Source organism: Pagrus pagrus (genome assembly GCF_965226575.1).
Source record: "Pagrus pagrus genome assembly, chromosome: 5".
Classification (NCBI taxonomy): domain Eukaryota; kingdom Metazoa; phylum Chordata; class Actinopteri; order Spariformes; family Sparidae; genus Pagrus; species Pagrus pagrus.
The window spans coordinates 235983-380161 of NC_140189.1; the positions used below are offsets into that span (position 1 = coordinate 235983).

The following is a 144179-nucleotide window of genomic DNA, read 5'->3' on the forward strand; positions in this document are numbered from 1 at the left end:
TGCACTGCCTACAGTGTTCTAGTCCAATGATATTTTAGATATGATGTATTGCCAGGCTTCAAGAAATCTTCCCCAAGGCCTTTTTGCCAAAACATTGTTTAGACTTAAACAGCATTCTAAGGTTTCTGTGAAGAGTCTGCTGTGTCTGTCTGATAAACTAGAAATCTGTATCACCAAATAAACTAAACTAAACTAAACTAAACACAATCTTTTGTGGATAATTACAGCTTTTATGTGATGATGGATGCAAATGTTTAAAAGGACAAAACATACATTGGACTTTGTTATTTATTGTTTTATCTGCAGGAAATTACAATTCGTATCATATGGTGTGACAAACAAAATCATATGGCGTGACAGGCAGACATGTCACTCCATATGATGAAGTGTCACACCATATTATGTTTTCTGCACTTAGCACAACCTTGAGTCTTGTAGCTACACATTAACTTGCTGACAAGATGCTAGCTATAACAAAGCAACATAGATTTACATGTAATTATGACAAAAAAAAAAAAAATTCTTTTGCATTTCTATGAAAAATGTGTCACACCAAAAGACATCCAGAAATGGGACTTTTGTCAGAGTGCCAACAAAATCTGATTTATTGAAAACATAAAAATGATAACTCACCTCAGAAACCTGTCATGGTCTGGTATAAATAGTACTGAACAACCTTGCTGAAGAAGGACCTCTCATTCCCAAGGGTGTCAAAACAGTTGCCCGTTGAAATATCCCAAAATAGTGTCACACCATATGATTTTGATTTGTGGGACAAAATCTTTTTGATCAGAACTGACTCAAAACATTATGCTTGGACTTTGAAAAGAGTAGGCCCACAAATAGACATCTGTATTATTTTTCTGTATTGTTTTGAGAATTTTTGCATTTATTTTTCTTAGCTTTATTCAAGTTCTTACTTTGAGAAACAAGTGTCGGACAGTCACATCATATGAGTTTTGCTATGTTTGGTTGAAAATTCTGAAAAAATGAGCGATGAACTGGTTTAATGTTGAGTATGTTCACATAAAGCATAGTTTTCTACACAATATTGAGGAGGTTTTTGACAAATCTATTTTTTATTTATACATGTTTGACACTGAAGACAGCAAAACTGCCATGTCACGTCACACACCCATATATACATACATATGTATATATATATATATATATATATATATATATATATATATATATATATATATATATACACATATATATATATATATACACACGTATATATATACAGCTAGTTTGATGGCATTAACTTGGCCTCCAGCACCACCGTCAGGAATCTGGGAGTTATCTTTGATCAAGAAATGTCCTTCAACTCCCACATAAAACAAATTTCAAGGTCTGCATTTTTTCATCTACGTGACATTGCAAAAATCAGGCCCATCCTGTCCCAAAAAGACGCAGAAAAGCTAGTCCATGCATTTGTTACTTCCAGGCTGGACTATTGTAATTCTCTATTATCAGGCTGCCCTAACAAGTCTCTAAAGAGTCTCCAGCTGGTCCAGAATGCTGCAGCACGTGTACTGACAGGAACTAAGAAAAGAGATCATATTACTCCTGTATTGGCCTCTCTGCACTGGCTCCCTGTAAAATCAAGAATAGAGTTTAAAATCCTTCTCCTCACCTACAAAGCTGTTAATGGTCAGGCACCATCATATCTCCAGGAGCTCATACTACCCTATTACCCAACTAGAGCATTACGCTCCCAGAACGCAGGATTACTTGTAGTTCCTAAAGTCTCCAAAAGCAGAATAGGAGCCAGAGCCTTCAGTTATCAAGCTCCTCGTCTGTGGAACCATCTTCCTGTTTTGGTCCGGGAGGCGGACACCCTCTCTACCTTTAAGAGTAGACTTAAGACCTTCCTTTTTGATATAGCTTATAGTTAGGGCTGGCCCAGGCCTGTCTTGGACCAGCTCTTAATTATGCTGCTATAGGCCCAGTCCGGGGGACAAATGATACACTGAGCTTCTCTCTCCTCCTCTCCTCTCCATCTGTATACATTATGCCTGTATACATGCCCCATCTCTACATGTCACTGACTTCACTTCTTGTCCGGAGTCCTTGTGCTTTCTAGTCCTACAGGCTCTCATGGATCCTGGCCGTGCCCGGGTCGTGGATCGTGGATGCGCCTACTGCCATGGCCCTGCCTGACACCCACCACTACTGTTGCTAATATTAGTCATATCTCTGTTACATATGTTTCACTACTATTATTGTAATGCATTACTACATACTATCCTTACCGTTAACCACTACTACTGTTACTACTAGTAGTCACATTTCCATTGTGTGCATTTCATTATTATTGCTGTAATACCTCTTTATGTACTTTCTTTCCTGTCAACCATCTATTATAATTGTATACATTGTGATCTCGTTGATCTGCTCTGTACATGCGACATCTATTGCACGTCTGTCCGTCCTGGGAGAGGGATCCCTCCTCTGTGGCTCTTCCTAAGGTTTCTTCCGCATTTTTTTTCCCTGTTAAAAGGGCTTTTTTTTGGGGCAAGTTTTTCCTCACTCGAATCGAGGGTCGAAGGACAGAGGGTGTCGTCTCTGTACAGACTGTAAAGCCCTCTGAGGCAAACTGTGATTTGTGAATTTGGGCTATACAAATAAAATTTGATTTGATTTGACACGTATATATATACATGCATATATACATATATACAAATATACATACATATACACACACACGCATAGTAGGGCTGTCAGTAGATTCAAATATTTAATCGCAATTTATCGCATGATTGTCCATAGTTAACACGTGATTAGTCCCAAATTAATCGCACATTTTTATCTGGTCTAAATGTACCTTAAAGGACATTTTTTAAAGTTTTTAATAGTCTTATTATTAGTCCATGGGAGTGGACTAATATGCTTGCTTTATGCAAATGTATGTTTATTATTATTGCACCAATCCAAAACAATGACAAGTACTGTCCAGAATATTCTCCAGAACCTAACCTCAAAGGTACTGGATGCTCAAAAAAATATGCTGAAAGCATAACATGGCAAACTCAAGCCCAACAAGCAACAACAGGTGGGCATATCAACCTGAATGTAACATTCCTTAGTAATACTAACACAATGTAGTGTCCAACTTTACACTTGTAAAGGTTAACTAAACAATGTTAATAGGCCTACAAGCTGTAGCCACTCATTTAGCTATCGCTGTTGAAAGTTTGTCGCATGTAGAGTTGTCCAGGCGTCTCCGCTGCAAACTATCCAGCATGGTCTGCCTTTGGCGAGGGGTAGGAGGGCTAGAGGGCTTTCTGCATCAGCTGTGTGCTTGGCCAGCAAGTGGTATTTGAGACTTGACGTACTCCGGTGTTAACTCAGTTACCATCGTCAGAAAATGCAAAGAACTTTGTTCTTGTCGAGAGAACCATCTGGCAGGGCTTTAAAGTTGAACTTGCCATTCATAAGACCCTTTATACATTTCTGCTCAAGGAGGTTTGTTTCTGCTGAGGATCAAGGGTCATAATGTGCATGTGTTAATTGCGCATCAAAAAATGTATGGCATCAGGAGGAATTTGCGGTAACGCGATAACTTTGACAGACCCATTATACACTACTCACAAAAAGTTAGGGATATCTGGCTTTCGGGTGAAATTTATGGAAAATGTAAAAAGTTCACGCTACAGTGGTATTATATCATGAAAGTAGGGCATTTAAGTAGAAGCATACAATGGTGATTTCCTCATCTCAAACAATTTATTGAAACAAAAGCCAACAACAGTATTGGTTATGCCACAACAAAAAATGTCATTGTCTCAATAACTTGTCATGTGCCCTTGAGCATCAATTACAACGCTTGAGATGCTTGACAACGACATCTCATGCTGTCCACGAGTCGAGTTATTATCTGAGGAGGCATGGCATCCCACTCTGGGGTACAGAGTTACGAGCCTTAACACGGCGACTCAGCCGATCCCATAGGTTTTCTATGGGATTCAGGTCTGGAAAAAGTGCAGGCCACTCCATTTGAGGTACCCCAGTCTCCAGCAGCCGTTCCCTAATGATGCAACCTCAATGAGCGGGAGCTTTGTTGTCCATGAAGATGAAATTAGGCCTTTGTTGTTCATGCAGGGGCACAATGACTGGATTAATGATGTTATTCAGGTAGTATGGGCTTGTCACTGTACCATTCACAAAGTGTAGGGCAGTTCTGTATTGACTAGACACACCTGCCCACACTGTAACACCACCACCACCAAAGGCTCATCTGGTGACAACAGTGGCTGAAGCATAGCGATCTCCTTGACGTCTCCAACATCGTTGGCGGCCATCATTTCTGCTCAACGTGAATCGACTGTCATCAGAGAACAGCACTGAGGCCCACTGGTCCCTCCTCCAGCGTAAATGCTCCCTGGCCCATGCAAGACAATGACGCTGTGCCTGGTGGTGTGGTCAGGTACCTTTGCATGTCGTCTAGCACGCAGACCACGCTGATGTAAACGGTTTCGAATGGTCTGACGTGACACTTGGGTGCCTCTCGCCTCCCTTAAATGTGCCTGGAGTTGAGTGGCATTCATCATCCAGTTCCGCAGAGCAATGTTCACAATGAAGCGGTCATCAGTGTGGGATGTGGCCAATGGATGTCAACTTCTATGCCTTTCTGTGACTCTTCTAGTCTCTCTGTATCTCTGTTGCAACCTGCTGAAGACACTCTGTGACACTCTAAGCTCAGTGGCCACTTCCATCTGAGAACATCCTGTTTGATGCCTCGCAATGGTGAGGTACTGTTGATCAATTGTTAGGTGTCGTCTTGGTCTCATGATGTCAAAATGTGAACAGCATGATGAGGAGGACTGTTTAAATACCAATTCTAATTGAACCAGGAAATGTATTGGTCAATTCATGGATCAAACACCTGTTGTGAATTTTGCCATTAAGCTCCTTGTTAGAGAACAGCAAGTTTGCAGAAAGTACTGAAAACATTGAACTGTTGGACATGCACATTCAAAAGTTTAGAGGTCGCATTAAGTTCACCTGTAAAGGTTATAGTGGATTTTAGGTTCATCCTGAAATTTCACCCGAAAGCTGAATATCCCCGACTTTTTGTGAGTAGTGTATATACAATGAATATCAAAACTTTCACATACTTAAGTTTCAAGGGAATTAAAATTTCCTTAGGGTCTCTTGGATGTTAAATTTCAACCCAATCCAGTGAAAAATAAGTGACTGGTGAGGCTGAGAATACACAGAGAATCACAAAAATGCAGAAATTTAGTTCAGCGGGGCAAACTTAAAAATGTCATAACTTATAAAGTATTTGGAGTACAAATAGCAGAAAATCCATGACATGGACTGGGAGACCCCAGTTGAGTTGGCAAGGAATGACCCATTTACTTTTCACTGCATAACTCAAATGCTCAGACAAGCTTAATATTTTTGCTATGTATATAGTTAATGTGAAGATTTTGCCTTGTTTTCACCATTTTCTTTGGAAAAACGTTGATGCATCTTTAACCAGGCAGCACAGAGGATCTCTGCAATCCCCCCAGTTTCAAGGTGAGCCCCAAGGACTGATCTTACCAATTCAATATCTGACCAAATGTGAAATATATGTGAGGAGGCCCACCCAGTGGAGACCTGGCTGTGACGTCTGGGGTTGTCCTGTGATGTCTGGTGTTGGCAGCAGATTCTTTGAGGTGGGGCCTCCATGGTTTGGACTTGTTCTGGCAGGTCAGATGCTTGTTTACATTGGGATATTGGAAATGTGGAGGCCAGGTCGATGCCTTAAGCTCTGTCAGGTTCCTAAGGCCACTCCTGTGCAGTATTTGTAGTGTGGCAGAATGCACTGTCCCATTGGTGGAGGCCGCTGGATGTTCTTGATTTGCAACAGTGTTTGGCTGTGTGGTGTGTATCAAGTGGCAGTCTCACAAATGCCAGGACCCAAGATTTCCCAGCAGAATTGTAACGAGATGTCATTTCCTTCAGTTGTCAGTGTTTTTTCTGCTGTGGCTGATTGGTGTGGAGTGTACGCTTAAGATGATATTGTTACTTATAGAAGGCCCTTCATTTAGGTGGCTTAATGTGTTTTGCTTCTGCTTCAAGCCACAGTAGATTGATTGCTTAGCCTACTACACTGGTACTCCAGCCGCTTCTCCAACCTGGGGGCATGCTGACGATCTAGTACAAGACAACAGGTCTCTCTACTTATCCCTTTTTAAAAGCACACCATTTAACTTTTTTCCTCTCTGACTCATGAATGGCCAAGGCCATTGTCTCTTCTCTACCGTGTGTTAATCAAACTAACTTGCGTCGAGCCTGGAAGCCCCACTTCTGTACAAAGTGCTGGTCATTTGTTTATTCAAATTTTATTAACACTGAATGGGTCAAGTGTCCAAATTCAACACTGCACTTTCTTGGGCCAAGACCGCCAAGAGTGAAGTAGATTGAATGTAAGGTGTCCAAATATGTAAAGGACATACATAGATTAGCCCCTCTATAGCTGGATAACTGGCCCACTTTGGCTACAACACAGTTAATAAAAATATGTAAGTAATGTTGGGACAACAGGCATAAAACAAACATCAACAATGGAATAAGGAGAAGATAGCTGAAAAACTGAAATTTAAGTTTGCACTTCATAAAAATGATCATGGTGTGGAGAATGGGGGGCTTATATTGTTAAAAATTCCATGTGTATAACCTGAAAGATTGATCAGCTGGACATGTTCAGACATAGGTCTGTTTTAACCCAGCCATACACAATTAGTGCTTAACATTTTTCTTCTGAGAAAGTTTTCATTGTGCAAGTGGTTGATAATGACTTGTGCATTGAGGTTATGTCATGTTTTTATTGGTATTTTTGGAGAAGACCATAGGTTTTACAACAGATTTAATAATAATAATAATAATAATAATAATAATAATAATGATTCAGAGCTCTAAAGACAGAGGGAGAGAGCCAGAGTATCATTCTATCATTGACTGTTGCCATGAGCTGCTTATATTGTCAACAGGCAAACTCCTAATCACCATAGGAAAACAAAAAAACAATCCAACATTTTTGATTTTTTAGTAAATAACATCCAGGGTTGCATCATTCAATTATTTCAGAAACAAAAAAAAAGGAGAAAAGAGTTCAGGTTTATATGTTTTAACATTTGCGTGGTAAAAGGAGTGAGGGAGTGAAATAATGAAGGAGTGAAGACAGGAAGAGATGCTTTGAGATGTTTCCACTGCAAGAGAAAACAGGGGATCAGCTGACAATCTTCTTAACTTCAGTTTCCAAAGAAATCTTACAAAAAGTCAACATTGAAAGGTGGACAGAGACGGGGATGGATGAGGGGAGGGGTGTATGCGTGTTTGGGGTGGGGCAGGGGGCTAAAGCCTCCACATCCAAAAAACCTTCTTTTTCACTCTTCTTTTCTTTCGGAGTGCAGAGTTTTATTATATATACATTATGAATATATAGATAACACAGCACAGTGTGTAAATCTATACATTTCCATTACATAGATAGTTATTATGGAAGGAGAGACACAGACTTTCTGTTCGTCGTTTCTGTTGTCCAGGAAGAGAGACTTGTTGGTCCTGGTCACCAACGCTTCTGCAGCTCCGCTCTAGGCAGAGACCACTCAGAAACCTACAGACACACACAGAGAAATACAGGCAGCATAATTACCTCAGTGTTCAGAAACCCACAGACAGTGATAGCAGACACTAGCTGAAAAGCCACACCCCTAGCTTAGCGGATTTGAGCAGTTACAAACAGGAAACAACTGAAAGAGAAGAATGTACATTAGAGAAAACGAATGGTCTCCTTGGGTGCGGGAGAAAATCATGACAGGTCATACCCAAGAATTTTTTTTTAAGGCTGTTTAGTATCCCAGTTTAAAATCAATTTCTTCCACCAGCCAATATTCACTCTCCATAGCTACAACACTATCCAGTTGCATAAGGCACCTTCAAACATTTTCTTTAATTTCCTAAGATATCAAGACATCAAGATGAAAAAACTTCAAGCCAGACATATGAACGATTTACTGTTTTCCACATCACAATGTTGGCTGCAAAGACAATAACGAAGAACACTCAGCCAAGTTAAAATTCAACGTAAAATGACACTTTTTGGGATGCTGCCAACAAATAAAGTGATTAGCAATAATCAAGGTGGCTAATCTCAGTGTTAAAGTAAGCACAATGGACATAATCATGCTACTGAGAAAATCTTGGTTTGAGATAAAAGATTCTAGATAATTGTTAAGATGGCTTCTTGTCTGATGTATGTAGAGGTTAGTATGCACGAGGCACAGACTAACACTAGCTCCATTCACACTGCCCTTTCAGTGCGTGAATCATGCGCCAATTCTCTGCATCACCGTCTGTGTGAAAGTTACAGATGCGAGGGGGGACAGTTTCCCTGCGGCTCTCATTTGCCACGAATGTAGTATCAGAGCTGCAGCAGAGGTGAGCCAGCGTCTGTGTGAATGGAAAAGCTGGAGGCGTCGATCAGGGGTGTGTCGGTCTGATGGTGTTCAGTCTGACAGCTAAGCTGATCCTTCACTCATCAAATAAAAGAGAAATGCCCCACAAAGCAACGTTACAGGACCAAACAACAGTAATGTGGAACTGTTTTTGGCTACTTATGAGGAAAAAATACTGCGGTTGTACGTGGAAAAGCATCATCCCGTCTGTCCTACCAACTCTTCATCACAATTTTGCCCCAAAAACAGTGTCTCTCCCCGGCAGCAGAGCCAGGTGGCTCCTGCAGTTGAATGGCGGTGATTATGTGATGCGATTTAGAGCAAAAACTTTAACTCACCATATGTTTGTCACCTTCCACTATTGTGTTGTTGTAGTTACTGTCTCTGGAAAATTGTATTGAAAAAAATCACTGCGACAGTCAGCCCTCCTGACCGAGACTACAGTGAACTTTCCCCCCAGAAAACAGCATCCCTCCTCGCAAGTGAGAGAGTCAGACAGGGTCCTCTATTCACTGGTGGTGATTATGTAATTTAGAGCAATAAACGAAACTGCGTCCATATGATTACAAACAGTTGGCAGATACATGTTTAGATTAACAGGTGGAAACCGGAGGAAAGAATTGGGAAAAAACACACACAGATCTCAACGTCATGATGGGTACCGTCACACCTCTTTTGGTTCTGCAGCACACATGACACACTGGTGCGGCTTTACGCTGGCGCTGCTTGGTTCAGTGTGAACAAACAATCACTCTTAACTCTAGGGGTAGCAAAATCATTAAACATTGATTGAAAAGAGAATCATATACTCTCAACTCCCTGGAACCACATTCCATTCCATTTTTGTCATTTGTGTCTAACAGATAACGTTTCTCTGTGGCAACTGGTGGCACTGTACGTAATTAAGTTGAGCCACTGAAACCCTTCCGGGAACAACCCATTTCAAAACCCTGTTGTGTATTCTGTAAATAATAGTCACCTCCTCTGACATTTGTAATGTATCAAAATGCATTTTGTACAGTACCTTCGTTCTTGTACTTTTTTTTTCACTAGTTTGATATGTATATAATAGCCAGGTTTAACACTTAATTTTTTGTATCCATTACCTTATGGAAATGGAAATGTAGTATTTCCTAATTACAGTATGTATCTAGAATTATAGCTGCTCTGGCACATTATTTTCTGAAGTGCATTTGTATTTGATAATGTGAACCTTTGTTGTTTTTAACGTAATTTGTTAATATCGTAGTAGTAAAATAGTGTCATCCTAGTATCCTGGGGTGCCCTGGAATATTGATGTTTTGGTTTACTGTGATTTACCCTAAACAAGGTGGCACATCACTGATAAAGAATGGAACCTGCAATCTGTACTGTGATGAAAAGAGAAAAAGAGGGTCACTATGCCGAGGCATGTGCTGATAATTTTCTGGACATCATAAAAGAATGGAAAATCAAAGGAAAGGTAACCACACTGAGTACTGATGGTGCCTGTAACATGGTTGCAGCCTAGAGACTCCTCCTTCCTCATATATTGTACTTATTTTTGCTTCCTTTTTCCGTTGCACATGCGCCAGAAAATCTGAAAAGCATGACAAAACATTTGTGAGACCGCACCCTGTACTGCTCCCACATTCCTTGCATAATAATGATAGAAATCTCGACGTATGACAATCTCAAAGCACAGTTCTCTTAACTTTGAACAAGGCTTTTGAAAATAAATGTTGCAGTGCCTACTCAACCTGCCCCCAGGCTAGTAAGGCCTAGCCCAGACCTGACATCTTTGGCAGAGATAACCGTTCCACTTCTCCCTGGTCCTAGGATGTCTAATCTGTACCGTTTCCTCTGGTATCATTTGCCATGGCAGTCTGTGGCAGGAGTCGAAGACGGAGTGAGACGACACCTGGACAAGGCGGGATACCCAACCTATTACCAAGATTATCATAGTTTATAAAGGAGGAAGAAAGCTATATAATGCAGACCAGCCTGCATTGGACCCGTTCAGGTGAATCTGCTGCAACTGTTAATTAGTAGAGACCCTTGTCTGCAGTGTAGTTCTAAGGGCAATCCGTATCGTGTCCAAGCATGTTTGACCCCAAAGTCCATTTTTTTTTTATTAGTGTGAGAGCCCCGTACCTTGCCCAAGTGGTTTCTTGGCCCTGGGTTAGAAGAGGTGTGCTTCGGCACGGTACGGTTGCTCATGCACATGCACAAGCACACAACGGGACATGACGTATAATCGTATGTACAAGAGATTGCCGTGATCAGGCCCAGTTTGGGCCAGAGCAATGAGATTGCAGACCAGCGGGGGACAATCGTGCTTTGGCAAAGTACGAGTGGGCCATGTATGAGTGCACCCTAACACTTAACTGATAAACTAGATAATTGTAGAGTAACTGGGCTTTCCATAGTGATCCTGTCGAAGAGAGGGAGGGAGCGTACTATGTATGTGTGTGCATTTACATACAGTTGAGTCAGAAGGTCATTCCTTTCTTTCAAATGTAATTTCATAACACATGATTACATTAGCTTAACAATAAGAGCAAAAAGTTGAATCTAGAGCTGAAACGATTACAAAAAATGATCGGAGCAAATTCTCTGCCTCGAGGCTTCATTTAATTCCTATCACCCGCGTCATGTGGCCTGCTTAGCTCAGGAATAATTTTTCCCACATGGACTGTTATTGCGGACACACACCACTACGTTCAGAATTGAGTTGGCGCGATGGCGGAGAGGCAAGAAACCGTCCGTAACAGACAGAGAAGGTCCAAAGTTTGGGATCATTCACACTTAAAAAAAGAAGATAATAAAGTGCAATGTGTCTACTGCAATGCAGAACTGGCGTACCACAACAGCACGTCAACAATGATTCAACATCTGAACCGAAAGCATCCAGTTGTTAACACCAGCTCGCCAAGTGTCGCCGACACAAGCTAACGTAAACATTGATGTTAGCTAAGTCAACGTAGCCTACCATCGCTAGTTAGAGCGCATGGTATTTGTAGAGGCTGTAGCCTGATGTCGCAATGACTAGATATCATGTTAAGATGTGGAAACTAATTTGTGTTAAATTGCAAGAGAGTAATAGCCTACACCAAATAACTCCTTTTCACACACACACACGGCTCGTCTCTCTCACTCTCCCTCATGCACGCGTGCGTGCACACACAAGCAAACACACACCCTTACACCCCGTCCTGACATACAGCGACGTGACAGCGACGCGAGCGAGCGAGGAAAAGTGATTAGAATATGTACTTTTCAATCAGCCTGTCCTGACGTGCCGCGAGCGATATCGCTCCGTCCAGCGATGTCGCTCAACCCTGAAAAAAACAATCAAAAAAAACAATCGCTCACTCTGTCTCTATCTGGACGACATTATGCAGCGGTGTCCCGCCCCTAAACACTTCTTATTGGTTGAAAAGTACACGCTGCTTCCTGTTGACAAGCTAGTTAGCAGAGAGAGGAGAACAACCGACTGGCAAGCATGGACGAGGAGAAATTAATTTTAATAGTTCAGCAATATCCTATGATTTATGAACCCAGACACCCCCACCACAAGGATTTGAATCAGAAGGAGGCCGCACGGTCGGCAATTGCCCGAGAGCTGGGCGTTTCAAGTAAGTACTGTAAACTTTTATAAATCCATTTGCTATGCTAGCTATAATTTTCCCCATGGTTCCCTGTCCCATAATATAAAATATATATATATAATATTATAAAAATAACGCCAGAAGTTTGTTTACGTCGCTCGATAATTAGATTGGTTTGGATTCTGACCAATAGAATATACTCGCGACAAAATCCTCACGCTGCATATCAGGAGTTTTCGTCGCTGGTTCGCTCGCTCGCTGTATGTCAGGACGTGTTACTCCCGGTGTTAGGAATAGTTGGAATAAATACCTGTATGTTTTTTTTAGGAATAAAAGCCAATTGCTTGGTCTATTTAACAGGCCTGTCATTTTCGTTATGCATTATTTGGTATTGTTGTTTAATAATGCAAAATTATTTCTTATTAGATTACTCGATTAATCTATGGGATAATCAGTAGAATACTCGATTCTAAAAATATTCGATATATCTTATTCTATTCTATATCTTTGTATTTGGTACTTCCCCCCACTTTAATGACAGCATGCATTTAACCTCGCTTGGAGTAAAGTCAATGTCAGGTCTTTGATCTTTAAGTAGTTCTTGCAAAGCTTTAGTGTGTTTGGGCTCATTATCCTGCTGCTTAACAAAAGCAAATTCATCACAAATACAGAATTTGCTAAATAAAGAACGCAAAGCTCCAATCAGCAAAAGCACTGTCAAAAGAAGTCTGTCTTACAGTGGTCTCAAAAGGATGAGTAGCAGTTTCTAAACCACTTCTTAGGATCGAAACAAGGCGAACCTCTTGAGGTGGGCTACAAATACAAGAATTTCACAGTGGAAGACCGGAAAGTCCTATTTACTGATGAATCCAAGTTAGAGACTTATGGCGGTAATAAGAGGGTGTATGTTAGGGGACCAACAGGAGAGAGAATGATACTACAATGTTTCAAAGCCACAGCTAAACATCGTGGTAGGAATATTCAAGTCTGGGCGTGCCATTAGACCTTCTGGTTTGTATCTTTGCAGAGAAGGATTAAAACTGCAGCAGGATAACCTAGAGCTCCTTCAAATCTTACCCCAATGTCACACCGACACACAGTAGGGTCGGAGAGTCAGAGATCATTAGTGAATATGTTGGTATTTGGTGTATTTCCCCCATTGACTTTAATGATAGCATACACCTGACCTGTCATGGGGGAAAGTCTGACATTCATGAAGGCACTCTTGGCCCTCAAAATCTTCAAATCACACAGACAATGCATCTTTCTGTTCCACTGCTCTTCTTGCCTGCTCTCTAAGATAACATTTTAATGTTACTACAACTCTTACTGATACTGCTTACCGATCCGGTACCTTAACTGTACTCTTCTTGCGATTGTTGGTGTGCACTGCAGCTAATGCAAGCTGGATAAAATAATTTCTCCGATGTGGCACATGTGAGCAGTCCAGACTACAGTCAGGGCCCTGAGATTCCCTCTCCTCCCTCTACAAGACATGCCGTTTTATTTCCTCATTGATTTAGTCCGTATCTACGGAGCCCCGCTAGGGTCACATGGTAGGAAAAAAAGATGGATGTAGAAATGCATGCAAACAGATTTGTAAACCGTGCTCTCGGATTCACAATCCGTTTGCACGGATTTTGCCCTCTTTTAAAAATAATTAAATCAAATAATTCATATTTGATGAGGAACATATTAATAACATAGCCTGCAGCCATCCTCCACCATCAGGGCCCATCTTTTGCTGGCTGAGGTGGCGCACAGTGTGGTGCAAGTGTCGATGATAGTTTTACACCAGCGGTCTTAAAATTAGGTGAAATCAGGTGCTTTGCTGGCGCATCTCAGAGCAGCAGAAAGCGTTTGCAGTAATAAGATGGGCCCTTGATCTCAAGTCAATGTCGCAGTGGTTAACTGCTAGTAAGATGTGCCTTCATAGGCAGGTTCACAATTGTAGCAAACAAACAGGACAGTACAGAGTACAGATACTCGCCAGATGAAATAGCAGTGATGAAGCTCAGGAGTCGGGAGATTTCAGTAATCAGTGAAGTTAAACTTTTTCTCTTGCATAAACGCGTGCATCGTCTCTCTTAAGGGGAAGACACACTGCATGTTTCTGGTGCTCGAGTCCATTGCAGATTATGTTATTAATATGTTCCACCCACACCCCCATCCCCTATTAATCAGAATCCTAGTTCTTATGACTTGTCCTGTCCAATCAGAGGACTGAGATCCGTGCACTACATTACGCACCATAGCACTCCTCCTGCTCCAGTTAAATAGACCATTTCTTACAACAAAACGGTTTCAAGATTTTAATGTCCTTTATTGCTCAACAATATGTAAAAATAGAGTAAGAATCAAAGACATAGGACACAAGTAAGACTAAAACTAAGAATTGTGTGAGCTTGTGAAATGTAAGTAGGGGAGAGGGGTTAAATAAAATTAGAAGTTTTATTTCTTCACATTCTGTGTGTGTGTAGCAGACAGCAGCAGGAGGGCTGGTCAGGAGGGCTACTCTTGCCCTTTTCACACAAAGATGCATCATCTCCGCAGCGGAGGTTCGCCAATTCTCCGCCTTTGCTTGTTCACACAGAACCAAGCAGCTCCGGCATGAAGCCGCACCAGTGTGTCAATTCATATAGCACTCCGGCGCTGCAGATCCAAAAGAGGCGTGACGGTACACATCATGATGTTGACATCTGTTTTTTTCAACGTGTTTTTTACGTTTTTCGCTCTAAATTACATAATCACCATCAGTAAACAGGAAGCTGTCTGACTCTCTCACTCGTGGGGAGGGATGCCGTTTTCTAGGGGAAAGTGTCCGGCCAGGAGGGCTGACCATTGCAGTAATTTTTTGTCCAAGTTTTTGGCCGGGGACAGAAATGACTGTTTATAGTCATATGGATGCTGTTATAATGTGTTGTGATTGGGATCCTGACCCACCAAACATCCTGGAAAGTGACAAAGTTACGTTTTTCTCTAAATTACATAATCGCCATCAGTAAACTGGACGTTGTCTGACTCTTTCACTCGCGGGGAGGGAGGCTGTTTTCTGGGGGGGGGGAGTTCACTGAGTCTCGGTCGGGAGGACTGACCGTCGTGGTGACACTTGGTGAGTTAAAGTTTTTTGCCGGGGACAGATGCTGTTTTTCGGGCAGAAATGTGACGACGAGTCAGTAGGACCGACAGGCTGACAGACACTTCTCCACGTATAACTGCGATATCATTTTCCTCATATAAGTTGCCAAAGACACGACCAGTTACTACGTACTGTTGTTTGGTCCTGTAACGTTGCTTTGTGGGACATTTATCTATTTTCTGTTGAGTGATGGACCTGTTTAGTTATCAGACAGTAAAGACCATCAGACTGACACACCCTCCCTCCGCGCCGCCGGCTTATCCGTTCACACTGGTTTGGTTTGCCAATAATGCGCCTCTGATACTACCTCCGAAGGCGTATCATAGGTGGAGGGAAATTTCACCCCTCGCCGCATCTGAAACTTTCACACAGAGGCGGATGTGGAGAGTTGGCGCAGGATCCCCGCATGCAAACAGCAGTGTGAATGGGGTTACTGAGAGCAAGAGCCTTGCATACTGTGCTGAATACAAGGGAGCTTATCTGTATTTACAATGTAGCCTGAATCTGCATTCTACAGTATTCACAGTACGTGATGTTTACCGTTGCTATGGCAACAAGTGGCAACTGCCGTTAGCACATATAAGCTAGTTTAGCCCCATCGTCTGAAGAACAATAACCCATAAAATTACAATTCGCCGTATTTCAACTAAATCAACAACAGCTAACAACAGCAATAGTCCTCACAACCTTATCTAATGTGTTGTCACAGGTTAGATCGTCATAATCATAAAAATAACAGCTTAAATCCCTGAGGACCTACATTAGCATTAGTGACGGACGGTACCAAAGTATACAGTTACCTATAGTAATGGACTCGTTCCGTACACCTGCACCATTGGTTTAAGTTCTGCCACAGCTAATTAACATATATATTACAGATATGTAAGACTATGTTTCACTTACACAGGCATATGTAAGTACAGTACAGAACAGTAACTTAGCGTTACAGATCTTTAGTTCATTAAACTTAGTTCACAGAAAAGCTGTTAAAGTTAAGTATCAGCTGAAGCAGTAATATCAACATAGCATTACCCAACATACATCCGCTTCCTGTCAATCAGCCGAAAAACGGACAGCAACACTCTTCCATTGCTGAGCACATTGTGGTCAAACGGGTTATAAAGTAAAATCCTGTCATCAGGTAACCCACTGTAGTAACGCAGCAGCAAGCAAGTATAATTACAGATGTTTCTACTTATATATGACATGAGTGAGCGTATCTGAAGGACAGTTTGGATGATGCTTTCACCATGTCAGACATAGTTCATGGACTGCAAAGCTAAACATTCAGCTGACTAATGGTTATTAACGGCTATCAACCCATGTTTGTAAAATGTAATTAACTCATAACATACTTTAGGTAGATGGGGAAAGGGAGAGGAACTATGAGCTAGGCTGTTGAAAACCGCGCATTTCTCCGTCTGTATTGATGTACATTAGCTAGCTGTTTTGAAAGATAACTTGTGTTTCTGCCCTTGCATGCAAAAGACTTGTTGCTCTTGTGACAACAAGCATTGTCTGCATCGATTCTCGTGAAGTGTAACCCCACTTTTGAACGTTTGGCCCTCTCTGGCGTTGCCACTCGGAGCAGGGTTTCTGTCTGTGTCTCTAGCGCCATTCACACTGCCCTTTTCAAGGTGGGAATCACGCGCCGATACTCCGCCTCACCGTCTATGTGAAAATTACAGAGGCAGAGAGGGGGACAGATTTGTTCAGCCTCTAAAGGCAGTAATAGAGCCACAGCAGAGGCGAGACAGCATCTGTGTGAATGGAAAAGCTGGCAGCACGGGACAGGGGTGTGTCGGTCTGATGGTGATCACAGTCTGACAACTAAACAGATCCTTCTTCAATCAATTAAAAGAGAATTGTCCCACACTACACAGTAATGTGGTAGCAGGTCATGTCTTCAGCATCTTATATGAGGAAAAAACATACTGCATCCATACGTGGGAAAGTGGCTGTTGACTCTTCGTCACATTTCTGCCCAAAAAACAGCGCCCGTCCCCGGCAGGGAGGCCAGGCGGCTACCGCAACTTAAACTCACCATGTCTTTGTCGCCTTCCACTATATTGTTGTTGTAGTTACTGTCTCTGGCAACTTGTATTGAAAGAAATCAAATGGCTTCCGTCTGTGCCGGCACAATACCAATACCATTGGCAGAACCGATAACTTCAGAGCTTATTGAAGTTTTTCTAAACTTTGTCTTTCTAAATTTCGCCCCAAGGGCCGTTTAATACCAGGTTTCAGTACCAATCCCTGTTGCTCTCACATAAAAAAATAATGCTAGGTCTTATGGCATGTTTTTGTTAAAATATTGCTCATTTGATTCAGAGCATTCAGCATCACAATCTTCCATCACATAAATAGGAATTCAATCAAATTAAAACCCTGTGCATGTACAGTGCATTCTCCCATCACAGGTGCAGCCCACATTACTACCAACAATACTGCACCATCTTACTACTGCACCGTCTTGACGATATTCTCAGGTTTACATCAATTATACTGTAGCTGATGTTTTTAACATTATATGATAATGTGGTCAGTCAGATACTGTGAAAGGTGTATATATTATGTTACTGAAATAAGTAAAGAATTGTGTGGCAATTTTTCTCTACTGTAAGTCCATCTACAGTCCATGAACTGTAGATGAAAAACTGATTAATGGCTAGGGAGATTTCTTTTATTTTACCTTTTACCATTTTTGTGCAAGTGACGGTAAAGGGTCACCTGGTGATGGCTTGCTACACAGGACCATCTGGAAAGATGCTAGTAGAGATTGTTTGGAAAAGGGAAGACACATTTAAAAAAAAAAGTAGGCAGGTGATTGGATGAACTGTTTATCACGGTCTTAATTTATAGTTTACTTTAACCAGCCAGATAAGCAACTTAACAAGTAACGCATTAGTTAGTAACTCACTACTGTAATTATCAATTTTCCCAGTAACAAGTAGTGCAAGGGATACGATTTCCAAATTAGTTAATTACATCAGTTACTATATTACGTAATGTTGTTACTACATTGCTAGAGCACCAATAGTCGTTTTTATACTGGACAGCAACCCGCCAATTTGGCTGTCCTTTTTGCGGCTAGGTGCGCCAATTTAGACAGAGCGCGGCATATTGGGGGTCTGTTTTGGTCCGCCAATATGACACCTCGGAGGGTACACTTTTTGCAGCCTCCATTGCTATTTAAATCCAAGGCGTCGATGTGCCGGCAATTGCGTAACATGGGCGGAGGTGTCGATGTTGTGTGCACTGTTGTGCGACCCACAGCAGGGAGTTTTAAAAGCAGGAAACAGCTGATCACAGCTGTCAGTTAATCATTTCATCCGCGGACGTCAAGATGAGCAACTGGAAAGCCGCTGAGATCGGGGAGATGCTAACCATCACAGCCGAGACAATCATTAACAACCAGATCATGGGGACTGTGAAAGATGGTATTTTGTACGAAAAGGTCGCCGAGGAGCTTAGTCGACGTGGCTTTCGCCGGGAGAAAAAGCAGTTGTTTTACGTCACTGTTCACGCCAACTTCGTGCTTCACGTCACATGTTTACGCCTACCCCAGTGGCGGCTTTTTTGCAAAGGAGGAATATTACACCTCCGTTTCACATACTCAAGGCGGAAGATTGCAGCCTTTACCTGGCTGCAAATGTGGCGCATTTTCTATTTAATAGGGGCTATTGATTTTTTTGTCCTAGTTGGGCTGTCTTAAGATGACAGGTCACGTCGGAGAGATATACAGGGCTGATAGTGGAAAAAAATCCTAAGCCTGAACTTTTTCGGTGCCCCGGAGGTGGGGAGGGTGCTATGTATGCAGCACCATTTTAACACATAACATATATAACATTATTTGAAAATAACCCTTTTAACTATCTTGCCACTTATCTGCCATATTGTCACATTGCTTTAAGGATACTCTGACTATAGATTATACTAAAGCAATACAAAAAAAGGTCAGTAGGTGGCAATAGTAGGCAAGTAGAAAAAGATTTGATTAGTAGCCTAACCACTGACTTAAGGGCATGAACAAGGACACTTATTAACTTTTTTAAACATAAGTGCAAAATATGCACCATTTATTTTAAATACAGAAAACAGCCATTCAATTCCATTAATAATTAAAGCTGCAAGCAGCGATGAACGGGCCCTCGCAGTCCACGCGCGTCGGGCGTGCTGCTGTCGCTCCATGCTGCTGTCGGGGCATGCTGCTGTCGGGGCTTGCTCATGCAACAACTTCCGTTGAGGAATCAAAAGTGAAGGCAGTCAAGCTGTTATTTCATCATTTAGCAATAAAAGTGCCCCCTATTGGCCGCTTTGCACCAAATTTTTCACAAACCGTCATCGGGCCATGGAGCACAATAAAAAAAATTTAGTGTGAATGGGACTGTATTTCATCAAGATATGGAAGATTGTCTGTGTTAGCACAATGTGCAGGAAGTTGTTGTTTCATATTTTGGCCGTTATTTGGACTATCATAAATCTTTTAATAAGTTTTTGTCAGGAGGGTCCACAGATGCTGTGTGCAAAGTTTTGTGCAAATTGGAGAAATTGCCTGGGAGGAGTTGGAAAAAGTAGGTTTGTGACATTCCGGAATGTGCAAATGGAAAAGTACGTCGGAAGTGGGCGTGGCCTAATTCACACAATTCAGATGAATGCAGGGAACAGGTAGATATATGGTTTAACAATGTGGTCCATATTATGTGGGAGTTATTAGGCAAAAACGGCTTTGTGTTGAAAATAGCGCCACTTGTTGGTCATTTTTGGTGTGTGAGTTACAGGCACCAGTCTATACCACCCCTATGAATTTCATATCCATAAGTATTATGATGTGGGCACAGTGCCACAAAACAAAATGAAACTGCCGCCAGAGCGCCACCAAGTGTCGGATCGGTAAGACCTTCGTCAGCCATCCTCAGGAGGGCATTTGCAATAAGTGTACCAAGTTTCATATCAATCAGACAAACGGATGTGGAGATATAAATTACTTCAATTTAAAGAGCGCCACCTAGTGGTGGTCGGCCAAAATTTGGCACAGAGCCTTAGGGGCTCATGGGGAAGTATTATCCTGAATTTCATGTCATTCGGACACACCAATGTGGAGATATGCAACACTTCCTGTTTTGACCGAAATCTGCAGGAAATTGTTATTCAATAACTTGAGTATTCTTTGGAATATCAAAATTCTTTTAATAACTTTTTGTCAGGAGGGTCCACAGATGCTGTGTGCAAAGTTTCGTGCAAATCGGTCGAACTGCCTGGGAGGAGTTCGAAAAAGTAGGTTTGCGACATTTCGCGAGCTAGCGAAAAAAAACGGTAGGCGGATATGGGCGTGGCCTATATCAGCAGATTCAGCAAGGTTTTTGAATGTGCAACACAGTATCTGGGAGTTATTAGGCGAAATGCACTTTCCTTGATTATAGTGCCACCTAGTGGTGAAATTTCACAACGACAATAGATTATTAAATTTTTCGCCAGGTGTGACGTATATTCCAAGTTTGGTGAGTTTTGGGGTATGTTAAGGCAGTGAAAAATGCGATCATTTGGGCAGAAGAAAAATAACTAAAAATAAATAATAATAATAATCATTCGAAAAACAATAGGGTCCTTGCAGGTTCCCTGCTCGGGCCCTAATAACAATAAATAATCAGACCAGTATGTTCATAATCCTATCCATACTTTTGTCCGTGGCTTCATCGATGTCGAGTGAAAACATACCATTTTTTAGCTTCTCGGATAGAGTTTTTTTAAACTCTGACAAGATGCCATGTGTAATAAAATAGCTAGCATGCTGCCTCGAAAGGGACAGGTGTATGAGGGCGACTTTATCCTCCGCTAATTTCTTTGACAAACTGACGAGGGGTCGAGAGATGTTAAATGACAGGTCGTGCTCAGCAATGATGGAGCAGACGGAAATTTTTAAATCAGCCACACGATCAGTCTTTGAGGGCGGAATGTCGGCCGTGGCTGTTGCCCCCGGCAAATGTGAGGTGTGTTGAATGGCACGGACAGCTGATTTATGCCTTGGGTCTGACTCGTGCCGTGAGAGAACTTTTTTGCCGCTGGTTCCATAGATCAGCCGCCTTGCGCACAACGTGCAAAAACATGCCCCTGGTTCCCGGAGCTTTTGGCACCAGCTCCCAAAGGGCTTGCCATCACTACCCACCTCCTCTATCCACGCCCAGCGCCATTTATTATTATTAGGGCCCGAGCAGTGAACCTGCGAGGACCCTATTGTAATTGTAATGATTATTTTTTTGTTATTTGTTATTTTTCTTCTGCCAAAATGATCACATTTTTCACTGCCTGAACATACCCCAAAACTCACCAAACTTGGAATATAGATCAGACCTGGCGAAAAATTTTATAATCTGTTGTCGTTGTGAATTTTCACCACTAGGTGGCGCTATTATCAACGAAAGTGCGTTTTGCCTAATAACTCCCACATACTTTGTCGCACATTCAAAAACCTTATATCCACGCGTTCAGTGAATCCTCCTGGATCTCTGGGTATAGGCCACGCCCATATCCGCCTACCGTTTTTTTTCACTAGCTCGCAAAATGTCGCAAACCTACTTTTTCGAACTCCTCCCAGGCAATTTCACCAATTTGCACAAAACTTTGCACACAGCATCTGTGGACCCTCCTGACAAAAAGTTATTAAAAGAATTTTGATATACCAAAAAATACTCAAGTTATTAAATTACAAATTCCTGCAGATTTCGCTCAAAACAGGAAGTTTTGCATATCTCCACATTGGTGTGTCCGAATGACTTCAAACTCAGGATCCTACTTCCCTATGAGGCCCTAAGGCTCTCTTCAAAATTTGGGATGATGACCACCAGGTGGCGCTGTTTAAATTGAACTATTTTATATCTCAACATCGGTTGGTCAGATTATCACAAAACTTGGTACACTTATTCCCAATGCCCTCCTGAGGATAGCTGACAAATGTGTTCCAGATCCGACACTAGGTGGTGCTCTGGTGGCCATCTAATTTTATATTTGGCACTGTGCCCACACCATAACACTTATGGATATGAAATTGATAGGGGTGGTATAGACTGGCCCCTGTAACTCACACACCAAATTTGACCAGCAGGTGGCGCTATTATCAACATAAAAGCATTTTTGCCTAATAACTCCCACATAATATGGCGCACATTGTTAAACCTTATATCTACGTGTTCCCTGCATTCATCTGAATTGTGTGATGTAGGCCAACCCCACTTTTGCGACAGAATTCCATTTGCAGATTCCGGAATGTCTCAAACCTACTTTTTTGAACTCCTCCCACCCAATTTCTCCGATTTGCACCAAACTTTGCACACAGCATCTGTGGACCCTCCTGACAAAAAGTTATTAAAACATTTATGATAGTCCAAAGAACGGCCAAAATATGAAACAACAACTTCCTGCACATTGTGGTAACACAGACAATCTTCCATATCTTGATGAAATACACTCCCATTAACACTATAGTTTTTTTAATTGTGTTCCATGGCCCGATGACCGTTTGTGAAAAATTTGGTGCAAAGCGGCCAATAGGGGGCGCTTTTATTGCTAAATTACGAAACAACAGCTTGACTGCCTCCACTTTTGACTCCTCAACGGAAGTTGTTGCATGAGCAAGCCCCGACAGCAGCATGTAGCGACAGCAGCAGGCAGCGACAGCAGCACGCCCCGACGCGCGTGGACTGCAAGGGCCCGTTCACCGCTGCTTGCAGCTTTAATTCTTAATGTCTTTGTCCACTTCGTTGGTGTCTTCTCCTGTTTTCATTAACCTGCGGTCCATCCTGTGAGTTGTGGTGCGTCATTAGAATGGGGATCACTTTCGACAGAACGTGAAGCGCCCCAAGTCCCGCCCCCACCCTACTTCTGATTGGCTAGTAGGCCTCTTGTTAGTGTGGTTGAGAATGAAAGCTGCGCTTCTCTTGGATCCAGAGAAATGTGTGTTAGATCTAGGTGAACCCCAATTACATTTTTCCCGCAGTCACGCCGGTACGCCGGAGATCCGGCACAGCGCCGGACTACCATCAGCCATGGATATACTTTCAACTGCTGGAAGTACAGTCATTATTTTGAGTTTGTCTCAGTCAAAGATGGAAAGAATACTGTCAGGGTTTCCCCCGGTGTATTATAAGCCTGGCGGGCCGCCAGGTCTTACTTGCCCCCCCGCCAGGCTAAGCATCGTTTATTTTTATTTTTTTAAATCAGTTTTTACACTCCATCAACACGTGATCAGGTGTCTTTTTCATCACCTGACAATGTCACAACTTCGTCGCGCATAATGGGACATGTCACGGACATCATGCTCATCAGACCGCTGCTTCACCAGCTGACCGACCTCGTAGTCGTAAACGTGAGCCGAGCCACGGCTGTAGAGGCTCAGCCAGCTGCTGCAGCGGCTAGTAGCTGTTAGCACGTCGTCGTCCCCTGCAGCGTCAGAGCTCCAGACTTCAGTGATCCGAGGTGCTTTCACCAGATGTGAAAATGACCCAGCGTTTCATTTTTCAGCTCGTACGGTTCGCGTTTACACACGTTTGTTTTCTCTGGTCCAAACAGTAGATTACAGAGTATCTTTGGTAGATCCGTGATTGTCACGTTTCCATGACAACTGACGCGTGGTCATGTTTACGTGACTCCAGATTGTAAAAATCTCTGAGGAAAAAAACAAAAATCTCTGGAGACACCAGGCAGTTGTTTTTTAGTATTTAGTGCAGACAGTTGATATTATTTATGTAAATACAGGCATGCAAACAGGTCAGGGCTGAAAAAGGTGAGAAGGATATTTGGGGGGGGGTTCTTGCACAGTGTGCGGTCCACCTCCCTGTACTGGACATCCTCCCTTTTGAAGAACTCCACAGCTGTCTTCTCCCTGGACTGGAGGGTGTACTTGACCGTTTGAATGGCATTGAATGTTGAAATGTTCACGTTTCCACTTCTATGGTCAATGACCTCATTCATCAAGCTAGAAGAAGACTCGACTCTGTATCCAACGTCACCATTTTAGTCGACGAAAAGTCTTGGCATTTTAGTCTAGTTTTAGTCAAAGAAAATCCAAAGTATTTTAGTATAGTTTTAGTCAATAGTCTTTTTTTAGTCTTTGAAAGCAGATTGACAGTAATGTTAATCACAATTAATCTAGTCAAACCACTAGATTCATTTTAGTCTTTTTCTCACTCATCTCAGAGTGTTATGTCATTAATACCTGATGAAGTAGCTCCACTTGTTGAATGATTAGGAATGCTACGTTGCTGCTTTCTGTCGGCCCGTGCCACACCGATGTGAACCAAAAACACTGCTGACCTGATGTCTGAAGTAAGATAGGTAATAGGTTGCCAAAGATCCCACCAAATTTTATTTTTTTAAGCAGGTAAATCGACCCAGATGAAGCTACGACATCTCAGGAATAATACGTTTTATCAGGCAGGAATACATTTATTGAAACACGGGTTAACACGTGAAATTACTCTGTAGCACGTTTCACCAGAGAAGCTCTGTTTGTACTCGCCGCACTGGGCACAGAGCACCGGTGTTGTGTGCTCCTCACTCAGGCGCGCGCACACACACACACACCCCTGGCAGCAGCGCAGGAGGAGAAAAAAACTGATGCGCATCCAGTGAAGGCACTTTTTGGATTCTAATTTAAAAGTCTGTGACGAAAAAAGAGACGCATTGTATTAAGTTTTTATTTGATTAAGTAGATTTCGTCTCGTCTTTTTTCGTCAACATAAAATGCGTGTTAATTTCGTCACAGTCAGTGTTTAAGGGCATTGATTTCGTCTCGTCTTCGTCTCGTTTTCGTCATGAAATAAACCATCGTTGACGAATATTTTACGTCTCGTCAGGCACTCCTCCAGTCTTATCGATTCACCACGCGAAAAGATCCTTCTTGTTCTTCTTCTTCTTCGTGTTTAACGGCGGTTGTCGTCCAGCCAAAGATACTACTGATTACTACTATCCAGCCGTTTTGCCACACACACGCCTCTAGCGTTATGGCGGTGAATTGCAAGTCCTCTGCTCCACGCTCCCGTGTATAGAAATCCATATCCGCTCCCGATCACTTTTTAATTAAGTAATATGTAAACAGTAACTTATTATACTTCCTGAGTACCTTGCTCAACACTGGGGGTTCAACTGTTCAAGTACGTGATCCAGGAGCTTGGGACAGCTTGCCGACATGTCGCAGGATATCTAGCAGGCTAAATATCTGGGTGTGGTTTCAGATGGGTGGGGGAGCCAGGAACAAGGTAAAGGCAATGAGAGCAGACACTACTTTCTCCCCCTCTCCTCTGCTGTTAACAGCAGTAGTGCTCTGAACCCAGTCTCATTATGCATCTATGTGAATGGGGCGAGCATAATTATAGCCTATAGTTACTGTAAGAATACGTACACAAAAGCGTTTCAGTGTTTGTAACCATGTTCTCCTTGCTAAACCACCAAACGAGTCATTCCACATTTTCACTGCAAAAATAATCCTTGCTACCCTTGCATTGTAATCCATCCTCTCACTCATTATTTTCTCCCCTTTTTTATGCTTCAAATCAGCACAAACACAACTTGGACTGCTTGGGCCACATCGTTACTGTGTCACATCTCATGTGTGTTACCATGTAACGGCTTACCCCGTTGTGTACAATCATGTAGTCAGCAAACAAAATACCTGCAAGACTCCCAAGGTAGAAAGTTGTGAAGTATAAGGCAATTTTCATTGTTGGCCGATAGCTGATAATATAAATTTTCCATGAACAGACCTGATATATATTGTGCATCCCTAATAAAAAAGATACAACTGTGACATAAATTACACAAAGGTCTTAGCTAGCTAGCCAACATTAGTGACTCTTAGTCCAATGTTTTTTTGGAATCCACAAAATACCAAAATATTATTCAAATATTAAATCAAATATTTTGTGTCCAATTTAGATTCTTTACTTCGTTACTTGACCTGTTCGTATTTTGGTAAGGTTACAGTGTAAAATAGGTTGAAAATTTCTGAGTTGCAATGATTACAGTGAGTTCCTCTGATGGCTCCACTTTAATTGTGAGACTTTGGTAAACTGGGGTAGGGGTAGGGTAACAGAATGTAAGCCAACAGCTTGTTAAAGTTTGTATAGTATTTTCAAGTGCATCATTCATTTTTTCATTCAAATTTGTCTTCTGGATTTGTGTGATTTGCTGCAGGTCTCTTTTGGCACCATTTTCCCTCTACCAGTAATGTTAAAATTAACATCAACTGGCCAGTAAATTTAAAATTGACCGGTAACAGCCAACAGGCAAGCTAAGTTAACAAAAGCTTTACGCTGGCGCTGCTTGGTTCAGTGTGAACAAACAAATGGAGAGAAATGGCAAGCCTTCACTGCGGCAATAATGTGGAGTCTGTGTGAAAAGGGCTCCTGTCTCAGTTGGAACAGAAAACTGGTTCTCCGCTTTCAACCCATGCCTGAGGAGCAGTAATCAGCCAACAACAGTGCTAGGGTACCAACTCCAGATCTTAGTGTCCTTGACCAAGACACTGGCTGACAGGTGAATTTGAACATGAACCTAATGTACATGTTCTCATGATGGGGGAAACTAAAGAACCCAGAGGGAAGCACAGGGGGAACATGCCAACTCCACACAGAAATGGGTCTTATGTGAATAACTGTACGATGTTGACACTTGGTAATAAACTTAATCAGTTTCTGATTTTCATTTTGATAACCATTGTTGGTACGGGTTTCTGATCTTTTGCAAATCAGAAATTTTTCCATTTGTTTACAGATTTTTGTTGGGAATAAAGGAAGCACACAAGCTTAACAGTAGCAACAGCAATCTGACTGAATTTTCCAGTGAAATTGTGACTGCTGTCCAAGGCCCAACGAATTACACCCCCTTCCTCTTGTATTAAAGCAGAACTAGCTATTTCTTCTAGTGATGGAAAGAAAGAAAACATAATGAGAAAGACTTGGAGGAACAGCGTAACATCAACTTGATGTACTAGCTTGTAGTCAATCTCTCTCCGGCCTGTTTGTCTGTCTTGTTAACCTAGCAGGGCAGTACATAGCCTATAACTCTATTTTTTTTTTTTTTTTAACTAGCCGATTCCTGCGCTGTTCAGTGACTGTGTCTCAAAAACATGAGACTGAAATACAACTCATGTCATTTATTATGTTTGATAAAAGCCAACAGGCAGCAGTGTTTATGAGCTGCAGCTTGGAAAGATAACCACGTTGTGCATGCACACATGTGGGCCATTTTGAAACAAGACAATGATGATCTGGTCTCTTAAGGGTCAAATATACTACTCCTACTACGTAATACGACTCCGTAACCACGGAGACCCCTCGAGCCTTTGCAGTTCTGCGTCGTGGTGCTGGATACGCAATGCAATTTCCCTTCCGATACAAGCGTCCTTGTATGTCTTTAAGGAGGTTACATAAAGGTTCTCGTATTTTCTAATTTCTTCGGCTAGGCGTTCTTCGATCGGATTCATTCTTGTCTTGATTGCAAAACGGTCAAACTCTTTCGAAAGTAATTCCGGATATGATGTTTTTAGAGGACCAATCACAGCCCTTGCCGTCTCCGTTTCCCCTCAACGGAGTGACAGACATTTAAAAAATATTTCATGCGCCCGGAGAGTGTCTCCAACAGGCTCTCCGGCGACGGAGAGGGCTCTCCGTGTCCATGTACAGCACTTTCCGCAGTAGTATAAATTGGGCTTTAGTCAAGGTTTAGTTACAAGTCAGGACAAATAGGCTACAAGATTAAAAGAAATAGATTGATATGAACTACTGACTACAGCTTATAGTTGTGTTAACATTGTAAACCCAAAGCTGTGTAGTAAAATAAATTGTGAGGGCTGGGCTAATCACCTGGCAGCAGAGCCAAAACGTAGTGTTATATTTGATTATTTTCTACATTTGATAGTTTCCACAATTTCTCATTTATGGTCATATTATTATTAGATAGACCCTTTTTATTTTTCTCTCAAACTGCACCAGTTCACTGCATTTACTTCAATCACTTTAAAATGTGTATAACTTTCTTCTGGAGGAACATTGGCCCCGTACCCCCTATAGGGTCCTAGGTCCATCTACCATAGTCTCACAAAATCCTGTGAGAAACACTGGCATATAAATCTGGAAAATAAAATACTTTTTGAAGAAAACTGCTACATTTAGCTGTTCTAGTACAATCCACTGCTCAAAAAATCAGATCTTGATTAACAAATTATTCAAACTGAAAATCTTTACATAATTGCATAATTTGATGAAAATGACTGACAACGGTCATAGGAAACCAAAATCATCAACCCATTGAGGGCTTGATTCAAAATCACACCGAAAATCAATGTATGTCAGAGAAGCATGTTTATGCTACAACAGCAGATTGAGCTAATTATGTGAAGTCAGCAGCAATAATTTCATTTACAAAGCATATTAAATAATGTATATTGATGTAAATATGAGCACACATATTGTTTTGTTAAGTATGTGAATTGAAACGTATAGTTTGTAAATATACTTTTATCGTTGAGTTTTAGGGAGATGTCTTGTTACCTTAAAGATGCCAACTCAGGCACCACAACTTGGCAATGATTGATTTATTATGAAACGCTATTCCATAGTACTGATGTAATTTGGTCGGTACCCTTAAAAGTACAGAGTTCAGCACCCAACCCTACAGCTCGCAGAAAAGAAATCCCGCTGCCACCAATGTGACCAGACAGCTTGGGTTTGCAAAACTGGCCAGGTTAACAAGAATATAATAAATGGCCATGGAGATGTAATATTCAGTGCAATGGGCAGCAACAAACTGTTGCACGTCATAAACACCATCTCCTGAGTTTGTGGCAAATCTGAGGGATGACACAATTTCTTTGCACTTTCTGATGGGGAGCCTTTTAAATCATGATTTAACAGGGCTGAGAGGTCGAGTCCAGTACGTCGGTGTGCGGGCCCTGCATCGATATAAATGTACTATCAGTTGATAGTCTAATTTGTCAAGACTCCTGCTTTCCTTTCATGAAAGTTACATTAGCACACGGCCTCCTTTGCTATTGGATCCATGCTTGCGGGGTATAAACAGAAACAACTTGTCTGACAATGCTGACGCAGTTCTCAATGCACCATTAAGTCTGAAGTTTGGAAGACATCTGGATTTTTTTTTAAATGAAGGAAACCTCTACAAAAGACTGGTCACTTGTGAGGTCTGTAGAACAGCAATTACGGTCACTGGTAGCATGATGGTAACACTGACCTGGCGAGATGGTATGATGAAATGTATGCAAGCAACAAGGAGTAATTATGTGGCTGCTAGTCCGGCTAGGATATCATACAGTTTCTCCTGCTGCAACTCGGCTGGGTCTGAGGTAATCATAAGGTCATCATCCCTATCGTGCCGCCTTCATGGAATAACCTCCCAGCTGACATCAGACAATCAGGCTCAATTGACGCCTTTAAATCTAAACTCAAAACTTACTTCTTTGAGTTAACGTTTAATTAGTTGTTCACTTTGATTGCTAGCTTCTTCAGTGGGTCGGTCTCAGTCTCAATCAGTCTCTTACGTATAGTATTAGAATTCACATTGTCCTGCCGACGAGAAACAGAAATCTGTTTATTCTGATTAACATAACATTTCTCTAACTTTTGTTCTTTGTTTTCTGTTCCAACAAGCTATAAGCTGTGTCGCTCTCTCACAGTCCACTCTCTATAGTTTCCTCCTCCTCTCTTTTTATTCAGACTCCCTCCTGATGGACCACTGCCCCTGGGAACATCTCTCTCTCCTGGCCTCACATTGACAGATCTGGATAATTTCTATCCTCTGTTTTACCATCTCCTTATATCTGTACTTCTGTAAAATTTGATGCCTCTTCATCCTCTCTGTTTTACTGCTAATTATCTTGTATGGCCTTCCCTCTTCCAGGTCATCACGGTGGAGAGGAGGTTGTGTGGCTCGGGCACCACTTGGCTTGCTTCGGCCTGCTCAGTCATCCTTCTGGATCCACACGCTTTTCATATATTATATAAATTCTATTCTGGTAATACAAATTGTAAATTGTGATTTTGTTGTTCTGTTCTGTACATGCAACATCTACTGCATGTCTGTCCGCCTGGGAGAGGGATCCCTCCTCAATCATCAATACTACAGTCAAATAGTTAGAGGGAAAAACATGTTAAGTAAGGAGGGATAGATTAAGATATTTTCAACATTTTCCAGGTTGAAGAGGGAATGTTAAAACAGAGTGCAGAAGAATCATAGGTGTGTGATCAGAGCAAGTTGGTCAGCATTAATGCAATGTCACCATGGAGAGAGCCCGTTGTCCAGTCCCAACAAAGGAATAGAATAGCATGACAGCAAAGTTAGTAGTCAAATTCCCCAAGGACGTCTTTGCTTCTGCAAGACAGACCAATTGTGTCAAAGTATTCCATTTTGGATTTTCTGTTTTTTTAGGGTGCCTCCTCAAAATTAAAATGCTGTCTGACTTCATCATTCCAACAGGAATAATAAGCTGAATTTGCTTTAGATTTCCAATTTGGCATTTGTACTCTCTCTTAAAAAAGGGGCACTGGGGTGTGGGTTAGGGAATAAAACGATATCTAATAGACCTAAATACAAAACTGAATGAATATATGAGCAATTGGTGTCCATAAAAAACGTCGCTTGGCTGTTTGCTACTAACCTTTCATGTTAGGCTTGGGTTTGTCAGTTTGCTTGCCTGTGGGGGTTTGTGCCTGCTGGCCCTGGCCCCCGGAAGAGGCCCCCTGCTGGGCTGCTTTCTGTTTCAGCATGGTCCAGTCAAATGTGTAGTCGTACTGGTGGTTCAGAGTCCTAAAAAACACAGAAACACATTATCTACACAACATTCCCAAAAATGAGCTGACTGAAATGGTTTGTGGAAGGATGGGGGAGGGCAAAGAAAGAGGCAAGAGACAGAGGGCAAAGTTCGTGCAAATTGTAAGCAGTTTTCTAAGTTGATAATTGGCTGCCTTATCAACTGATTATTGGTTAATCATAAATGATATACGAATTATAGTGGACATTTTTCTGTTTGAACCACTGACATGGTCTATGTTTGATTCAAAATCAGAGAAGGCTACATCAGGAGTTTAAAAAACAGGTAAACAACAAGTTACTTGAATCATAAACTACACAAAACACAAAGACAACATAAAATAATGACTTCATTTACGTAAATTTAAATGTCATTTTGTTTTATTTTGATATATATGATGAGGAAGTATATTTGTAATTCGTGACATGATACTTTTTGATGTATTTGTGCCCATCACTGATTGTCGGTTAATATATTTATTTAAATCTGTTAAGTTCTGAAAGGCATTTAATTAAGGATGGAAAGAAGGCAGAAAGAATAGCAGGAAGAAATAATGTCTTCCTAAGTGTTTCCCACAGACTGAAAACATAACTGTGGCAGTGCTGGGGGTTGGAAGGGGGTGGAAGCTGTCTCTTGTAAATGTTTGAAATTATATTAGTAGGCCTAAATTAAATGGGAGAGGTAGCAGGACCATAGCTATTTTTTTGCTATTTTTTGTTCACCTGGTTGTTTTGTGTAATAATGCTTGCATAACATCAACACTGTAATACTGTATTTTTGTTTTCCAGGACAATCTGGGCTATCAGTATATGTACTTTATGTTGCAGTGATGTCCCATGAATGTGTAAATAGTCAAATGACCATTAAGACAAAAGAAAAAAAGGTCTTGGCAATCGGGGGAAAGAAAATGACAACGTTAATTATTTCACTCTTGCAAGTTCTGATACAACACCGTTGGCTTCACTGTTAAGGCCTTTTCACACTGCAGCATGGTAACTTGCCGCCTGCAGTCATTTCAATGAGGGATGAGCTAAGAGGGGAAGCTCCGCATAGTACTGATAGTACTAATAAGTGTTTGCTGCCTACGTGAACACTAGGGGTGTCACAATTTCGATTTTTTATCGAAATCAATCGAAATTACGTCATGGTCTCAAGCATCGAAGTCAAAGAGCCATGATGACAACTCGTCTGATGAAGACTGTACAGCTGCAGTAGCAACACTGGTAAAATAAAAATATACAAAGACATCCCGCAAAGAAAAGCCCAGAAATATTATTTTCAATTTTGATACCATCTTCAGCTGCATGTTTAATAGGGGTGTCCCGATCTGATATTGATATTGGATATCGGTCCGATATCAACCAAAAACGAGTATCGGATTATATCGGACTGCATCTAAAATCTCCGATATAAGGGCTCCGATACAAGCAGTCCGTTCCGCTCCAGCACTTCTATCCAGCAGCGCCTGTTGTGATCACGTGGGCTCTGCGTGTTGGATGCATGCAGAGCACACGTGAGCACAACAACAGCGTGTGTGCTACTGCTAATAAAGTAGCAAGGAGAAGTGATGTCGGCCGTGTGGCAGTATTTTTCCATAAAGTCGGAAAAAGACGTTGCAGCTGAGTGCAAAACGTGTCATGCACAAGTTTCCCGTGGTGGTACAGAGCCGGGGAAGTTTAATACGACCAACCTCATCGCGCATTTGAAGCAGCATCACAAAACACAGCATGAGGATTTTCGCAAGACCACCGAGGCGAAGAAACAACAAACCTCTGGCTCCCTCAAACAACCAACGCTGACCGAAACATTTGCAAAGCGTGACAAACTCCCACGGGACGGCAAAAAGGCATTGGCTATAACAGAAAAGATAGCCCAATTTATTGTGCTTGATGACCAGCCCCTGTTGGTGGTGAGTAATGTCGGGTTTAATATTTGTTTTCTGCTCTTGTTATTAGAGTGATATATTTATTATTTTTACACTATTTTTTTTAGTGAAGACTAAAAGCAATGACCACATTGTTTTGGGCACAGTCAGTGAAATTTGAGCTGTGGACTCTTAACTTTGAGCAGTTGGACAGTGGACAATATTGTGTTGTTGTTGTTTTTTTGTCCCCACCCTCAGTTGTTCCCACCATATACTGACAGTAAAAAATAACTGAAGTGAACTTGAATTGTTTGCACTTTAAAAGTATAATTAGTTTTTATTGGATTTATTGAGGTTATTTTTCAGGGTCTTCTAATTTATTTTTTATTTTATTCAATTGTAGAATATTCTTATATTGAAGGTTAAAATGTATGTAACCCATTGGTTAATAATAAATGGGTCAGTTTTCCTAACCCTGTTGCTGACTATTGTTCTCTCTTTGAGTAATATCACTTGATCAAGCCCTTTCTAACATTCCACACTACTAAATAAGTAATAAAAGTATGTATGATTCGTGCTGATATCGGATCGGATCGATATCGGTATCGGCCAATACTCAAGGCTGCAATATCGGTATCGTATCGGAAGTGAAAAAGTTGTATCGGGACATCCCTAATGTTTAACTCTGCAAACCTGAATAAAAATAATAAAAAACAAAAAGTATCCAATAAGATCCATGAAATGAACTGGGAGGCCTAGGTGAGCTGATATGGAGCAACCACACTACCAAGCAGCACAAAAGTTCTTGAATGGCGTATTTGAGTTAATTTGCTTTACTTGACATTGTAAACCCTGCCCCTAGTTTAAACTGATATTGGTATATTTCTATGTGAGGATTTTTAGGTGGGAAATATGAACATGCAAGAAGAGACCCGTACTCGCTGTCTACTTTCTCTTTGAAGATCATCAAATATTAGGTATTGCTACTCAGCCAATCAAATGTATACATTCCAAAGATTACAACACATGCAATTGGTCTGTGAGTTTCCATGGCTGTGCTAACTGTGCCATAAAGTCCAGAAAAGCTGCAGCAGTTCATACAGAAAATGTTGAATGCTTGAGAGACTACTGATAGAAACTCCCTCTATAACTAGAAGTAGTAAAGAAGATAGACCTGAATCAGCACTGGTAATTCTGTAAGACTAACCACTGCAAAAATTGCCTGCTATGCTTATGTTTGTGTATGTGTTTTTACCTGAAGAGGATGCGGAACAGTTGGCGCAGGTACATGTAGTCTGGAGCCTCTTCAAAACGCAAGCCACGGCAGTAGTTCAGATACATGGCAAACTCTGCTGGAAAACCCTGAAAACAAACCCATACAGTTGGGTTGTTTGTTTGGCTGTGAATAACTTTATAACTTTCACCACTATCAATGTTTAACAAGTTTGTACCTTGCAGAGGACCTCAACAGGTGTGGACATCTTCTTCTCTGAAATCTTCTCATACTTCTGCTTCTTTGTGGCAGCCTGACAATGATAATCATTGCATATTATGTGAACCACCAAGAACAGCATTTCCGCTGGTAACATTTGTGCCTCAGCAATTAAGAAAACATTCCACAATCAATCATTTGATCCATTTGCTGATTAAATGTGGTTATTGTTGCTGTGCAACAAGTTTGTTACTCTACTCAAGCACCTGATCTGCCCCTCTTCCAGAACTGTGCCTGGACGCGGGCAAAACATAAACAGATTATCATAGTTTTAAAAATGCAGTGTGGTGAGTATAAAGCCACCAGGTGTGGCCTATAAAAGGTGGACCTACCAATGTGCACTCAACTCACATTGGACCCATTCACAGTGAACTGCTACTCTGTATGCCTTAAGCTGCATTTCCACCAAAATACTTTTGAATATTACCCTTTGTATCCGTACTTAACTATACCTAAATGCGAGATGAGGGTTTTGGGGGCTAACCCCCTTTCAATTTTTAACATTTGGGAAATGACTGGGAAGACTAGTCTTGGCTCTTGACGCACTGTGGTCTATAGTGTACATCTCTACTCAATTGACAATATATACAAACTGGTAACCTTTACTCCGTCTGCTCCGCTTACATTCACTGCCTCTTTTCTGCCATTCTCCCTCTCTTGCCTGACAACATACTCGCTAAGAAGTGCGGACAGACCGGGAGTATGCATAGAGGGCTGCCCCTCCACACACCGAACTTGGAAAACCAATAGATGCACATAGGACCAACATTACTTGGTCTAGGCAAGGGGGGCATGGCCACTAGGGCTGTCAAAATTGCTCCAAAATGACGTTCGAATATTCGATCTAAAAAAAAACACATAGCTTCGAACCATTCGAATATCTAGATTTGTGCATTATGTCAATAACAGGAGGACAAACTAATACAACAAGACATAACTACTTGTATAGGTTTTTTTTTGGTTTTTTTTAGTTTTAACATGTCTTTGAAAACATACCTACACATTACAAAATAAGTAAATGAACTAATGGCCTATACCGTAAAACTTTTAGGACCGTAGACCTCTCTCTCGCTCGCCCCCCTCTCTCTCTATGCGCAAACTCCCCTCATGTTGCTAGTGGTGGAATGGTAAGCTAACTGTAGCTTACACAGCTAGCATACAACTTTATCTTGAGGCTCCGCATTTTTGCCATCTACTGACCAAAATCCAAAGTATTTTCAAAGCTTTTTTATCCGAACGGGGCTTTTTAGGTTGCTTGGAGTCCAAACCACTCTCTCTGCTGCCGAGTTGGGCTCTGAACTTTCTGCCGATTCGTTTTTCTCTCTGCCATCTGCATCTGCCACGGTTTTTATCGTGTCTCACTTTCAGCAGTGAGTGACGCTGTGCAAGTGACCTGTCCTTGACCCGTCATGTAGTGCGCCCACTCGCAAAGCAGCCGCTGATGTGGTTTTTTTTCCACAGTCGAATATTAATTTTCATAATAGAATCTCCGTTTTTTTAAAATATTCAAATATATATTCGAATTTAGAATATTCGTTGACAGCCCTAATAGCCACCAGGCTGCCTTGTCTTGCAGACAAGCAGTGTCAGTAAAGTCAAGCATCTTTACTAACGGATCCAAACATTGTGGCTCACTTCCTCCCCAGTAATACTGCCCACTGTGCTTCTGACCTGGACATGTCATTTGGATCACTGACCTTATTTAAGTTACAAAGGTTTTAAAAACATTATGCTCACCTTAACTCTGAAAAGCAACATGAGTAACATACATGGAGCATATCCTAAGACACAATGTGTTTTTAAAAAAAAAAACAGTACAAGGAAATTGGTGGATTGAGATCATTCCAACTGGCAGACTCAGTTATAATATCATACCTTTAATCCCTGCCAAGGCAGACTGGTTCTGTTGAAGTACATCAGCACGTAGCCTAGTGACTCCATGTCATCACGCCGACTGCAGACAATAATGTTAGTTGTTGAGTACACAAGCAGGGCGCGCTGCCTCTCTGACATAAAATATATGTGACAATAATGTTAAGTGTATATTTCAATAACTGAACTCAAAATTAAAAAACAACAAGAAATTGTGAAAAGCTGGTTGAAAGCCTGTTGGTAAGACCAGAATAAACTGCAACTTTTTCTGCAAACCAACTCCAGTCTTATTTGGGTTGTTCGTCTTAACCAAGGAACCACTTCCCATGTTTTTTTAAATAGGAAAAACTTGAAACTGGTTTCTGGTTTCTTTTAAAACAACGAAACGGAAACTGATTTTCTTTGAAAGTTGTCTTTAAGAATCAAATATTGAAATGTGCACAGACCTCTGTTCAATGCCCAGGTGTGCATTGATGGAGGCATAGCGTGCTGTGCCAGTCAGATTCTTGTCTTCTCTGTAGGGGATGTGCTGTCTTGTTCGGTTGTCTCGGTACTTCTTCGCCAGACCAAAGTCGATAAGGAACAACTGACAGAGAGGGACAAAACACATGGTGATTATCCATTAGTGACACCTCACAAAACAGTGATAATAATCCAGAAGTTAATCAGAAATGAAGACACACAAAATGACTTCAACTTATTTTCTTCATTTTAGACATGGAAAATAGCCAAGTTAGACACAAATGTCTAAAATATTATTCTATAGATGAGGAGATTCTTGTGACAATACTAACTTGTGCATGGTAAAAAGTGTCATCAATGACTACATCCCTAAAGAGGTCACTTGAGGAATTTAAATACAGCAACAGTACTCCTACTCATAGAAATACAAGCAAACATCCAGATGTGTTCTGTGAAAGATGCGAAGGACCCTTTTCACTTTCATGTAATTGTTGTAAAATATGAACAATTGAAGTTCTTTATTCCATTTCAACACATTGTCATTAGGCTCAGGTCATACTAAGCCAAATGCCTTTTTTAATTGCTGAAATACCCTTTTTCGCATAAAGTTTATGAAAGACAGTTATAAACACATGTAAGCGCTTCAGCAGTGGACTACAGTTAGCACTGTGCTGATCTATTGTACGATTTCCGCCCAGTCTATATTTTAAACAATATATTGGCTAACATACATTCCATTAAAGAGCTGTTTTCCTAAAGCTGTGCTGTTCACCAGTTTACTTTTTTGTTGGACCCGACAACAATTATGTCACATTCTCATTTCAGAGGGTGTGATATGTGGCGATTCTGTGTTGCCAATTCTGATGTTTTACAAATCAAAGATGTCATCTGCAATCCTTAATGGTTTAATGACAGTAAACATCAAAGTTGTTCTCAGTGATCACACACAAGTTTAAAAAAGAAACACGACCACCAAAAAGACATATGAATCCCACCCAGACCTCACCACACTGCGTGTGCTAACTGCTTATCTAAACTACAACAAGACAATCAGGCTATATTGTTGGCTTCTCTGGCCAATGAAAGCAACCATATGGATTCTGGGTTCTCAGACGAGCAGCATGAGTTTGTTTCAGTTTAGCAGGAGTTCAACAGGGTACAAATTGACATGCTGAGGGCTCTGCCTATGTCCTGTGCCAACTTATCCATCTGCGTACCTACTCAATTGTAATGACGAGCCCTGTTGGCACATAAGCCATAGCTAGTGAACTTTTACCAAATAGCCACTGTGAAAATCAATGTTACTTAGTGGTGTAAAATAAATTCAGAGAACAAACATCTGGATTATAAATCTGGCAGATCTACCAGCTCAATCTCATTTCCATATTAATGTCACACACCACCTTTAAGGTTTTATGTGGTTCAGACTGCTGCTAATAAAAGATGGCAGTTCTTGGTCAATGTAAGGGCTACAATATCTCTAAAACTGGTAAATTTAGTGATTGTTTTCATCATCTTCAACCTGAATTCAGACCATATGAAAGTATGTTTTCCTTCAAGTCTTATATTTTTTTAATATCCTTATTAGAAGCGTCCCATTCGTTTTAATAGTATGTGCAATGTTGTTAACAAATATGAACAGTAAGGATGAACATCTACAAAATATTTCCTCTATTAAAAAAGGTGCACCATTTAGTTTTGGGGGAGAAAATGTAATCAAAAGACAAAAGTCTGTTGATTTCCCTGACAGAATAAACTTAAACTGTCTTCAAAGGACAACACAATTTCACACTGTTTTACATTGTTTATATCAGCAGGAGAATTGTAAATATGAAATTCCTTCCTTTTTAAAACTACATAGTGCACCTTTAAGTTCTGTACTGACATTAAGTACAACACAAAGAACCACAAATACTGATGTGAATATCCTTGACTAGAGCAGAGACATGTAAAATCCACCTTGAATTAAAAAAAACGATTATATATATTCTATAATGGTATATTCAGACCAAACACAAAGCTAATTTTCACGCGGCAAGATTACATAAAGTCAGTGTAAAGACTATTCGTGATTGCGCAAGTTAGAATTAATGAATTTTCAGCAAAAAATTTGCAGAGAGCCAAGCAGCTTTGGAGGAGAGGGTTGGGTGCAGAACCTAACCTTCTGGAGGATTTACATTGGATTCTGCTCTGATCTAAAGAAGTTTACTGACGAGAAGAGAACTCCGATTACTTTTAAAACGTTTAGGAATAGTAGATTCATCTTCACTCCAGTTTGTTAACTTGATTGCAGCAGTGATCTGCGGTAGTGGACTGGAGCTGTAGGGTTAATGTACTTTATTTCATGAACATACAAAGGACAGGGAAGAAAGTTCAGAGGGGAGAAAGAGAGACAACCAGAATCTCTGTTGAGTACCGAGTTTATTGTCAGCCTCAACCTTCGGTGAAAGATTGGCATATGTGTGGCAGAGCTTTTCTGAGTGGGGAGAGCCGGCCATAGCGGAGAGAAGCAGAGCGCCACTCAGCTGCGCACACCCGGCTATCTCTGGAGGAGAGTTTGTTGCAGAGCCAGATCTTCTAGGGGACACACCAGTTATCACACTGGCTTCTGCTCTGATGAGGGGCAGTTTCAGACAAGATATTACTCTTTAAACTTTTGGGATTACAAAGTGTAATAAATATCTTCACTTAAGTCTGTCAACATGACTGCAGCAGCAACCTGCGGAGCTGACCTCCAATGTGGGCTGTTTATGTTGTAATATTGACCGCAGTGAACTGGAGCTGGAGGGGAAATGTGCTTTATTCAATGAACAGACAAAAGGAGAGGCAAAAAAGAAGAAAGAACAAGAGCATTGCCTGCTGGTGTATTTATGAAAATTAATCATATTTTTCATGGGCTAAAGGTGCTCAGAAACTTATGAAACTCTGGCATTATGCAACAGCAGTGGTGAAAATTTACATCTGGTACGAGTCTTGGTTGTGGCAAAATGTACCCAGGGTACACTAGCTCAAGGTCTGACAATCACCCTGAGGATTTCATTCCAGTACCTAACAGCAGTCAGGGTACCCGTGGCTATGACATGGTGGTCTGTGCGACCCTCCAAGGATATGCATCCTCAGACCATCACTGACCCGCTGCCAAACCGGTCATGCTGGATGATGGCAGGCAGCATAACGTTCACCACTGCGTCTCCAGACTGTCACGCCTGTCACATGAGCTCAGTGTGACCCTGCTCTCATCTTTGAAGAGAATAGGGTGCCAATGGCGGACCTGCCAATTCTGGTATTCTCTAGTGAATGCTAAATCGAGCTGCAGGGTACTGGGCTGTGAGCCCAAAGTTCCTCTAGAGGACGCCGGGCCCCTCATGGAGTCCGTTTCTGACAGTCTGGTCAGAAACATGCACATCAGTAGCCTGCTAGAGGTCACTTTGTACAGCCCTGTGTAGCTCTGCCCGTGTAACCGCTGGTCTCCTGGTATCTCCTCCATACTGTTGAGACTGTGCTTGGAGACACAGCAAACCCTCTTTGATCTTCAACTGACTTGGTGTTTTTTTATTTATGTTTTTAGTGTGTTGTTTTTATTATTCTGCTTTTTAACCTGTAAAGTGTCTTTGTATACCCTGAAAAGCGCTATATAAAAGAAATATATTATTATTATCATTATTATTATTATTACTATAATACTGTAACAATTAAGTGCTGCCTTATTTTATCGAACAGTGTATGTCCTCCAACCTACTTGTTCACTTTTACCCCCTTCTAGCATCTACGTCATCCTTGGCTGCATGCCATACTCCGCCATGGTAGCAGGGTGCTTGTTCTTAATGCAGCACAGCATAGTGCTATAGTAACGTTTTAACTTGCATTGAACTTTGTTGCCTTTCTGCAGGAAAGCTTCTTTTAGCACACTTCACTTTTTATGTAAGCGTGCACTAGTGAAGCTGTTAGCAGATAGTGTGTGTGTGCAAATGTAATTGTATACCGACATGCATAACTGGTCAAAAATATTTCTCTGCGGTTAACCAATGAATGGTTAACCATTGACATCCCTAGTCTTGGGCATGGGTATGGCAAAAAGGCTCAATAGCGCCCCCTACAAACTTTGAAATTGTGGTATGTTTTCCCTAGTTGTATGAAAACTAGTAGGCATATGCATCACATCCAGATGTCCCAAAAGAGCCTCTTGGTGCCATAATCCAACAGGAAGACATCCATTTTGAATTAAGTGCTTAGTTTTTGCCATTTTCAGGGACTGTACTTTAATTAATAGATGAATTCTCTTGGACGGAAGTTTTGGAAGTTTGTTAAAGTAGTTCGCCAATTATCAAAGTACTTAATTATAGTCATGAGAGTAAATGTCTTAATGTTCTGTGTTATAGCTATAGTGCTGTGTTTGTTGTTTAGGTTCTGGTCTTTTTTCCTGTCCTTTTCATACTGCAGAGGGGTTATGACCCCAAACACACCACACAATCTTGAAAGCTTTGCAAGATTTACTTGAAGACCAAAGAAGACCAAGGAATCCTGACTGTCATGGACTTTTCTTTACAGTCCCCTCACCTCAACCCTATTGAACACCCATGGGCACTTGAAGACCAAGCATTTTTTGACAAATCAAGAAGCTTTGTGTTATCCTAGCATGCCAAATCATGCTAGGATAACATGAGTTATTAGATTTTGCACAAACTTGTGGAGTCTTTGCCAGCTCGAGTGCATGCTGTCATTAAAGCAAAAGGGAAAAACACCAAATACGGAGGTAATCTGAAATTCATGCACAGTCTTCCAAGATGACACGGTGGTATACCATTACATTCCTCCTGGTATTAAATTCTCTCTCTCTCTAGCTTAAGGTTGAATATTTTTGCCTTCTTACAAAATTAAGGTTTCTTTTATTAGTAAATATCAGTGTGAACAGACTTAAAAAAAAAAAATTAAAAAAAAAGGGAAATCCATCAAGATTACTAGGTACTTAACCCTAGGAGACCCACATTGACATTTAGGGACAAAACCATTCACGCTCACATTCACACCTATGGGCAATTTAGAGTGACCTCATTTGCGTGACTTTGGACTGTGAGAGGAAGCTGGAGTGTGCTTGGTCAATAAAACTATTCTGATAGAACAAGAAGAAGCTACAAATTCTAAAATATGGATGCTTCAGACACACATTGTCAACATGGCAGCACAGAGGATCCCTACAATCAGCTTAGTTTTAAGGTGGGCACCAGAAGTTACATTAGACTTTCAATGTCTCATATTGACAGACAGGGTCTTAAAAAAAAAAAAAAAAGGTTTTGACAAAATATTTTTCATTTTATTATTATCTTTAATGATGCAGACATTGCCTGTACAATGACAGGGTGCAGGGAGCAACGGAGATTTCTTCAGAGGGATTTGTCATGATTGCATCTTTGCCTCAGACACACAACTTCTTGTGGCCATTAAAAATTTGGTAAAGAACCGGCGCTCTGCTGCCACACTGGAGGCTGGAATTACTGTACTAGTGCCACTTCAGCCAGAGTTTGAGAGACAGCAAGCACAAATAGTGGCAGCGGCCAGTCAGTGGCAAATGCCCCAAACAGTCATGGCAGGTTAGCAGCAGCCGCAGTCACTATTTAAGCTGGCCCTCCCTGCAGAGTTTTGAAGTCATTCCTGCAAGCACTCACTTCACAGGGAGGAAAACTCGCAGCTCCTTCTGCTCCAGGAGTGCGCCACACGACTGCTCCCCTCTGTGACCTGTAGTTTTCACTACGCACAGGGCTTCGGCTGTAGCTCCTCAATGTGCTGTCAACACCTAGATTACGTGACGGATCTACCACAGGTAAACCTGTTTTTGCAGAACTGAACTGTGACCTTTTCAATATAAAATGTAAAAACTTATGTCATATGGTATGAATTCTTGAGTTAATGCCGAAATTTGTTTTGTGAGGTCACAGTAACCTTGACCCTTGATCACCAATCATCAATCTAATCAGTTCATCCCTTGCGCCATTGTTTTTAACAGTCTAGTAAATAAACTAGACATTGGGGCTTACTACAGTTTCAAATATTTTCACTTCTCATAATGGTATTAAAAATCCGCCGGACTTGACTATGTACACTCAAGATACAACATCTTCCTCTTAATGGCGAAACATGGAAGTTCAATTATCCTACACTACTGACACGCTGTTCAACGAATGGCTTCAATTTGGCCAATTGAGCTGCTTCATTTTGTTGCGCGCCAAAGGGCTGGAGCCCACAAATTCCTGCTTGCAGCTTGATGTATTTTTCTGTTTATTGTTCAGCACCGTCTTCCGCCACACCCACCAGGAATAGAGGGAAGGTTTCTTTCTAATTTATAGCCCCCTGGATACCAGTATTAGCCATATTCCATCAAGACACCCATGGTAGACTCGCTTGCTATTTTTATAAGAATTGTTTGTTTAGCAACTTTAAGCACTGATTTCTTCTGTTCTTCTAGAACTTTCATCTTTACAAAGAATATGAAATTGTGGTTTTATACTGTCTATGTGAAAGTATAACATTGGTATTATAATTAGTTCTATATACATTGTTTCTCCCACTAATGAAGTGTACACGGGGAGGTGACATTGGGTATTATGAGTGCAAGATGGGTGCTGGTGGTCTAATTTATTTTTAACAAGTGTAGCAAGGTATAATTGCAAAGCAACAACTGCTGTTGTGAGGCAGCTGGTGTTGTGGTAAAGGTCACACCTGGTTTAATCCTGAGAAAGATGGGTCCTGAGAAGAGCTAACAGCCAAGCTTCTTTTCCTCTTCCCCACTGACGAGTCTAAACACTAGGGCAGACAGTAGAGGGGCAGGGGTCAAAATCACACAGCCTCTAATCCACCTTCAGTCACAGTTAGCATGAGTACAACAGGCACTTCTGGTTGCACTCACATGGTTTGCTCCCTTTGATAAAACTAACAGTGTCCTGTATGGGGAAGAAAGGCACCTCTTTCTGTACATCCAAGGCTTGACTTACACAGGCAAAAAAATGTCTACTTTAAATCTTTGTCGTACAGATGTGATCATTCTGGCTATCATTCTAGAAGAAACCACATGACTGTGATTGCCTTCTGTCAGGACAACCATTCGAAGGTCAACCTTGCACAACAAGAATCCATAAGTGTCGCTGGAGATGTGGAGATATTGAAACTTCAATATCATGTCTGACAGCAACAAAGGCCAGTGCAGACAGGCAACAACATGGCTCAGTGAAGACCTGGGGGAGAGGGGGGATTTTGGCAGCCGATGTTAAGAGCCCACACTTGACCATCCTCCACCAACAAAACAAAAAATGCTTTTAAAATATCTACTACCAAAGAAAGCTTTAACAGGCCCCTGAAGAGTGACTTCATTAAGTTGATATCTAGGTCATGTTGTTCATATGCCACCACTAAGAGACTACTACTGGAAATTTCCAGTGTCTTGGACAGGAAAATGGTGAATCAGGACTAAATCACACAGACAATAACTGGGTAAAGTTTGTACCAGAGTTGGGTTAGTATTTGAGAGAAGTAGGTATAAGCCAGCTGCAAATTGCTGAACTTTGTCACACTAGCAACCATCTGTATCATATTACGATTTCTGCTGATGTACTGTAAACTTACAAATTGTTGTGTCATCTGCCACATCTGCCACCATCTGGACTACAGCTACTCACATACAGTTAGCTGTGAAATGAGGTGTTGGTTTCTTGTGGGTCTCATTCATATTTTGGAAACCAACAAACAAAAATGTACACACATTCATGTACTGGAGTAAAACTACAACTACTTGTAATTACACAGGCTACATCATATTCTCCGGAACAATGTTACCAGAACAACAGTAGCTGCAAGTTAAGGACAAAGTATCTCTAAAGAGACAACCAAACCAAAAAAAATATAGGATCTAGACTTGCTATGATGCCTGATTCCAGAAGAATGTTTACAAGTGATGTTGATGATAACTTTGCTAAGTAAAACAGAAGATCCTCAAATGTGAAACATTAGCCCCTTGCTAACTGCCTTTTCAAGGCTGGAATATTGCTCCATTATTCCACCTCACAGTCCATATAAAAGGTAAAGAGGCAGAATGGGGGGACATTTTCATTTCGCATCTGATCCACCAGCAGAGGTAGTAAAGCAGCTGTAACAGAGGTGAATCAGCCCCTGTGCGAAAGTGTAAGCTTGCAGAGTGGGACAGGGTTGGGATGATTTGATGGCGTTCACAGTCAGACAACTGAACAGATCCCTCACTGGATATAGCTCAAAATAAGAGAAATGTCCCATACTTCAACCCACAAAGCAACGTTAACAGACCAAACAAAAGTAATGTGGCAGCAGGTAGTGTCTTTGGCAGCTTAAGGGGAAAAACACCAAATTTATATATGGAAACGTCAGGCTGTCAGCAAAAAACCTGGAGTTACAATGTTAAGCAACTTATGTAGAAAAATAAAATCACCATATTAAATGTCCCTATCGAGTCTATGGTGAACTTTCCCCAGGAAAAAAGCACTCCTCTCCGGGAGAGATAGGCAGACAGGGTCCGCTATTATTTAATGATTATGTGATGTAAATTTGGAGCAAAAAACATCTTTGTCACTTTCCGTGGTGCGTGTTGGGTCAAGATCCACCATGCATCGGTTATGGACACAACAGCATCCATATGAAAAACAGTTTGACATTTTTAGATTTCAACATTGTGATGTGTACCCGTTTGTGCCACTTTTGGTTCCGTGACGGCAGCATGATGTATGATATGACACACTGGAGCAGGGTTATGCCGGAGTTGCTAGGTTTAGTGTGGAAAAACAAAGGTGGTGTAGAGGCGAGTCTTTGTTGCATCGATAATGCAGAATCCCTGTCTGAAAAGGGTGACTAACTAATGTATCGACACCTGTTTTGCAAAGCAAGTCTAGCCAGAGGTGTAAATGATACAAAGAACGTTCAGATCTTGGGGTAAAAATCATGAGAAGAGAATAGCGAATGTAAACCTGTATACATTTTGGTACTTAAACAGTTAATGTGTCCAGATATACACAAAAACAAGTTTGTCGTGCTTTAAAAAGTTTATAACCTTGTTTTATATAAACCTGGAACATTTCAGGGTTTACCAGCTTGCTTTAAATAAACCTGAGAACATTTCGGTGCTTTGAAGTAACTTGTATTATGTAAACCTGAGCACATTTCAATTCATCCTCAAATATGCATGTTCTTCTTCAAGGAAAGCAACTGATCAGCATGCTCAGAGGTGAGTACACTTCTGAGTAGTGATTAGCACCAGTATGAGTCTCGTGCATCGCTCTCGTTTGGAGCACCTAGGAGTGCATTTCCCACTTGTTATCAATAAAATGGGCAGTGCTTGTCACATATGACTCCGTGAAGTCCAGCCATCGTACGAGAGCACAATTTTCTCTGCAGACTGGAGTGCAGCCTCCAACTTTCCTCTCGTCTCATCATAAAGAGCTGGAATAGCTTTTGTGGTGAAATACTTGTTTTTAGCATTTGGCAAAAACCTTCATTTTCAGCAACACTGTACAGGTGGCGGTCCACACAACTAAACCCAGTGCTTGACTTGGTAATACTGGCAGCCTTCGGGGACAAAGAAAGGAAGCTTTGCTTTAAATACTGTGTTCACCATTGCAGGTTTACTATGTTAGCATTAGCCACTTTCTTAACAAGAAGATCAGAGTGGTGTCATAAGTATATTTGCATGTTCGTGGTGTTGCCCGTGTACCTTGCAGTGTTTCCCCTACCGTTGTATAGAAAGTCAAGTTAATTTCATTTATATCACCAAATCACAACAGAAGTCATTTCAGGTCACTTTTCCTATAGAACAGGTCTGGACCGTGTTCTTTTAATAAATAATGATGTTATTGATCTAATTTAAGCGAGGATATTTCATTTCATTTTCTTCATCGTCGCCTATCTACGCTTCTCCTCCGCTCTCTGTTTAACAATGGGCAGAGCTTCGCACCGGCGTACACACAAACAAACACGTGAACACACACCTACAGACAGACAGACACGGAGAGAAGAGGACAACATGTCGCGTCAACCCCCACTGCCTGAAAAACAGGCGAAAATATCCACGTTTTTTAAGCGCACTCAAAGTGATTCTGGCGAGGCAAACGTTAGCTCTGCTGCTAGTAGTAGCGAGAGTATCTCTGCCGCTGCTGGTTGCAGAGCAGTAGCCCACCTGCTTCACCCCCTCCCCCCGACAAGCAGCACAAGTCCAGTCACCATAGGTTGACAGGGTTCGACCCAACTTGGCTGTCAGAGAGGAAGTATTCCTCCTGGCTGTACAAAACTGATATTGGTAAGTGCACAAAAAAAGAGAAAAATAAATAAACAAAAGTAAATAGATAGATAGATAGATAGATAGATAGATAGATAGATAAAACCATTGCAAATAGTTGATAATAGTTGCTTTAGGCTTTAATTGTATCTGTAATTTGTACAAAAAAGAAAGATATTGCAAAAGTAGTTGTAATTGTTGGAGAGAAAAGAGAAAAATATTGTAAAAGAGTGTTCTAAAGTATTGTTATTAAAGTTATTCCTGTTTGTTAACTGTCAGCCTGTTTGGCCTGCTGCTCCCGCAGCTCCCCCCCGAAACCTGTCAACCTAGGGGAAACACTGCCTTGCTTTTACCAGACAGTTCTTGCATATCATGTAACCTATCGATTTTGTTTGTCCGATTACACGTGGCTGGGACAACCTTTAATGCAACTTTCTTCACATTGCTGTCAGCCATTATCCTACTGCAAACCTCTTCTTCAGCCAATTAACTTCCGTTCAAGTTTCCCTCATCCATGTGATAAGCCCCAACACGCGGACCTATGAAGCAGCAAAGCTGGGAAGTCAAATTGGCAGGCAAATTTCTTTAGAGCGCCTTATTTTTTTAATTAAAATATCAACATTTGTAGTTATTCATCAATATTTATAGTCTCAAAATGGCTAGGAATGCACCGAAAAACCAAAAATGAGGAAACCAAGCTGAAAACCGAAACACCGAAATAAATGATTATGTCAATTATTAGAACCGTAGCCATAAAATCAAGGCATTGCAATAAATCAATTACAAAAGTATGAAAATATTTATTTAGCACTGACATTACAACAATGTACAATATAAATTAAAATTCAAAATAAAATGTTTAACTTGACCCCACTCATGTGTACATTAAATAATAATTTACAGGCTTATAACTGACTGGCCTGCTGAAAGACTAAAATTAAATATGTTCTCTCATAAAAACACCAAAGTGCATAAGTGAAGTGCCTTTAAATTTTTTCTCTGTAGACGACTACAACAAATAATAATGTACAGGCTTATAACTGACTGGCCTGCTGAAAGCATGAAATCTGTCGATCCACTGCGCGGTTAGGCTGAGGATACTGGTGAGGCTGACGTCGGAGCTCCATATGTCGGTCGTGAAACTGATAGCTGTAATATCTGATGCTAGAAGCTCATGGACATGAGTTGCAACAACATTAAACAGCTCAGGTAAACACGTCTGAGAAATGTCGTCTGCTTGGCATAGCATAACGGGGCTCAATGTGATCTATCAGCCTACGAAATCCCACATCTTCTATGTCAGAACGGCTGATCATCTAAGGCAATGAATTCCACATTTTTTTGTTTTATGCCTTTTGCCTTGGCAGAATCACTGGAAAACTTTGCCTTTTCAAAAACGTCCGCCACAGACGGAGTGGGCGTGCTCGGTGTCAGTTTCCTTTCCTGTGTCGCATTCTTCTCATATTCAGAATGGTGATCGGGATGTTTGGACTTCAGGTGATTAATTAAACCCGACGTGGAGAAACTCTTTGCAGATGCACCCCCTCTTGAAATTTCAGCATGGCATGTTTAGCAAATCGCTATCCGTGGGTCTTTCTCTGAGATGGTGAAATAAGTCCACACCACAGACATGCTGGCTCTTATCCCGTTTACCGCGTGCTGGCTACGCTGTTTGCTCGCGTCATCAAAAGTGTCGGCCGTGTTGTTTCGGTGATTTAGGTCTTTCGGCCGAAAATGCACTTTTGGGTAATTTTCGGCCGAAAATTTTCGGTGGCCGAATTTTCGGTGCATCCCTAAAAATGGCCAGAGAATAAGAACTTTCTTTTGAAAGCCATCAATCTATTCTTGGTGTGAGAAATCAGGGCATTTCCATGCGAGAAACTGTCAAGAAACTTAAGATCTCATTAAATGTCTGCCCCATTCCCTTCACAGCACAAACTGGTTGGAGACTGTGGTGGACAACTTCACAAGATGACAAGTTCATCAGTACATCAGCCTCTTGTTTTAGAAACACACGCCTCACAAGTCCTTTGACTGGCAGCTTCATGAAATGGTTCAGTAAAAGAGGATTCTCAATGTCGGCAGTGAAGAGGCGACTCCAGGATGCTGCTACTTGGCTACTTGGCAGAGTAGCAAAGAAAAAGACAAATCTGAACCTGGTCAATAAAAAGAAAAGATTAAGATGGGCAAAAGAGCAGAGACATTGACTGGAAAAAAATTTTATGGACAAAGGAACTTAAGTTTGAGATGTTTGGATATGTGAAATGCAGAACAAATGAAAAGATACGAGGAGTGCTTGACGCCATCTTTCAAGCATGGTGGAGCAATTGTGATGGCCTGGGGGTGCTTTGGTGCTGGTGAAGTGGGAGATTTTTTCTGTGTTACAGGGATCTTGAATAAGAAAGGCTATGACTTAATTTTGCATTACCATGCCCTATGCTGTGGATGGTGCTTGATTGGAGCCAATTTCATCCTACAACAGGATAATGACCCAAAGCACAGCTCCTAACAATGCAAGATATTCTGTCTATAGTGGAGTTGTCAGTGCAGTCACTAGATCTCAACCCTATTGAGACGTTGCAGGAGCAGCTTGAACAAATGGTACGAACACGCCAGTCAAGGCAATCCACCAATTGGGAGACCCTTAAGAAACTGAGTGAAATTTCTTCAGATTACTATAACAAATTGACAGCTAGAATGCCAAAGGTCTGCAGGGCTGTAATTTTCTGATGAAAGCAAAGGTTGAAGTACAAAATTATTATTTCAAGTGACAATAATTACTTCGTCAATGGCTTGATTACATTTTTATTCATTTGGCATCTTATTTGATGAATTAAAGTGCAAGTTTTCATGAAATGGCTGAAAGTCTTATTTTACATACGATAATAGGCTACAGGGTTAAAAAAACAAAGAAAAATCATCTTCCTCACTTGTATCCCAGCAAGATAGTGTAAAACACTCAAGTTTCAACACTATTTAAAAACACTCGTTTTTTATTACATCTTATATGCAGCCCCCCTACAAAAAGTCATGGAAAATGACTCTCTTAAAAGCACTCTCTTAAAAGCACTACTTCACTGGGAATTTTTCCTTTAAAAATAAACAGAACGTTGTTATTTCTTTAGATTGTCTAATTATTACTAAATATGTATCTAATCAGTTAAGATGGTAAAAAATAAATTAACAGAAATAGCCTAAAAGAGAAGGTCTCCCAACTACAGTACAGGGCGGCCTGGAGAGGTAACATGTAAAATCATACATTTCTGTTTATTACAGAATTAAGTTTCTCATTAGTACTACTACACATACAACTGTATTTTGCATACCCCGATCCCAATCCGAGTCATTTAATATTTAGTATCTGCCGATACCAAGTCCCAATCCGATACTTAGCCCTAACTAATATTTTCCTAGATAATACAGCTGCATTAAGAAAAAAATCACCTGCATCCAAGCTGTTCTTAATAGCTTTTTTTTATTTTGTTGAAACAAAGTAAATACCTTCTTATGGCCCTTTCTTATTCTGCATATCCTATTGCAACATTGGTTTTCATTAATTTTTTTTCTCTCTTTTTTTTTTAACAAAAACACCAAGTAAACAAAGTCAGTAACTAAACCCTGATCCTCTACCATGGAGATGGGCTGGTTATCCAGATCGATGAATTCAATGAACTTCTCTGTAATATTTTTGACCATGTCGCTGAGTCGAGGATATTTCTCTTTCCTTTTGAAAGTATCCGCGAGTGTTTGTTGCCTTTGCCCGTATTGCTTGAGTGAACTCATGTTTTTGTTTATGTGCCGTATCAAATGTGTAGTATTAAATGCAGCTCTTGTGTTACCAGCTCGCGAAAAAGGTCGTATTGCAGATGTTACGTGTCGCCGTTGGACTGCTTTCGCTTTCTAATTTCAAATATTTCCACACTGCAGACATTTTATCCACAGGTTCGCCAGACTAACGTTACGAGCACGACTGCATTCTGCCACACATTGTGCTCCGTTGACGACAGCTGACGTAAAAATAATAGGGCTTGGGTCCACGTTCAAAATTGCCGATCCCGATCAGTGAAAAAATGCCCATATCGGCCCCGAGACATCCCTAGAAGAAGTAATAATTTTTTTTTTACTTGTTTAAGGAGCTGGGATTCTCGAAAATTCACAAAAAAGGGCACACGTGTCAGAACTGGGTAAAACTGAAGTGATTTGGCGAGTCACGGGGCTACATTATGCCCAACAGGATGTAAGTCAACTTGGATTTTACATATTAATTTAAAATTTTCAAACATTTCAGGCCTTTAGGATGCACAAAACCTCATGAAACCTTGCACCCATGTCTGAACTGGTAAATATTTCAATTTGAGGTCTTATTTGGGCTTGGGTGTGGTATGTCCACTCTATAGAGCGCCCTAATAACTAATAAAAGGTATGTTTGGAGCATCCCAGTAGCTCAGTTGGTCGTGCATGCACCCCCATGTACATAGGCTTTGTCCTTTGGCCCAAACTTTACATGACTGTTAAGAGCAAGGACCCAAAGAGATCAATGATGATTCTCAGGATTAGTTATCTCGGTGGGGTTCACCCATATGTACAAAATAAACGGTAGGGATGTGTATCATACCTAGATCCAGTGACTGAACTTTTTGACTCACTGACCAACGACGGAAAAACCTACCAGCCAAGCATACATTTTACCGGCCAGAATAATAAATGGCTTTTTTGTGTCACATGTTCATATATCAAATCAAATCAAATCAAATTTTATTTGTATAGCCCAAATTCACAAATCACAGTTTGCCTCAGAGGGCTTTACAATCTGTACAGAGACGACACCCTCTGTCCTTCGACCCTCGATTCGAGTGAGGAAAAACTTGCCCCAAAAAAGGCCCTTTTAACAGGGAAAAAATGCGGAAGAAACCTCAGGGAGAGCCACAGAGGAGGGATCCCTCTCCCAGGACGGACAGACGTGCAATAGATGTCGCATGTACAGAGCAGATCAACGAGATCACAATGTATTCAATTATAAGCGATGGTTGACAGGAGTGAAAGTACACAAAGATGTATTACAGCAATAATGATGAAATGCACATGGAAATGTGATTACTAGTGATAACAGTAGTAATGATCAATGGCAAGGATGGTATGTAGCAATGCAGTACGATAATAGTAGTGGAACGTATGTAACAGAGATGTGACTAATATTAGCGACAGTAGTGGTGGGTGTCAGGCAGGGTCATGGCAGTAGGTGCATAATATAGGTACATTTAATTAAGAAAATAAAGTATGCTGAATATTAGGGGTGTCCCGATTTCGATTTTTTATCGAAATCGATTGAAATTAGGTCATGGTCTCGAGCATCGAAGTCAAAGACAGGATCGACGTACGTGGGGCTGTGGCGCCGTCGGAGGCCGTGCGGCCAGATGTGTGCTTGCCCGTTGCCTGTGGAAATATCCTACCTAAATGGGATCCGTGTCACACAAAACACAACAGTTACATCTTCAGTGACCTCCTGTGTCCAGTGGGTGGCGCTATAGATATGACACAGTATTGATGCAGAGACGTAGTCAGGGTGAGCCCCTTTACATGTGTGAGCAATGTGATGCCAATAGGAAATTGTATGTTGAAGTAATAAGGACTTCCTGCTTCATGGCGAAGGATCGACTTTGAAGGAAAATGGCAGACTTCCTGTCGCACTGAGGGTTTGTGTCCAAGAGGGTTTTTTGTGCGACGGGTCATGTTACATATGCGTACCAACTTTCGTTAATATGTGTGCATGTAGGAGGCAGGGCTTCAAGTTTGAAATATTCCAGGGGGCGCTATGGAGCCATTTGTTCACTTAACACAGTATTAATACATAGACCTATTCAGGGACATCCCCTCTACATGTGTGACCAATTTGGTGTAGATGGGAAACTGTATGTTGAAGTTATAAGGACTTTGTGCGTGATGGTGAAGGATCAAAATTGACTGCACCGCCACGCCCACCAAGCACAACGCAGGCTGTTGAAGGTATAAGGATGCTACTGAGTGAAGGTGAAGTCTGTAGTGTTAAATATGTAGGAAAAGATAGTGAAACTACAAGCCATAGAACTTGGGTCCGTATAGAATGGGAAAAGCCATAAGGGGGGTCGCGAAGTTGGACACACTGCCACGCCCACCAGGTATAACGTAGGAGAAAGCTTTTCACAACATATCATCATCAAGGCATGAGGATGATACTGACGTTAGGTGGCGCTATGCAGTCCCCTGGCCACACCTGTCCCTAATCATGTTGAATTATCAAATTTTTCACCACATGTGACGTATGTTCCAAGTTTGGTGAGTTTTGGGGTATGTTCAGGCCACCAAATATGCGATCTTGGGGAAGGACAAAAAATAAAGCTGCAAGCAGCGATGAACGGGCCCTCGCAGTCCACGCGTGTCGGGGCATGCTGCTGTCGCGGCGTGCTGCTTTCGCTACATGCTGCTGTTGGGGCAGGCTGCTGTCGGGGCAGGCTTCTTTCGGGGCTTCTTCATGCAACAACTTCCATTGAGGAATTAAAAGTGAAGGCAGTCAAGCTGTTCTTTCGTCATTTAGCAATAAAAGCGCCACCTATTGGGTGATTTGCACCAAATTTTGCACCAACGCTTATCAGGCCATCCAACACAATTACAAAAAGTTTAGTGTTAATTGGACTGTATTTCATCAAGATAGGCAAGACTGTGTGTTTGACCACAATGTGCAGGAAATTGTTGTTTTATATTTTGGCCGTTCTTTGGACTATCACAATTCTTTTAATAACTTTTTGTCAGGAGGGTCCATAGATGGTCTGTGCAAAGTTTGGTGGAAATGGGATAAATTGCCTAGGAGGAGATCGAAAAAGTAGGTTTGCGACATTTCGCAAAGTTGTGAATGGAAATTTAGCGCGAAGGTGGGCGTGGCCTACATCACACATTTCAGCTGAATGCAGGGAACACATAGATATAAGATTTAACAATGTGCGCCATATTATGTGGGAGTTATTAGGCAAAAACGCTTTTGTGTTGATAATAGCGCCACCTGCTGGTCATATTTGGTGTGTGAGTTACAGGGGCCAGTCTATACCACCCCTATCAATTTCATATCCATAAGTGTTATGGTGTGGGCACAGTACCAAATATAAAATGAAACTGCCACCAGAGCACCACCTAGTGGCTAGGTAGCGGGAAAAAAACGGTAGGCGGATATGGGCGTGGCCTATATCAGGAGACTCAGCACAATTCACTGAAGGCGTGGATATAAGGTTTTTGAATGTGCGACAAAGTATGTGGGAGTTATTAGCCAAAATGCACTTTCCTTGATAATTGCGCCACCTAGGGGTGAAAATTCACAACAACAACAGATTATAAAATGTTTCGCCAGGTGTGACGTATATTCCAAGTTTGGTGAGTTTTGGGGTATGTTCAGGCATTGAAAAATGCGATCATTTGGGACAAAAAATGCTCACTACAAAAACAATAGGGTCCTTGCAGGTTCCCTGCTCGGGCCCTAATAATCCTTACAGATACAATAGGTCCTCACACGAGATTCGTGCTCGGGCCCTAATAATCATTACAAAAACAATAGGGACCTCGCAGGTTTCCTGCTCGGGTCCTAATAATAATAATCCTTACAGATACAATAGGTCCTCGCACGAATAGAGAATCGAATCGAACCGTGACCTTAGAATCGAAAATTGAATCAAATCGAGGATTTGGAGAATCGTGACACCCCTACTGAATATAGTGTGGCAAAACAGTTACGAATTACAAGCAGTTGTGCTGAATCCTTACTCCTGTCCCGAGAATTGGACTAAACCAGAGTTTTGATTAGTTATAGCCTAATAAAGCAGTAAATACTGATTGTTGTGAAACAAATAGGCATTACACGATCAGGATTTTTGGGGCCGATCACCGATCAGTGAGTTTGAATAAACAGATCACCGATCCGATCACGTGAGGGAGCAATATGTGTATTTAAATAACTAGTTAATTTACTCTATAGTTATGTATTGTTACTGAGTATCAACAAAAGTATTCTCAAGCATTTTTGCCAATGTTTAACAATCTTTGCCATGCCCCAAACTGACAGATGCAACGGTAAAACGTCAATGACCTGTAGAGGGCATTCAAGGACTGGCCAGACGCAAGTTCAAAGTTCAGTCAGGTCAAACCAAAATAACTTGAGACAGAAATAATGGGCGCAACAACTTACTGCGTGGATCAAAGTATGCCAGCCAACGTTGAAACTTTGCCGGTTTCTCCACAATATTAAATGGCAAGTCGGCCAGAACGATAAACTCCATAAGTTTCCTTGTGCCACTCCTTGCCTTCTCACTGTCACGGCTATACGGACGGGTACTGTCTAAAGTAGTTTGCTTTAGCATCCGTTTCGGTGTTTGTTTTTCCACGCTCCGTTTCTTGAATCCAGGTGCCTGATTAAATTTGTCGTGTTGGGGCATTTTGCAGATGCTCCCCCACGAGGTACTCTAGTGTTGCACGGATTGCGGGTGGCTTGGGTTGTGTCTGTCTGTCTGTCTGTCTGTCTATGCAACGGGAGCATCTGCTGGGAGTTTCAGCATGACAATGACGTCATTGATCGGATCGGCGAATTAAGACATTACAGCCGATCTCACAAATTGCATACAATGCAAAATATCGGCCGATCCGATATAGCCGATCAGATCGGCGGAAAGCCTAGAAACAAACAGAACTAATGCTACCCAATACACCCATGACCTGCATAAAACGGTCTTATGATTATGGAACACACATTCTCAGTTTGCTTCTGCAACTTTTTTCAATAAAAACTACAGAGACTTTTAAAAATGTCTTTCTCTCTGGTCTCCTGCACAGACATTAGTTGAGCATCGCAACACGCGCTGATTTGAGGGGAAGAAGGCAGTCATTAAGACTTTGCATGTAAATTGGTGTGTGTGGTAGACAGTTCTTAAGTGATAGATATGCCATATTCATTTTCCCATTGATTATGGAATTAAGTAATCCTCAAAGCTGTTCATTTAAAACAATTCCATCATATGTATTCCAGATTCACCTGAACCTTTCCTTTCAATAAATGAACATTTGTAACAAATGTTCCCCGACTGCAGTGGCAGGGTTTAAAAACTGGTTGCAGAAAGGCTGTCACATGAAGTCAATAAGCAGGAAGCATCAGTGGAGGTTGGGCTGTGTCTCACACCTTTTGGGTTGCAGAGTGTACACTTTAAACACGCATCCCATGTTTTAATTTAACCAAACGTTGCCTGTCTGCAAGGGCTCAAATTATTGGGCACAGAATATTCCATTTGAATTTCAGTCAACTTGATAAAACACACATGACTGGATGTAAACAAATGACATCATCTGACAAAATGAAAATGACAATATTGCATATTTTTTGCTGCATGGCTAGCTAAAGAACCAGCATCATTGTCAAGCATGCAGAATCAGTTCTTTAGCAAGATTACAGTACAGAGAAACTGGGCTACACCATCCGCCAACAGACCACCAACAACTATGTTTACGATGAAGGCGGAATTGTATAACTTAAGGAAATTTAAAGTATTTATGTAGGGCCTTTATTTGATCATTTTGGACATTTCCCCTTCCTTCCCCAAATTCTTAACATTATGATCAATCACCTGTAACAAGTTTCTAAGTTTCGACTGTACGTTCCTTATGGCTAAAATAATTGCACGGAAAAACATGGACCAAACTATATGCATTGTGTGTTCTAATCTTGCATATCTTGCGATTTCAGTTTTTGTGAGGATGGCTGAGAGTCAGCAAGGATAATGGAACTAAATTGATCTGTTCATTTAACGATGGATCATAACAATGACACTATGTTTAAGAAGTAGCAAGTAATCACACAATGAGAAAATACTTAATATAGAAATCAACAACTTTCAGGAATGCGGAGGCATCATTAATTATTTTAAAAATCACATTGTATCCCTCTAAAGTGGAATCGAATTGTGCAGTGGCTAAATATTCCGATCTCTCTGGATATTTGACAAATTACAACAAATATTAGAAATTCTGTTTTCTTGCTGCTAATTGCTAAACATTTCCACTAACCTCATGTTATCATGCCCCCAACTGGATTTGTGTGTAAATAGCCACTAACTCTTAGATTCATATCACTAACTTGTATCACTAAAGGTTGAAGCAAATGTGGGAGACAATAAGATTTTGATATTGTTTATTTGGAATACACCTTTGGGCTGTTGATACAGGACTAGATGTATCATAAATCAAATAATAGAGTAGAAAATAAAACTTAATCAACTGACAAAACAAAGTGATGAAATATATCAATACTGTAATATTTATTTCAGGATGACGCTTGTCAATCAATCCCTGGGGGTTATCAATAATTTGATGCCATGTCAAACAAAGTTCTTTACTTCTACCAAACCATGAGGCAGGGCAACTGTTGAGGTTGAACAATCGTCCACTAATTGGAAAGTTGGAGATTCGATCCCCTGCTAAAGCTGCAGCTGCAAGTCTCCTTGGGCAATGTGATGTGCGCATGTGCTGGTTTGTGTTATTATAAATTATCAGCGATGTAGAAGTATTACATTCTTTCAGAGAAAGATTAGCAACTTGCAGTTTGCAAGATATTCTAATGAGCTTTGCTGACTTGATCTTCTTGGTGAGAGCCCTGAGATGTCTTAAGCGGCGGCTGACAGACCATGGTATTAAAACAACAAAGACTGCATTATTAGAGATTGTAAACATATGCTTTGCTAAAATGGAGTCCAATCCCACTTTTTTCATGGCAACCTCACTGGATCTCAGATATTAGGTTTGCCATAAAGATTAGGTTGTTAAACAACGTGCGTGAAGAGCACTTTGCATGGTCAGGCCATCGGCTGAAACTGGAGATGAGACAGATGAGGTGCACATAGGGAAAAGGGTGTAAATCACCAGTTATATGACAATATATCAATTCTTTGATAAATATGTTATATCAGCGAATAGTACAAATGGCGTTTTCCATCCCAACTGCACTAGCTGCTTTAAGGTGCGTCTTTAACTGATGACAGCTAACAAAGTGGCTCTGTGGTGCCGCTCCGCGAAGTCCACCGCTCAACACTCTACGCTAAAAATGGAGATGGAAAAGCAAATAGGTGCAGCTTGGTTTGACTATTCCCAGCCATAATTGTTGGTAGAAAAATACCAAAAGTCTGCCTCTAACACTTTAGATTCAAATTAATTAGGGTGCCCCACGATCGATATGAGACAGTATCATCTGCCCGTTTTGTTCAGTTCAGTTATAGAAGAAGGTTTTCCATTCTTCAGAGAGACTTAGTGGTGAGTTTTAAGTTTCTGACAAAAGTAGAATGCAATCCAATGTCAGTCTCACGGCCTAAAATATTTAATTTTGCTTTGCAGCACAGTCAACTGCTCTGATATGGCTCTCACTGGTTGCTGTGGTCCAGCTTGAAAAGTGAAAGAATGTTTGATATTAGGGAGGCCCAAGTGAGCAGTTCAAGAAGACTACGACTAGATCTGTTAACCCCTCACAAACCACATAATGTGTGCTTAACAGCATGTTTTGAACAGCCACTAAACTTGTTTACATTCAATTACATCAATTTATGTTTCACAAAAAGAATGTTTTTGTTAGGTAAGGTATTGAAAAATTCTCCTCCTTGAATAGGTAGCCAGGTCAATTCACACACCTGCCAATAAAAAATTAATGGAGAGGAGAGGTCTCCATCTAATTACTTTAGAAACTAACATTTTATTATTTCAGACTGTCACACACTCTTGAATAAAGCATATAAAAAGAGGCATCCATCTTGTAACTTTAGAAACTTAGTTCTAGTTTGCTATAAAAAGCTACTGGGGCTTCATTTACAGCCAAGTCACTAAAAACACCAGTGAGTAAAGCACAATCAGCCACAACATTAAAACCACTGACAGTTCAAGTGATTAACATTATAATAACATTGTCAGACTGACTGGGTTATCATCACACCTGATGTACTTTAATTCTTAGGCCTACAGAGCCCTTCTGGTGCCAGAAGATACATACTGCATTTTTCCACCAGCACTTTTGGCCATGCCAAGTCAAACAGTCACATCCATTTGCTTTTCCATCACCAGTTTTGGAGGGACCTGCTCTGGAGTAGGGCCGAGCCGAGCCCGCATCACCTCCAAGTGGGCTGCAGTGACTCCTCGCAAATGCAGCAACCCCGTACCAAGCACCCGCCTCCCCCTCAAACAACTCGATGTTACGAATCAACACTCAACTCATGTTTGTGCAGAAAGTTTGTCTCGTCCCATTTGTACTTTCAAACATCAGCTGTGTTTTAATCAATTCATTGTGATCGCTTTCAGCTGTTTTGGGAGTCATGTTTAGTTACTGCTGGTGAAAACGCAAATTCCCTGTAATGCTGATTTAATAATAAAACCTTTACATGACTAAATACCACTATATTAACAAGGCAGCTGCGAAGGATGGCAAGCAACAGTCAAAACTGCACTTGGTTTCACCTCACCTTGCAGTCTGTAGCACCACATTATGTAATAACGCCCCATTATGTAATAACGCCGCATTTTGTAATAATCTGCCACATTTTGTAATAAAATTCTTGAACGCAATATGTAATAAACTTGGCTGCATTATGTAATAAGTTCTTACATATTGCATCAGTAATTACAAAATGCAGGTGTTGCACTTTTTTTAATCAAGAAAATGTAATAATTTGGTGCATTATGTAATAAACCACCAAAATGGATGTCTTAATTAGAAAAAAAACATTATACCATCAGAACGACGTTGACTTTAAGCATACCAGCATGAATCGTTAATATGAATACATTTTAAAAACTAGTAGGATGTTTCATTGGTCAAATCTCAATCAAATATAACTGAATTCATAGAGAATGTGTTTGAAAGCTCAGAGACAAAAACTGCACTAAATGAGTGTTACTGGCACATACATTATCGGCGCACTGAAATGTTGGAAGACTCGTTAAATACATTTGAAATTGTTTACTGTAGTACCCTTATATAAGGAAGTACCACAGGGTATTGCTGCCATTCCAGAAAAAATAAAAATAAAAATCATATAACGTTATAATCGTTATAACGTGATCAGCTGGAGGGACACCTAGGGCTCCACGGGCCCGATGTCACGCTGCGGCCTCCAATCAGACGCTCGGATCGGACAAACCTCCACAGTCAGCATGAAATGTCAATGACAGTATAAATATGTCAATGAAACTGACACTATCCAGGTGGATTCATGGATTCACTTCCGCCCCCTCCACACGAGACCAACTTATCACGTTATAACGTGAAACTGATATATATATATATATATATATATATATATCTCTCTCTCTCTTCTGGTATGGTAGCAATATGCTTCCGTAAATGTGTATCTATGTACCGTAAAGATTCATAATGCCACACATTCGGCGGGTGTTACGCCAGGTTCAGACAGGACGCGGAAGCGCCCCGATCGGCTGCGAAGCCCGATGAGCGGAGTCATTTTCATTTCGGCGCCCATGTTAACCGATGGTGTCGTTCAGATAGCAAGCGCCGCGGCGCTCTGACCTGCTGCCGGCGCACGCCGTGCAGCGATCATTTCGGCGTCTGGTCTAATTTTTGCACGTGCCGCAGCCGAATGTGTCAAGCCAGGCAGGAAGTCAAACAAAGCAACAACGAGAAATCCTGTCGATTTTCAAAATGAAACATTTCAAAATTAAACTATTTTCGATAATTAAACACCCCGATTGACAGAAAACTACTCATTACTATGAAGTGGACGTACATGTACGGTCGTCAGGAAAACATGGCGTGATTTTATGCAGTTATTTACTTTCCTATGTTGAAAAAACAGCTCCAAGTGTGACTACAGAACAGCTGACGAGCAGAGCCGTTTGCCAACCGGCGCAGAGAAATTTGTGTCTGGTGTGAACAGAAGGGCCGTGGCTCGCGCAAAAATTTCCGAGCGCGGCGCTTCGGCGTCCTGTCTGAACCTGGCATTAGCCTACTGTAATTTAGAGCACTGGTAGAATGTATGCATGTGCTACTGCCAGCCACAAGGGGGAGATACAAACATTTTGGCTTCAGTTTAGGGGAGCAATTTCGTCCTCTATAGCTTACACTTCAGCTGGAAAATAAACAAAAGGCAACATGATGAAAGGTATTACAGCCCGACCGATATATCGGCTGGCTCATAGTATCGGCCGATATTAGGCATTTTCCAAACTATCGGTATTGGCATTTATAATGGCCGATAAATGAATATTTAAAAAATGAAATAAAACAAAACACCCTTCAACCATGTTATGAGTGTTGCCGTTGCATAGTTTGTCCACCAGAGGACACTCCACAACGTCCCTGTTGGCAACACTCATGTTTAGAACGCCACAAACCCGACAACCAGCTGATCCAGCCAGAGTCGGGCAGAGTGAACCAGTTATCCATGACTGAGATCATCGGTGAAGTGTGCTAATGGTAAGTTGGCAACTGTCATGAGAAATACATTGCTTGAATAACAATTAAAAGAACATCCTCATCAGTTCTCTTAACTCAAATAAGCATGACAAAGCATGACATGTGACTACCATGCCCAGTTTTGCTGCTGTAACATGTAAGCCGAGAGTGAAACTGAATTAGCTAGTAATTTTGATGTCCCTCTGTTCCGTTGTGACAATAAAACAAACAAGTTTATTTTTAAACTGCATTATCATATTTCAGTGAGGACTCATAAATAACTAATGTTACGGAAATCTGTTTGTTTTGTTATGCGTTTCTGGATTCTTTTTTTTTTATATATACACATATCGGCCGATATATCGGAATATCAGATTTTTAAATCACCAAATATTTGTATCGGTATCAGCCTGGCTCTAAAAGGTATGAACAAAGAACAGATTTCAGACTCAGAAAATGTCTTTTAGAATTTTGTGCTGATTGATTTGCAACTAATGTGAAATGCTAACAGATAAAAGAACAAACTTTTAAGTTAACGATCTGATTAACAATGATAAGTTAAACTAGCAGATGCATGACGATTCATGCTGGTATGCCTAAAGTCAATGTTGTTCTGATGGTATAATGTTTTTTTCTAATTAAGACATCCATTTTGGTGGTTTATTACATAATGCACCAAATTATTACATTTTCTTGATAAAAAAAAGTGCAACACCTGCATTTTGTAATTACTGATGCAATATGTAAGAACTTATTACATAATGCAGCAAAGTTTATTACATATTGCATTCAAGAATTTTATTACAAAATGTGGCAGATTATTACAAAATGCGGCGTTATTACATAATGAAGTGAAAATTTATTACATTATTACATAATGGGGCGTCATTACATAATGTGGTGCTACACAGTCAGCCAGAAACAATGGCAACTGGACTAAACTAAATGCCTTTGGGAACAACACAACTGAAAAAGGAGAGCCAGCAACTTTCGATGAGGCAATATGTAAAATCTGTGCCAAAACAATCCCAATGAAATGAGGAAACGACAAATTCGAGGTATCACCAAGTAAGCTACCATGCAGCTATCAGGGCGAAGAAGAAGAACTCTGTAACTATGGACAAAGTTACATTAATGATCCAATTGTATAGATGTCACACTCAATAAAACTTTTCAGCCTGCATTCAAATTCATCAACATAGGTCTACAAACACTTAATGACAGTTAACATGGCATTGCAGTCCTTGAGATAACCTGTTGCCTATATTCTTTTAGCTTGTCCGGATGATTTTAATGCATTTTTTTTTTTACTAAGATATATTGAAATGAGTAATCATTTAAAATGTAGGCCTAATAAGACATTTAATGCCAGTAAACATGGCACTGCAGTCCGAGATATTTGCCTATTGTTGGCTTGCTGAGATGATTTAAATGTTTTCATTCATAAAAATATACTGAAGCAAACAGTACGTTTAAAATGTAGCCTGTATTTTTTGAATGACTTAACAGATGTAGCCTTATTTCAGCTCAATAATTAAACTATCAAAATAGGACTGAGATGGGGCATCAAACAGAAATGGTGGACAGAGTCTTGGAGAAAACCCTAGCTATTAAAAGAGTTTTGGATGAACGGCGACATCGACATCTAATTCCAAGCTGGCAGGACATCAATGAACTTTTGTCTGTGAATGCAGCATGAAAACCGGTGGTTTACGGATCTGCCGTCTGGTGAGAACTATGTTATTGAATCTTCAGTTGAACCTGTCCTGAATAGGGTTGGGTACTGAAACCCAGTATGAGTATGGAACCGGTTCCGACGTAAACGGTAGTAACCAGACCGAATAAAACCAAAGTTTCGGTGCCTCATTTCGGTGCCGCACTTGACGGCAGCAACGTCGCACATGTTGTGCATGACATCAGTGACGCTGCTCGGTGCCGCTGATGAGAAGGTGAGAGGATCAACAAGATGCCGAAAGGAAAACGGTCAAAAGTCTGGCTTCATTACACACCTAAGGATGGAGACTCCGCGATCTGTAATAAATGCCGCAAAACAATTGCGTGCAAGGGGGGTAACTCCGCGACCCAGTGCCAAGCACATCGACGGCCGCCGCTGCTCCCGCCAGTGTTGCGCCTCCCAGACCCGGACTTCGTGAAGAAAGCCCCAGTCCTGCTGCCAGTGTGACGGACATCACAGATGACGATTACGGCAGCCTTTCTTCTTCGGGTAGCCTAAGTAACATTAATTTAATGCCGACGAAGTTTTAAGATGGAGCTCCTCATTAATCTCCATTATTATATTTTTCAATACAGTATTGTTGTATCTGATATTATGTCAAATGTGTGACTTTTATTTAATAATAGTTTATTTTTATGTTGTATTTATAATGTTTTAATTTGGCTCTGGAAATAAAAGGGCATTGTTTTTTTGACAAAGTGTGTGCATTTTTAGGTTTTTAAGTACCGGTTCAAGTACCGTTTAAGCACTGGAACCGTTTAAAAAATACCGAGTAGTAACCGGTATCGGAAAAAACCCAACCGATACCCAACCCTAGTCCTGAACCACCTGACTGAAGATGTTTTGAACCCATTAACTTTGGACATTAAGCAAAAGATGTGCAGTGTTCTGGAGGAGAAGTACAGACCAGGTGTCCTGCAAAACCTTTTGGCTGCTAGCTGGACCCAACATTCAAGGGGAAACAGGTGGACACGGGAGACAAAATAAACGGTGATTAAGGAGATGTTCAAGATGGAGGATGGAGGGAGCAGTGCCAGTGCATCACCTGTTGAAGAGGAAAGGCAAGCAAAAAGCAGCAAAAAAAGAAGAAGAAGAGAACGGCTTAAGTCACAGGAAACCACCTCTGCAGCCACACCCAAGAGAGCTCCAGCCGATAGTGAACTCACACGCTACCTGCAGGAGGAGCCCATAGACGCCAAAGCAGACCAACTTGCCTGGTGGCGCGATAACCAGGGTGGGTTTCCATTGTTTTCAAAAGTCGCCCGGAAGTACATGTGCATTTCTGCAACTTTCGACTTACTTTCTGTAGCTACCGTGAATAACTGTGTGGACCTACTCAATTTATATGAGCCCGTAGGAAACACTGGGTATAAGACTGGCAGCTACTGACAACTTTAAAAGGTGTACTGTTTTCTTGCATGTTACTCATCTCACTGCATGAGATGATGTCGTGAACGTTGACCATGAAGGTCAACTCGTCCGTTTGCATTAAAAAATTACATTGGCGTATCTTGAATGGAAAAAAAAGATGGAATTTGGATTTTATCTGCTTGGGCAGGAGATATACAGTCATGGTTAAAAGACCTATAATTATGTCATTATTGAACCAAACCCCATGAATATTTTCTGTGACACACTAGTATGTGTTCCACTCATTCCATCACATTTGTTGCATGTCAATTTTTCTATCTTGAATAAACTTTTAAGTTTATTCAAGATAGGGGTTTGGAGATATTGCCCTTGGTTTGGAGATAAGGGCAATATCTCCAAACCACTTTAAATACAGATGGAACCTTCTAATTCCAAGGTCACAGGTTCTGTGCATTTGTGATTTCTGGCTATAACTGGTTAAGTTTTTTTTTTATTTCTGTGCACATCTGTTCTATAAAATTTGCATGTAGGTGTGCATAAAACACACTGATGTGATGACTGATGTTTAAGAGATTATAAAATGATATGGTAAAGGAATTTGTTTTAATAGTTCTTATATTGATACTAAATGATAGAGATTTTTAATGCTGATTTTTGTTTTAAATAATACCTATCTCACTTCGGCCCTTCGAGTACATCTCATGGATTTTCTCAAAAAGTTCAAGAAAAGCTTGATTCTGTGTAGTATTATTCTATCATATCTAGAAGTTATTTGGTCATGCACAAAAACAAGTACCACTGATTTTTCAAAACGTAGCTTAGAAACTAAAGGATATTTGACTGTATATTCTCCTCCAGAAGGATAATTTCAATTTCCTTGAAACTTTGTCAGTTTCAGTCAGTGACACAGTTAGTATTCAGTGCAGACAAAGAAAGGTTAATAAAACTGAGCATTTTTTATAAAATATTTTGAATAAAAGCAAATTTTTCAGGACTTTTCACTGCATGCAATATCACATTCAGTGGTTTAATTTCATTGGTAGATATTTGTGCTGTGTTGACTTGAAGGTTGTATACATTTGTGATACTATTAACCCTGATTTTTATTGGGTTCAGAAAATGTCCAACTTACAGCTTGTAATGGATTGCATACTAGATGCTGTCATCGTGTAATTAGAGTCCGGACAAAATAATAATCTTCTTAAGGCTTTGACCAATAGAGCAGGGCTCCTTGATCTGACTATCACATCCAACTGCTTAATGATTATATGAATTATGTTTGCACTCTTTAATATAATTAATTTATTTCTATTTTTTAAATATAATTCTGGTTATATTCAGGTACATTTTGAGAAGGAAACTAGATACTCCAGGTGATATGTGATGAGATTGTTCACTTTTTCATTAAACTATGAAACTTTGTCTGACAGTTTGGGGTCCTGAACCTTTTCAGATATTCAGCCATCGCAACAATTCCTCAAGGCAGCCCCATTTTTATCCGCCATAGATTATGTGTTTGGCAGAATATCTCCTGAACCAAACATGATAACACAGGTGACGTCTGCCCATATGTTTTGATGGTGAGTGATGACAATGTTAACACATACAACATCATAAATTGTTCAGGTGAACAGTTAATGGTGAATTCAGTGACGTGACAAGGAAATAACAGCACTTGAGAAGCTAGTTGAGACTTCATAATATCATTTTAGTTGCATGCATGTTGTGAAGAATTTTTAAAGCTTAATCCTTTTATATTATACCCGTTACCACAGTGACTGTTTTATATTTTTTTAACCTGCTCTCTCATTGAGTGGACAGTTGAGGTGGAGGTGGTACCAGGTTCAACCGTTGAGCCCCCCAAAGATGTCATGGGCCTAAATCAACGAGACAATGAGGGAGGGAGTTGCCCAATTAAAAACCTACTGAAGCCATCCAACACAGCTGCAGTTTAGAGGGAGGTTCCTTAAGGGAGGGAAAAGAGAGAGTGATGCCACAAACTCACAGATGGCTCAGTTAGCGTACCTGTAAAGGTGAACCATTTGTCATAGCTACAAATAGATACACTGCCTCATAGCTCTGCAGAATGCATAGCTATGAGAAAATATTAAAATATTCATTAGTTCTAGCCACATCAAGATCTTTACGACACAAGGTTCATACTGAATGTAGTTCTTAAATGTGTCAGGGTTAATTTACAAAAGGTTTGTGTGTGTATGTCATGGCAGACTGTGTCCTGGTGACACCTAATGTAATGGAAACCAGCCACAGAAGTTGTTTTGAGTACTTTGCCAGGTGATATGTCTGTCTGTGAACACATTTTGTCAATGTGATAGCACCATAACTGTGCAAGCTGCAGTCATGAAACTTTACAGGTGTGTAGTTGAGATCAAAATGAAGTTTGAAGACGTTTAGAAGATGGGTGTGGTCTGACCTATGATTACAGAGTACTCATGTAATAAATAAGTTTATGACTCATGTGTCAACATGTTAACAGGTACGGTAGCTGGTGTGTTCCCATCTCAAGATGTTTTCTAGTTTCTTTGTCACAATATGACTGAAATCACCAGAACCTTCACCTGAACAAGTTATCCTTGACCACCAAACATTGGGGTAGACATCACCTTTTCTATGTCATCATGTTTGGTTCACGAGATATGCTGCCAAAAACATAATAAAACCTTATGGGGAAAGTGAAATGGCATCATGACCGTCATTTTTGTGATGGCTTCATATCTGAAAATGGTAAGGGCCCTAAACTGTACAACTGTACCAAATTTTGGCTTTTATGAAAAAGTGAACAATTTTTTCACATATCACTATGAGACTTCTGTAAAGTAGAGGGTCACACAGACCATGGTATTTACACAACCAAGACCGCATTATTAGAGGCTGTAAACAAACACTTTGCTCTAATGGAGTCCAAGCCCAAGTTCAGCATGGCAACCTCACTGGATCCAAGACATAAGGACCACTACTTTGATTAGAATGTTAAACATTGCGCACAACTAATGGATAGGCCTGCGGCTACTTGAGAGAGGGCTGATCACCCAAAGAGCACGAGGCCACAGGGGGCATGATATGTTTGAGGAGATTCTAGAAGAAAATGGACCATAATGGCCAAGCATCAACATTTACATTTAATTACATTAATTTGTTTTGTAATATTTTGTTGGGCTATGTATTGAAACACTCCTCACTGAGTATGCAGCTGTAGGTAAAGCAGGCCAAAAGGGCTTTTAACAAAAAAAAAAAAAAAAGACAAAAAAAATGCTGAAAAATGACAGCCGCAGCCGAATTATTTATTTATTTATTTTTTAATGGGAGAAGAGGAGAGGAAAGGAGAGCCAAGGAAAGGAGAAGAGGAGGAGGAGGGGGAAGACAGGAGAAGAGGGCTGTGTTTTATCTCCAACAGTAGGCCTATATGATTTTGCGCAATGGACGCTTCATGTCTAGGTCAATTTACAGCCCTGCAATGAGTGCATATCTACGGAAAGGGTGCCTTCTTATAACTTAAGAAACTAACGTTATATTATTTTGTGCTTTCAAACACTCTCAATAATGCTTAGGAATGGAGGACTCCATCTTACAACTTTAGAAACTGAAGTTGTATTTTTTCTTGCTGCTGACACTTCAGATCCAGACCAATTCACTCTCACACGAGTTAAGTATTAAGCATATAAACGAGGAACTTTGCGCTTACCTGAACATGTCAGCTCAACAATTATACCAGCCAGCATCGGGTAAATGATTACACTGAAGCAAGCAATGATGAACACGGATTCTTGGCTATCATTCTCACAGAAGGGATAAAAACTTTGAGTGAGTGTCGCACAGTAATGTTACAGCAAACACAGTCATTTGATATTAATACACAGGAGAACACAGCTCTGTGAAAGATGGAAGATCCATGTTGATATAAATAAATGCACTGACTGTTTTCCTCATCCTGAAGGCTGGCCATAGTGTGCGTGAGGAGCACTGTGATGCACAACAGCTTTTAATCAAAGACAATCGTCAGATTCCATCAGAGATGGACGATTATTCTACATAATTATTTATAAAAGATCGTCATAATTGAAAGTTTATTTTTTGAAAATGTTGTTAAATTCAAGTCAATTAACACTGTTTGATAATACACCACTGCAGTGCTGCCAGTTAATTCTAGAAAAAGGAGCGTTAAGAATGAATAATTTCAGAATCACTGACAACTAGCTTGCCACACGCAGTTGATGTAACAGTCAAGCAGGAGGTGATAGGAGTCACACATAAAATAGCTTGTTCAAATCCCATAGCCATAAATCCCAGGGGGGCCAATCCTGTGAAATATATAATTTGCCCCCCAAGTAAATCACTGTAAACACACGGTGGGCAGGGTAATGGGGTGTTCATTAACAGAGTTACAGCACTACTTTTGGCGTCTCAGGAATTAATGTAATTTTGCCCTCCTAAGGTTTAATTATATTTTCACCCCTGCAGGTTTCAATTTTCATTGGCGTTAAATAGACCAGCTCATCACACCGCATATTTACTTTCGAGTGCAATTCGCAAACTTGCAAAAAAATAATAATATACGTTTTGCACAAGGTGACATCATCTACTACGCAACTAACCAAGCCATTACAAGCTGTAACCTACACATTTTCTGAACCCAATGAAAAAACATGCCCAGGGATCACACAAAGATGGAAAACCTTGAAGGCAACACATTAGAGATATTGACCTATGAAATAAAATCATACAATATGATATTACAGCCAATGAAAACTGAAAATTAGCTATTTTGAAAAAAATCATTAGATGATGTAATAAAATATTATCTTTGTGTGTTTTTGTATATAAAATGTGTAACTCTTTCCCATAAAAGTTTCAAGAAAATCCTTGAAGTGCTTTGGGGAAAAGAGTTGGCAAAAAATGACCCAAAAGTTAAATGAGTACGACTTTGTAATGTTATTTAACTGTGGAAATTTAAAAAATGTCCCTCATAGTTTGCGCACCAGGAATGTCATCATTTAACACTTAACTTTTACAGAACTCCTGAAACAGTTTTAGATCATTTGTCATACAGGTTGCCGTCAGTCAAAGAGACAGACGGTTTGTTTGATTGTTTGAAGGCTTACAAAAACATTCCATGGACCAAGTGCCAATTACAAAGTTTGTTTTCTGAATCAGCAGTGATAATGAGTCATAGCTATGAAAATGTTAAGTAGTAAGTATAAATATGACATCACCATGAAAAGATCACCATTTCTTGACTAAATTAGTAGATCAGATAGGCATTAGGACTATGGAGTTACATGGCTACAGCCGAGCTAAACAAAAAAACACCATCCTTAGGGATTGTTGCCTGCCAACAGCTTTATATAGACCTTCAATAATGCAAACCTGCAGTATTTAGAGGTCCTGGACGGGTCTTACCTTATTACAGTGACGGCCGATGCCCATGAGAAAGTTGTCTGGTTTAATATCTCTGTGGATGAAGTTCTTTGTGTGTACATATTCAATTCTGCTGATCATCTGAAGATGAGAAAGAGGACACAGTTAAATATTTCAGAAAGTTACTAATGTACTGAAATTTGTTTAATGAAAGTGACAATTCAACATGCAAATCTGTTGAGAAATGTGTGTGGGGTCAGACAGATTAGTAGAAATAAATTTTGATTTAGAAAAATGCATTTTTCAAAGAGGATACTTTGATGTGTCATAGCAGAAGAAACACAGATTTTATCTAATTAATTAGGCTACACTGTAAAGACATCTATGGACAGAAGAAATCAATTTAGATCAAAATCTTCAAAACTTGTGCAGTCAAATAACTTATGTTCATAATAAGGGTGCTCCAATTGATTGGCCAACAATCAATACTTGCCGATATTCTTTCAAAGTAGAATCACAATGCACCACTAAAATGCAATGGCATACCACAAGGCTTGAGTTAGGGACAACAGAAAATATACTTAGGTCTAATAGACTATGGCTTAGCAAATGACAAACTGAACAGACTACTAGAGTGTCTTCTCATGCGGTTATCAAAGTTATCTCTCTCTCTCTCCACAGTGCTGTGTTGAGATGTCCCGATACAGGTTTTTCCCTTTCCGATCCGATTCCGATACCAGAATTTTATGTCAGCCGATACCGATCCGATTTCCGATACTAACGTGCTTAAAAAAGCAATTAAAATGTATACGTCATTCTAAATTGTAAACGCAATCAAATTGAGCATATTCTTCCTCTTAATAAAATAAATCAGCAAACAAGTTAGTCACAAATTGAACTTGAACATGAATACAGTACCAGTTATCAAACTAGTGCAGCAATACAGTACTGTAATATACTGTAACAACAATCTTCAATAAGAAGGGGCTGGTCATCGAGTACAATCATTTCAACTAACTTCTGTGTCGTTTTCTTTTGTTGTGGGCTGCCTTTGTCGTATTTCTCCCGTGAATTAAAAGAGTCTTCTATACTCTGCTGCTTCGGTCCCTTTTTTTTCTTGTTCTCGACAAACACCGCATACTCGTCGCGGTGCTTTTTCTCCAAGTGCTTAATTAAGTTGCTTGTGTTAAAATTGGCGACCTTTGTGCCACCCCTCGGAACATCCTTCTCACAGACCTTGCATTTAGCTGTTGGGCTGGTGGGTGTTTCTATTGTAAAAAACTCCCAAACTGCTGAAATTTTTTCCTCTTCAAAATACCTAATCGCTCCACTCGGCTGCAGCAGCACGCATGCTGTTATGTTGTGATCATCTGTTTCCTGGTGCACGCAGCAGCGTGTACCACGTGATCAGAGCCAGAGCAGAATTTAAAGGAGCCGCGCACATTTTATCGGATCGGTGGCTAGGCTGGAGGGTGCGCCGATCCAAATATGCCCAAATATGGCAATATCGAGATGTCCCGATCCGATCGGATCGGGACATCTCTAGTGCTGTGGCAGTACTGATTACAATGGCCATTTGGCTACTCACTGTGAGACCTAATAAAAAATATGAAATTTCTGAAAGAACCCGTGGTACTGGTCCATCTCTCCCTTCAGTCACAAATTGTTTTCTGGCAGGACCGTGCAAATATGCAGCTTTGATTAAACCTAAGAGGGCACTGCATATTCATTTTGAAATTATCAGGAGAGGAGCTAGCTAGCTACCTTGACTGTTAGCAGCCATCAAGCAGCCAACTGTGCTGGCTAAGGAAGGTAAACAGAGCTAATAAGCACACAACTGAGCTAAAAAACACAGCAGGAACGAGAGTTTCTGTTCATGGGAACATGAAGCCTAAAACAGTGAACTGCAGTTTAACACAACTAGTTTACAGTTAATGGAAAGTACTTCAGTTGAGTACAGTTTGGAGGTAAAGTACTTAAAGGTTTGGGTTGCACACACTCTACATCAGCGTACATTTACCAACTGCTGTCAAGAGATGAAGGTAACCAGATACAAGCAGTGGCCAGGTGGTAGAGTAGTGGCTTCAGGACATTCAGGAATTTTTCAGAATTCTGTGGTACTAAATTCTGTATCCTATTTATATTTCCTTAATGACTCTTCCAAGGCCATTGATGGTGGGTCCCCTTAATCAGAAGTTGATGGTAACAAACCACTAGGGGGCAGCAGCAATGCGAGAAGTTGAAAGCTAATAACTGAATGCATGGATTTGTATAAACTTTAGTGTGTATGACAAAGGGTCATATCACAGTGGATTCCTAAAGTTTGGTAATGATTGGTTAAAATAGCCATGGCCTATAACAACAAATCTAAATTTCGTGAAATTCCACATACAAAACCTCAAATAATCATTAAAAATCACATGTACGTCTTACGTCCTTGCAGAATGGTTCAAACAACATTTTGTCACTTACAGTTGATTTCTTATACATTTTTTACTTCTCAGGTCCCCTGGCGACTTTGTTTTTTAAATTTTGTTGGGGTGTCCCCAGATACTTGAATTTGCAGTTTGTCTCAATTTTTATGACTCCCCTCACTATGCATTGTGCAAATGAGCATTCAACACAAAAAATTTAATTTGTCATTTACAGCAATCAATTTGTCTTACTAAGTGGTTAAAAAAAATGATATGGAGGAGATAGGGTGAAAAACAAAAAACAAAACACTCAAACTGAGTTTTGAAAATGTTGCACATTTTAAAGATAATGCATCAATCTAGTGCAATTTGAGAGAATATTTTAGATGCTATATCATAAATAACATGACCATAAATGAGAAACTGATTAAAATATAATAGTAAGTTTTGGCTCTGACTGACATGGGGTGAAAGGAACCTCAAGATCTTCAGCACTATTATAGATATAAATTTATTGGATCAATCTTAGACTATTAGATTTTCAGACATGTTGCAGCTTAAATCCCACTGCAGCAGTAAAATGTGGGTTGAGGACACACCGAGAAAAAATACTTTTCATTTTCTGACCTCTATATATTGTTGACTGTACCAATGTGCACATTACTTCAGAATAATTGATTAAAAAAATGTTTAATGATAATTAGAGCTAAAGCGATTACTAGAGTAACTCGAATAATTCGATTACAAAAAATGATTGAAGCAAATTCTCTGCCTCAGGGATCATTTTTCCACACGGACTGTTATTGCGGACACACACCACTACGTTCAGAATTGAGTGGGCACAATGGCGGAGAGCCAAGTAACCGTCCGTAAAAGACATTACAAGACAGAAGGTCCAAAGTTTGGGATCATTTCACACTTAAAAAAGAAGATAACAAAGTGCAATGTGTCTACTGCAATGCAGAACTGGCATACCACAACAGCACGTCAACAATGATTCAACATCTGAACCTAAAGAATCCAGTTGTTAACACCAGCTCATCAAGCGTCGCTGACACAAGCTAACGTAAACATTGATGTTAGCTAATTCAACGTAGCCTACCATCGCTAGTTAGAGCGTATGGCAGGCATGTCCAAACTATTCCACAAAGGGCCGTGTGGCTGCAGGTTTTCGTTCCAACCACCCAAGAGCACACACTTTGACCAATCAGCTGTCTGAAGACAGATCAGCTGATTACATGAGTCATGTCTGGTGTGCTGCTGCTTAGTTGGAAAGAAAACCTGCAGCCACACGCCCCTTTGTGGAATAGTTTGGACACACCTGGCGTATGGTATTTGCAGAGGCTGTAGCCTGATGTCGCTATGACTAGATATCATGTTAAGATGTGGAAACTAATTTGTGTTAAGTTGCAAGAGAGTAATAGCTGAAACCAAATAACTCCTTTACACACACACACACACACACACACACACACACACACACACACACACACACACACACACACACACACACACACACACACACACGGTGTTAGGAATACTTGGAATAAATACCTGTGTTTTTTTCAGGAATAAAAGCCAATTGCTTGGTCTATTTAACAGGCCTGTCATTTTCGTTATGCATTATTAGGGCCCGAGCACGAATCTCGTGCAAGGACCTATTGTATCTGTAAGGATTATTTGTTATTATTTTTTTTCCTTCCACTTGACTGCATATTTGGTGGCCTTAACATACCCCAAAACTCACCAAACTTGGAACATACGTCACATTGGTGTGCCGCTATCTGAATTTAAAAGGATTGGGGCTGGGAGTTGCCAGGGGACTCCATAGCGCCACTTAACATTGATTTGTCCCCGCGACATTTTTCTCGGATCGTCATGAAATTCGCACAACTCATAGGTCTCATCGATTTAGCCAGTCATTTTTTTCAGAATTTTTGCCGCAACAGGAAGTCGACCATCTTGAATGGCGTGCGGTGATTTTCATTTTTCCGATACTGCTTTTCGGACTTTAGGATGGTCACAGACTCACCAGATTTGGCACACAGCTTCTATCCCACGAGTACGTTAATTCGATACTGCAACCGCCCTCAGATGTGGCACGACAGCTCAGTAGCGCCACCTAATGGCTTTTCACATTTCGTACGTACAGACAAACACCTACGCACACCAAAATTTGCACACACATCATCAGTCATGAACATTGATATCTGACATGGTTTCGCCCTTTTGACAGAAAATACGGCTCAATAGCGCCCCCTGGAATATTTCAAACTTGGAGCCCCGCCTCCTACATGCACATAAATGAACGAAATTCAGGACACTCATGTATCATGAACAGAGGCACAAAAAACCCTCTTGGACGCATACCTTCCGTCCAACGGGAAGCATGCATTTTGCGTCAAAGTTGAGATTTTGCCGCCATTTCCACCCATTTCTATGCCTCGTACATTAATTATCTCGTCCTACAGATTTCACGCCACAGACTTCCCAGTCACTAAGTGTCATCCTCATGCCTTGATGATGATGATATGTTGTGAAAAGCTTTTGCCTACGTTATTCCTGGTGGGTGTGGCAGTGCGGTCAATTTCGATGACCCCCTTATGGCTTTTCCCATTCTATACGGACCCAAGTTCTATGGCTTGTAGCTTCACTTTCTTTTCCTACATATTTAACACTACAGAGTTCACATTCACTCAGTAGCATCCTTAGACCTTCAACAGCCTGCGTTGTGCCTGGTGGGCATGGCCGTGCGGTCAATTTCGATCCTTCGCCATCAAGCAGGAAGTCCTCATAACTTCAACATACAATTGCCCATCTGCATCAAATTGGTCACACATGTAGAGGAGCTCGCCCTGAATACGTCTAAGCATCAATTCTGTGTCATATCTATGGCGCCACCCACTGGACACAGGAAGTCACTGAAGATGTCACTGTTGTGTTTCCAGTGACACGTATCCCATTTACAGTAGGTAGAACACTTCCACAGGCAACGGGAAAGCACACATCTGGGCACACAGGCCTCCGACAGCGCCACGGCCCGATGTACGTTGGGGGACGAGGGCCCGTTCATCACTGCTTGCAGTTTTAATTTGGTATTGTTGTTTAATAATGCAAAATTATTTTTTATTAGATTACTCGATGGGATAATCGGTAGATTACTCAATTCTAAAAATATTCGCTGCAGCCCTAATGATAATATTCATTTTCCATATGACATTTTGACAATGTTATGACAATACACTTAAAATGCATTTTTTTCTGAAATTATATTTTAGAAACGAGTAATTAACATCCTTATAAAGGCATAAACTTCAATGTGCAGTTTTAACTCTTTTGTGAGTAACCCTTGTTCCCATCCAGTCAAAAATGTATTTTTTTTTCTCATTCCTACTGTTGAATGTTTAAACTTTACTTTGTAGAATGGTGTATAGTGCAGAGTTTGAGACAAAAAGGCTCTTTTCATATTCATCACTGAAAATGTAACTTTATGCTGAGTGACAATCTGATTTTAAGAGGTGGGCCTGTTAGCATAATTTGTGACATCGCAAATTGCCTAAAAGCCAATCCTAGTCCAATATTTTGCATACTCCATACACCACAAGTGTGGTGTGGACACCTCTAGCCTCCTGTTCACACACACTCTGAATGGAGTTCACAGTGATATAGTGCACGTACCGGGGTATTTAAAAAATATATATTCTGAGCCTGAAAACGTATACCACATGCGATTGCATACTCCGGTCAGTTGCTTAGCTACAGAAAATACTATGACCAAGGCACGGAAACATAACTGCTCAGAATCAGCAAAACATTGTCAGCAGCTGTTTTTGTCTCTTTTCCATCATTTTATTATCATTGTCCATTTGTGTCTCTCTAAATATAACATTTAACAATAAAACACTGATTCCATCATTGCACAAACTCAAAAACTCTACAAACTAGGTCTGAACGATACCATCGTTATCGTCTATATCTAGATATGAACATTCAAGATATTAATATCGAAAAAGCAACGATATAAACGTTATAGATTTTAATCAAGTGGCCATTCCGAAACTCTATAATGCCTGTAAAATGAATGCTGAATCCGAGCTCCATGAAATCGATCATTTCGCCACAACCACAGACCTGGCAGTGAGTTCTTATCAATAAAACTTTCCACATTCTTTTGTATTATGATGTTTTTATTTTTCTGAAAAATGCTTGGCTTTCACCGAACCCGTAGTCATATCGTAATCGAGATATCTGGCATTAATATCGAGATATGAAATTTTGTCCATATCCTTCAGCCCTACTACAATCACTGATAAATTTGTGTTTGCGTCATCGTTTCCATTAAATCTGTTTCTGCCCGTTCACTGAAAGTCTCCAAAAGCTCAGTTTTCAGTGACCTGAAATGCTGTTTACATGTGTATGGAAGACCAAAGTGCATTGAAAAAGCTTCACTTAATGAAACACCCATGTACGTGTACAGGGCCTGACACATCTTGTATCCAGCAGTTTTATTAGTCAAAAAAGAATATGGATATGAAAATATTCTTTAAGTTTTTAAGAAAGAATTGGTCCATTTTAAGGATTTTAATGTGGTGTGGTTTAATTTTTTCTGCATAAACCAGAACACATTATCGAATATTTATGCATGCCTTAATACATGTGTGGCAGGGATGTTTTAGGGATTTTATTGGTAACACCTACGCAGTCCTGCTTTGACAAGTCAAAATGCCTGCTTAAAAAAAAGCATATTCACCAAACATGCATGTCTTGTACTGTGGGAGGGAACTCAAGTGGCCACAGAAATCCCAAGCAGAGATCATACTTCCTCCACTGACAAGAGCAGGCTTGGTGAAAGGCAGCACCACCCCATTACTTGTACTTAAAGTTCTCCACTTCAGAAGATTTTATAAAAAGGTGGGTGTGTGAGTGTTAGCTACCTGGTCTGCCAGCATAAGGACAGTCTTCATCGTGAAACGGCGAGAGCAGAAGTTGAACAGATCCTCCAGACTGGGTCCAAGCAGGTCCATGACTAGGACATTGTAGTCCTTTTCTTGGCCATACCACCTGGTGACAAAAAAAAAAAAAAAAAAAAAAGAATAGTATGAGGTTTGGTCTGTGGTCCAACTGATTCAATCACAGCAAGTTGTCTGAACCTAATTCAAAGGCTTAAAGGATAAGTACCGTTTTTTACTACCTGGACCTTATTTCTGGCAAAAGATATGGTCATTTACTCACCCAGATAACTTTGGTGTCATTCGGCGTCGTTCGGACGAAATTAGATCCAGTGTAGCGGCGATATATCCATATAATGGGAGAGACGGGGCAGCGACACACAGCCTCTATATAACGCATTATCTGCCACGAAACTAGTTAATTTCATCAATATTTTGTTACGATATGCTAGCGCTATTAGCCTCTGAGTCCGGGCTCGTCCGTTATCAACATCCGGGGTCAAACTAGCAGCAGCAGCTACAGGTAAACAAGGTGCGCTGTCGCGGGTGCGCGCGCAGCTCAGAGACGACATCTTCCAGGTCAGAGGTAGTAGATCAGCCTACAGACCCCGGATGTTGACAATAGACGAGCCCGGACTCAGAGGCTAATAGCGCTAGCATTTCATAACAAAATATTGATGAAATGAACTAGTTTCGTGGCAGATAATGTGTTATATAGAGGCTGTGTGTCGATGCCCCGTTACTCCCATTATATGGATATATCGCCGCTACACTGGATCTAATTTCGTCCGAACGACGCCGAATGACACCAAAGTTATCTGGGTGAGTAAATGACCATATCTTTTGCCAGAAATAAGGTCCAGGTTGTAAAAAACGGTACTTATCCTTTAACTCAGATCTGACACTGCTCTGGCTTAGGGCTGTCACTTTTTATTCGAAATTCGAATATTCGTTCGAATGTGGGGGGAAAAGTTCGTATTCGAATGTGACCTGTTCGAATTCAAGATTTACAATCTATAAGCGCAACAGACCGTTTGAAGTAGTTCGCCTTGTGATCCAGCAGAGGGCGCTCAAAAAATTCACTGTCAGCTTGACCTATTGCGCGCCCTATTAACCCTCGACCTATCAATTCAGCTAGTAATATTATGTTGTTTGCTACGATACTAGCAAGCAAAGCGGTCCTGAGCGGACAATCACGACACCAAAGCAGTCTGTCGACTTTGTACAAAGCAGCCGTCTTTCTCTACAACGACAACAAATCTGCTATCTGCTAGCTTGCGGCAGCAGAGACCGAGGCACCACAGGCACAGACGAGCGGAGCTGCCGGAGCGATGTCAAGTGTACAACCTCGTCTGACTGAATAAAATAATAACAAATAATGTCGTGTATCGTCGCGCGCGCGGGGGGGGGGGTATATTTGAATACATTCGAATAAATTGCGTGTCATTTCAAATTCGTTCGAACTTGATTTTTTGAAAAAGTGACAGCCCTACTCTGGCTTCCTTATGAAAGGATTAACACGCAACTTAAAAAGGGATTTTTGTTATCAGGGCTATTGTTTAATCAAAACATTCAATTTGACTGATCCCCAGATACACAAGTCAGACAAGACACAGCAGACACATTAGAGGTGAGGAAAAAAAGACTCAATGGTGAACGGCTATCTGCCTAGACTGGTTGGGTTGTGAGAGAGAGAAAGAGACATAGACAGACAGATACCCCTTTCAACTGGTCAAAAATCCCACTTAAACCTGCCAAGATTGGGATTTTTGTTTGCAGTGGGAATCTGTACACTCAGCATTTACACCCAGGTCAATTGACTCTGCAATAGATGCAGGTTTTTAATCACCTCAGCTCAGCTTTGCCCTCAACGTAAGATCTGGGTGAACATGCCAAATTCTGCCGCACAAAGTGATCGCGTTATCCATATCCGGTGGTAGCACGTAAATTCTGTACCGAGTACCGAGGTGAAATCCTCAAAGTGATTGTCAGACCTTACACAGGTGCAGTGGGCCCTGGGTTCCTCCTGGTGGAGCACAATACCCAGCCTCATGTGGCCAGAGTGTGTAGGCAGTTCCTGGATGACGAAGGCATTGATGCCATTGACTGGCCCTCCTGTTCCCCTGACCTAAATCGAATTTAAAACCTGTGTTATGTATCGTCACAGACTATCCAGGAGCTCACTGATCCCCCACAACACAATCCACTGACTCATCAGGAGCATGCCCAGACGTTGTCTGAAATGCATACAGGACTGCGGAGGCCATACACACTACTAAGTCACATTATGAGTTGCCATGATAAAATTCCTGCAAGTTGATTCAGTCTGTTATTTTAATTTTTTACTTTGATTTTCGGTGTGATTTTCAGTCCAGCCCTCAAAAGGTTGATGATTGTAGTTTTCTGTTGACCATTATTATGTCATTTTGTTCTCAAAAAATTATACAACATACATCAGTAAAGATTTTCAACTTGAATAATTCTTTCATCTAGAAGTGATATTTGATTAAAGCGTTCCCATTACTTTTTTGACCAGTGTTGTTGGCAGGGTGAATGAGTGTTCATTAGCAGTTAGAGCAATGCTTGTGGCTTGCCCTCAAAACTTGCATTTGAGGTCCCCTCCCCCACCCCGGAACATTTGAATTTTCTAGATGATTTTAGAAAGACAGACTGGAAATTAAGATAAATGATCTAAATCAAAATAAAAATAATTTAATTTAAATAGCCCCAAATCAAAATCACACTTCCTCAGTGTTTTACGCTGTAGAGGATGTTGTTCACTGTACAGACTGGAATGCACACTGAAGCAATGCAATTAATAATTAACAACAACAATTAATTTGAAAGCATGCATGCCTGTAGGTGGATAACACAATAAGAGGGTGTGCTCTACTGTTGATAGTGTTAAGGTTTGTGAGTATGACTGAGGTTCCCATTTTCCACATAGCATCAGCCTTGAGAACACAATGTTAAGAACTTTCAAAAGTTTGCTTAAAATTTGCTTGACACCTTATGGAAACATGGCTAGTGAGAGCAGTCTCTCTCTCTCTCAAAGCAAATTGAGAACTGCTGTGCTTATGCCAGGTTTTATAAATCAGAATATTTCTTGGCGAACAGAGAAAAGGCATGGTCAAAGCCTCTCCGTATTCAAACATTGTAAATATCTTACATCTTAGCATCAACCTTGGATCTTTAGAAAGATTTGTGGAAAATGGGAACCTCAGTCATACTCACAAACTTAAACACTTAATTGAAAACAAAAGGTGTATTACACTCAAGGGCCGAGTTCTTTCAAGCTTTTAACATTGTATTAATCACTGGAGACTTGTCTCTTGAACTGCACCGAAAGAGTTGAGTCAGTGTGGAGAAAACAGAGCAGGAATGGGGAAAAGACAGATAATGAAAGGTGGTGCCTGTATAAAGGTAGGCCAGGTTGTAGTGAGAGTGGAGGAGGGGCAGCTGGATTAGCAGGTTTGACAGGCTCCAACAAGATGTTGCGGTTGCAAGTACCAAGTTTCAATGAATAGTCCCTGCTTGCATCACTTTTGGAAAAGCAAAGCTTGCAAATTGCATTTGAAAGTGTTTAAACACAAATCAGTTCCAAAATGTGTTATGTGGGCCAATGTGCTCACCAAATTTCAACTATTTAGATTTTGTTCTTTAAGTAAACGTTTTTAACAGTGCCACATTAGTCATAGTGGTGGTAGTTTCACAACCCATTATAACAATTCACTTTTAGAAATTGGGTGCTACATGACCAGAGAAAACAGAAAAGTTGAGAAAGATGGAAAACTTACAACATCCAGAATACACTGTCGCACTGGACCAATAAACACTCACACTAATGGATGACATACTGCGAGTTGTGTGGTGCTTGGTTTTGACTCGGAGTCCATTTTGAAAAAGTAAACAGTAATGCCTCTGGCAGCTAACAAACAATATCTTATTAAAGCTAAAACAGAACACTAAAATATGTTTTTTGAAAACATTTAAGGCAAGAAGATAATGCACAGGATCATGGTTCATCCACCACAACTTTTGACAATGGAAAGGCAAAAATAACCGCTCCAAAGTGTAATGAACTGAACTGAACCTGATCCAGGCTGCTTGGTGCAAACAGCTTATACCTTTGTCAGCAGATACCTTATAAAGCAGTATGCCATTTGTAAAGAAGGTGTGTGTATTCAGAATTCAGATTTCAACAAAGTCATCATGCCTTAGTAGCCCCACAGCCATTAGCCCTTTTCACACAGAGACTCCGCATTATCGCTGCAACCAAGGCTCGCCTTTTCTCCACTTTCTTTTGTTCACACTGAAGCAAGCAGTGCGGCATAAATCCGCACCAGTGTGTCAAATCATACAGCACGCCAGCCCTGCGGAACCCAAAGAGGCGTGACGGCACACATCACGACATTGAGATCTGGGTGTCTTTTCAAAAAATGTGTTTCCCCCAGTTTCCACCTGTTAATCTAAACATTTATCCACCGACCCATCATATGGATGCAGTTAATAATGTATTGTGATGGAGATCCTGACCCCACCATGCATCCTGGAAAATGACAGCGGCGTTTTTGCTCTAAATTATACATAATTGCCATCAGTAAACAGCGGACACTGACTGACTCTCTCACTCGCGGGGAGGGATGCGGTTTCTCTGGGGGAATGTTCACTGAAGTCTCGGTCGGGAGGGCTGACAGTCGCTGTGATTTCTTATCAATACAAGTTGCCAGAGACAGTAACTACAAAAACACAATAGTGGAAGGCGACAAACACATGGTGAGCTAACGTTTTTTGCTCTGAATCGCGTCACGTAATCGCCGCCATTCAACTGCGGGAGCTTCCAGGCTCTGCTGCCTGAAACAGAACAGACAGGATGACATACCTTTCCATGTATGGATGCAGTATTTTTTTCTTTCCTCACACAAGTTGCCAAAGATACTACCATTTACCACATTACTGTCGTTTGGTCAAGTAACGTTGCTTTGTGGGTTGAAAGTGTGGGACATTTCTCTGTTATTGGTTGAGTGAAGGATCTGTTTAGCTAGAATGTGAACACTGTCAGACCGCCCACCCCTGAGCTGCGCCTCTGGCTTTTCCTTCCACAGACGCCGTCTCGCCTCTGCTGCAGCTGTGATACTACATCAGAGCCTCAGCGAAACTGTCCTCTCTCCGCATCTGAAACTTTCACACAGACAGTGAGGTGGAGTATCGGCGCATGATTTCTGTACTGAAAGGGCAGTGTACATCAGGCTATTGTACATATGGCCGTGCCAGATATAGAACAGGGAAGGAAAAGCAACACCAGGGCTCGCAAGTGCAAGGATTTCAGTCACATTTGCTACTAAAATTAGATGTATGCAAACTGTGAAGTAAAAATTTGGCATGGGAATCACAGGATACCTCACAATACAATACGCGATACATTGCCCACTATACCAATTATATCACGATACAGCAATTCTGCGATAATTGATATATTGCGAGACAATCATAAAACGATACATCATGATATCTATCCAACTGAAGAATACAAAATGGCTGTAAAAAAGGTATAGTGAAGGATTTCTCTAGTATTCACTGAAATGTGTTGTCAGTTTCACAGAATTTGACACAGATGAAACACTGATCAAAGAGTGCATTAAGTCTTAGCAGAGTGCCTCTTTTACAAACTCACTAACTGAGTTGTCATTATCCCCATGTGCCATCACATAAACTGCCAAAAGTCCAAACTGTAAGAAAACAGCACAGTTCTGCAGTACAACAAGTTTTTCAGTCTGCAGATTAAATTTACAGAACTAAAGAACTATGAAGACAAATTAAGGTAAAAAAGAAAATACACACCTTTCTTCATAATAGGAACACATAAAAATATAAATTTTGGTGCTTTGCAAGAATAACCAACTTGTGTATGTAAACATGTACACATTTTATGTTTATACTTTTTAAAAGCTTAACAAACGTGTCTTTATGTAAACCTTGACACATGCTTAAACGGTTAATCTGTCCAGCTATAGACAAAAACAAGTTTGTCATGTTTTAAAAAGTTTATCAACTTATAAATCTGGAACATTTCAGAATTTACCAGCTTGCTTTACATAAACCTGAGAACATTTCAGTGCTTCGAAGTAACTTTTATCATGTAAACCTGAGCACATTTGAATTCATCCTCATATATGCTTTATTGTTTAACACTTTATTGTCCCACTCATTATCAATAAAGTGAGAGGTGATTGTCATGTAGGACTCCGTTGCCCACGAAGTCCATCCATCGCAGGTTAGCACAATTATCTCTGCAGACTGGAGTGCATCCTTCACCTTTCCTCTCGTCTCATCATTAAGAGCTGGAATAGCCTTTTCTGGGAAATATTTTCTGCTCTGTATTTCATACCTTGGTTCCAGTGTTTATAGCATTTGGCTAAAACCTTCATTTTCGGCCACACTGTACAGGTGGAGGTCCTTGTAATTAAACCCAGCACTAGACTTCATAATACTGGCAGCCTTCAGGAACGAGAAAGAAGCTTAGCTTTAAATATTCACCGCTGCAGGTTGACTTACGACCTTAGCATTAGCCGCTTTCTCAACGTGGAGATCAGGGTGGTGGCATTGTAAGTGGCTTTGCATGTTCATGGCGTTGCCTGTGTACTTTACTTTTACTAGACAGTTCTTGCATATCGCTAGTCTTTATCAATTTTGTTTGTCCCATTAAACATGGCTGGGGAATCTCTTCACGTAACTTTCTTAACACTTTCTCTTCTTTGGCAAATTAACTTCTGTTCATGTTTCCCTTAGTCATGTGATAAGCGCCACAGCGACACTGGGAAGTCAAATTGGCAGGGAAATCTGTTCAGTGCCTTATTTTTTTAATTAAAATATCAATATTTGGCGCCAGCGATCAATACATGTATTGCACAAGGAAGGACGACAATATATTGCTGCATTGATTTTTTTTTTTTTTATCTCTCTCAAGACAGTTTTTCCCCAGTCCAGGACGACAGAAAATGTGCTCTGGACGAGCAGACTGTCGCCTAAATGACAACTGAACCGACTACTATGGTGTACACTGACTACAACAGGGCGTGTCTCCTCATGCTGTTACCATAGTTATCTTATTCTCCACAGAGCCGCTGCTTCCAGTCACTGGCTAGCTGCTTAGCAAGAGCCCTTGAAACATTAAGACTAAGATATATTCCTTCAGTACCGGTCCATCTATCCCCTCAAACCCACACGGCTTGCTGGCAGGACTCGAAAATATGTTGCGATGGTTAAATAAAGAGGGCACTCAAAATCTCGACTGAAAATCAGAGAAAGGGGGGGTTGTTAGCCGTTAGTAGCCAGTGAGACACTTCAACAAGTCCTGCAGTGTCATTGGCTGAGTGAGCCAACAACTAACCGAGCCAATAGCTTACAGTGGAGCTTAACACATAGCGTGACTGAGAGTTCATGTTCAGAGGAACACGAAGCATTGTGAACTGCAGTTTAACTCGACAATGCAACAAGTGTACAGAAATTAAATGTGCCCGAGTAACTTTACTAAACTTCACCATCAGCCATACTACATGTATTGTGTTAACAGAATAAAGTCTTGCAGTTGGTGGAGAGCGCCATATCCATTTAAAATCCGTTGTCAGAAAATTTAAAAAAAGAAATTTGCTAATCAACCGTAATTCCAGTGTTTCCAACACATATAGTTTACTTGGGTGAGGCACCCATTAGGTGATGTATCTTAGCATTTTGTACTTTAACTTTTTCAATCTAGCCGAGAAAACTGCACCATCTGCAATGGACTAACTAGTGGACAATCTGCCCTCACCTTTCCCCTACCGTCAATCACACATGCTCTGCAGAGAGATGCTCTCTGTTACTACATCCCTCCTGTAAATGGAGTCATTGTGATGTGATGCAATGCGGCCTCTCCCATTTAACGTAGGCCACTTGAACATTGTTTAGTCTGCGCTGACTTTTAAATAAACCCTGGAGTTAAAGATATTTAAAAAATAATCGTTTGTGGCTTCCATGTAGTCTGAGCCAAGTCAGCTGCCTGATTGTTAGGGTAAGATGTGTCTAAATCAGAATAGTGTTGATTAAGACTTTATCGCTTCTGGATAAAGTCTGATGAAGTATATAATCTGCTGTTTTCTGCTGTTCAGCTCAATACCTTAACCATGTGCCATCGAGACCAAGGTTCTCATTAGAACCCTACAGTGGTCAATTAGACAGCTGTTCTCTTCTCCTCTGTTCTCAAAAGTTATTCAGAATTGTACTAATCCCGGAGACAAGATATTGTGAGACACTGCTGAGAATGCCACAAAACCTGCTTAACACGTTGAGATCAAGTTTTAGTTGGGGGTTTAGCAACAAGTACACAGGGGAGGAACACAGTTAGTACCCAGTGTAGAATGCAAAGTATTTAGTTTCCATCTTTCAGATAAATCAAAAACAAGATGGCAGACGGGCATGGGTTTGTATGACTTTGAAAAAGTCCCTTAGTAACATGACTATTTTCCTAGCCAACATGACACGCAACAGGGGCCAAAATGGCCTATTTCAAGTTTTTAAAAATATGCACCACTGTTAATGATGACCCACATATCACGCAAATCCTTGACTTTCCCTAAAATGTTATTTAAGGTATTTGGGATAACTAGATTTATTCTGTTGATTTAATAGAGTAAGTCAAATAAATCTGAGGTTATAAATCACACACACAAACTGAACCAAGACAATAATTACCAATTTGAAACCTGCTGTATTGATGTAATTATGATATTCATCTCCTGTCACCTTGACGCAAAATGTTAAACAGTAATAAATTAGTTTGAACTTTATGTTGTGAACCAAAGAATGAACTGGTGGAACAAATAACAAAAACACAGTAAAGGAATACTATATATCTGCATAGCTTTGGTCTTAGAGTGAAAATTATCAAGAGGTTTAACACACACAGCTGATTAAGCTTTTGGTGTATCTCACTCAAAATATGGGTCTACCATGGATAGAAAAATGTATTTTCCTCTTTTTTTGCTAACCCAACTTCCATTGATTGCAAATGACTGCTCATTACTTGTGGATCTTTCCCTGTTGCAATTTCATACAGTCATATCAATATGATTTTTTATACTTTAACAATTTAGTGGTCAGCATTAGTCTTCCTCACTATATCAACAAGCACAAAATCTTCTCCTTTTTAATCAATTAACAAATAAATAAATGCCTCTGGCTCCCAATGAGTCAGTGAGTTTTACATGCCAACTCATAATATTAACAAGAGTATACTATGAATATTAAGTATATATTCTATAATTGTCATATACAGTGTGGGAATGAGGCTTAATTTGTGCCGTTCCAATGATACCATTTTCTCTATTGGGATACACCCTAATCTAAACATTTATTTGAACCAAACAAAACATGCCTGACCCGTTGCAGGGTAAAGAAAGACCATGTAAGGGCTGAAATCACGCGATAAAAACATGCTTGTGCCGTGGAGCTTGGATTGTTGTTTTCGCTTCTGTGCTCTGCCGCCATTTTCTAACAGAGTAGAGGAGGACATATTGGGAGCTCCACACAACAAAAGAGGAGCGGCCATTTCCAATCACATAGTTGCTTTTCCTCACCCCTAGCAGCTGTTATTTACGACAAAAGTGAGCATTTGGGATCTAATCAGGACTGCTACCGAGCAACTTCATATATAAAGTTAAGACAGGCTGGGACGTAAAGAATTTGCATAAAACATATTGCTCCGAAGTAACCTCAGGCAGATTAACAGGCCTAATGCCAACAAGGTAGCTTCCACTTCCACAGTAGTTGTATTTTCCCAGAACAAAGTTTATCACACTAACGTCGACAAACATTAAAATATAACTTCCTTTTGACACTTTGTCGGACATTCAGGATTTAAGTCAGAATTCCCCTTACCTAATGTGTGGAATCCCGACACCACCTTGTAGGATTTTGTACAGCTTGCTTTCGTATAACAATTGCGGATGTCTGGCTTTCTGTGATTCCAGTTTTACAGCTACCTCCTGAAAATGACAAACACAAGAAACATAAATGTACTGCTCTGTTTCTACTGCGCTAGTTGCAGTAACGACAAATTTCCTGCCACACTTGATAAACTGAACAATACTTACTAATGCATCGGGGCAGGTTTAACCAAAACAATTTAACATCGTGTTGGCCTTTTACACTTCACTTGTCAGATTACAAAGATATGTTTTAATCTGCTTCGAATACTTTTGATTTGGCTTCCAACTTCCCTGCAAGAACACAGGCGTATGTAGACGTTGATACAGTGACTTACCTCTCCATTTGTAATATTGATGGCCAGATATATGTCACCGAAAGATCCTGATCCAATTTTTCTGACAAGCTTGTATTTTCCACCGACTATGAATTCGGCCTTGGAGCCACTGCTGCTCGCCATAATGTCCTAAATGACAATCTCCTCCCGATTCTCTTCAGAAAATTCTGTGTGACAGCAGAGCACAGAGTCCTGTACGTCCAGTTGATGTTGATATGGGTAATTATAGACTAACCGTATATCCAAAGAATAGTATTAACAACAACGTAACAAGCAAGTTCTTTTTTTTTTTTTAAAGATTTCTCCTGGCGCTATTCGCTTGATTCATAGGCCACCAGCTAGAATGGATCTTCGTTAAAATAAAGCCTCTTCACTGAATAGCGTGTCAGTATCGACGTATATACATCCACAACCAAATCCGAAAAAGCTTACGGCCTTTGGTAACCACCCAGCTACTTCGAAGTAGCAGCTAACTTACTTGACGCTAAATCTAATGTCGGCTAACGTTAGCATCAAGCTAACGTTGTCAAAAGGACCGCCGGGGGAAAAAAAATGCGCGGACCTCCTCCGTGATGAGGGGCTTAAATGCCTGTTTGATCGCAGTTCCGTTGGTATCCTTACTCTTCGACCTTTTAAGTCCTTTAAGACCGTTTTCTGCAAACTTCAAGGGCCGCGACCGTCTGTACAAAGCGCAGCCCACTCACTCCGCCATCTTGTCTTCTCTACCCTTTATTCTCTCAGCTGGTTTCCGTTGGAGGCGATTAGCTAAGGTCAGACATCTCATGACCCCTTCAGGTACTATCGGAAATAACATAATCAACAACTCATTTCATACCGTATATGTCCGCCCCAACAAAGTTATGAATAGTTGTGAGGGTCTTTGATATGAAGCCCGCAATGTACAACGTCAACAACTGCAAACTAAATTGTTAATAGAACATAATAGGATGCTTATTCAATCTATCCATTGCTTGTACTTTGGTGTGCTGTTGCGTCTTTTTGCCTAGGATTTCTAATGACAAATATAAACGAAGCAACAATTAAGGGCAATTCAAAACAGGAGAGGTTTTATTTATAAAGACCCTTTTTTCGACCCGAGTTCCCTTGAATGCAACCACAGGTGGTTTTATTATTATTATTATTATTAGTAGTAGTAGTAGTAGTAGCAGTAGTAGTAGTAGTAGTAGTAGTAGTAGTATTTAACAAAATCCACGTACAAAAATTATTATTATCAGTAGTAGTAGTAGTAGTAGTAGTAGTAGTAGTAGTGGTAGTATTTAACACCATCTTAACAGTAGCCCAGGTGCCGATGCATACAAAATACGAAACAGAGAGAAAGAAAAAAGGCAGCTTCAAGGGATCAGTGATTAATTAATACTGAAACGTAAAGTTTAAGTGATTAACAAATAAAAATAAATAAATAGCTGGGGCATTTTTATAAATAATATTCCTCTATAATGCTACCAAGTTTTATTGCATTACTTTTTTCATGACTTCACTTTGACATAAAAAAAAAGAAATGTGATGAAAAATATTAAAGCAAGGTTTCACTTTCATGTACTTGGATTTATGTCCATAACATTTTACAAGAATGAGGATCTTGTTGACGAGAAAGCGGTTTTGGGACTATTCATAACAAGTCCGTGAACAATTCTTTTTGAGAAGAGTTCAAGCTGAAAAATCCATGGTTTAAGCCAGTCGTGTATATCCAGCTATAAAGCTTCCAAATACATACATACCTAGAATAAATAGTCAGTGGTTACAATATCATTACAAAATGCACATTTATTAGTTGTCATTCGAAATTACAGTCATAACAATGGATACACTCCATTTAAGATCATAAAATGGATTTTTTTAGTTTTGGGGATAATGAGGAAATCAAATATTTTGTTCTTTGTGTGTGAATAGTTTTGTTTCCTGCTCACACCAACTAAATAAAAGTTGGGGAAGACAATGGGTGATATGTCACGGCAGTCTTGAGTTCCAATCATTTCTACAACCCTCATTTTTTGTGTGTCCGAGTAAGCAGAACACATACTACTTTGTCACAAAAACATTCATGAAGTTTGGTTCAATAATGAATTTATTATAGGTATATAGGTACAATGTGACCAAATCTGCTGGATCAAAAATATACATACAGTAACTTGATCAATCAATTTTAGTGATTATGGAAACTTGTGTGAATCAAATGTTCTTTGTAGCATGGCCTCTTAACTTCTCCTGATTGATTCTGATTGATAACAGCTGGTGACTTACATCTGGGCCCATTTTAATAGGGCTTGTTTAACACACCCATTAGACTCCACAAACCGTACAATGGGAAAGTCTAAGGAGCTCAGCATTGATCTGAAAGAGCACATTATTGATTTCAACAAGTCAGGAAAGGCACTTGGAGCCATTTCAAAGCAGTTACAGGCCCCAATATCAACTGTACAAACAACTGTTTGTAAGTATTAAGTGCATGGCACAGTTGTGTCACTGCCGCCATCAGGAAGAAAACACAAACTATCACCTGCTGCTTAGAGAAAACTGGTCAGGATGGTCAAGAGTCAACTAAAAACTACCAAAAAGCAAGTCTGCAATGAATAAGAAGCTGCTGGAAGACAGGTGACAGTGTCCACAGTCAAGTGTGTTTTGCATCAACATGAGCTGAGAGGCTGCCGTGCGAGAAAGAAGCCTTTGCCCCAGACGCGGTACCTTAAAGCTTGACTGGAGTATGCTGCTGATCACCTGGACAAAGAAAAAACCTTCTGGAGGAAAACTCTGTGGTAACATGAAACAAAAGTTGAATCGTTTGACCACAATGATCAGCAATATGTTTGGAGGAGAGAAGGTGAGGCCTCTCACCCCAAGAACACCATACCTACTGTCAAGCAAGGTGCTGGTAGTATTATGCTGTGGGGCTGTTTTGCTGCCAGTGGATCTGGTGCTCTAAAGAAAGTAAATGGAATAATGAAGAAAGAGGATCTCCAAATTCTTCAGGAAAACCTAAAATCATCAGCCAGAAGATTGGGTCTTCAGTGTAGTCGGGTGTTCCAACTGGACATAATCTCAACCACACATCAAAAGTGGGAAAGGAATGTCTAAATCCAGCTAGGATTGAGGTTTTGGAATGGCCTCCCCACAGTCCTGACTTGAACTCCATCGAGAACATGTGGACTATGCTGAAGAAACAAGTCTGTGCCAGGAAGCTAACAAATTTAGTTTCTTCACAGACTTCACAGATTCACAGATGCACTTCACAGATTATGTCAAGAAGTGGTTAAAATTCAGCCAGAGGACTACTACTAAGGTTGTGGATTGCTATAAAAAGCACCTAATTGACGTGAAAATGACCAAGGGACATTTAACCAAATAATAGAATTACTGTATATATTTTTGATCAAGCAGATTTGGTCACATTTTCAGAAGAACTATAACAAATTCATCATTGAACCAAACTTCATTAATGTTTTTTTGTGAGTAGAAGTAGTATGTGATCCACTCATTCCATCACAGAAGAATGAGAGCTGTAGAAATCATTGGAAATGAAAACTGCCATGATATACAGGTTCTCTACAAGTGTATGTAAACTTTTGACCACGACTGTAAGGAAGTCACCAAACAAATGCCTTTTTCCATCCTGTTATTGTCATACAGCAATTTGTTTTTGACAATGATATATCTATCACTCCGTATTGGAGTATTATGTGGGTTGAAATTGTGATTGTAAAGGAGTTTCAAATATAAAAGGGCTTGCTGGTGATAAAGGGACAATTTAATTGTGAGTCTTTCAAATTAAATCACCATAAATCAAGTAAAAATTCAATGCCTCCTAAATTCTTAAAAATGTCTCTTAAAATGATACCAAAGATATTGTTTTTTATTAAGAATTTTAACCAATTCATTTTTAAGTTTTGATTTATAAAATTTAAAAAATAGCTTGTTGGCTTCCATCTTTAAATTCTTTTATCATCTCCACTCTTTTGATATAGTTAATTTTCTTTTTTCAAATATGATCTAAATATATCTGATCTTTTTAATAGCTCTATTTGAATTAGCCAGTGAGTACGCTGGATAGATACACATTGAGATGCTTTCCATTATAATCAAAAATATTCAACCTAATTAACTAATGTGTCTCAGTGCCCATGCATTGTCTAGATCGGCAATCATCAATTACCTTCCACACATTAATATTTTCGATTTCAATTGGATATTTTGATGTATGTATGCCCACATATTTGACAGCAATTTACAGTTGCAATCAAAATGATTCAACCCCCACTGCAAATTAGGTTTATTGGCAAAATGTACAAACTAGCAGCTGTTTGCAATAAACAAATCAAACAAGAACAATTTAAATAGCTCAACACAACTAATATTACAAGTGGTTTCTCCAAATTCACACAAAATGCCACTTTTAATGACTACTGCAGTCTCAAAATTATTCAACCCCTTCATGACAAGTATCTTTAGTACTTAGTAGAGCACCCTTTTGCTGTAATGACCTGCTGCAAACGTGATGCATAGCCAGACACCAGCTTCTGGCAGTGTTCCTGAGGAATCTTAGCCCATTCCTCATGGGCAAAGGCCTTCAGTTCACTAATATTCTTGGGTTTGCGTGCTGCAACCACCTTTTTCAAATCCCACCAGAGATTTTCAATGGGGTTCATGTCAGGCGACAGTGATGGCCACTCTAGTATCTTCCAGGATTTCTTCTGAAACCAAGCCTTGGTGGACTTTGAGGTATGCTTGGGATCATTATCCTGTTGGAAGGTCCAATGACGCCCAAGCTTCAGCTTCCTCACAGACGACATGACATTTTCTCCCAGGATTTCCTGATACTTGATTGAATTCATCTTGGCCTCCACACACTGCAGGTTTCCAGTGCCAGAGGAAGCAAAGCAGCCCCAGAGCATCACTGAGCCACTGCCATGCTTCACTGTAGGCAAGGTGTTCTTTTCAGCGAATGCTTCATTCTTCCTCCTCCATATTTTTGAGACTGCAGTAGTCATTGACAGTAGGATTTAGTGTTGAATTTGGATAAAATCCTTGTAATATTAGTTTTATTTAACTATTTAAACTGTTCTTGTGTAATATGTTTATTGCAAACACCTGAAAAATTAAACATTTTGCCAATAAACCTAAAATGCAATGGGGGTTGAATAATTTTGATTGCAACTGTAAGGGGAATGCTTTGTATGCGTCTTTTAAATACCTTTGATGAACTGGCATTAACTCACATAAATGTAGCTTTAGACCAGAGGCTTTAGAGAAAGTATTAATAGTTTGTAGAATCTTGGGGACTTCAGTTTGGCGCTTCATAGAGATGGGGGTATCATCTGCTAACTGGTTGGTGATTATTGGCTTACTTCTAATGGAGCGATATTTTAATTTTGAATAAAGATAGAGAGCATTTCATTTGCTTTTATAAAGAGAAATGGAGAAATATGACAGACTTGTTTCCTGTTCTCTTTGTCATTATGGGGAATAAGGTATAAGATATGGTTAAAAGAGTCAGCATCATCAAAGGCTGAGGAGTAGAGTTTTCTATAGGACACAATTTCCTTGGCAATAAGGGCTGGATATGTATTAACTTGGTTGTGAATTAATAAGGCTTTGATTGAGTTTTTTTCCTGCCTTTTCTTTTCTAATTGACAGAAATATGCCCTGAATGTCCATTTTGCCCTGGATTTTGCCCTGGATCTTATGTAGTCCCTCTCAGCTTTCTTAAGATAGATTTCATCAAGTTTAGCTTGCAGAATTTGTTATGTTTTTTTTTTTTACCATTGTCAGTAAGTGATGTCTCATTGCACCAGGTGTTTATATCATTAATGATGTAAATTTAGACTTTCTGGTATTTACTTTTATTGAGCGATCTTCCAAATGTAAAAGTACTCTAATGTTAGCGTACTCTCTGCATTTAAATTTCATGAATTCTCATTTAGAAATATACGATGTCACAGATTTTATCAAGCATCACATCAGATATAATGGCTTTATTACAATCATAAAATGATTGGCATTTTAATAAACTAGAATATCATTTCCAGTACCCTTTGTTTCTGTAGCAACCACCAGGGGGATTAAAAGTCAACTTAATAATAGAATGATCAGTCAGAGGAGCTGCTGATATACAACAGTCAGAAACATAATTCAACATAGAGAAGGAAATTACTGACTGGCCCACACCAAATACCTTCACAAGACCCATTTTCGATGTAGTATGTGGGTTGGTTGAAGGTATTTGGTATGGGCCAGATCTGGGCCACAGGAATTTTGCTATCTAGGGATCATCAAATATTGGAAACTCCAAAAGGGAATGGGAAACTAGATTAGGTATGTGCAGCATTAAGTGTTGTATTGCGCCGAAGACATACGGCTTTCTACTTGGATCACTCCAGAAAGTCTCAAAGGGACGGTGAACAAATATGTCTGGTGTCAAGTCTAATGCTCTGCCACAGGATGGCGATGTTGGAAAAGGATTCTGAAAAGGAAAAAAGGGTTATTACACACTCACTACCAAAGGCTGGGAAATATTACTTTTGAATTGTCAGAAGACAAGATATTTGAGGTGTAAAAAAGCTAACAAGTCAATGGAAAGGCTGAAAGAGCTTATGAAAGTAAAGGAAAATGCAAATGAGGTACAATCTAACTTGAATGAATGAATTAAGCCCTGTGACGAAGCCAAGGAAAAACCATGAGTTACTTTTGAATTCACCATTTGATTTTGATTTCACCTGATCAAGTGCAACAAACACAGAATGTATGGACAGAAATATTTCTCCCAGCAAGAGGTTGTTAGATCAAAAGAAACAACTCATAGACCATCTGTTAATGACATCTAACTCAATACTCTCTTCAAAGGCAAAATGTACACTCCAAAAAAGTGAACCGGGGCATGTACGCACCACACAAAATGCTGACAACCAAGGTGATATCTGTAACCTAATTTAGAGGCCAAATAACAACACTGCTCTTTTGGCTCAACAAAATTTCTCACGTACTTTATCACCAAGAGACATTTCTGTTCATGATCCTTTGCAGTATTAAGTTTTCATCAAGATATTTGAGAGAGGAGTGGAAAGAAAGGCTAATGATTACAGTAGCCGTTTTTATACTGGACAGCAACCCGCCAATTTGGCTGTCCTTTTTGCGGCCGGGTCCGCGTATTTAGACAGACCGTGGCATTTTGGTCCGCCAATATGACGCTTCGGAGGGTACACTTTTAGCTGCCTCCATTGCATTGTAAATCCAAGGTGTCGATGTGCCGGCATTTGTGTGACATGGGCGGAGGTGTCGATGATGTGCACTGTCGTACGACCCACACCCGGGAGTTTTAAAAAGCAGGAAACAGCTGATCACAGCAGTCAGTTCATCACTTCATCCGCAGACGTCAAGATGAGCAACTGGAGAGCCGCTGAGATCCAGGAGATGCTAACCATCACAGCTGAGAGAATCGTCAATAACCAGATCACTCGTCACTGTTCACACCCAACTTCGTGCTTCACGTCACGTCACATGTTTACAACTACCCCAAAGCGGCAGATTGCAGCCTTTACCTGGCTGCAAATGTGGCACATTTTCTAACTAAAAGGGGTTAGTGACTGCTTACATTTTCTATAGCAATGCGCAAGAGGGCATCCAGAAAGAATTTGTCTGCAGCTGCCAACATTTTCCTCCACTCCAGGGTTACCAAAGAGCAAAAAGTAATGAACATAAGATTGCCAGTGCATATATGGACAAAGCATTTGTTCAGTCTCACTGTACCTTAGAGGTCGTTGCTATGCAGTGGAGCATCTTACCTATATAGAGGAAATGAATGTTGCTCTTAATATGAAGACCATCCTTCTGAAACTGCCTTACAAGCTCAGAGACAGGTGGAGGAATAGGGAATGTGAGCTACAGGAGCAGCGCGGACACCGAGCAAGATTTCCTGACCTGGTAGATTTCACACAGAGACACGTGAAGATACTGTCAGACCCACTTCTTGGACACATCCTGGATGCTAAGCCAGTTTCAACTGTTACCTTTACAGCAAGAGAAAAGTTACGACTGAGAGGAAGCAGTTTTGCAAGAACTTTAACACATGTGGAAAACAATTCAGGAAAAAATGAAAAGAAATGTACTTACCACAAATTCTTAAAACCACTACCACAAAAAATAAAGTTCTTGTTTGTTCTGTAATAAAAGTGACCACACATTGGGGTGTTGACCACATATCAAGAGGAAAATGCACAGAGGAAAATAGACTTCTTAAAGGAAAAAGGATTCTGTTTTGGATGTTTGAAAATAGAACACATGAATAAAGACTGCAAGAGGCGTTTAGCTTGTGATGTATGTCACTCTGAAATACTTCATATTGGACAAAAGAACAAAGAAAAGAAACCAGAACATACAGAACAAAGTAATGCTGTTCTCTCACCTCATATATGTGGGCTTATTGGGGCCGGTGATGAAAACTGCATCTTCTCCATTGTACCAGAACAAGTAAAGAGCCACAAGGGGGACACAGTGTTGCAAATGTATGTATTTTTATGGAAGCTCATCTACCTTTTGCACAAAAAGCTTGACTAGAAGGCTGAACATTAAAGGAAAAAATATCTTAATTCTTCTGCCCACTATGAATCAAGTGAAGCCTGAGACTAGCCATGATATCTCAGGTTTGGAAATATCTAGTCTGGACAAAGACTATTTTATACTATCCAATGTTTTCACACAGAAGACCATGACTGTTTCCCTGCACAACATTCCCAGACAAGAAGACCTGACCCGATGGTCCTACATAAAGGAAATCAAGATTCATGAAATAGATTCTAGCATTGACCTACTCATCGGGACAAATGCCTCTAAGGTATTGGAACCTTGTGAGCTTATCAACAGCCAAGGGCCTATTGGGTTGGGTCATCTATGGTCCCCTAAAAGGAGACAACAACATCAGGGAAGAAAATCGGTGCCCTACTGCTGCTGTCAGTCAAATGTCCATTGTAAAATTAGTATTAGTATTAGTATTTAGTAAAATCAGTTGAGCTTAAAGGAATAGTTCACTCTAGAACGAAATTCAGTCATTATCGACTCACCCTCATGCTGATGAGAAGTCCGGTGTAGTTTCTTATTCCTCAAAGTGCAGCTGCCATACTGACATACTGCTCGTCCGCTGCAATCCAAGTGTCCTGAAGTGGGAGAGTTTACTCGAAATGACTGTTTAGGCTGTAAAAATGAACTAAATGACATTGTTTCGAGTATACTCTGGATGTCACCACTTCAGGACACTTGGGTTGCAGCGGACGAGCAGTATGGAGGAATATTACAAAGTTTTTGTGTAGCTTTATGGACCTTTTCGTCTCGGAAGCCGCTCGTTATAAGGATTATTGCTGCCGGAGGGTACCCCCGCGGGCCTCCAGCTGCACTTTGAGGAATAAGAAACTACACCGGACTTCTCATCAGCATGAGGGTGAGTCAATAATGACTGAATTTCATTCTAGGGTGAACTGTTCCTTTAAGCTTTGAATGTTTAAATATAGTTTAAGTGGGACACCTTGTAATACTCCTTCTCCTAATGCAGAAGTTTTATTTTTCATTATTCTATTAATTTTGTACTTTTATAACACAACACAAGAAATGAGAGATTTTCAGTTTTTGTAGCTGATTGTGACCAAATACTTTTTGTTTTTTTTACCAGCCCTACATAAGAAATATGACCTGTGCAAGAGTGCATTCTGTTTACTGTTTAAATACACTACAAGAGGCTGTACTGTACTAATTACTCAGACCTTCAACAGGAGAGTCAAACTGGCTCAGACCTCGCCCGGGTCAACAAGGTCCACGCCAGGTGTTGGGGAACCAGGGCAGCCTGATGAAAAGTGGGCTACTGGAGCAGGAACAGGACTCACTGGAAGACATTCATGGGCTGATATACACCACAGCAACAGTCATCCTTGAGACGCTTGGCTACAAAATGAACAACAGTAGCCACAAGAAACAGGATCCTCCATGGCGAAGGAGGCTAGAGGCAAAAATCAAGGCAACACGAAGAGAAGTTAGCCAGTTATCAGGTGTATGGAAAAAAGGGCTTCCTAAGAAGTACAACAAGCTTTTCCATACCTAAGGCACTGGCAACTGTCAAACAAAGACTCAGAGCCTTGGCTACCCGTCTGAAGAGATACACTAGAGAAGTGAGGCCAGGAGAATAAACGGGATGTTCTCTAACGAAACATCCAAAGTGTACTCCCAGTGGCAGGGTAACAACATGAGAACAGACCCACCCAAGCTGGAGACTCAACAATATTGGAAAAACATATGGGAAAAGGAGGCATCATATAACAAAGATGCTCAGTGGCTAGCGGAGCGCTGTTTTGGCTGTGAGCTGAGGGTCATTGTCTGTTGGAAGGTGAACCTTCAGCCCAGTCTGAGGTTCTGAGCACTCTGGAGCAGGTTTTCATAAAGGATATCTGTACTTTGCTATGTTCAGCTTTCCCTCAACCCTGACCAGCTGCCCAGTCCCTGCTGCTTAAAAACACCCCCAAAGCATGATGTGGCCACCACCATGCTTCACCGTTGGGATGGTATTGGGCAGGTGATGAGTGGTGCCTGGTTTCCTCCAGACATCCAGACAACAATTCAATCTTGGTTCCATCAGACCAGAGAATCTTGTTTCTCACCTTCTGCGTGTCCTTTAGATGCTTTTTTGCAAACTTCCAATCAGGCTTTCATGTGTCTTTCACTGATGAGAGACTTTTGTCTGGCCACTCTGCCCCATAAAGCCCAGATCGGTGGAGTGTTGCAGTGATGGTTGTCCTCTGAAAGTTCCTCCTATCTCCACACAGGATCTCTGGACCGCAGCCCGTTCACCTCTCTTACCAAGGTCCTTCTCCCCCATTTGCTTAGTTTGGCCAGGTGGCCAGCTTTTGGAAGAGACTTCCATTTAAGAATTATGGAGGCCACTGTACTCTTGGGACGTTCAATGCAGCAGAATTTTTTTTGTAGCCTTCCCCAGATCTGTGCCTCGACACAATCCTGTCTCTGACCTCTGCAGGTAGTTCCGTCAACCTCATGGCTTGGTTTTTGCTCTGATTTGTAGTCAGCTGCTAGACCTTATATAGACAGGTGTGTGCCTTTCCAAATCATGTCCAATCAATTAAAATTACCACAGGTGGACTCCAGTTAAGGTGGAGAAACATCTCAAAGATGATCAAGAGAAATGGAAAGCACCTGAGCTAAATTTCAAGTGTCATAGCAAAGGGTCTGAATACTTTTGTCAATGTAATAGTTCAGTTTTTACTTTTTGATAAATTTGCAAAAATCTCTAAAATTCTGTTTCTGCTTTGTCCTTAGGGTGTATTGAGTGTAGATAGATGAGGGGGAAAAAAATATTTTAACAATTTTAGCATCAATCCTCGATCCTCGCTCCTTGATCCTCAAATAAGATAATTGGGATGGCCTGCAAGATGGTGGACATGAACGACTTCTGGTTCAAGCAAGGAGTGAGGAAACGACAAATAAGAGAAATGAGAAGTACCCATAATTTACATATGCACCAATGCTATAACTAGCAAACATTAATGCATTTGAAGCGGACATCAACCCAGTCATCATCAAAAACAATGTACTCAAACTCAGAAAATAGATACATAAACATGTTAGTTTTTCTCAATTGCTAAAACACAATTTCTGAAACCTTGCTCCATTTTCTGAAAACATTAAACACAAAACCTCAGCTTCAAGCACTATTTACAAAACCTCTGACTCCTCGTGCAAAATGAAACTTTCGCCTCAAAACAGATTTACCTGTGCTCAAAACCAAACACTGCTCTCAAATCATAAACAAAGCAATCAAAATGATATACACTATCCAGCAGTCAGTAAACAATACACCAAAAAATAGAAAACACGATGTTCAAAACATTCAGTTCTCAGGGAGAAGTACATTTTTAATCTCAAAACAAATTTCATATTTTTCCGTCATTGTCTTTTGATGAATGAAAACATGTTCTATCATAGTAGCTCAAAATTGATCAGAAATTATACTCTGCTTTGCTCTTTGCAATTTTTTTGGTCTTCCTCCTCCTTGTACCCCTATTTTTACAGTACTCTACCCTGCATCTCACAAACTTGTCCTTTGTTTCTGTGATACTGTAATTCTTGTTCTTTGTTGATATGAACCTGCAACCAGTCAAAATCTATTGAGCAGTCAGTATTGTAAACAAATGGAATGGACTTTCTCCGTCCCACCTTCAACAACCTGTTTGCTCTCTGAACTGGCTTATATTGGTTGTGTCACATGATTTGAAACAAGTGAAATCAATTTTGAGTGGTTGTGTTTACAGTTTTTCTCGATTGTTTACACACATTTTCTGAAAGCATGCCTCATACTGTCAGAACTCTACACACAAATCAAAAAACACACACACAATGGGCAAAACCCCTCACTTCTCCTGCAAAATGAAACTTTACATTCAAAACAATGTTATTTCTTCTCAAAATGATATTTTGTTTTCAAATGACACACACAAACCATCATATGAATAGACATTTATAAGAACCAGTTGAACTCTGATGTGCTCAATGTAAAACACTAAGATGAATGGAAAACAGTTCTTCTCCATTCATCATTCACCTTTTTTGTTCAGTGTTACACTTACTACAGACAGTGCATACATAAGTGTGTTGTAAAATATTTTAGAATATTGTTTTTATACTCAAAACACACAAATACACAGTAACAAATATATTTTATTTTTCCCACAAAAACAATGTACACGGTGTACATCCCAACCAACACAAAGTTGCACATACAGTGGTCGACATACAAAACAACAGAAGCATTTGCAGTTACAGTAAAAAAAACAAAAAAAACTATGCTGCATCCTCTATTCTGTTTCAGTTGGGCCACAGCACCTCATCCACATTGCATCATCATGTTGCCCTTTTATGCTAAAGCTCTGATTGCTAATTGTAAAACTGTGTGACAGGTGTTTGCCCATGTGATGAGTCAGTGTGCATAGTGGGGCAATTAACTTTAGAATTTTGAATAACAGTGTGTTCCTTGTAAAAACAAGAGATTTTCTCCATGGAAATTGTGCCAAATGCAGAGAATTGTGCGTAGTGTTCTGAAAAAAGTGTGTTTTAGAACTGCAATTTGAGTGTAAAGCAGGAATTGTGCTTGTAGTTTAGCAGAATTGGTTCAGGGGGTTGGTGCACAAGTTTCATGTTGAGGTTATTGTGTCTCAAGTACCAGTAATTGTGTGTAAACAATTGAGAAAAACTGTAATCAATGACATGTGTTCTCTATTTGTATTTGATTGTTGCCACTTGTGTTTACCAGTATGGATGACATGTGCATTAGAGTGCAGAATGTGTTTTGAGAATGAGAATGTGTTTAGAGTTCTGCTGAAAAGTCTAAGTGAGATCTGCAAATTGGGTTTTACCATGTGAAATGGTTTAAGGTATTGACAACAGACTGCACAATTAGCTAAATGAGTTCAGGCAACTGCGAACTTTGTTCAGCCCAATGGGTTTTAGTGTTTTAGCAATTGAGAAAAACTGTAAATGAAGATTTCACAATCAGAATATCACTGAATACAGAGGTAGATAATGAATACATATGTAAACACATTCTGCCAGTTGAAATGGTTCCTGTGCCTCCAAGCAGACACAGTACACAGTATAAATACACATACACAGTATATAGTATTAAGACACAGTACACAGTATAAATACACAGTACACAGTATGAATACACAGTATAAATACACAGTACAAAGTATGAATACACAGTACACAGTATAAATACACAGTACACAGAATAAATACACCATACACAGTATAAATGCACAGTACACAGAATAAATACACCGTACACAGTATAAATACACAGTACACAGTATAACAACAGACTGCAGCTTGTTCTTCACGCACAGCTGTTTATTTAACAGGTAACAGATCACAGGTGCAGTTTGAACTTTAAGGTTGTGGGTTCACAAAAAGAAAAAATCCAGAAGAAATTTAAATTGTTTAACATAGGCTTTGTTTGCACAAAAATGAATAATCAGGATATCAGCAGGAGCATCACATCCCGACATGTCCAGTGAGATAAAACTGTGAGAATGAATCAGGAACTGAACTCGCACAAACCACAAAACCAGACAGCAAAGCAGATGCAGATCCAGCTGTTAGAGTTTCTCCAGAGATCAGCCTTTGAAAAAATTAATTGATCATACAGCAAAACTGTTTGCCGTCCGCTTCAAAGATATTAAATAGATATATAGGACAGGATTGGTTATAATGTAGGACACAGACAGCAGCTGAAATAATGCAGAGTACTAACTCATGGATTAAAGCAAAAAAAATCTTTTGACTGAAATGTTTTTTCGAGCTGTAGCCAAGTCATATTCCCAATTTGTAATTTGTGAAACATGTTACAGGGCATTTTACTTGACATGTGCTAAAAAAATAAGATAAGATTTACAGCCTCACCCCACACCATGTTCTCTAATGCAGACATCAAGTTTAAATATTTGACCAACAGTGTTATACAGGAGGATGATCTGAACAGCTGTTCTATTCACACTTAAGATGTTTTTTGTCTTTTCAATGTAATTTTCAATCTATGAAATCAATCTGTGCCTTTTTTTTGCCAAGCTTCTCTCAAGTTTTACTCTTTCAAATAAGCAACCATCTACAGAACTTTTCAGTACGCTATTTTTCTACTTCTTCTTCTCATCATCATTATCATTAATTATTATTAATAATAATATTGTTTAAAGTGAGCCTCTTATCGTTTAACAGAAAAATACATCATACAAACAGCAACTTTTGCAGCCTTGTCAGTCTGATGGCGAGTTATCACCTTTCTGTCATCACTAACATACTGTTAATAATCAAAGAAGCTCTGAGGCTTTGTTCTATATGTTATAATACAAGATTTAAGCATTGAGCTGCAATCAGGCAACATTCATGATTTTGTACAGTCAAACTAACCAAAAACTTCTTATTGATCATCATTATAAAGTTGCAGGGCATTTCTGTAACCATGGTAACTCACGGTGCCAGACGGGAGGGAGAGACGCTGAATGAAGTCGTTTACACAGATACACTGCAGAAAAAGTCCAGACCATAGTTGTTATTTCACACATGTAGCACACAACAGAAGACTCTCCGTGTCAGACGAGTTCTCACATGCTGACTAAACTCAATTGATAACGTAGCAGCGCGACGAGTCCTTGCTAGCTAAGCAGCTGAACTTTAGCGCCGCTCCGTGTTGAGATCCCTGTGTGGGTCACTACACTGTCATTGGTCAGGCGCGCACACGCTGTTAACGATACATTGGCTGTAGAGTGTGACAATCTGTCAATAAAAAACAGCCAACAGTTCTCCTCCGATCTACATTGATCTCACAAGTCGCCTCTGTTAAGTTTGACGGAAATCCGTCGTAGCGACGGAGAACTTTAATCCATGACTAACTGCAAAAGAAATCATCTTTATTTTAACCCATCCATGAATCATGTTCATCACAGTCTAATTTCCAAGTGTAGGTCTGAACTATATTCACTATAACTTTGTATAACATTGTGATTAATATCAGATGGGCTGCTGGTGGGTGAAATAATACATGTCATTAATGAGGAAAACATCACACTACCAGCACTAAAACGTTTGTTAACACAGCTGTGTGCAATTACGCACGCGGCACATCAGTTTACCTTAATTGGTTATTCTAATCTCTCGTCAAGTTTTAGTTCTGTGTTATTATTTAAATATATTTAGATAATGGCATTTTTGGCATACACTTATCTGACGTCTCCATAGCTGTTAAAGACGACTGACAGCTGATCCAGCTGTGATCAGCTGCATCAGAAAGGGACATCTCTTCACGTGACGCTGCAGAGGAAAGGACTCTCATTTGTCTTTAAACAGATTTCCTCGGTCCTCTCTCCTCCCGTGGTTTTCTCGCGTTTCTCCACGAATCCTCGGTGGGCGGGACTAAGACGCAAGGAAAGGACACAAGTGAGGGAAACTTCGAAACAATTAGCCCTTTTCACACAGAGACTCCGCATTATCGGCCCAGCGAAGGCTGAAATGAGAAGTACTCAGTGGCTGTGTCCAAATTCAGGGGCTGCAGCCCACGAAGTGCGCATTTGAAGGCCAATTACGTCACAACGCTGCGCGAAGGCTGTCCAAATTCAGAGGCTCCTTCAAACGCAGCCCACAAATGCAGCCTGCACTTCCCTCTTTTCGGAGGACGCACCGCTACTATCCATGGATCTATAATATAACTACTAATACATAGGGTTAGTTAATACATCCATGCTACTATCCTTCGCGGCCTGCGATATCCCAAGATCCTTTGCACGCCGCTGCTCAGTCCCGAAACAATAGAGGAAGCAAGAGAAAATGGCGACATCAAGTGGCGCAGACATGACATGACAAATGTAAGTAATGGGTTCATACTCGGTTTTTAGTCATTTGAATATCCAACGCCAGATATGTTAAACTTCAAGGGACTATAAAACTTCCAGATGTTAACTTTCAGTTAAAATACGTGACGCTGGTAATGTTATGGTAAATATAGTTGTTATTCACCAATGGGTTAATGTTTATTTTGTAATGTTGATAATTCAATTTAGATTTGACACATTTTGTCGTTATTTTTTGTACACACACAAATAAATGTACACGTTTGATAGATTTGAACCAAAACAGACTTTACAGTTTTTTTCGATTGCTAAGACGCATTGGTCGAAACTGAAGCGGCATGTTCAAAACTCTTAGTCTGCAAAACAGAAATGCATGTGGGCTAAACTGTGTCACTTTTCATTGCTTTCAGACGAAGTGCATTCAGTGAACACAGTCACCAAAATGGATGAAGTCTTTTCTCATTCACTAGTTCACACCTGCAAAACACAAAACACATAAACACACATATGTGCAAAACACATAACAGCACATTTTTCAAATGCTAACACACTTTGTTCAAAACAGTTAAAAACACACTCAAAACAGAATGATAGGGGGAAAAAACACAGGGAATTTCTGCTGCAGCCACATTGAAATCTATTGAAAATTATATCAAAATATTGACAATAAAAACAAATAAAACAAAGATGCAATTCCAAACAGCTGATGGTAGTTTTCAGCTGAAAACTGATTCAGGTGATCTGCGTTTGGCCTCATTAGAAATCATATACAAAAGGAGTGGCTTCTGATTCTTTTTCCTGTGCAAGTATAAATCAAAGAGCAGTCAGGAGAGGAAGGAGTTTAGTTTTATCTCTTATTTGTATTCTACCCCTGGAATTCTGAGATTCTGCATTATTCTGTTTATGTAATCTTTATTTTTTGTATGGTCCTGAAGTACTTATGCAAAAGCACAAATGTTCTTGAATAAATCTCTGCATTCCTGATTCAGTGTTGTTGCAATATATTACAGCAATTACGATAATTTAGAACCATTAAAGTGCAAAAGAGCCTATATAAAATACTGATTTACCTGACAAAAATCATTCAAACTTGAAATATAAGATGTATTTGATGTAATGTTCTGTGTCGTTCCGTCTGTTAAGAGTGATTCTGTGTGTTTCCAAAGTGAGACAATGTGCTAGTGTTTTGTTGAATGAGCTTCTCTTGAGACAAGTATGAAGTGTTTTGTTGGTGAGACACACTTTTGGGCATGAGATTAACTGTTGAGCTGAGCTGCAAGATGGAAATGCAGGCTGTGTTAAGAGTTTTGAACATGTCGCTTCAGTTTCGACCAATGCATCTTAGCAATCGAAAAAAACTGTAATGCATCTCTTCATTCACAATCGTGATGTAAGGGAAAGGGGCGGGTACATCTGGTGAGGCAACCAGGAAATGCTCCGAAGGCTAGACCGTCCCATTTAACAATGGTGGACGAGGCTTTCAAAGACCTGTCCAAAGGACCCGGCCCTCGTGGACCACAAAGGCTAGGTCATTGAAGGCTGCAGCCCCTGAATTTGGACACAGCTGGTGTGTTTTTTCCACTCACACGAGTCACCAGGCTTGTCCCAATGCGCGATTTGATTGGCTAAGTAGTGTCACGTGAGATGATAAAGAACGCATGCAATTGGTCAGAGGGTTTCCTGGGGCCACTAAACCAGTACGATAAAGGCTGGAAAAGCTGCACCAGTTCACTCCTTTAAAATGTCATAATTCTCAATAACGTATTGGTTACAGGTCCAGGTCCAGAAAGGACGGTGTCTGGGTCCAAACACAGACTGCATTCCACCTACTAGTGTCCTCTGCCTTATAGTAAGACAGTCAAGGTAGAGACTCAGCCAGGAAGGCTCATTCTATGGTACAAGTCAAACTTACACAACTTAATACAGGTTCTAAAAAAAGATGAACTTGGATAAAGATAAAAGAGAACTTATTCCTACATCATGGGTGATTGGGTGCTCAGCTCCCACATGTAAATTCTATTGTGGATGAAATGTTGTTTCCTCAGCTAAACAATTACTTTTTTTTTTTTTTGCACTATAACAATCTTCCCTATCTGTCCACTATCTCATCTGGTTCTTCCTTTTCTCTGTCTCTCCATCCTCCTACCTCCCTCTCTCCAAAATGACAGTGGCCTGAAAAGAGTTTGGGGTGAATCCACATTTGATAACTTTAGCCTATATCAATACACGGCTAACCAATGTGAAATTAAAAAAAAGTCAGCAAATAGTTGCTGATTTGGTATCATAATTGTGCGGTCTTGACTTCTTGTCCACCTGGTTCTTGCTCTCTGTCTCTCTCTCCTCCTCTCTCCTTCTTTGTGCTGTCAATTAAAAGGTATACTTAACAACAAGAGCATTTCTAATATAAAGAGGTAGGAAGAAGGGGGACAAACCATATAAATTTATTACATTGTTCTGATTGAAAATCGGGTTGCTGTGGGCAATGCAGTCAGGTAACATCAAAACCTCACTCTCACCTGAACCTGGCTGTTATGCAGAGAAAAAAATATTGTATATCGATCTATAGAAAAACAGACAATTCTTAAGGGTCATATATGAAATTGAAAAGTGGCTTTAGCATAGCAAACGTCTGCCTCCAAATTCATCCTGCATCTTAAACAGAAGACTGTGATAAGTTGTCCTCAACTTGAGAAACCTCACCTGTATCTCCTCCGCTGTGCTCAGTATGTGTAACAAACCTGACACAGAGCTGCCAAGTCTCACGCATTGACCGTGACAAATTGACATTTTCACACGTCACACACTAATCCTCCTATTGACCCTTTTTATTTTTTTCCGCTTTAATAAATTTCCTCACTTGGAGCTTGCTGTAATTGGGGCCCTATTCTGCCTCTGATTGGCTTACCCAGATATTAACCCTCACCAATCATCAGTCCTCATGCCAAAATCTAATCAACCCAACAAAAGGCAACGAGTACCAACCTATCAGAGGCAGAGTATGCCAGGTCTGTCACCATCTCAGGAGAAGAAACAAACTTTGTTTGACTGTAAACAGTACTGTAAACATACAGTACAGACCAAAAGTTTGGACACACCTTCTCATTCAAAGAGTTTTCTTTATTTTCATGACTATGAAAATTGTAGATTCACACTGAAGGCATCAAAACTATGAATTAACACGTGGAATTACATACCTAACAAAAAAGTGGGAAACAACTGAAAATATGTCTTATATTCTAGGTTCTTCAAAGTAGCCACCTTTTGCTTTGATTACTGCTTCGCACACTCTTGGCATTCTCTTGATGAGCTTCAAGAGGTAGTCACCTGAAATGGTCTTCCAACAGTCTTGAAGGAGTTCCCAGAGATGCTTAGCACTTGTTGGCCCTTTTGCCTTCACTCTGCGGTCCAGCTCACCCCAAACCATCTCGATTGGGTTCAGGTCCGGTGACTGTGGAGGCCAGGTCATCTGGCGCAGCACCCCATCACTCTCCTTCTTGGTCAAATAGCCCTTACACAGCCTGGAGGTGTGTTTGGGGTCATTGTCCTGTTGAAAAATAAATGATGGTCCAACTAAACGCAAACCGGATGGAATAGCATGCCGCTGCAAGATGCTGTGGTAGCCATGCTGGTTCAGTATGCCTTCAATTTTGAATAAATCCCCAACAGTGTCACCAGCAAAGCACCCCCACACCATCACACCTCCTCCTCCATGCTTCACGGTGGGAACCAGGCATGTAGAGTCCATCCGTTCACCTTTTCTGCGTCGCACAAAGACACGGTGGTTGGAACCAAAGATCTCAAATTTGGACTCATCAGACCAAAGCACAGATTTCCACTGGTCTAATGTCCATTCCTTGTGTTTTTTAGCCCAAACAAGTCTCTTCTGCTTGTTGCCTGTCCTTAGCAGTGGTTTCCTAGCAGCTATTCTACCATGAAGGCCTGATTCACACAGTCTCCTCTTAACAGTTGTTCTAGAGATGTGTCTGCTGCTAGAACTCTGTGTGGCATTGACCTGGTCTCTAATCTGAGCTGCTGTTAACCTGCGATTTCTGAGGCTGGTGACTCGGATGAACTTATCCTCCGCAGCAGAGGTGACTCTTGGTCTTCCTTTCCTGGGGCGGTCCTCATGTGAGCCAGTTTCTTTGTAGCGCTTGATGGTTTTTGCGACTGCACTTGGGGACACTTTCAAAGTTTTCCCAATTCTTCGGACTGACTGACCTTCATTTCTTAAAGTAATGATGGCCACTCGTTTTTCTTTACTTAGCTGCTTTTTTCTTGCCATAATACAGATTCTAACAGTCTATTCAGTAGGACTATCAGCTGTGTATCCACCTGACTTCTGCACAACACAACTGATCCCAACCCCATTTATAAGGCAAGAAATCCCAGTTATTAAACCTGACAGGGCACACCTGTGAAGTGAAAACCATTTCAGGTGACTACCTCTTGAAGCTCATCAAGAGAATGCAGAGTGTGTGCAAAGCAGTAATCAGAGCAAAAGGTGGCTACTTTGAAGAAACTAGAATATAAGGCGTATTTTCAGTTGTTTTACACTTTTTTGTTAAGTACATATTTCCACGTGTTAATTCATAGTTTTGATGCCTTCGGTGTGAATCTACAATGTCAATAGTCATGAAAAGAAAGGAAACTCATTGAATGAGAAGGTGTGTCCAAACTTTTGGTCTGTACTGTATACTATCACATTCTTGCTAAATACATTTTCAATCGTCCTGAAAAAAATTGAGAATATTTTGGAGTCATGGTTGATGGAGTTTGGCAAATATCAGAATTTTATCTCAAAAACTGAATTTTTGAGAACATTTTGAATTCTGCTCTCATGGGAACAACTGGAGTCAATGTAAAAGCGGCATTTTTAAACATCAGATTTTCTCTTATGAAGCAAAACACTTTAAGTTTAAAACAAATCACCAACATTTCCATGCTGTCAAGATGCAATTTATGTATTATCAGATTTTTGTTCAGGTAACAGAATTTCTGACATTCTGACCATTTTTGAAATCTGCCTTGACAGCAGCTGCCCGGACAGTGACTCCCTGAGTCGACAAATGAAGCTACACAGCAGGTCTCACTTCCAGCCAATTAGCTCAGCAAGTTAGGAGCTGGTGGACTTCCGGTGGAGAGAGGAATGGAGTAGACGCATACCTCGCGCTCTCCTGCACTGACCTGAAAGACTACTACTTTTTAAAACCCAAATTCCATCTGATTCTTTAGCTACAGCGAGTAATATCCTTCACAAGCGTCATGGCTACTGGAACCAGGCTGGCCAAGGAAAAAGACGACTCGTCTGCCGCGGCTAGCCAGATCAGCATGCCTGCTCTAATCACCCTGCTGGAGGAGCACCGTCAGTCCATATCGGCAGCGCTGTCTGCTGAACTCAGGTCGGCTTTCTCCTCTCTCGAGGCTAAACTGGACACAGTACAGGCCACAGTGACTGACTTCGGCGAACGCATTGCGTGTTTGGAGACCAATGCTAATTTGACCGAAGGACGCGTCCAGGCTCTTGAACTATCATGCTCCTCTCTAGCAGAAGCTTGTGCTAAGCTCAAAACCAAGAACATCGATCTAGAGGGACGAAGCCTACGTAACAACGTCAGGATCATCGGCCTGCCGGAGTCCATAGAAGGTCCATGACCCACAACTTTTTTCTCTGAAGTCCTGATGGAGTTATTCGGGGACCAAGTGCTCCCAACCCCGCCAGAGTTAGACTGGGCCCATCGCTCTCCAGCTGCTAAGCCGCGACAGGGAGATAAGCCCAGGCCGGTGATAATACACTTTCTCCGGTACCAGACCAAAGAGCTGATAGTCCGGGAGGCCCGCAAACGGAGGAATGACCTGAAGAACTGTGACTCACCGGTCCGCATCTATGAGGACTACTGCTCCGATGTCTTAGAGCAACGCGCGGCCTACCGCGATGTCATGGCTAAGCTGTACAACCTGGGCCTCCGGCCAGCTCTGCTTTATCCAGCAAAGCTCCAAATCACCAAGAAAGATGGCAATAAGAAACGTTTTTCCTCAGTCGAAGAAGCCACTGCCTGTGTGAGGTCCATGTCCGCCCCATGATGTCGCTTTATTGTCAGGCTAGCCTACCAGCGGCTAATGCTAGCACCTTTCTCGGTGCGGACTTCGGGTTGACTTGCCCAACCGGTAAGAGTGTCTCGACACGACGATATTTAGCATACAATGACTGTGAACTCCTACTAGTGTCGTATGATGCTTCGTTAACACTGGGACTCTTTTTTAAATTTACATCTATATATATATATATATATATATATATATATATATATATATATATATAGTTTTTGTAAAATTCCATCTGGGCACGTTGAACCAATGTTGTGTTTGGAGTCTACCCCTGTTCGTTTTGGTTAACTATACCTTGCGGCCGGCCTGGCCCTTGACATACCTTTAATTTTCTTAGGGGTAATATGAATTAAACGTTTAAAACAAAGATGCATGTCACATCGTAATGGGATTCATGATGATTTTTCTTTTTCTAAATATTTTTTATTTTATGCTAAATGAAGAAGGAGCCCCTCTACTTTGGTTTCTATTCCTGGGAAATGCTGCCCTTAATGCTCTAAAGGGGCTGAGTTATGGGAAAACTTGCACTGGTCTTTATTTTTTTATTATTATTATTTTTTTTTAATATTCCAAAATACGAAAAATTAAAAATAAATAATAAATAATAAAATGACAGTGGTATCTCAACATTTATGCTCACATGTGAGTACTTTGGGCTTAGACCCTACAATATAGGAGGCACTTTTCTTCGTTAATGTCTGACTGCCTGGGCTACAAAGGTTATATTTTCTCCAGCGGGAGTGGTGAAGTTATGGGAATTAGTAAGTATAAAAAAACTGGAAGCTATACAGGTTTCACATGTGTTAATAGGGTTTTTTTGTTTGTTTGTTTTTTGTGTTTTTTCTCCATCTGTTCCTTTTCTTTACTTTTCCTTATGTTGTTTGCTGACACCCCCCCCCCCCAAAAAAAAACAAACAAGCAAAAAGGGCATCATCAAGGGCATCATCACTGTATATTTCAACTTAACAAAGGGTGAGTAATGCATAATACAATCACACTTCAAAACCAGGGCTGCGGGTTTGTGTCTTGGAATGTCAGGGGTGTCAATGGAACAATTAAGAGGGTCAAAGTGATTTCACATTTGAGGCAACTCCGAGGGGACATTTATTTCCTTCAGGAAACTCACCTTAAGACCTCCGAGATTTTACGCATTAAAAGACCTTGGATGAGTCATTTATTTCATTCCAAGTTCTCTGCGAGGGTGAGAGGGGCAGCCATTATTATCAGTAATAATATTACATTTGAACCAACGAAATCTATTGAAGACCCTAATGGGCGTTTTGTGGCCGTATCAGGCAGGCTGTTTGACATCCCAGTTATTTTAGTGAGCGTCTATGCTCCTGTATGGGACGACGACAAATTTATCACTAACCTTTTCGCCTCCCTTCCTGATATAGACAATCATTATCCAATTCAACCTTATTCAGGATTCTGTTCTAGATAGGTCCTCTTCTAGACCCCTCGCTTTGTCCAATTCCGCCACCACATTGAAATCTTTTATAACCCAGCTAGGCCTCAGTGATCCTTGGAGGTCTCGTAATCCATCCACCAAAGCCTTTTCATTTTTCTCTCACGTTCATCGTACATTTTCAAGAATTGACTTTTGATAATAGATAATAGACTATTGCATTGGGTCAATTCAAGTGAGTATCACAGTATAGTGATCTCAGATCATGCTCCTACATCGGTTGTCATAAATTTTCCAAATCACAGCCTTCCACATTCACAGTGGAAACTCTCATCTTTTATTGAACAATCCATGTTTTAAACAATTCTTTCAAGAGGAAATAGCCAACTTCTTCCAGACAAATGACTCCCCAGACATCGCGAGAGGCACTCTATGGGAGGCATGTAAAGCATATCTGAGGGGACAGGCGATCTCGTTTGCATCCCGGCAGAAAAAAGCAGACACGGAAAGGATGGTCTGGCTCTCGGATCAACTATTGAAAATTGACACACAATACGCCACCGCCCCCACTCCCTTTCTCTATGACCAACGTCTTAAATTCCAGGCAGAGTTTGACCTTTTGTTAACATATAAGGTTGAAACTAAATTGTTAAAAACAAGGCAACGCTATTTTGAAATAAGGAGATAAGGCCGGGAAACTTCTCGCCCATCAGGCTAGAACTGCAGCTCTCACAAGACTGATTCCCAGGATAAAACTGCCATCGGGAGCAGTGGCCACCGACCCCAAATTGGTAAATGATGCATTTCTAAATTTGTATTCTGATCTGTATATTTCAGAACACTCGCCTGAAATCTGGAAGAACCTTAATCCCCTGGAGACGCTCACATATCCCAAAGTCGATAGTATCTTGGCTAACAAATTAGGCGCACTGATCTCACTGGCGGAAGTGCAAGAGGCGGCTGGACAGCTACAAAATGGTAAATCCCTTGGTCCAGACGGGTTTGTTGTAGAATTCTACAAAGCATATTCGAATTTAATAATCCCACATCTGGTTAATGTCTACAATGAATCCTTTACTAGTGGCAGACTGCCCCCAACCCTATCTGAAGCTAACATCTCTCTTTTATTAAAAAAAGACAAGGACCCCATTGAATGCAGTAACTATAGGCCCATCTCACTTTTAAATTTGGACCTAAAGATTCTTGCTAAGGTCCTAGCCACTCGTTTGCAGCAAGTCCTACCTGCCTTAATCTCCTTAGACCAGACTGGGTTCATGGCTGGCAGGATCTCGTCATTCAATACCAGACGTCTCCTAAACATTACTGGCTCCCCCAACCCTGTCGTACCTGAAGTGGTAATTTCTTTAGACGCTCTTTAGATTGTATGGATTCGATTGCTCTATGACTCTCCAACTGCCCATATCTTAACAAATGGTGTGAGATCATCCTCCTTTGCCCTACACCGGGGAACTAGACAGGGATGCCCCCTCTCTCCCCTCCTATTTGCTTTAGCTGTCGAGCCGCTGGCTATTTGGCTTCGGGGGGAGGGGAGAGTCGAGGGCATCACCAGGAATAATATCACCCACAAGTTGTCCCTGTATGCCGACGATTTGTTATTATATGTGTCAAACCCGGTCTCGTCCATCCCTGCCGTTACAGACATTCTAACCCAGTTCAGTAAATATTCTGGTTATAAATTAAATTTTAATAAAAGTGAACTTCTCCCTATCAACAGGAAGATGCCATCGTCCTCTTTTCCATTTAGAGTTGTCCCAGAGGGGTTTCGATATCTAGGCATTTTTTTCACTGCCTCCTTTGAGGACCTTTTCAACAAAATTTTTCGCCCCGCTATGGATAAGTGTAAGCTTGTCATGACTCGCTGGTCCTCTCTTCCCCTCTCGCTAGCTGGCAGAGTTAACCTGGTAAAGATGGTGATTCTACCTAAATTCCTTTATCTATTCCAACATATTCCAATTTTTATGAGAAGATCCTTCTTTCAACAGCTAGACCAGATAATATAGTCGTTTTTGTGGTTGAATAAACCACCCCGTATTAAAAAAACTGCTTTACAACTCCCCAAAAAGCTGGGCGGTCTCGCACTACCTAATTTTATCCAATATTACTGGGCATGCAACATCAATAAGCTTAGTCATTGGCTTGACAGAGGGGCTGACACATGTCCCTCTTGGGCTCAGATAGAACTACATTCCTCAAAGTTTTCTTTACACTCCCTCCTCACTGCAGGACTCCCTCTTAAGATTCATAATGTCTCACAGAACCCTGTTGTTACCAACTCATTGAAAATTTGGATGCAATTCCGTAAACACTATGGCCTGAGTGAACCTTCAACTCTAGCCCCGATTGTTAAAAAACATCTATTTCCACCCTCTCTATTGTACCCTACCTTCAATATCTGGCGAAACAAAGGCCTCCTACATGTCAAGGACCTTTACAAAGATAACATCTTTACTGATTTTACTGAATTTGCTGCCAAGCTCCAACTACCTCAATCTAATTTTTAAAGTTTTCTTCAAATCAGGCACTTTGTCAAAACAACTTACCCTCACTTCCCCAACCACCTGCCTGGGTCTCTGATAGACTCTCTGCTCACCCTCGACCCTGCCCAAAGACGCTCCATCTCAGTAATCTACAACTCCATTGACTCCCTTAACCCCGATCAATTGACTCGCCTGAAGCAGACTTGGGAGGAGGAGCTAGGAGTACCAATAATTGACAGCCAATGGGACCAAATTCCCAAACTAGTTCACTCGTCCTCCATGTGTGCTAGGCATAGCTTATTACAATGTAAGATTCTTTTCAGAGTGCACTATACAAACGCTCGACTGGCGAAGATCTACCCAGGTACCAATGACAGTTGTAATAGATGTAAGCAGCCACAGGCTAATCATTCACACATGTTTTGGTCCTGTCCGAACCTTACTGGCTTCTGGCGCCACATTTTCGATACACTTTCAAAAGTGCTCGATATAGAACTCAGCCCTGAGCCTTGCACGGCTCTGTTTGGTTCCCCCCCGCCTACAACACCTAATCTCCAAATGACAAAGCGGCGGGTACTGGCTTTTACAACTCTATTGGCTTGACGCCTTATTCTGTTTAAATGGAAACATGTTCTCCCTCCCTCACATAATAGCTGGTCTTAACTCATATTAAACTTGAGAAGGTTAGACTCTCACTTGCATGTTCTGGTAACGCCTTAAACATAACCTGGCAGCCCTTCTTAGAATACTTAGACGGAACCACAATTCTCCCAGAACACGACTAGATGCCCCCCCCCCCTCTATTTTGTCATATTGATTTGTTTTAACCTCTTATTTTATTTTTAATTTTCGTAGTGATTTCGATTTGTCTTTCCCTGTTTTTTTTTCCTTTTCTCTTATGGGTGGAAAGGGATAATGGGTAACTATGTTTCAGTCACAGAAGCTGTTTTTTTGCTTGTATGTGAACCAAAAATCCAATAAAAAGAATTATAAAAAAAGAGTTAGGAGCTGGTGCTTGGTGTCAGGGGTTGTGGGTTCACCCACAACCCCTGACACCAAGCACCAGCTCCTAACTCTTTTTTTATAATTCTTTTTATTGGATCATCATCATCCTTGCTGGGTCTTGACCCAGCAAGGATGATGATGATGATGATGATGACAGATCAAAATGTCAGATGTCCTCAACATGAAACACAAGACAATTGTCCTGATGGTGGCATCACAGCAAGCCTCTAAATTAAATAAAAACAAATACCATGGACGAAAGTTAACCAAATTTTGCACAAAGGTCCAGTCTCATGCCAGATTACCTCAGCTGTAAACCCAAGCCAATAGTCCTGATGGTGGTGCTACAGCAAGCGTCTAAAGTTCAAAACTTTGAAAATTCATAACAAATCAACCATACTTGCTACAGCTTCAGAACTTTCATCAAACTGTAGCCTCAATATTGAAGAAACTTTTGTACATTTAAACCTATTAAAAATTATGAAGTACATCACTCAGTTTTTTTTCAAAAACTGTAAAACTTCTTAACCTATTTCCTCTCTCCTCCTTTGATTTATCAAAAATTGAGCCTCAAAAACTGAATTTTTCACAGCATTTAAAATGTTTCTTTCATGTGAACAATTGGAGTCAATGCAAAAATGACATAGCTAAACATCAGTTATTCACTTATGACTTAATCAATGGGAAACACTAATGTAGCATTAGCTCGTCTTAACGGTTAGCTAATGAGGAGGGCGGTTAATCAAATGAAAACTACTCGCCCTCCTCATCTTTTCACTATTTGCTAACGTAGCATTAGCTGTGTAGAGACTTTATCATAGAGACATAAAGGTGAAAATACAGATATTTAGCTTCAGTAAATTAACAAAGTTAACATTTTGCTGTGACAGTTACTTCACCCACCTTCTGTGCATCAGCAGCACCGTGTGTGCGTGCGTGCACTTGCGTGGTATGCGAGAAGATGCCGGTAGCAGTGAAAACGTGGACTGGAGTTTCATTGGTTCAGGTTTTATCTCAATAAACAAGCGGAACAGATTCAGTAATGAAGCTCTGACACAGCGCTCTGAAAACCGTGCTGAGTGAACAGGCTGATGTATTGATGAGGATCCAAATTAATGATTTTAAAAAGTCATATAATGGTAGCTACACCCATGATTACAATAAAACACTGAAGCAGAGGGAGCTCAGCTCCTGCTGGCTGCACTGACGAGGTGAGGAGGCGGAGCTGAGCTCCGGAGGGCTCCGGCCCAATTTAATCTCTGGCTTGACTGGACCATGGACGAAAGCTAACCAAATTTTGCACAAAGGTCCAGTCTCATGCCAGATTTCCTCAGCTGTAAACCCAAGCCAATAGTCCTGATGGTGGTGCTACAGCAAGCGTCTAAAGTTCAAAACTTTGAAAATTCATAACAAATCAACCATACTTGCTACAGCTTCAGAACTTTCATCAAACTGTAGCCTCAATATTGAAGAAACTTTTGTACATTTAAACCTATTAAAAATTATGAAGTACATCACTCATTTTTTTTCAAAAACTGTAAAACTTCTTAACCTATTTCCTCTCCTCCTTTGATTTATCAAAAATTGAGCCTCAAAAACTGAATTTTTCACAGCATTTAAAATGTTTCTTTCATGTGAACAATTGGAGTCAATGCAATAATGACATAGCTAAACATCAGTTATTCACTTATGGAGCAAATCAATCATTTTTAAAATTACCAACATCTCCATGCTGCAATATGTGTATTTTCAGATTTCTGTCTTGATAACTGAATTTTTTACAGTGGTTTCAAATCTGCCTGCACAACAGTGAATGGCTTACTCAATTTGTGAAGCCACTGTTGTATTGCCACTTGCCAATTAGCTCAGAGCGATAGATGACAGTCTGTGGTTCCAGAAGTTGTGGATTCAAGCCTCAAGTGGTCCAAAATGAACATTGTTGTCAGCCGTCTTGTCTTCCTATTCTCCTGTTCGTTGCTCAGAATTGCCTAAATTTGCCAAAAATAGCCCGGACCTGACCCATCGCTGCACAGCAGCTATAATTTATTATTTGTAAATAACAATACCAAACTGTTTGTACTTACACTGTTCATATTATAAATACCATGTCATATTGTAAATACTAAGTTCATATTATAGGAGCTTCTACGTACTACGGTAAGCGTGTTGCGTCATTGCGTCACTGCGTCATTTCCTGTTGTTGTGTTACTGATAGTGATAGCGTACCTGTGCTGCTCCGGCTCGTCCGAGCAGATTATTGTTATATTCCTTACTGCAGCGGCCGAATTCCCGCTTACAATTAAGCACGTACTAGTCCACTAAAGCATTCAACAGTACTCTGTGTTTATAGCTTAGTCGCTAAACTTACTGCTGTTTGTAGTTCTCTTAGCTCTGCTAGCTAATCTATCGTATCCTAGCTTAGCCGCTATCAGCTAGCGATGGCTTCTCTCTCTCCCTCTCGCTCTCCTCTTTTCTCTTGCTCGGTGTGCCAGATGTTTAGTTACACCTCTGCCTCCCCTAGTGATACTGGTACATGTACTAAGTGTAGTTTATTTGTAGCCCAGCAAACATTTTGACGTCTATTTGACGTCTAATCAACGTCGGTCAGGCAGGTCGATTCGACGTCTAGCAGAGGTGCTGAAATGAAAGTTTTTCTGACGTCGGTCTTATGACCGACCACATTTCGACCGTTATTAGACCGCATCAATTCACGTCGTCTCAACGACATATCAACGGCGCACAGAGCAGGCTACTTCAATCAATGTCATTATTACGTCGTATAGACGACTTTTCAACGTCTCTACGTGACGTCTATCTGACGTCTAATCAACGTCGGTCAGGCAGGTCGATTCGACGTCTACCAGAGGTGCTGAAATTAAAGTTTTTCTGACGTCGTTTTCATGACCGACGTCATTTCGACGGCTCTTAGACGGCATCAATTCACGTCGTTTCAACGTCGTTTTGACGGCATATCAACCTTTGTCAAAATACACATGTAATGTATTGCATTTAAAAATATGTTTACCTAAATCGAGTTTCAACTAGTGCCTACATAACTGGCATTACCACATCCATACATTCTATTACAAGCACAGCTCTTGTGCTGTAGCCTATAGTCTACATGTGCAATTCTCAATGCTCTAATCTGCAACTATTTAAATTAATTTATCAATTTCAGCAAAAAAATCCTTAAAATGCAAAGAGGTCAAAAAGTCCAATAGACAACACCAGCAAACTTCACATTTGCCAACTTAAAAATATCACAGGAATGGTGAACCTGGTTAAAACTTTCATAGTAAATAAACTTGGCTGTGATAAAGTTAAAAATACTCGAATAATGTTCACCCATACTGTAAAATACAAGTAGTACATGGACAAATCTCAGGTAAAGAAAAAAAAGAAAGAAAAAAAAGACAGCATTCAGGACCAGATATATGTAACGAGTTATCTATATATTGAATAATTGAATAAAAAACGAACATGTTTATGGGAACAAATGTTTTATTGACTTTCTTTTTATTGCAGTCCTTTGGGGGTCTGCCCCTTGCCCCCGCTTCTTGGTGGGGCATGTTTAAGTTGGTTCTGAATCACACTCTCTATTTCTGCATCTGTGGCCTTTGGACTCCATCTCTTCACAGCAGCTGGAGAGAGGGCATAAGAAAAAAATAAACATTTTTACAGAGCGCCTATTCAGATGTTAAATGCACTTTATAGATGGCAAGAACAAATTGTTTTGGGAGTTGAAAGAGTAATGAAAGAACCACTTCTTAGAGCCACTCAGTAGCCTGAATCTGATGGTTCCTAATAAAGCCAGTAGGCATTAACAGTCTGTGCTATGGTAGCCCAGCTTAGCCCAGGATAGGCACATGCACATGAAGCCCTTTCAGTAATTTCAATTATATCAATCTTAGTTTCTTACACTTGATGACATGGAACATCTTTGTGGCTTTAAAAGGCACAACACAGAGAGGCAACACTAAGCATAACTTCTCTTTCATGCAGGTGCCTGGCTGTACACACAGGGAGCACAATAGCACATTAGAGGTTTTCTTTTAAAGGACAATTCCATTTCATTTCAAACATGTGCTACAGTTTCGGAATACATTTACTCTAAAGAATGAATTTGAAGATATTCCTCACTGTTGCTGCTGTTATGCATTAGCACCTCTGTCCAAGCATCATCACAACAGCATAAAACAGTGGCGGACGGCTCTGAGGCTGTATCCAAATATTCATATTCATTCAAGCCCCCCCATTCAAGTGTGTGTGTGTGTGTGTGTGTGTGTGTGTGTGTGTGTGTGTGTGTGTATCTCACCTGGTGTGCGTCTCACAATAAACCTGTGAAGTGAGGTAAATTGGACAAATAGTTATCAAAACAGGCCTATGCGAGGGACAGAGACACACAAATAGATTACTTTTATATGTAGAGAGATAGTGACATTGATTAACCTCTGAAGTCAATAAAAATGTAAAAATTTTAGTACGCCTAAAATAAAAAAAAACTGTAAGGATGAATAACTGCTTGTGGCTTCATCTGAGCATGTCAATGGCATTATGGGGCTGTAGCCACACTATCAGTGAACACGGTTGATCCGTCTAGATGCAAATATTCTTGAAACAATGCCGAGGAAGACGGAGAAAAAATAACGTTTTCGCCCGTCTGGACGGCCCCTTAAAGTGTTTTGGTTCTGTAACGATGCTAAACCGATAGTTGCACAGATGTTCGGCTCGGTTTAGCATCGAGCACCTCACGTAGCCTGTGAGCTAACTCAGGGCTAGTTTCACACGGCAGCTAACTCGGCTGCTAGCCGCCGCTCGGTTACGAATAAAAGCAAAAAAAAACAGCTATCTGTAACAATACACGATGCAGCAACAAAATCAAAACTCCAACATGCAACTGATAAACGTATAATGTCTTACCAAACACGGTTTCATTTTAAATTACAGTACTTTTAGTAACTCACCTTTCACAGGTGTCTGTGTCTCCTCCTCGTCAACTGACACTGCAAAGTTCTTCTTGCGCATGCGTAGGAAACCACTAGGTGCGCTAACTACGCGAGGAAAAATAGTTCCTAGATGGATGCTAGAATCACAAACATTTCAGCCCACATTGCCAATATGATACTACATTATTTTCTTAAATTCACGAACATATTTCCATTATTTCGAATAGTTTTTAACATTCGTGCGTTGATAGGTCGTTGAAACAACGTCTAAATGACGTTGGTCATTTCAGCCCCTCAGATAGACGTCACATCAACCTGCCTGCCCGACGTTAATCAGACGTCCCGACATGATTGGATATCTGCATCTCGACACAGCAGTAGATAGAGGAAATCATTCTTGACAGTGTTGTTTCAGTTAAATATGTTTTCTTTGAGATCGTATTCCCCCTAATGTTAACATGTCGAAAAAAAGTCGAATTAAAGTCACGTCGTGACGCGACGTCGATTGGACGTCTTCATCTAGACGCAGGTCGAGAAAGCGTTTTCTGGCAGTGTTTATTCAGTTAAACCGCTCTAAAATGCATATTTAATTTGGTCATATTTGCCATGAGATTATTTTATGATGTTGAAAAACAGTCGAATTAAAGTCACGACGTGACGCGACGTTGACTGGACGTCTTCATCTAGACGCAGGTCGAGAAAATGTTTGCTGGGAGTGTTGGAGGCGAGGCTCAGTGAGTTGGAGGCTCGGCTCCGCAGCATGGAAACTCCGACTGTAACTGCTGCAGTTAGCCAGGCCCCCTTAGCTAGAACTCCCGAGCAGCCCACGGTGCACCATCTGCCGCTTCACGTTTCTAACAGATTTGCTCCACTCAGCGACACACCCGCTGAGAAACCAACTCTGGTTATTGGCAGCTCCATAGTACGAAACGTGAAGTTAGCGGCACCAGCGACAATAGTGAAATGCATCCCAGGGGCCAGAGCGGCCGACATCGAATCAAATTTGAAACTGCTGGCTAAAGCTAAACGTAAATATAGTAAGATCATAATACATGTCGGCAGTAATGACTCCCGGCTACGCCAGTTGGAAGTCACTAAGATTAATGTTGAGTCGGTGTGTACCTATGCCAAAAGAATGTCGGACTCCGTAGTTTTCTCTGGGCCCCTGCCAAATCTGACCAGTGATGATATGTTTAGCCGCATGTCATCATTCAACCGCTGGCTGTCGAGGTGGTGTCCAGCAAACGATGTGGGCTTTGTTGATAATTGGCGGACTTTCTGGGGAAAACCTGGACTGAGTAGGAGAGATGGCATCCATCCCACTTTGGACGGAGCGGCTCTCATCTCTAGAAATCTGACCCATTTTATTAGCCAACAACCAACCTGACAACCCAGAGTTGAGACCAGGAGGCAGAGCTGCAGTCTTACACGCTTCTCTGAGCTTCCATTAGATCAGTTGCACACCCAAAACTTTATCGAGACTGTGTCTGCCCCCCGACCACCTAAATTAATCAAATCAAAAGTCAGCAGAAGAGGAGTTGTGCATGAAAATCTAATAAAAATTAACAGCAACTCTGCAATTTCAAAACAAGACAAGAGAATTAAATGTGGACTCCTAAACATCAGATCCCTGTCATCGAAAGCTGTATTAGTAAATGACTTAATTTCAGATTGTAATATTGATTTATTCTGTCTTACTGAAACCTGGCTGCATCCTGAAGAATATGTCAGCCTGAATGAATCCACTCCCCCTAGTCATATTAATACTCACATTCCTCGAGGCTCCGGCAGAGGAGGTGGTGTTGCAGCTATTTATGACTTAAGTCTGTCAATCAATCCTAAACCTGAATTAAATTATAACTCATTTGAAAGCCTTGTTTTATTGTAATGCATTACTACATACTATCCTTACCGTTAACCACTACTACTGTTATTACTAGTAGTCACATTTCCATTATGTGCATTTCATTATTATTGCTGTAATACCTCTTTATGTACTTTCATTCCTGTCAACCATCTATTATAATTGTATACATTGTGATCTCATTGATCTGCTCTGTACATGCGACATCAATTGCACGTCTGTCCGTCCTGGGAGAGGGATCCCTCCTCTGTGGCTCTTCCTGAGGTTTCTTCCGCATTTTTTCCCTGTTAAAAGGGTATTTTTTGGGGGCAAGTTTTTCCTCACTCGAATCGAGGGTCGAAGGACAGAGGGTGTCGTCTCTGTACAGATTGTAAAGCCCTCTGAGGCAAACTGTGATTTGTGAATTCGGGCTATACGAATAAAATTTGATTTGATTTGATATTGTAAATACTATGTATATACAAGTTAATTCTATTTCTTATCTTGTTATTATATTGTTCATTTTTTACTTTTTATTGTTTAGTGTAATACTGTCCTTTGGCTGCTGTGACAAAGAAATTTCCCCATTTGCGGGACAAATAAAGGAATTCTGATTCTGATTTTATTATATTTATCTGAATTCTTCTTGTTTTATCAGCTTTTGCAATTATTTCCATTTCTACTTATGCTGGCCCATTATGAACAATATGTCAAATTGGAGGAAACTGGTTTTTAAGTTGCAAAAATAATTGGGAGGGGGGGAAGGGCTGCCTGAATAATGACAGAATAAGACTGAATAATGACATCACAACAGTCTAATCTTAATGTGGAGTATTGCCGTTTTTCCATTACATCTGCTGGCCTGGCTCTACATGGCCAAAAGTGCAAGTGGAAAAATGGCAAATGTGTATGAACATACTTTCTAATCACCAATTTACAGATAATATCTCTTGCATGTTTACTGGTATATTCAGAGTAAAGACAGAGAGGGAGACAGCACAAGGAGGCCAACAGGGCAGGGAGAGTAGCTGGCATGGAGTCGAGAGCAAATATTGATGGTTAAGACCAAATAATGACATCACAACAGTCTAATCCTAATGTTAATTTAAAATGACATATTACTCTAAATGTGGCTTCAAACACCCATATTTTTTTTACCAGCGACTGAAGGTCCCTTCCCCCGAAGTCTCTCTCCAAACCTTTGGTGAAACTTGGCAGCCCAGAAAGACGAAGAGAGAAACTACCTGTAATAACGCCCCATTATGTAATAATGTAATACATTTTCACTTCATTATGTAATAACGCCGCATTTTGTAATAATCTGCCATATTTTGTAATAAAATTCTTGAACGCAATATGTAATAAACTTTGCTGCATTATGTAATAAGTTCTTACATATTGCATCAGTAATTACAAAATGCAGGTGTTGCACTTTTTTTTAATCAAGAAAATGTAATAATTTGGTGCATTATGTAATAAACCACCAAAATTGATGTCTTAATTAGAAAAAAAACATTATACCATCAGAACGACATTGACTTTAAGCATACCAGCATGAATCGTTAATATGAATTAATTTTAAAAAACTAGTAGGATGTTTCATTGGTCAAATCTAAATCAAATATAACTGAATTCATAGAGAATGTGTTTGAAAGCTCATAGAGACAAAAACTGCACTAAATGAGTGTTACTGGCACGAACATTATCGGTGCACTGAAATGTTGGAAGACATACACACATGCAATCTGGATTATGTTATGCAAATATTATACGTGATAGAAAGCAGACAAAACACAAAACAAATATGGAACAGAATATGTAACAAATTTTGCCCTTTATATGTAGTTATAGGATATGTAAAACAAACCCTCACAATATATATGAGTGAAAAGAAGTCTACAGACAAGCGCTGACAACTTTTTCTCAAAATTCTAGCAAAGAGAAAAGTAACTCGCTCAATACATTTGAAATTGTTTACTGTAGTAGACGTATATACAGAAGTACCAAAGGGTATTGCTGCCATACCAGAAAAAAAATAAAAAAATCATATAACGTTATAATCGTTATAATGTGATCAGCTGGAGGGACACCTAGGGCTCCACGGGCCCGATGTCACGCTGCGGCCTCCAATCAGAGGCTTGGATCGGACAAACCTCCACAGTCAGCATGAAATGACAATGACAGTATAGATATGTCAATGAAACTGACACTATCCAGGTGGATTCATGGATTCACTTCCGCCCCCTCCACCCGAGACCAACTTATCACGTTATAACGTGAATCTGAGATATATATATAATATACATATATATATATATATATATATATATATATATATTATATATATATGTAAATTTTTTTTCTGGTATGGTAGCAATACGCTTCCGTAAATGTGTATCTATGTACCGTAAAGATTCATAATGCCACACATTCGGCGGGTGTTAGCCTACTGTAATATAGAGCACTGGTAGAATGTATGCATGTGCTACTGCCAGCCACAAGGGGGAGATACAAACATTTTGGCTTCATTTTAGGGTAGCAATTTTGTCCTCTATAGCTTACACTTCAGCTGGAAAATAAACAAAAGGCAACATGATGAAAGGTATTAGAGCCCGACCGATATATCGGCTGGCCGATATTATTGGCCGATATTAGGCATTTTCCAAACTATTGGTATCGGCATTTATAATGGCCGATAAATGAATATTTAAAAAATAAAATAAAACGAAACACCCTTCAACCATGTTATGAGTGTTGGCGTTGCATAGTTTGTCCACCAGAGGACACTCTACAACGTCCCTGTTGGCAACACTCATGTTTAGAACGCCACAAACCGTACAAGCAGCTGATGCAGCCAGAGTCGGGCAGAGTGAACCAGTTATCCATGACTGAGATCATCGGTGAAGTGTGCTAATGGTAAGTTGGCAACTGTCGCGAGAAATACACTGCTTGAATAACAATTAAAAGAAGATCCTCATCAGTTCTCTTAACTCAAATAAGCATGACAAAATTTGTGACTACCATGCCCAGTTTTGCTGCTGTAGCATGTAAGCTGAGAGTGACACTGAATTAGCTAGTAATTTTGATGTTCCTCTGTTCTGTTGTGACAATAAAACAAACAAGTTTATTTTTAAACTGCATTATCATATTATTTCAGTGAGGACTCATAAATAACTACAAATAACTACACTGTAAACCCGAATGCTCAAAATAATTAATTGGAATGAGTAGTGTAAACTCAAAATCTTCTTAAAAGTTGTTCTTACTTAAAAAAATTGAGTGCCAGTAGCAATTTGCTTATTTTTGAGTTTATCAAACTTGTAATTTTTGATTAATATGAACTTTTTGCATTTTTATGTAACTGCTACTTAAAATTATTAACTCAGCGTTACTTAAAACTACATGGATTAAACATGAATTTATGTCTTATTTTGAAAGAACAAATAAATAAATAAAATCAAGAACAAATTAAGAAATAAATCAATTGCATCAGATAGACTTGAATGAATGATCACACACACGTTATTAAATACGTTTATAAATAATTCATTGTTAATAGTTTGCATGTTAGGTTGGCTGGTTAATAAATTACATTTTTTTTAACAAGGGGAAAAAAAACAGGCTTCCACCGGAACCGCTCACATATTTTATTTTGTAGTATTTGCGTGCACTTCCTCTTTAGGCACTGGCAGCAGACGACCGTCACCGGAGCCGAGGAGGAGAAGAGCGGGAGACTAACCGACCGGAGCACGGTAACACTGAGTTGTGAATGTAAGTAGTCAACATAAAACTTGCTTGAATGTTTGTTTCTGGAGGTTCAACGTGTTTTTAAAACGGACGAAGTGAGTCACGTTTGCAATGTAAAACGGTTAACCGTTAGGTTAGCAAGCTAGCATGCAACGTCAACAGTTAGCTGCTAGGCTAATGCAGAGCGGTTGCTCTGTCGTGGTGTGTAGTTCTGGTGGAGACCAACGTGCAGTGGTGGATAGTAAGGTATCATGTATTAGACTGCTCAATAAAAATTCTGTGTTGGAGCGGTGTCGCGGTGTCAGTGTTGTGAGTGAAAGCAGAAGCTAACTCCACGTGCCTTAGACTAGCTGAAAGTCATTCTCTCCAAGTTAAAGTAAGCTAGCTACCAGAGTGCTACCAGCCCAACTTGACCTAACTTTGACTTATTTGTGTAATAAAATGTTTTGAATAGTCTATCAGGCATCTTAAACATCTACTTTGTTTTATTCAATGTTGGTGTATTGTTGTACTCTTATGAAGAATATGACTACAGTTTTTGATAGTTCTGATGGAGGTTTAAATTTCATGACAGGTGTCCTGTAAAATAATAATTTTTTTTTGTATGTGTTTTCAGGTTGCTGCGACAAATATGACTTGGCACTGTAAGTTGTGTTCAGCTTCTTTTACAACTAGAACATATTTATTTAAACACTGTAGACTGCAGCACAGCCACTTTTCAAAAACTAGCCCACTCCCATGCCTCCATGATGATTGTATGTGCACGTTTCAGACACTTAGTGCACTGAGTACTCATCTGTCAAGATATCATACACAAGAACATAACAGCAGTGCAAAGGAGATTCAGGAACTTGTGACTTTCAAGTGTCCTTTATGCACATTTCAGCAACCTTTTTCTGAGTCTGTACTCCTCAGTCACATAAGAACACACTTAAAAAAGCATGAGACAGTGGTATGCCCATAAAAGGGATGCAACTATAGCACAAATGTATACTCTTCATTTAACACCCATAAAAGTAGAGTGCATCAAGCGAGTCTTGCGTCAGACTTTGGTAGTGACATTGTCTATGAGCATACTCAGAATCTCCAAGCCACCAGCTCTAACGTCACTATTGATTTGGATGAAGAGTGTCCAGTTCAGAGCACAGAAATGCAGGATGATACTTCAAAACTAAAAGATCAGCTCAAACTTAATGCAGCATCTTTATTTCTAAAGATGCAGACTATCCTTCATGTGTCAAACACAGCTACACAAGAAATAGTTGATCACTTGAATCAGATCTTCTCTTTATCTCAGCCACTGATCAAGGATGCAATTAATGATATATTGCAGAGACATGGTCACAATATAAGAGATTCCACACTCGATGAAGTTGTCAGTGCTGTCATGGACTCTAATGTTGTTTTTAGTGCTACCTCCAAAGGTGCAGAGTTGTCCTCTTGTAAGCGAAGAAAGACATTTATAGAGCGCAACTATCCATTGGTAATGCCAGTAGAGTACCATTTAGAAGCACCTGGTCATACCATGATGTATGTTCCAATCCTTCAAATGATTCAGGAGCTGTTTAAAAACACAGATATCCTGAGCAAGATCAGAGAACCAAACACTGAGCCTGGTTATTATGTGTCATATCGTGATGGCTCTCATTTCCAGGAAAATGAATTGCTCTCAACAGAAGATCTACACCTAGCAATACAGCTATACATTGACGATCTTGAAATCGCTAACCCTCTCGGCACATCACGTAAAGTTCACAAACTTTGTGCTGTATACTGGGTCCTAGCAAATGTGCCGCCCAAGTATAGATCAGCAATGCACACTATACAGTTGGCCATGCTAGCTAAAGTGACAGACCTCCAGAAATATGGATATGCAGCTGTACTTGCTCCACTGGTTCGTGATATTCACACACTTGAACAGGATGGTGTTTTCATTGAATCTGTTGGTCAGAATGTGAAAGGCACCATCTTCTGTGTTTCTGCTGACAATCTGGCTGCACATGGGTTAGGTGGCTTTTTGGAGTCATTCAGAGCAGATTATGTTTGCAGATTCTGCATGGCCACAAGTGAACAGTTTCAAACAACTGAGGTAAAAAAGGAGGAATTTGTCCAGAGAACCAAAGCGAGTCATGACATTCATGTACAAAACGTCCTCCAAGATGAGAGTTCAAGCAGCCAATTTGGGGTTAAAGGTGATTGTGTCTTCCGTGAGTCACTTGAGCACTTCCACCCTATCACAGGTTTTCCTCCAGATCTACTACACGATCTTTTGGAAGGAATCGTTCCAGTTGAACTGGCACTTTGCATCAGAGAAATGATTCGGCTTAAGTACTTCACTTTAGAATATTTGAACCAAAGGATCACATCATTCCCATATCAGCACACTGATAAAGTAAATAAACCTCATCCAGTTCCCAAAACATTCATGACCCGGAGAACAATAGGAGGCAACGGGCATGAAAATGCTACGCTGTTAAGACTACTTCCGTTACTTGTAGGCAGTAAAGTACCAGAGGGTAATGTTGCATGGGAGGTTTTGATGGACTTGAAAGAGTTGGTGGAATTAGCATTGTGCCCATCATTTTCTGATGAAACATTGGACTATTTTGTTTGCAAAATCAGTGACCACAGACAGATCCTACAAGAGGCTTTCCCTGAGTTTAGGCTTCGTCCTAAGCATCACTATGTGGAGCACTATCCCACCTTAGTTAAGTGCTTCGGGCCCCTGGTGCATGTTTGGACCATGCGATTTGAAGGTAAACATCGTTTCTTTAAGAGAGTGGTGCATGATGCTCAAAACTTCAAAAATGTCTTGAAGACACTGGCAATCAGACACCAAAACATGATGGCATTTCACCTTGGTTCACCATCATTTTTCAAACCAAAAACACAAACATCCAGGGTTGACTCTGTTTTGGTTTCAGCTCTACCAGAAGTAGCTCAGGCTCACATTAGAGGACAAACAACTAGTGACACTGTCTATTGTACATCAAAGGTGACCATTGATGGCACAGACTATACTAGTGGCATGTTTGTGTCAGTTGGAAACAGTGGGGGACTGTCAAAATTTTGCAGACTAACAAAGATCTACCTTGTGAATCACAATGTTTCTTTTCTCTGTTGTGATTATGACTCCTGGTATATAGAGCATCTTCGATCCTACGAGCTGTCAGGCACACAGGGAAGCCAGTCTATCCACCTGCAGTCTGACTTCAATGATACAACCCCACTCTCTGCATACAAGATTGATGGCTTGCTGCTGTTGACTCCCAAGAAGTTCATACAAGTGAGACAAAATTAAGACCACTCTATGGTGAGTAATTCTTCATAAATCATTAATTGTTCATTTATTGGAAAATGTGCTCAGTATAACCAATCATTATATACATCGACATACATTACCTGCATTTTGGAATTGCACTCTTTGGTAACACATTCTAAAGAACATGTCTATAATGCATTAAAAGCACAAATATAACTGGCCAATGTCATGGTAGACATAATGTACTGTGGAACCCAGGTCTCAGATTTTTCTTTCAAACACAGTCACTTTGGCATGGAGGTATAAAGCATTATGAATGCTGAACACATTGGAGGTTGTCGTTAATGATTATAAACATTTAGTAAGACTTATAAATGCACTATAATGTCTGTGTGCTGATGTGTTTTTGACCTTACAATCTCTTCATTTATTAAAGTGATGGCAGCTGAAGCCCCACAAAACATGATCCTTCGTGTCATCGAGGCAGACCGTGTAAGAAAATTAAAACTCAGCTCCCGTCCAGCCTCTGTTGATGCACTGATTGAGATTTTAAAAGAACAACTGGAACTGGACTGTGACTTCAGTTTGCAATACGAAGATCCAGACTTTGATGGAAAACTCACTTGCCTTGTTGACATCGAGGAGTTACCACAAAAAGCCTGTGTTCATATTTCACTTCCACAGGATTCCAGTTCTCTTGCATCAACTGATACCCTTTCAGATGTGTCATCCCCAGAACGTCTGAGCAGATGGCCTCCAGGTCCTTTTCAAATTCCCACATTTGCGTTTGACGTTGAGCTGACACTTAGAGATGGGAATGCTGAATTTGAAAAGAATGAAAGACCTCTTCAGTTGTCAAGGGACCAGAAGCACAATATTTTAGACAAACTGGCATCCACCATATATGGTTTTAAGGCATACCCCGCTGATAAAGAGATAGCAATGGTGGCTGAAGCTCTTGTAAGGAAACACCCCTGTTTAAAAGAAGCAGGATCTGACAATGGATGGAATGGCTGGAAGAACAGCATCAAGTTTAAAATGGGCAATTACAGGACCAAGATGAGAAGAGCTGGATGTCAGGAGGTCGCTGTAAATGCTGGGAAAAGGAGCCGAAAAAACCCAGAGAATGAACCTTCACACTCCAACATCAAAAGACCTAAGCGTGCAGAGGTCAACTTCCTGCCTAACTTTCCTCAAGGAGAGGATCCCTCAAGTCTTGACCTTTTGAGGCAGGCTATTGTTGAGGAAGTAAAGAAGACTGAGAAAAACCAACCCCTTATTAGTAAGATGATGCAGAACACGTTTGCTTTGCGACGCCAGACCATTGTGATGTCATGTCCTCTGGTGAAAGAGCTAATGGACCTCTGGCCTGCTCTTCATATGCAGTCTGAGGTAATATGGGTCAACTCTTTCATCTGTTTTTATCTTTGCTAAATACATTTAATAAATAAATTCATTTTGTAAGTTCTTTTTCAGTTTTTATCTTTGCTACTTATGTCACATTGTCTGTAATGTTGCCTAATTTCATTCATCATAAAATAAATAATTGCTGTTACTGTCCTTTCCTCCAATGCAGGTGTATGCAGAGTTCCAACGGATAACTAACCAGAACCTACCTAACACTTTCTACGCGGAGCTTGATCGCCACACTCCTCGTTTGATGGCCTTATTTAGGCAGAAAGCCTCCAAAACTGGAAAGATGGCAGATGCTTTGGCAGACATTTTCAAAGTCCATGATACACAGGTGATTATACAGTACATTTCACAGGTAGAGTCTTAGTGTAATGTTGGGAGTTTAATACTTCAAATAAGCTTTTAAATTCCACAATTGCACCAGATGAGTCAGCAGATTATTAGTGGATTTATGTGCAGATACTGGAAATTAATTAACTAATAATTAGTTGGTACTGTTTAGCATTGGGTTTGAATTGTAAACTTGTCACAACACTATTTTAATCTTCTTAGGAATTACATGATGTCCACACAAGGCGTACCACTGTTCTCCATGCCCTTCCTGTGTATCTACGTGAGGAAGTCTCTGGATTTTTCAGAACATGTGTGGTAAGTCCAAGTAAAGAGATATCAGGCCTATTGTACTGTAAATTAACCAATTCATATTTTCATTTCATTTCCAACACACTAGAATTCCTGTATATGTACCAGTATTTCAACTTCAAACCTCTGGCAAGATGTTCATAAGTGTGAAGTGTCATTTTGGGCCCATTACGGCATCAAAAAAAATCAACTGCAAAGAAAATCAAGTAGCCGTCATTAGCCTAACAGTGGAACACATAAAAGTCATCTCACTTTCTCAGCAATGAGAGCACAACGCAACAGAATTAACAGGAGTCTTTCAGACTTGTGTATTTCTTGTTACTTATATGACATCCAACTGTAATCAAAATTGCCACAGCCATAGTTTCAGTAAATGTGATTATATGATCTCCCTTTCATTTTTTAGGATGATATGGATGAGCCAGACCTGGGGGATGCATCAGTGGTCCTCCTTACAACCGTCAGCGATGATGCAACAAGCCCAGTTCACTACCACCCAGTGAGAGTCTCTGTCGTCCTAGAGGGTGATGTGGTTGTCAGCCTCCCCAGGCTTGCTGATGCCTTCCTGGTAATGTTCGGCCTGATCTATGCATTACATCTCAGTTATCCCAAGGGACTGACAAACACTTTTGAGTTCACACAGAAAATCGTACTTGGTCTTGATGACTCTAAACTGTCACCCAAGCTGCAGACTCTTAAAAATGACCTGATGTTGTATGTGTAACTCAAGATCCAATAAGGAGTGGTGGATTCTGATGGCTCACTCTGTTAGAGCACAGTCCACAATGAGAATATGTAATGTCAGGTCCATGTTGACTACTGTTCAACTGTAGATGTTAAAGTTGCTGCTCTACTCAACTTGTTTTTAGCCAAATGGCACAAAGTACACACTGTCTTTGTACTGGTTAATGTAAATTTTATTGTTGTTTAACTGAAATGCAGGGTTGAATTAAGTGTTTATACACTATGGCATTTTGTTTTTAAAAGGTGTACTATATAGTTTTGGGAAATATTTTTTTATCTGAAAAGAAAGTTCTATATTGATACATTTTCATAAATAAATAAACAACCCAGAGTTTCAGGCTGCTTTACTTACTACTACTTACCTTTCTAGTTGGAAACAGTGTTATAGGGACTTTATTTTCTTCTGAGGATAGGATGTTTATTCTGTTATGGAAATGGATCAAATAACTAGTTTTTATTGTCTTATTAATATTGTTAATTCTGATTTTCGAGTTTGAATTACTTTTCTAAAGCTATACAGTGCACCCTGAAGTTGCTAGATTTGAACCAGATAGCCAAAGGAAGGCTACACACTGCCTTTGTACATGTAAATGTACAGTTTTGAAATTTTAGCAGTTCTAGTTGTGAAGAATTTGTAAGCAATTTGTTTATACATTGCTGCACTGCAAGTTTACAACCAGATGGCCACAAGTGTGCCTTTGTAATTGTTTCTTTAATTCTCTTTTTTGCTATTACTATTACTGTCTTTCAAATATTGTTTATGTTTCATTGTGTGCTAAAAGGCACAGGTGTGGGCAAATAATCTTTCTAAACTCAAATTTCTGGTCACCACCCAAGACTTGCTGATGCCCCCCAGGTAATGTTGTATTAACAGTTTATAAGCTATTTGTGACATAAAGATATTTTCTTAATCTAATTTTAGCTTTTCTGAGTTTGAATATTGTCTACTATTACATGGTTCATCTTAAAGTATAAACAAAAAGGCCAGAAGTAGACTTGATCATTTTTATTTTTTATTTATGCATTTATTTATTTGTTTGTTTTTTTATTTCATTTTTTTTGCTAAGAGTCTGGGCAAGAAAATTTTATACTAAACATCTGAATAGAAAAAAAAAACCTTTTAATTTGATGTGGGTTTCTTTTGTTTGACTTTTAAGTCAAGTGTACTTATTATGTTTAAGGCAATCAGTTGCCACAAATATTTTACGTTTGGAGGTAAATGATTTTGATTTGTGCAAGTCTATGTTTTTGAGTTATGAGTAATCAAAAGATTGATTGAAAAAACTAATAAATGTTAAGTTCATGAAACATAAAAATCCTGAGTTTTCATGCTTGAAATTATTAAGTTCACTTCAGTTATTGCAATGAGAAAGATAAATAAATATTCTAAGTAGCAGAACCTGAAAATATTTGAGTTGGCTTAATCAGTAAATTTAATTTCATTATAATTTAAAATTACATTTACCATAAACTCCAAATATATAAGTTCTGATATACTCAAATGTTTGAGTTTATGAACTCAAAAAAATTGTGGCAACTGATTACCTCACTTTTTTTGAGTACTGCTAACTTATTCGGGTTTACAGTGTAATGTTACGGAAATCTGTTGTATGTTTTGTTATGCGTTTCTGGATTTTTATATATATATATATATATATATACATACATACAGTAGCTAGAAAACTGCAAAAAGAGGCTTTTCTCGCTCTGAAACGCTCATTTTTGACATAAGCCAGTTTTCACCCTTAATGAATTAAATTCCAGGCAAACCCTTGTTTGCCACGAAGAAGATCCAAATTTAACCAGTTCAGGCTAGAAAACTTCAGTGAAAGACCTTTTTTCAGTCAAATACAGCTTATGCTACTGTACAGTGCAAAAAGAGGCTTTTCTCGCTCTGAAACGCTCATTTTTGACATAAGCCACTTTTCACCCTTAATGAATTAAATTCCAGTTAAACCCTTGTTTGCTACGAAGAAGATCTAAATTCAATCAGTTCAGGCTAGAAAACTTCAGTGAAAGACCTTTTTTCAGTCAAATACAGCTTATGCTACTGTACAGTGCAAAAAGACACTCCTTTCGCTCTGAAACGCTCATTTTTGACATAAGCCACTTTTCACCCTTAATGAATTAAATTCCAGGTAAACCCTTGTTTGCCATGAAGAAGATCCAAATTCAACCAGTTCAGGCTAGAAAACTTCAGTGAAAGACCTTTTTTCAGTCAAATGCAGCTTATGCTACTACAGTACAGTACAGTATATGTATATCAGCCGATATATCGGAATATCGGATTTTTCAATCACCAAATATTTGTATTGGTATCGGCCTTAAAAATCCTTTATCAGTCGGGCTAATATGAAATGCTAACAGATAAAAGAACAAACTTTTAAGCTAATGTAGTGGTAAATTTGAATATTCCCTTTTACTTGAGACGACTCCACACCCTGCTTCCCCCAAGTCATCAGATCTCTTTTGTTTACTACCCATTTGTGTATTTTAATGTCTAGACCTTGTGATTGCATTTCAAGTTTCTGAGACACCCAACCTCTCACTTTCTCATGATATACTCAAACCCTTTTGTATTTGAAATTGTGTTGATTAGACCTCTTAATCACACTCCAGGATGTCAGTGCCGATACCTGTGAAAGACAAAAGTGTGATAAGACACCCTGAGTAGGGGGCCAACCCCACAGCAGACAAAGGATGTAAAACACACCCAAGGGGTGGGCTTTTCCTCAGGTATAAATGTTCAAGTTTCCTGATGTTCAGGGTCTTTCTTCATTTTGAACCGCTCGCATGTTGATTGACCTTTTCTTTGCAAAGAAAATAAAACTTTGTCGGCCGGCAAGAAGTCTCTATTTCATTCCCCACCAAGAGCAGAAAATTTCCACGACACTAACAATCTGATTAGCAATGATAAGTTAAATTAAAGCTGCAAGCATTGATGAACGGGCCCTCGCAGTCCACGCGCGTCGGGGCATGCAGCTGTCAGTATTAAAAAACTACGGCGAAGTGCGTAGAATTCCTGGCAATATACATGAAGAACAAATAATAACATACACTGTGTGACCATACAGACTCATAAACAGAGGTTTGTATCAGCCAGCACTGCCCTCTGTTGGAGGGCTGCGGCGCTGCCTGAGGCTGAGGCATAGAAATGGGGGATAATGGCGGCAAAATCTCAACTTTGAACCAAAATGGCAGACTTCCGGTTGGACTGAGGGTATGGGTCCAAGAGTCTTGTGAGTTTTGTGCGTCTGGTCATGATACATGAGCGTACCAAATTTTGTTCATGTATGTGCATGTAGGAGGCAGGGCTTAAAGTTTGAAATATTCCAGGGGGCGCTATGGAGCCATTTAGCGCCACCTGCTGGTCATTGTTGCTGTGTGGGTTACAGGGGGCAGTCTATACCACCCCTATCAATTTCATAGCCATAAGTGTTATGGTGTGGGCACAGTGGCAAAAATAAAAGTAGACTGCCACCAGAGCGCCACCTAGTGGCGAATCGGTAAGACCTTCATCAGCTATCCTCAGGAGGGCAGTGGCAATGAATGTACCACATTTTGTGTTCATATGACCAACCGATGTGGAGATATAAATTACTTTAGTTTAAAGAGCGCCACCTAGTGGTCATCGGCCAAAATTTTGCACAGAGCCTTAGGGGCTAATGTGGAAGTAGGATCCTGAGTTTCATTTCATTCGGACTGACCAATGTGGAGATATGCAACACTTCCTGTTTGGTACGAAATGTGCAGGAAGTTGTGATTTTATAAATTGAGTATTCTTTGGAATATCAACATGCTTAGCACAACGGGAGGTCAGGAGGCTCCACAGATGCTGTGTGCAAACGACCATAGATTATCAAATTTTTCACCAAGCCTAATATGTTTGCCAAATAAAATCGCGTTTTCGTATATGTTCAGGCAGTGAAAAATGCGATCATTTGGGACAAAGAAATAATAATAAAAAAAAATAATAATAATCATTCGAAAAACAATAGGGACCTCGCAGGTTTCCTGCTCGGGCCCTAATTATAGCTGCTGCGCAGCGATGGGTCAGGTCCGGGCTATTTTTGGCAAATTTAGGCAATTCTGAGCAACAAACAGGAGAATAGGAAGACAAGACAGTTGACAACAATGTTCATTTTGGACCACTTGAAGCTTGAACCCACAACTTCTGGAGCCGAAGACTGTCATCTATCGCTCTGAGCTAATTGGCAAGTGGCAATACAACAGTGGCTTCACAGATTGAGTAAGCCATTCACTGTTGTGCAGGCAGATTTGAAACCACTGTAAAAAATTCAGTTATCAAGACAGAAATCTGAAAATACACATATTGCAGCATGGAGATGTTGGTAATTTTAAAAATGATTGATTTGCTCCATAAGTGAATAACTGATGTTTAGCTATGTCATTATTGCATTGACTCCAATTGTTCACATGAAAGGAAAATTAAAAATGCTGTGAAAAATTCAGTTTTTGAGGCTCAATTTTTGATAAATCAAAGATGAGAGAGGAAATAGGTTAAGAAGTTTTACAGTTTTTGAAAAAGTGATGTACTTCATAATTTTTAATAGGTTTAAATGTACAAAAGTTTCTTCAATATTGAGGCTACAGTTTGATGAAAGTTCTGAAGCTGTAGCAAGTATGGTTGATTTGTTATGAATTTTCAAAGTTTTGAACTTTAGACGCTTGCTGTAGCACCACCATCAGGACTATTGGCTTGGGTTTACAGCTGAGGTAATCTGGCATGAGACTGGACCTTTGTGCAAAATTTGGTTAGCTTTCGTCCATGGTCCAGTCCAAGCCAGAGATTAAATTGGGCCGGAGCCCTCCGGAGCTCAGCTCCGCCTCCTCACCTCATCAGTGCAGCCAGCAGGAGCTGAGCTCCCTCTGCTTCAGTGTTTTATTGTAATCATGGGTGTAGCTACCATTATATGACTTTTTAAAATCATTAATTTGGATCCCCATCAATACATCAGCCTGTTCACTCAGCGCTGTTTTCAGAGCGCTGTGTCAGAGCTTCATTACTGAATCTGTTCCGCTTGTTTATTGAGATAAAACCTGAACCAATGACACTCCAGTCCACGTTTTCACTGCTACCGGCATCTTCTCGCATACCACGCAAGTACACGCACGCACACACGGTGCTGCTGATGCACAAAAGGTGGGTGAAGTAACTGTCACAGCAAAATGTTAACTTTGTTAATTTACTGAAGCTAAATATCTGTATTTTCACCTTTATGTTTCTGTGATAAAGTCTCTACACAGCTAATGCTACGTTAGCAAATAGTGAAAAGATGAGGAGGGCGAGTAGTTTTCATTTGATTAACCGCCCTCCTCATTAGCTAACCGTTAAGACGAGCTAATGCTACATTAGTGTTTCCCATTGATTAAGTCATTCCGCCACAGTCCCTCACAGAAAAAAACTCCACCACCTCTCCTGACATCTAGGTTCTAACTTGTGAGTCAGCGACAGATGCAGGATGCAGGGACAGTGCAGAGATCCTTTGTTGTGGTGAGTAACATAATGAAAGGGATAAGACTGTTTAGAATAATTGAAATTTGCGAATGCCAGCGCTACCTGGGTTGTGAAATTAAAAATCTGTCTCTGCATGTTTCCACGAGAGCTCCGTATAACGATGCTAAGTGGCGCCCGGGAGAAAATGCCCATAAAACTACAAAAAAACGTTGTAATATTCCTCCATACATACGTCATTTAGTACATTTTTACAGCCTAAACAGTCACTATGCTATGTTTACGCGGAGGCACGCTCCGTCGTTTCGAGTAAACTCTGGATGTCACCACTTCAGGACACTTGGATTGCAGTGGACGAGCAGTATGGAGGAATATTACAAAGTTTGTGTGTAGTTTTTATGGACATTTTCTCCCGGGCGCCACTTAGCATCGTTATACAGATTATCGTTGCTGGAGAGTAGCCCCACGGGTCTCCAGCTGCACTTTGAGGAATAAGAAAATACACCGGACTTCTCATCAGCGTGTGGGTAAGTCGATAATGACTGAATTTTGTTTTAGAGTGAACTATTCCTTTAAAATTTTAAATATACCATTACAGCCTAATTTGAAGCTTGAAGCTTCAAATGAGTAAAATGCAAATAATAGTAGTAAGTTGTGTAGAAATGCATTTGTACCATCATTTAGAAATATGTAGCTAAAATTCTCACCAAAATAAAACCATCCTGTTGGTCTCACTGAGCAGCACAAATACAGTGACAAACACAAGTAGAAATGCAACGTACAACATTTATTTGATTAGTACAGCACAGTGCTCATTGGAAATCATAATTCTTAGTTTAAGCAACTTAGAACATTCTAAATTTAATAAACATTACAGTAATTACTGACTGAAAACAAACACTTCATTACTTGCAAAAGGCAAAAACAATCATTTTCCACTTCACAGGTCTATGGTGAAGGTTCCTGACACATAAACATGAGAGATATGTCATCGTTGTCTTCAGGTAAAGCCTCTGAAACAGACATCCAGGATTCAATTTTTATAATACGGTTTTCCTCATTGTCTACCACACATTTTACATGAGACATATCTCTCATAGCTCCTCAATTTCGTCCGGGTTTTCCTTTAACTCCATTTTGTTTTGTTGTTGTAGTAGTTTGATTAAGGTGGCACCATTTATTTTATAGTCTTTGGTTCTCCCCACAGTTTCCTTTAATGACAGAGTGCCACTTAAGTTTTTGTTAAACATTGAAGTTTTTTGTTTTCTGTCACAGTTGCCACATCTCCTGTATTTGTCCTTTGGGTTGGAGTTCCCCAGTTGCTGTTTGTTACAAATGCTGCAATGTAGTTTATATTTTATGTGTGCAGCAACAGGCTGTCCCATCAAGTTTGTAATGTTCTGATCTAAATCTATGTCCTCATGGTTGTTCGGCACTGCAATGTTTTAGATCTCAGTGAAGACTGATTGGGGAGTCGTCGCGAGTAAAGATTGTCCTGCAAAATGTCTTGTTGACAGATGTGTTATTGTGTAAGATTTTTGTGCTTGTATTTTTTGGGACTGGTCTTCCCATACCTGAATCTTAATGGCGCCTGTTTCGTCTGTTCCCACGATGGTGGTTACTTCATGGTTGCTGTCACGGATAGAGACGCTGGATTTATTGGTGCCAACTCTTGTGATATGGCATTTGATCAAGTCGATCTGATAAATGATAAGATATTAAGAAATAATTAGGGATTAAACAGTGGAAGGAGAAAAAAAAATCAACACTATGTGACTGAGCGGAAAAAGTGGCAGTGCTCCTTGGATCCGAGTTAAACAAACAAACAAAAAAAAACACTTATATTCAGGTGCTCAAAGTGTGTGTGTGATTAAAATGACTGGGCGGGAAAAAAAAGACAGTCAGCTTATATTCCATACTTGATGAAGTAGTCCAAATTGGGACATTGTGGCACTGTGAATTGACAGTAAAAATAATTTAGTAGGAGCAGGGAAGCAGACAGTGCATTTTGACTGTAATCACTTGAAGACTGTTGTACAGTCAAAATTTACTGTCTGCTTCCCTGCTTTACTAAAGGATTTTTACTGACAATTCAGAGTGCCTCAGTGTCCCTATTTGGACCACTTATCAAGGACTTTAGAGTATAAGCTGACCGTCTTTTCTTCTGCCCAGTCATTTTAATCATGCACCTTAAATAAGCACATGAGATTAAGTGTTTTTTGTACTCTGATCCATGCAGAACTCCCACTTTTTCTAAAGCAAACACTATTTACCTTATGATGAGAGGGAAGCAGTTTCACCTGAACCAGGGTGCTTTCTTGAATTACTTGTTGTCGCTGTAGAAAGTTGACATCTGTTGGCTCCATCGTAGTTTTATAAAAGCAGACGACATCAAAATCAGAATTTTGCCGATAACCTGTGTATTATAGTGTTCAAGATAGAATAGTTAGTAAGTTGATGATTACAGGAGAATTATGTGCATGATAAATATCATTACATTAGCAGTTGAGTTATTTTAGAAACTTACTGCATGCTTTTCTGATGTTGGACAGCTTTACAGCTTGTTGTCCTTGTGCAAACCCTTAGAAAGTGTCCATGAAGCTGTGTTTTGTAGGAAACAACGTTGTGAAATGCTTCATTTGAACTCTGAACCACAGCATTAAAATACTGCTTTCCGTTCTTAGATATTTTAATTGAGGACACTTTCGTAACATATCCTTGTACAACAGCAATATCATCTTGCACTGCAGCTCCTTTAAACCTTTTATTTGGGTGCTCCTCCATGATTTTCTAAGTAGGGAAAGCTCCAGAACATTAAATACTTTTCTGTTCGAACAAGGTGTTACTCATCAGCAATTAGCTGACTGATTGGTCACTGCACTGACAGCCATTTTGACATGAGATAGTACGACAAATACAGGTGTTACCAATGATACTAATTAAGGTTCCATTCCATTCAGGCCAAACAGGGTCAGGGTGCCGTTATTGTGCATGTTGCCTCATTAGAAAAGCTCTGCTACACAAATGGAATATAACCTTAATTAGTATCATTGGTAACACCTGTATTTGACCTACTATCCTGTGTCAAAATGGCTGCCATGAAAAAGGTCCAAAAGGCCCGTGTGATTTAACTGAGATTGACCTCTTTAGTCAATTCGAGCTTGTAGGGGTTTAAAGGATAACTACCGTTTTTTACAACCTGGACCTTATTTCTAGCAAAACATATGGTCATTTACTCACCCAGATAACTTTGGTGTCATTTGAAGTTGTTCGGACGAAATTAGATCCGGTGTAGCGCCGATATATCCATATAATGCGAGTGACGGGGCACCGAAGCGCAGCCTTTATGAGCATTATCTGCCACGAAACTAGTTCATTTCACCGGTGAAATGAACTAGTTTCGTGGCAGATAATGTGTTATATAGAGGCTGTGTGTCGCTGCCCCGTCACTCGCATTATATGGATATATCGGCGCTACGCTGGATCTAATGTCGTCCGAACGACGCCAAATGACACCAAAGTTATCTGGGTGAGTAAATGATCATATATTTTGCTAGAAATAAGGTCCAGGTTGTAAAAAACGGTAGTTATCCTTTAAGTACTGAGTTTGTCATGATTTGTTTCTACTTCCTGTTTTATTTTGAAGTTCCTGTCTTGTCTTCCTGTCCTTTCCCTCCGTGATTAAATCATGTGTTTCACCTGTGTTTGGTTGTTTTCTACCTTATGTTTCTGCACTTTCTCAAAATGCCTGTTTGTCCCCTGTGTTAGTGCTCTGTGGCTGTGTCCAAATTCAGGGGCTGCAGCCCACGAAGTGCGCATTTGAAGGCCAATTACGTCACAATGCTGCGCGAAGGCTGTCCAAATTCGAGGGCTGCTTCAAACGCAGCCCACAAATGCAGCCTGGCCTTCCCTCTGTTTGGAGGACGCATCGCTACTATCCTTCGCGGCCCGCTATATCCCAAGATCCTTTGCGCACCGCTGCTCAGTCCCAAAACAGAAGAGGAGACAAGAGAAAATGGCGACATCAAGTGGTGAAGACATGACATTTAAATTTAAGTAATGGGTTTATACTCGGTTTTTAGTCATGTAACATCCAACGCCAGATATGATAAACTTCAAAACCTCCAAATTTCAACTTTCAGTTAAAATACGTGACGCTGGTGATGCTATGGTAAATATAGTTGTTATTCACCAACGGGTTCATGTTTATTTTGTAATGATTCAATTTAGATATGACACATTTTATTGTTAATTTTTATACACACAAATAAATGTACACGTTTGATAGATTTGAACCAAAACAGACTTTAATGCATCTCTTCATTCACAATCGTGACGTAAGGGTAAGGGGCGGGAACATCTGGTGAGGCAACCAGGAAATGCTCCGAAGGCTAGACCGTCCCATTTAACAACGGTGGACGAGGCTATCAAAGACCTGTCCGAAGGACCCGGCCCTCGTGGACCGCGAAGGCTAGGCCACTGAAGGCTGCAGCCCCTGAATTTGGACACAGCCGCTGTGTTCTTGCCCTGTGCTGTTTCCCTCCTGCGTTTGTGTTCCCCCAGTGAGTTCCTTTGTTTCATTTGAGCCAATAAATCACTTTTTTGATTCTCCACTATTCTGGTCTGAGTCTGCATTTGGGTCCAGCCCCTGTAAAGTTTTTGTACTTTTAAATAAATGAGGTCTAGTTAACTCTTTACTAATTGTTCCCCCAGCGAGTTCCTTTGTTTCATTTGAGCTAATAAATCACTTTTTTGTTTCTCCACTATTCTGGTCTGAGTCTGCATTTGGGTCCAGCCCCTGTAAAGTTTTTGTACTTTTAAATAAATGAGGTCTAGTTAGCTCTTTACTAATTTTATGTTTCATTATTTATTCAGGCTATTTATTTATTTTAAAGGGAATACAAGTTGCGATGTGTGGGTTCCAAGCCTAAAATAATTAATGTAATTTGACTAAATAAGTTTTCTTTTTAATATAATAAATAATTAGGAGAAATTGTCTGTAATCCACATAACATAATGCCTGAATATCATATTTTGACATTAGAATGTGTATTTTGCCTAACTAACAGATTAACTCACATCCTTTGACACCAAAGACCACCCTCTGTCTGTGAGCTAACTAGTGCCAAAATTACAGTTTTGAAAGAGGGAAATCAGGAAATTTCAATTTGAAACACAGAAAGCCAGTCAAAACTATTCACTACAGACACAATTGTTTTTGTTTTGTGGTGTTGTAATGCTTGTCCAAACATAGATGGTGGTAATGTAGGCTACTTTAATGCTGGTTGCCACATACCATAAAACCAAAGAAGTAGTAGAACCAAAATCACTTCCTAGCTTGACATAGCTGAGAGCTGAACAGAGTGAGAAGAGAGTTAACTGAAAGAAAAAGAAAAGAGAGATAATAAGGAAACAAGTGTTTAAAACTTGTATCAGATTTTTCTGTTGGCTGGTAAGAATGTCCTCATACCTCATACAGCAAAAACAGTTTTAATGATTCAACAGATTTAGAGTCCAGGTGATGTTTTGATTTATTAAAACAACTTAAAATGTACACAAATGCAATCGCTTAATGGGACAATGTAGATTTGTCCTATTAAGATAGTTTATATTTTCCTCAGACTGTGAGACAAAGGAATATTATAGCTGCTGCACAGTGATGGGTTGGGTCTGGGCATTATTAGGCAATTCTGAGTAACAAGCAGAAGAATAGGAAGACATCAAGGAAGTTGATATTACAACCTGCATTTAGCATCAGCCATTTTGCAGGTTGCATCATCTGGAAATTGTATTGCAGCAATTGAAAGGTAAAGGTGGCTTAATATTGGGATAAATTTGCAAAGTAAACTTTTGTATCAGTGGAAATCACTACACAATAACAACTTACAATTTTTCTTTTGGACATTTGAGTATTTATTTACAAAGTAATTAACACACGTCTGTAGTTTGAGATCCGCAGAAAAAATACCACTTCAGTCTACTTTTATACTTACCAAATGAAGAGTATACAAGGTTGATATTACATTACAGTACTTAGTGGATTTAATAGCAAGATCTATGTTGTAGATGAAAAATAATTAGATTACGTTCAGTCCATTTAGGTGCATTCAGAACAATGAGTCAGCCATGTGTGTGAGCTAAAGAAATTTGCATCATCACTGTGCACCCAATTTCTTTCATCAAATTTCTTTCGTTAAATTTCTTTCATCAAATTTCTTTCAAGTTACTATAGTTTCAATCCATCCACGATAGTTCAGGTCAGTATAGTTTATTTTCAGGTTCAACTGTAGATAATAAATGGGAGAGAATGTTAAAATTTGAGTAAAATAGAACTTTCAGTTTTGACTTGTTACTCAAAAAATATTAAGGAAATTGCATGGTGAAAACTGTAATATGTTGGAAGTACGGCTAAATGAACATTTTGCACAGCTTTCATATAAATATGATCAATGAGAGTACCATCCTCAGTAGTAACATTTAAAACACGTTGGCTATAACCATATTTACTCATCATCTTCAGAATTGATGATGAACTTAGAGTATTATCATTAAAGTCTCCCATTATGATTTTACCACCTTCTTCCTTCTCCAAATCATTGATAAGACATGATAGGTTCCTCTTGAACATTCTTATTGGGTATGTGCTTGGTCTGTATAAAAGAACAACATTCAATTCATTATCAGGGAACTTGATATGTAAACATTCAATGTTGCAAACTGGATAACTGACTTGTGTTTTCACATTTGCTCTGCAGTATGCACCTACACCACTGCTGGACTGTTGTTTTAATTGAGAAAGCACGTTGTTACTGTTGTCATAACCGCTGAACCTTGGTCTATGATGTAATACAAACCCAGGGATTTGTAGTGGATCAGTGTTTTCATCTGCGTGCAGCCATGTTTCTGAAAGAAAAACACAATTAGCATCAATTAACCGATCATCTGCAATCAAGTCTTTTATATGTGCTTTCAAACTTTGAATGTTATGCAGAACCATTTTGAAAGACTGATGTAAACGTGCAGGATTATCTTTCACTTAAATGAACTGTGGCATGTTGCTCATAGCATTTTGAATTTTACCATTGCAATAAATGGCAGATTCTTTAAAAT

The 144179-nt window shown here is 40.2% G+C and overlaps 3 protein-coding genes and 1 long non-coding RNA gene across 9 annotated transcripts; 2 read left to right on the top strand and 2 right to left on the bottom strand.

Moving 5' to 3' along the window:
* Positions 1-6804: 6804 nt before the first annotated feature.
* Positions 6805-88318, bottom strand: csnk1a1 (casein kinase 1, alpha 1; the record flags this gene model as incomplete). 6 transcript variants are annotated; one of them, XM_084353047.1, is made up of 12 exons in its annotated part: positions 88199-88318; positions 87578-87744; positions 87193-87299; positions 77263-77389; positions 69957-70055; positions 43410-43493; positions 36680-36819; positions 36237-36315; positions 34321-34395; positions 34125-34231; positions 30853-31001; positions 6805-7615 (listed from the first exon to the last, which is right to left on the bottom strand). In XM_084353047.1, the coding sequence occupies exons 2-12, from the start codon at positions 87698-87700 to the stop codon at positions 7608-7610; spliced, it is 1098 nt and encodes a 365-aa protein (XP_084209173.1). In that variant the 5' UTR covers positions 87701-87744; positions 88199-88318. The 6 variants fall into 6 exon arrangements, with proteins under 6 accessions (XP_084209173.1, XP_084209172.1, XP_084209171.1 ...); XM_084353046.1 differs by having other exon boundaries at positions 88140-88313; XM_084353045.1 differs by having other exon boundaries at positions 88056-88313.
* An 11959-nt stretch (positions 88319-100277) lies between these two features.
* On the bottom strand, positions 100278-103425 carry LOC311256988. Its single transcript, XR_014622549.1, has 2 exons — positions 103352-103425; positions 100278-102659 (listed from the first exon to the last, which is right to left on the bottom strand). It is a non-coding gene; the product is annotated as an uncharacterized lncRNA (long non-coding RNA).
* Positions 102653-110216, top strand: LOC311256986 (uncharacterized protein). Its single transcript, XM_084352407.1, has 3 exons — positions 102653-103995; positions 105755-105875; positions 109013-110216. The coding sequence occupies exon 3, from the start codon at positions 109243-109245 to the stop codon at positions 109630-109632; it is 390 nt and encodes a 129-aa protein (XP_084208533.1). The 5' UTR covers positions 102653-103995; positions 105755-105875; positions 109013-109242; the 3' UTR covers positions 109633-110216.
* A 15255-nt stretch (positions 110217-125471) lies between these two features.
* LOC311257180 (uncharacterized protein) lies at positions 125472-133164 on the top strand. Its single transcript, XM_084352654.1, has 7 exons — positions 125472-125556; positions 126149-126176; positions 128679-128845; positions 129231-130186; positions 130371-130538; positions 130760-130855; positions 131256-133164. Exons 4-7 carry the CDS (start codon positions 129233-129235, stop codon positions 131571-131573), a joined length of 1536 nt encoding a protein of 511 aa, XP_084208780.1. The 5' UTR covers positions 125472-125556; positions 126149-126176; positions 128679-128845; positions 129231-129232; the 3' UTR covers positions 131574-133164.
* Positions 133165-144179: the final 11015 nt, after the last annotated feature.

Excerpts from the sequence above, each read along its gene's own strand:
- LOC311257180 (XM_084352654.1), top strand. The coding sequence starts at position 129,233 with ATGGCAGCTGAAGCCCCACAAAACATGATCCTTCGTGTCATCGAGGCA. Across the intron at positions 130,187-130,370 it reads CTCTTCATATGCAGTCTGAG|GTGTATGCAGAGTTCCAACG; the intron begins GTAATATGGGTC and ends CCTCCAATGCAG. Across the intron at positions 130,856-131,255 it reads GATTTTTCAGAACATGTGTG|GATGATATGGATGAGCCAGA; the intron begins GTAAGTCCAAGT and ends TTCATTTTTTAG.
- LOC311256986 (XM_084352407.1), top strand. The coding sequence starts at position 109,243 with ATGGCTACTGGAACCAGGCTGGCCAAGGAAAAAGACGACTCGTCTGCC.